Here is a 129,491-nt window from a genome sequence, read left to right as displayed (position 1 = left end):
ACATTATTTTCATAAATGTCTCACTAGATGAGGTGCTTCAGTTAAAGCTCTCAGTCATTAGAAAGGCACTCAAGATATTTGATATATTCATTCTCATCTGTCAGCTATGGCTAGTCAAATATAGATTTGTCTAGTTTTGCCTATCATATATTAAATTTACAATATTTATCTTGTGGCATTTAAAAAAAAATCTATGCCACACCAAAACATTTGATAGAACAAACAGATGTACTGCTAAGGCTGCTGTGAAAATGAACAGTAGTTATCAAGTCCTTTATACTGTTCTCTGCAGATCTCACCTCCTTCCTCCTCAAGGGTAGCCATAATTCTGTGTCCAATAAATTTACCAGCTTAAGTAAACAGATGAGGAGAAGGTCCCTGGGAGGTGTGTACAGATAACATGGTCAGGAGCTACTACTGTGACAGTCTTTAGATAGTGCTGCCCCAGGGAACCACCTAGCTGAGCCCTGACTTCTACCACACGCTGGATCAAGCTGGATTTTATTGAGAAAAGGTGCTTTCACAATCAGGGGAGCTGAAACAGCCTTACAGGCAGAGCCTGAGCAAGAGCAGAACAAGATCACTTGCACAACACTGGGCTTTCTGTCCTGTCAAGTGGTCAAGAGAACCTAGTCTCTGTAAAGAGCAATTCATGTCATAACTCCAAACTGAAAGGGGTGAGAAGAGGCCTCTGGGAGTGTCTAAAGCAGTGGTCCCAAACCACAGGCAGCATCACTGAGTAAGAAACACGCTGGGCAACATCCTACTTTGCTCTCCCAAACAACCTGGACAGATGTTCAAAAAATAGACAAATAGCTTCTCTGGTAACAGTGTTGCTGGAAAGGCACAAACTACCCCAGCTGCAGAAGCAAAGGTACCAGCCCTTTAAATGACTGCAACAGCCCCTTGACATTAAGAAAAAAAGGAGCCTAGATATTTCAAAGCCGGGCTGTCAAAGCAAGTTTCTTGGCTTTATGGTTACATCCCCGTGTAGCCTCATGGCTAAGCAGGGCTTTTAGCACGAACCTTCCAGCAACAAGCTGTACCAAAATCAACTGAATGGTTGGATTTGGCTCACCAGATTCTTACCACAATTCTACAAGAGTAGTTCATTGCCCACTATTCTAATACACAATATCCAGCAGTAGTTTACTCACTGTGGCAGTCAGATTTGGCAGGACAAAATTTAAGTTCAAGCTCCATAGAACAGACAGAAAATCAGCTAGCTCACTGTGTAACTGCAAAATGGAACAGCTGTTTGTACCCCACTCTCTCATGACGCCAGACTTTCTTCTCATCGGCAGTGTAAAAATAGTGCAGATTTGATGATTAATTGTAACTTAAGAAACACAACACTGATTGGAAACAAAAGCTACCTATTCCAGATATCCCATCATTGAGGAGAACGCCACTGTCCATTGAGTAGACCGAGACAGCTACACACCACAAGCAGATCATAACTGAGAATTCCCAAACTTGCTTCAAAATACAGTTCCCTCTACTGGTAGTGCATTTTAATCCCCTTTGAATAGATCAACCCATGTTATAATTCATATATATACTTAATTCCATCCCTACAATCAATAAATTATGTGCTTTGAAAACATGATTTTCAAAGCACATTGCATGTATTACAGTTAATACAACTTTTTTTTTTTTATCACCATTTTTCCTTAGTTGTAACTTGAAAGCACATGTCATGAGCAGCTAGACAAAGATTTAAACATATTTTACCTGATAAATCTTTAGCATCAAGAAATAATGTGATTTGGCTGCATTCAAACAAACTTTGGTTGACTGGACAGGATGGGTTCTGAAAGGAGCTGCTGACAGGCTTCCGCTGTCAAATACCACCTCATCAGCATGCTTGAAAACTTGAAAAATGCAGTGATAAATTTACAGTCAAAAGCAATGAAAATACTCTTGACAGATTTGATACAAAAATGCTGTTTAAAAAAAAAAGTCTACCATTAATTAGAAAGGTCTATCCCACATGTTAACACAAGTACTGTACCAAATACAGTATGTGCCACTCAGACTAGAAATTTTGTTTTAAGGAATCTGACAAGTGATATAAATAGGACCCAAAAACATCATATTTGTAATTCATGCTTGAAAAATATAAAAAAGCCCCCTGTGGTAACATTTATGTTGAATTTACATTGCAGAATATAATGTTCTACTATAAGAAAATGCAGTTAACATGTAAGTGGCTTTAATTAAAAAGATTAATGATTTCTTCAGCCAATTTTATGCAAAGTTAGAATAATCCAAAATATTTTTTTTCCAAAAAATAGCAGGTATAGATGCTTCAGTATGTTACACTTAAACCAGGCTGAAACGTGACTTGTACCGACTGCTGAAGTTGTGTCTTGGTATCTGAGAATAGAAATCAGGTAGGCAAATATAATAGATTACCTTTTACAAAAATAGTAGTAGTCTTTAAGTATAGAATACTGCTTAACAGTTGAAATGTAGGAAAAGTCAGCATTCTGTATGTTCAAGATATTAGTTTTTAATAGCAGCTGAATGATTCTCTGGCAAGAGCCACAGAACCTATTTTCTTGAAAAAAAAAAAAAAAAATCCAAAGTTGTCCTTTCCCTCACAGTGTCCTAGTGTAGAAGAGGGAAAGTTTCCTGTATTTCAAGCATTTCTTGAGTCTTGTCTGAGGGAAGGGCTTTCTGGCTGACAGGAGTATAAATAGAGTCTCAGGTAAGGCTGTGAAGGGTCATTCCACAGCAAACCCACATGTTTCTTCAATGGCAGTTAGCAGCTTCTCGTAGAGCTTGTCATAGCTTTCGTAGGGAGGAATGTCTATTCGATTAAAGCTGTGAAGAGAAAGCAAAAGTTTCAACTAACTAGAAAACTTAAACCTCATGCAGACAGGAAACACCTTGTTTTTAACATACTTGAAAAGTGACAAAGCAGCAAAGCAGCGCTTAACAAGGCTCACAGAATTTCTTATAAATAAAAGCAGACTGCAGTTTTTACACCTTTACTAATCTGTAATAGATAACATTTATTATCTGGTAAGAGAGGAGAGAAAAAAAAAAGGCAGCTCATATTCCAGGGACTGCAAAGTAGCCTTAACCTGTATTTTGCAATAGAGACGCAGAAAGAAGTCTTACCAGGTATGAGCTTTGGGCAAATTATTAGTGCTGGCATCAATTTGGTGTATTGTAAATAGCCGTGGACCTGCAGCACCTGCCAAACAAAAATAAAGCAAAACCCACAAAATTCTATTACTACTGTACCACATTGTAGGAAATTGCCATATTGCACTGTTTCCTTGTAAAGGAACTAAACCAACAAAAAGAAACTATGGGTTAAAAAAAAAAAAAACACTCAAATCATATAAGTAAGTAGGAAAAAAAATTACCAAAAATTCTTTATGCATATCAAGCAGTTTAGCACAGAATATGTATCTGGTTGGAATCAAATCTTTCCACCTACAAAATTGCTTTATAGTCAGGGTTTCCCTGACCAGTTTTCTCACAAGTCGTGAGAGGGTAAATTAGGGAAACTTGTTTTCAAACCCAGAAGCATGGCTTGCAGCCAGACTTGCTGTAAGAGAGAGAACTTCAGCTAGAGCTCACAAAACTGGTGGGCAATTAAGGAAATCCTTTCTGATTCCTGGGCTGCTTGTGATGATGGGGCTGCTTGAATAAGAGCAGTCAACATTACTGAAGACCCTCTGCTGTTCAAGTCACAAGGACACTGCATGTTGGTGTGTCACCAAGCTGTACAGATGATGAGGGATTGTAAAATATGAAAATTAAGTAACGAGGGAGGGAGGCGAAAAAAAGGTAAGAAAAAAAAAATCTCCTGTGATCAGAACTTTCTGCTGGAGAAAAGTGTCCAGCTGAAACAAAAGCATTTACAGCTGAATCACAACATAATGAACAAATTCCAATTTAAAAAAAAATCTGGAATTACTATTCATCAGACCATTAAAACCCCCTTCGAAGAAATCAAATTACCAACCAGCTTCATTTTTAGCTAATGTTTCCGTGATGTGTCCTATTGCTTCCCCAAGTACAGGCATTTGCAGTTAGTTGTGCGGAAATGTTACCTTGTAAAGCCTTGAAGCCCTGCAGAGGCACTCGGGAGGAGCCAGTCACAAACTGGAGCAGTCGTGCTCTCCTTTCTTCATCAAAAAACTCCACAGCTTTCCAGAACCATTTCACAATGTTGCTATCTGGGGTACAGTGTTTTAACCTAGTATTTGCCTTCCAGTCATTAACATCTATTTTTCCGAGTCCACAGATGATGAGCTGTGAATTTAGAATATAAGCAAATGCTTCATCAGTTATCAAAATAATCAAATGGCTTTGGAGCTTGCCAGAAAATGATATATTAAAAAAAAAAAAAACACAATTTTTATACCAAAGAAATTTTATCCTCCCACAAATCAATGTAGAAATATTTTTTCATTTTCTTTTTTGATCTTTTACCTTCATGCAATATTCATTTTTTCCCCCAATTCAAATCAAAGTTTAGCTAATTCATAAGGTGGTATGAAAGCATCTAGTCAACTACATACTGGTAGCACAGATACTGCATGCACAGATACTGCGTATGCCATTAAATGCAGTACTATCTTCTAGAGAGTAACTAAGAGTATAACTTGCCTCACCCAACGCTGAACCGTGAAAGGGAATCTTTTATTGTTGCCATATTTATACATGTAATATAAAGGAGATTATAAATGTACATGTAATACATGTTTAATGTTGTGTGTAATATAAATCATGTTTTTTTCCCCTCCGAAGAAAAGCTTTCAGCATGTCTAAATGAAGATCAGCAATTGGTTTAAACTTGATAGGGATTTGACTATAAAGATACTTTCTCGTGACTAGGAATACCAGACCACCCCCTTCAAATTCTGCATCTGCAAAACGAGCCTAGATTTACAGCACGGTCAGCTCACACTGTGGAATGAGAACATTCAAGATAAAAGAGCAGCAGCCATCAACGCTCAGGGAACAGAAGGAAGCATGAACAATCTATCTTGTAGCCATGTTGTGTGGCTAAATAAATAAATAAAAGCTCTGCAGCTGACAGTGTGTGTATTAGATTTCCATTTTTAAGCAAATTTGTGATCTGTGGGATTTGTCTTGAAGGATACTTGGACCCCGTCTTGGCATTTTGTAGCACGTTTGCTGGCGACAGCGCCGATAGCACCTTTCTTCATGCTGTATTTGCAAGGCCAGTTTAGTCTGATGCAACTCGGCTCTGCAAAACCACATGTAGCTGCCTGACACCAAAGTCGGCGCCCTGGAAGGGCTGCAAGCAAATGCTGGGAGGTGAAAGGGAGTGACAGACTATTTTCCTGGCAGCACTGAATTTAATTTTGTGGAACTCCACCGTGAGAAATACGCACTGCAGCTTCTGCTGCAGTACCACTGCGAAACAACCCGAGCACTGCCTGCCCTTCTCAGGAAATTCAGTCGGGTCTTCAGGCGTAGGACACAGTCTCCTTCGCTGTGTCCCAAAGATCAGACTGAAATAAGAACTACCACTTTTGCAGTTGCTATGAAATGTCAGCTTGAGAATCACTTCCAGGGTTCTCAGTGAAAGATGCACACAACGACAGCCTAAGAGAAGGCAGTCTTGGAGGCTGCAGGACCTGGTGACCTCTTATGTTAACTGTATTTCTTGTAACATTGCACCTGCAACCCCCCTAAAGCACTGGGGATACAACTTAGCACGTTACTTAGTCTCGGAAGAATGCTGCCGCCTTTACCGCTGCACTCGACGACATAACGTCATGTTAGCGTACTGACCTCTAACTCCTTCTCATCAAATGTCTTCAGCAGATGTTGTGGGATTACTTCATTAAATCCCTTCTGTAAAGCCAGAAACTGAGCTTCAATTCCTCGTAAAAATCGCCAGTTTACATAAAGTCTGCAAGCAAGTGCAAATTTGTTTTGTGAAAAACGTATTCAAATACAATAAACTTGCAAATTATCCACCCAAAACCTGACCTTACTGACAGAAACATGTTACAACAAGATTAGCACACTCCCACTTGGGAAAAACAGAACTAAAACCAAAACAGGACGCTTGATTATTTCAAGAGAGTGAAAGCACCCCCTCCCAATCAAAAACTTTGGAAAATATATTGATGATACCTGACATATTCCTTTTTATTTTCCTCTGTTACTGGGATGCTTTTGCCATTGGGTTTCAGTTCATGCTGAATGATTTCCCCATATGCATTGTGTTCTACACAAAATGTATGGTCCAAGACTCCTGTGATATCATTCTCACTGGTGGAAAGAAATAAGCAAGTTACTCAGTGAAAATATACGGTAAAAATACATCACAGCCATAATATATCTAACACATATCAGTTTTCACTAACATTTCAAATCACTGCTCAGAAGCCAAAGGTGAACGTGGATTTTTTGCTAAGTTGTATTACAGAATAATTTTAAGAATAGTTAAATAGTATATAATAATATATAATGCATTACTGTTAATAATAGAAAAAATAGTATTGCTGAACAATTGAACAGTTTAGAACTCAATGACGATTTAAAATTGAACAGTTTAAAACAAAATGGAGCTGAACTATTTTATTGTGCAGCTAAGAAAGATGCTTTTTAAAGTCACCTGAGCGGGAGAACAAAATATACTTAATTGCTTTTCAGTTGTGTTTAGGAATATATACCCCTTGTTAACTGAAATGGAATTCTAATGTTGTAAAATGCAGTGCACGGTACGTACAGTATCCAGACTAAGCTGTTATGAAGATCAGGGTCAACCAATTCCATGTCATCCAAAGTAATTGGCTTCCCCAGCAACTGCTTGTAGAAAGGCAACGTGAAGCCCCCATCGATGTAGTGACCGTGAAACACGGCCATGCCCATTATCCGGCCAACAAAGTGGAAATACGATAAGTGTTCCTGGAATGGAAAGGAGAGGCGAAGGCTAATTAAGCTAATTAAGACCTCCAGATATTTGCTCAACCTTAAATTTCAATATAAAGAAAAAAATATTACAGAATTTTTTGTTTTGATACATAGAATACTGCATATATTGCTTCCAATCCAGAACTCTTACCGTTAAGAATAAAAATAAATGTAATTTTTCACAAGAGAAACATAAATCAACATCTCGCAAAACTAAGACGACATTTGAATTTTTTCTTTGATCAGTACTACAAAGAAATGGTCGTATCATTGCACAAACTCAACCCCTAGCAATACTAATGCGAGAATTAGATTCCTTAGGTCCAGAACATTCTCCACATATTTAATTTCTAGGCCACAAAAAGATCATTTGCAGAACTCATGCTACCAGTCATACCGGGTTAACTGCAGAGTCGGGGTTGATCTGCAGTGTGTAGATATCATCTCGGGAATATTGGAAGAGACCATAATATGGATTCAGCATTTCATGGGACAGTAAGTAGAGCCACTCCCTGAAGAAAATAATATATTACACACTTCAGACAAGTGCATTCCTACCCTGAGAATCTGCAGAATAGCAGGAATTTTAATTTCCCTGTTAAACGAAATTGTGAAGGAAGTTAGCTGTGAGCACGCTTAGGTAAGGCAGAAGTTGCAGCTATTTTTACTGGCTCTGTAACTCCACAGCACCTGACAGCTGGCAGATTTCCCAGCTTTCCAGGATTGTTTTTTTTCCTGGTTACTTATTTCCAAGAGCGTTTCTAATTGTGATTCACAGTATTGTTATTACCAAAGATTTAGCAGAAATTAAGTCAAGGTGCTAGACTGCTGTCTTAGCTACAGCTAACCAAGATATTAATACTTAATATATTAATAGTCAAATATTTAAGAAGGAGGGTGAAGTAAAACTTCTAGGAGCCATCCGCAAATTCAAGAAGATATCTTTGAAAATAATACTTGTGCCCTCAGAATGCTATGCAGAAAACTCCACTATAACAGCACAGCTGTGCTGGCCCTGACATAAACCATGAATTACCCCTGGTCAAACTGACATTCACCTGGAGAGTAGCGATCCGGGCAGTAGAGGTGGAGCATATTTTAAATTAATTAAACTAGCATCCACGTAGAATTTTAGTCAGTGCTTTAGCAAATGAAGAGTATCTTGATACAATCCAAAAAGTGTTACTTTTTGTAAGCCAAGGTAACCTCATGGGCCACCGACAGGCTTTAGCTGACTATTAACTGCTAAGTTTTCATATTCCATTTCAAAGAGTAGTCAACAATTTGTAAAGTTCCATAATGCTTTTTTTGTTTGTTTGTTTTTTAATGGTAGTCTTTGCATTAGCAGACTATCTGGAAATATAAATTCTTCTAACATCCAATCTGTTGAAAATAAAATTTACAAAGAAACAGGGCCGCTGGCAGACTGGTTTGTGATCCAGGCTGACAGGAGCTGGGCTGTTTACCTGGCAACACCTCCATAGTCAAGGCCTTCCTCCCCACGAAATTTTATCATTAACCGCTTCCACAGGTCTTTAGGCCTCATCTTCATGACTTGCCTGTAGGATTCCTGTAACCACACAGCACATCATTATGTGTTAACTGCTATTTACAGAGAAGAAACTACTAGTATTTATTAGAAATGGGCGGGATTCTCCAAGTTAAAGCCCAAAGAGGTGCTGTTTTCAAAGATACTAACCACTCCCTCTCAAATCACACTGTTTTCTACAATTGCGGTACACGTGTCAAATAAAACAGATACATGATAAGAGCCACCTTCTACTAAATTTCCAGGGATGTGCAGTGATCAGAGTATTTTTCTTCTTATGTTGCTAAAAGTTTCAGTCTGTGCCACTGAAATCATTTTACTTTGCACAAAGGCACACGGTTTTTCCAGCCTGAAAGGCCAACAGCGGAGCAGCTACTCTGGGCAGAGGCAGACTGGAGTCTCCAGGGAGCGTTTGAGGAACATTAGCATCAATGTCACCCCAGTAATCTACAGAAATTGAAAGAAAATAATGTTTCTACTAGTGGCGCTTCCAGCTTGCTTTATAGGTGATCTCCTGCTGGGGGAGGGAAAGAAAAAAAAAAAAAAGGCAAAGCACATTTAAACAAAGTGTCTAGTCTTAATTTATACCCTATTGCTGTGCAGATCTTTGGCGTTGCAGGGAGCAGAGCAGCAGGCCTGCCTGGGACCCAGCACGAACAGCGTAGTTTTCAGAACAGGAAATTTAATCGTTTGCACTGCAGTGCAGCTGCTCTATCCTTCTTTCTTTCCCTTAGTTGATTAGGAAGTGATTTGACTGCCCCAAAGGGAAGACCAATATAAATCCTTCTTGGCTGGGAAAACAGTGACAAGGATTTTGTCACCGCGGGTTGAAGTTTATGGGTGGGGTGAAAGGTGACGAGGACGGGTGTGAGGGATGACCGAGGCCTCCAGGAGACAGACTGTTCTCCAGCACAAGCCAACAAATTGTAAATAGGTTTAGCTGATTCAGCAGAATCATCTCATAAAATAAAATGCAAAACACAACACTGAGTGACCAGAGATGCCCACAAACCTAGAGATTTCACAAAATAGGACTTATTAAATAAAAAAAGGCTAAGTAATATAAACTTTGAATATGAATGCTGGTCAGTAGTCATTTTAGTTATGTTGCAAGACATTAAAGAGCATGTACAATTCTGCTTGCTGTTGCTGCTCGCAACATTCTATAACACACCAGTTTTCTTATATTCAGCAAGTGAAATGGTATCTTGAAACACACAAACACTTTCCCTGGTCCTTGACACCATCTGCACAGCCCCAGGGACATGGAAAGCCTTCCTCCCCTTTCTCCTTCTCTATGGTGTAAATGCATCTACTTCAAATAAGCAACTGCTCTGAACATCCCCTTGAACCGGTTCTTCTTTCCGTTCACCACTCGTGAACTTCCAGCTTTAACTCTGGACTTCACAATTTCATCTGCCTTAATCGCTTCTTTAACCACAACAACCCTCCTCCCCATCCCCATTATTTATGGTAATACACGAGCCGAGTTCTCAAATTACCTCAAAAATCTCTTCCCTGGAGACCTCAATGCGACAGTGGCCGGCTTGAGGCTGCTGCTGTGACAGCTCCTGCCGCAGGATTTTGAGCTTCTGCACGAGGTCCCGTTTGTACCTTGGCACCGTGAGACATTCGGCCTCGTCGGGAAGCTGACACAAGGCCACAACCTGCTGCTGCTGCTGGTGCTGCTGGTCTTTGAGCTGATTCTGGCGGCTGGAAGAAACAAGCAGCTGTTTGCAGATGTACAAGTCACACGGGCTCGACTTTCCTTGGGCCGTTTTTAAATGTTAAGTCTTCGTAACTAAACCAGACTCGTTTTACTATAGTTATTATTGTGCTTATGCTAAAAATGTCCAGGTCCGTCAAAAAAATAAAAATATATCCAGGGAGATTTTCTTCTGACTAAAGACACACACGTCTGCCTTGGCAGCTATCAGCTGGTTTTAGAGTTTGTTATTTCTATTAGTACTGCTCTGCAAAGTATGTAAAAGGTTACAGCACTATATAATAAGGTATTATCCATACAATTTTACTACTGAGCTGCTGATGCTGAATTTCTCAGATTCCATTTCCATATTTCCTCTGCGTGTTTTACCTCCCTCCATTTTAAATGCAGGGATCTGCCAAACACTGTGCCTCTAATCTGCAGTCAATACCATAGTCTGTTTTAAATGGCTTGTCTGCAAGCGCGAGCTTACAAAAAGCTGTTTGTTCTGGCAGCTGGGCAGGGACCTTGTCCCTTGTACCTGGCCTAGTCTGGACCACAGGAATGCAGGGAGTTCACATGTACCTCATTGGCACAGATAAACAAGTATTTTTACTAGCAATTCTGAAAGATTTTGTAAAGCTAACCTCTTACTAGAAACTGTAAACTAATCTTGTTGCAGAGATATGAAAGTGCCCTTTCTCATACACAGCCAGTGGATGTTTTTGTGTGACCCAGCTTTTTAGTATGGTGTTTCAAAACAACACAGGATAAAAGTTACATTTTACCCAAAACACAAGAAGAAAATTTCTGCATAGAGCCCACTGTAACGTGCTACTTTTCCTGGATAAGCGGGAAGGTAAAAATTCAGGACGTTTTTTCAATGGAATATAAGTTTTTTTTTTTTTAATGTAAAAAACCAGAATTATTCGATAGAACCATATGCAATTTCAACCGTGGATACATTTCAGTCTGTCCTCTATTTTGAAACAAGATAGCTACTACTGGAGGGAAGAGGGTGGTTCCAATAGCTACTCAGGGTTTCTTCTTAACCTAGTTTTTATTTAAGGCAAATCTGCAGGGAAAAGAAAAAAAAAGAAAAAAAGAAAAGAAAAAAGCTACCACCAGGTGACCAGAAATTGAACTTCAACTCCCCTAACAGCCGAGCGTTCAGAAAGCCCTGCTGTGACACACGCTGCCGATCAGCTCATCAACAACTCAAAGCTTAACACTGCTAATAATAATAATAAAACCCCCTAAAATCCTTGGCTTAAGGAGGAATCAATGCACTTTCTAATTCTACAAGGACAAACCAGCAAAAGTCTCCCCTGTACTTCACCTGTACATACCCTACATGGAAGCACATATTCGTGTCTCTAGCAGTATAAAGACAGCAGTCCCTAGACATAAAACCAGCTAACGTCAGTCCCAGGGCAACCAATCTCTGAAGTGACCATGGATTTATGAACTATGCATCAAATTTAAATAGTCTAAAATATGCCAGGCCTAGAAGAAAAATGAAATACCATCCTCCTCGCTAGACTAAAAATAATCACAGTGTAGCATTAGCTAAATAATCTGCAGTGCTTAGAATAATAAAATTAGGTTACTGCCCCCAAATTTAATGTCTCTGTTTTCCAAGCTGAATGAGTACACGTTGCTGTGTACAGTGCCCTCAGGACATGGCTAAGAGCTCTTCAGGTGCCATAAACATCCAACGCCACCGGGAACCCTTGGCCAGTATTTTTTAACAGAACTGGGTAACAAGTCCGATTATTTTCATAGCTTATAATGCAATCCCTGGAAAAACAAATTTCTCACTTCAGTAGAAAAGTCTGCATTACTGAAAGAGAACTTTTTATTATGGCTTTGAACATAAAACTTTATCCCACCCACCCCAAATTTTCTCAGATAATTTAGAAAATGACAGGCCTACAGCAAATTATTTATTTTTTAAGAACAAATAAGGAGGTAGGTTAAAAAGTTTTCACATATCCTCTTTGGTGCAATAAAAGAATAAATACCAGAAAAGATTTATCAAGCAGCAGACTAAGAGCAGACTTTGCTCATGACACTGCTGGTTAAATTTCTGAAATCTTTCCCTAATGAAAGACAGATGTACAAATGAAAAACTTCAGCAAATGGTCTTTAAGATTAAAAAAAAGAAGAAAAAAAAAATCACACAATGGGTTCTGTTTCTGTAGTTCTTGAACCTGAAAATCAAAATGGACTTTTTGGATATTGTTAGCTATATCAGGTGCTCTATAAGCGTCCAAGTAGCCACTATATCAACACCATTTAAAAATAAATACACCTCCGAAGTATTTTTTTTTAATATAGTTCGATTTAACTGATTTTTTTTTTACAGGTTAGACTAAAAGAGCATTTGGGATCTTTCTTTGAGTAAAATCTAAATCTGAGCTAATGATCTTCTCTTACCAGCTCCTCATTGTTTCTCCCACTTAACACCTACTTATCATCATACAGGTGTTTCCCAGCAGCACTACAAGGTGTTAATAGGAGAAACAACAGGATCAAATTTCCACAGCACTTGGACAAGCTAATAGCCCTGTCTAGACAAAACAAATATTTTTTTGCTTTTTGCTGTCCATTTTTAATAGAAAGTTTTCCAGTATAAAATGAGTGCTGGGGGAATTAAAACAGGAGCCAGAATCTTTTTGAGTCCCCTCCCCCTTTTTACATGAGTCATGAAAATACTTCGGATTGGAGATCTACCTAAAAATCAACACTAAGGTGGTTGGTATCTGCAGATTTTTTTTTTTTAATTTGGTAACAAACCCGATAACCGGATTTTAATGAGTTTGTTTATTTTCAGAACATCTCATCTAGTCATCTTCTATAACTGAAGATTGGGCCTGAGTGATTTTCTCCTCCTGTCTAGAAGATAGCTGAGTATTTGGGCTCCCTTGCAAAATCCATCAGTATTTTATTTCAATAGCTATCAAATGCAACATGATTATTTTAAAATGAATACTCCATAACTAAAAGTAGTAAAAAGTAAAGAAAACAGTACAAAGGAATCTCTCTGATTGCTGGGAAAAATTCCATGACCAACCTTTTCCATGGGGAGATACCAGCTTTGCTCCCTGGCCCATGGCATCCCAACAACAACATCCCTGTCAAAATGCTGTTGGATTTTGCTGCTGCTGTTTTAAATACATGAACAAGCAAGCACCTGGTCTGTGCTGTGGTACACAGAGTAAGCTGGTGGTATCTTAAAGAACTCTTCTACTATACTCTAAATAATGCTGAATGGTGAGAGACACCTGGATCTACGTCCAGCACTCCTCAAGAGCCACTTTGTTATATTGAACACGTGCTGGACACTTTTGACTTACTTTAAGACTAAATGCAAGTTAGCAGATAGCCGTGGGTCCGTAAACTGCGTTGTTCTGTTGTTATGGTCAACAAAATAAACCCTGCCTGTCGCTGTATTTCGGATCTCCCATCCAGGAGGCAGTGGACCAAGCTCTTCACAATTGATGTTGCTAAGATCCCTGTGAAAACAAATATAAAATGAAAAATACCTCAGCATTTGGCCTCTGAGCCAAACAAGCGTAAATGTAACAGAACAATTCCATGCAGTCTGAGAAAATGTATTGTTTCAGAAACCTGAGCTGTTCAGCTGGAATCGCTGCTCCCAAGGTACAAACCCACCAAAGAAAAACCATCCGCCCCACGGCACGTGACTTGCGGAGCGAGAATTCTTAGGAAATAATCTTCGCTTTTATAAAATAGCTAGAAACGTTACATTAAAACAAAAAGCCACTGCCATATTTGCCAAATGGAATTGCACTTCCACACCAATTCTGACAGCATTAAAAAAATAGTCATTTAAGAAACTCTGAATCACACTTTAAAGACTCCTGTAAAACAAAACTATATTTCTGAACACTTACACTTTCCATTAAGACTTAGGCACTGGAGATGTGCTTAGGCCACAAGCAATTTCTGCCCCAAAATCTCAAGTGCTAGTGGGATGCAAGCAACTCTCTACCAAAATATTCCAAATAAAAGACCGTATGAAGAGTATTCGGCTCTGCACTAACGCGCAGAAATTTTCGTTGCTCTTAAAAACCTACTCAAACCAGAAGGATGTTGCTTCATTTTGGAGATTCATATAAGAAACTAATCAGCACATTTTTAATGCACATTTATTGATTTTGTGTGTGTATATTTGTGTAAATCTGGTATCAAGCTGCCTCTTGTACTCCCCATATACATGCGGCTGATGATCTGTATAATCTGTATAATGATATATGACACTAAATCAGATAATGATTCTAAATGTCCTAGAAATTGGAGATGAAAAATTCTTAGATTACATTTTCCATTTCCCGGACAGTGTAAGACTGTTCTTTAGAGTACACTTTCTTAGCACTTTATCTAGTTTTAATTTTGCAAGGAACAGAGTCCAGAACTCTATTTAGCAGCTCAAAAATGACAGTGATATATGGATTTCTCTCACAATATTCCTCAAAGTTTTCCCTCTTGATTTCACTATTCCTATTGATATTACTCTCAGTACCAAGAAGTATTTTGTATTCTGCCAGGATGCTTCAGATTTACTTTCTCTAAGGGCTGAGGTGGTTGTAACAGATGTAGCAGTCTGAGGATTCCCCCACCACACACAGGTCAACCTTTCCTCAGCTGCTTTACCTGTTTTCTCCTTTCCCCTGCATTTTTTTCCCCCCTCACCATTTACATACTGCTAATAAGGTGCTTCAAAGCACAAATGATGTTCTAGGAACATCTGTGATAAAGTACATACAGAAAATAAATTTTTGCTCTATACAGGAAGCCTCTATTTATTTATTTTAAAAAGCCATTTACTATTTAATTGCTACTAAAATGAAAAAAATCCTTGTCTGGGGAGAAAAAAAAAATCTAGGCACTTTAAACATACCTCACCACTTCAACAGGATTTTTATGTCCCTGTGCCTCCCATTTGTTTCCTCAAAATGTACCAAACTTCTCATTCCTTGAGTAAATCACATGCAGCACTCTGAACATGGGACAATAATGCTCATAGCCAACTAAACTTAAGTTTTCTCCTTCCCAGTCAAAAATTAGTACATTTGTCTGGCAAAGTTCATAAATATGTTGCCAGTTTCTCAAATCTTGTTAACCATCTTATACTGAATTTTACAGAATCATTTTTTTTCCTTTAAAGTACCTAGATGAATAGACTTTGTTTAATTATTAATTTGCTGTTAAAAGAATGGACCTGCACTGTAATTCATATGCGATACCTACAATTAGCCAGCTACACATGTTTTCAAAATGCTTCTGTAATTTGCAACTAGATCAGCCTTTGCTACATTAAAATAATAATTAAGCAAAGTGACTATTTTATTTTAATGAATGACTCAAGACCATGTTAGCAGCCAGCAGTGAGAAATATCACACTGGACAGAGAACTCTGGGGAGACTTCCAGTAATTCTGCTATTTGATGCGTTATGGATGCAATCATTCTTTCCTTACCTAGGTACTCTTGGATCGTGCCATGTGCTAACACCAGTCTGAGTATGTAGAAAATAGACCTGACCTTGCTGAGTAGTTCTTTGCTCTGTGGAATCAAGATAAAGTAGTAAGAACAACAACAACAACCACCAATACAAACATACTGAAAGACTGATTCTTCAAGCTAAGAAACAAAAGCATCTTACACATGAGAGTAAGAGAGAACCCAGTTTCCCAGCACCTGGGAAGACCTACAATTAACAATTTCTAATTTGCCTACCATATCCTTCAGGTAGATCAGGAGGAGTGTGTAAGTGTGTCCTGCTCATGTAATTTCTGTGTCTTTGTGACCTGACTCTTCTCTCTGCCACTCGCGGGTCTGACGACTGCCCACACGTTGCACCATTCGTTCCTGTAATTGGAGTGTTCTCATCCACGAAACAGCTTAGAGGTCTTCCTGGACTGGAATATTCAGAGGCTGGCCTGGTGAGGCAGAAGGAAAATAAATACATAAAACAACATGAAAAGTATTTGCCTTTCCTACCTGAGAAATTCAAGTTTCTAAAATTATACTTTAATTAATCTAAAACACCTTGCAAAGAAACATGCGTGTGCACCAAACAACAGAAGTGCTTCCTGCAGCCAGTTTCACTTAACATGTGAGAGGAAGGAGGCACCTTTCAGGGCAAGGCTGAATCCCTGTTGGCCTTTAAATGCATGCATTTGCCACTAAGAAATCCACCTAGATTCTTTGCAGGACATTGAACTCTGCAATATAATTTACAGGAGCTTCTGTTAAGGATATTGGAAAAACTTACTGGACTGCAGAACACAGCAGCTGACTCATCCGGCGGAATACCTTGACTACAAGCAAGAAACTTTTATTCCAAGTACGCTGGGCTCATCCCAAAGCGGTCAGTAAACCTTTTTATCTAACTTAGGCTTAACCTGACACTTACTAGGTGATGCTGCAATGCTTAGTAGACGATATTGCAGCATCAAGGTCATATCAAAAACTCACACGAACAAGTTGCAGCTTAAAAACAGAGGAATGAGAGTAAAATCGTTTTTTGGTGAGGGACTCACAACTCAAACTTTCTCATCTTGCTCACCAAGGAAGCCTGGTCTTGTATTCTTAAGAATCCAAGGAACCTTGTATATACAAGAATCCTTGTATTCCCATAAAAGAGTAGTAGGTGAGCGCGATGAAAGGGGCTGAGACAGAAATAGTTGCTCTCGGTAGCTTGACTGCAAGTGGAAACATGGAGTTATATAGTTCTGTACCTCAATGCTGCTTTCAAAAGGATTTTAAACAGGTTAAGGAGGATTCATAAGACTGCAGGAAATCTTCTAGGACAAATGACATATTTCAGATTTTTCTACTGTAATCATGTCTAGAGCTTAGTGTCTAGAGGTTAGATATTTTAACACACCAGGAAAAATATAATTAAAAAAAAATCAGTACCTTCAGTCGTTTGAAAATATGTATCAGAGCTGGCAGGATTAGCAGTATACAATTATTTCAAGTCAAATGCAACTACAGTTTAAAGCTATAGTTTCTGTGTAGTTATATCTGACTCTACAATTCACGTAGAGTGTCAAAACAAACTTCTCCGAATGCACAGACTCTAAATAATTTCTTACCGTGTTGGTCTTTCCCACTGAGTTGTTCGTGTAATATGATTTAAATATTGGATCCTTCCAGAAGCAGTCCTCCGCTCCTCCCACCTAGATTCCAGACATTGAGAGATAAGGCTATGAGTGGTATTTTCAGGAAATTAGGGCACAAAGTGTTTCCAACGTAAGTGCCAACTCAGGAAGAGTTTTACTATTATGAATCATGCTAGCTCAACAAGGTAGCAGGAAACTACTAAGAGTTCAAGTTAGAATTAATTTTGTGTGTTTTCCTCTTTTTTCCATATCATTAACAATATCCCACCATCATGTTGAATAAGTATTTGAATTATAATTAAATCCAAATAACAATATGAAGAAATCTACTGAAAACATGTCCAATACTCTATTCCATGTTTTTAATAGCTTGTCTCAGTAAAAGCTATCACATCACCTTTCTGCACTATACTTGTTTTTCATTAAAAAGTCACTTTCGAGTAGTTTATCAATTCTATAATTTGAAAGATCTATGATTTGTTAAAATATATATATATATATTCTTTAATGCACGTACTCATTATTCAATCTCCTTTCCCCCCTCCCCAAGAAGGGACAAGACAAGGGTCAAATTATTAACCATTGCATGCAGCCTTCAAAATTAAGTAAGTAGCTGCCTTATCTCCTGCTTCTAAATTAAAAACTGTAGGACTGACAGTACTGGAATAAAAAAAATAACCTATTTTTACTTTTACTTCTCATTATTGCGAAAGTCTGTGGCATGGATCATTTTGTATTTATATCACACTGGTGTCAGCTTACCCATCTGGTAAATCATTATCAAACAAACGACTGCAATCCACAACTTGTCCTCCTGTGCCTATTCGGTCTCTGGACTGAAGACTTACTATTAAGATAATAAAAAAATAATTAAGAATACGACACCTGAATACAAATATACTTATATTTGAAAGAGACTGGTATAACTTGGAGGACTAAATTGAACCACATTGTGGATATTTTTTCCTTCCCACAAATCAAAGAAAATTTAGGCAGAAACAGTATATTTTCACACATATAATTCTCTGCACACTACTTCAAAAGAAAGCTGGCTTAAAGTATATGAATATAAGATTTTAAAAAGTCCTCTGAAACTGTCCTTAACTTTCGCTGTAGGAAGCAGATGGCAACGTAACAAAACTGAAGGGTTTGTCTGGTGGCACCAGGGTGGCTCAGTAGCCAGGAATGGCTAGGACAGCAAGAGAGTGCAGTGCTGGTGTCAGGCTTCAGTGCTACCAGGAAGGGAACACTGATAACTGATAACAGAAAGCTCTAAAACACTACGATTCCCTTGTGCGTTAGCCTTCTTTCTGCGTATTTTGTACGCACGTGAGGTTCAGCACACACACCACACACATCAAAACAAGCAAAACGCAAATGCTATAAGCACTATGGATTGGTTTATCAGCTCCTTTCAGACATCAGCAATAAGAAATCAAAATGCAATTGTTTCACACAAAGCAGCAATCTGCACCCTGAATAACCCTCAACATCTGTTTTTTTTTTTTTTTTTAAAGCCCCCAACAACAACAAAAAACACAATTAGAATTTTTACATGTTCTATTGTAACGGATATTTATGCCTCAAGCTCTTTTACTAAAATTATGAAAACAAGGATTTTCTTGGACTGCTTTTGTTCCTAATGTCATAATTTGCAAGCATTCAATCTGATAATTTATGGTACCGGTGTTCCTGGGTTTTTGAAAGTTTTTAACAGTAAAAGGATTACTCAGAACCAAAAGTTAAATATGGGCCGTGGCACTAAAGGACCTCTGGACAACTGTGTTCAAGTGCTGCTGACACAAAATGAAATGGATTTATAGACTTAAATCTAGACCCAACCAAATATTTGTCAAGATCACAATGGTACAAGGGATTTAAATACACGCAAATTTTGCTAAAGAGACCAAGTGTTAAACACCACCAACAAGGTGTACTGAAGCTTACCGTTTGGGGCCTTCAAAAGACTGAAATAAGGACTTCTACTGTACTTGCTTGCTACATTCCTGAACAATATTAATTCTTACTCTTCCATGAACACTAATGTTACAAGGCACCTCTTCCCTAGAGTGAAAGGCACCTTAATTTCAACTGAAACAAAACCAGAGCTGTATTTATTCTGCAACAAACCCACACACGACAAGTTCACATTGCTGCATGTAGGCAAGGTTCGGCAAGCAATACACACAGACAAAAATGAAACTAAACAAAGGCAATTACCTCCTCTTTGCCTACGTGAGGACCAAAATTTGTGCCCGGCTTCATTTTGTAATGAGTAAGGACTCTTTTTTTTCTGCACCGCCACATCAGAAATAAAATGGTGGCACAGAAGAGAGCTGCAAGATTAAGACACAATTCAGGTGCCCTTTGCATCCACTACTCACAAGTGTCCCCTTCTCTTCCCCCCTTTGATGATAAACCCAGGTATTTCCAATAAAGATCCCTTTGCTCCCTGTCTCATGATACCAAGGCATTCCCACTGCGCACTTGATTTGTAAGGTTATCAACTGCCAAATATATCAATTATATATTAATAGACTAGACTTTTTTTCCAATCTTACGTAGCCTTTTAACTAGTCCATCATTTTAAGATTAGGAGTATATTTAGACTGTTTTCCATCTCATTGCTATTTTAACATTTTTAATCACAATTTCTTCATATTTAACCACAGCAGGGAAATTACCTACTCTCACTCAGGCTCAACTCACTCGTTCACCAAAATTGCTTTAGTGAAGAAAGACTGAAGAATAAGGACATGAATAATGACATGAATAACTTTGATAAAAAGAAGGAAAGAAAAAGGAAAAAAAGACAGGAGTCTCCGGACCCTTCCCATGCATTTGTTACTTTAAATCAAAGCAGGGACTGAGGAAACTCAGCCTTCTTAATAGCAACAGCTTAAAGCAAAGCACACACATTTGCTGGACCCTGCCAAGCTGTGGTGTTTACCGTGTTGGGTTTCGGGGATATTTTGTTTATAGAGCCCAAACGGAGGTGAGCGTCTCGGGGGCAGCACGTGAGCAGAGCCCTGCGGCCCGGCCGAGGCGCTGCGGGACACAGGGATCCCCGGAACGGGCCGGGAAGGGGCCGCGCCGCCAGCCGCGCTCCAGGTTTCCTGCTCCAAGGAAGCCCACCAACAAAACGAGCACGGATGGTCAGGAGCAAAACCAGAAGCGAGCCAAGCTGACAGCACAGCACAGCCCATCTAAAGGGCTGTTTCATCTTCCTCGGTTCTGTGTAAGCTTATATGGAAAACCAAAGTCCCAGAGCGGTCTGAAGCATCAGCAATGCCCCTATGACTCCATGTTTCTACCAGTATTTGACCTTACTGTGGCACCTTAATCCTATCTTGATGCTTTGCAAACCCTTGCAGATCAGACACTACACAGCTGGTTAAAACAACACACAGAGACAAAGCCATAGGAATTATTCAACAGAGCACTCGAAAGAAAGCAAAGAAATGCACTGAGGCCCTTACTTTGTGCCTGCCTTTTCAGCATTTTTCCTTGGCTGATGATACAGGGATACTGTGTGCATATTAGCTAAATAAAAAGACTGAGCATGCAGTTTTTCCTCCCCACATATTCTCCTTATCCTGATCGCTATCTCTGTGACTTCTGAAGTTCTCTGCTCTAAGAAATGCTGCCCTCTGAAACGCCTCAGAACGCAGACACTTCCGAGAGCCCCCACAGACCACTACGTTGTTTGTGTTTATTTTTCAGTTTGTCAACCCCAAGGTGTTATTTTTAATTCCAAAATTATTTAAGGTTTATGAGGTAACGCAATGACAAAGTATAGTTACTGAGACTGGTGAGATCTGTCAGTAACCCGTGAAAATGCAAAATGGATCAACAAAGTCATCCTAAACAACAACTGGTTCCTGTTACAGCAGGACGTTTTACCCTTGCATAAAGCCCACAGCAAGCAGCTCTTTGCAAAATGCTTCAATGGCCCAGGAACTTGTGGTCATTTTTTTTTTATGGGGAGTTCTGACTCAAATTGCCACCACTTTGCAGGGCAGAATTCAAGACATCATTCTTTCTAGGTAAGTCTCATCGCATCTACGGTTTTATCTGTCTCAAATCAGCATTACAATAGATTACAATACCTTGTAATCAAGGTTACAATATTTGGGTCTTGATTTTATTTATTTAATAGTTCTGTACATACAAGTTTCTAGATTGAGTTCCAAATGGCTCCAGCACTAAGCACCAAATTTGAAAATAAACAAAGTCTAGAAAACTGAATTTAGGAAGGTAATTCTATAGCTACAATTAAGCTCACAGGGAGCTAAAAGCTAAAAAGCCTCACTTACCTACTATCTGTCCTCTAACAGTGTCGTTGTCATTAGGCCCAAGCTTGCACAGATCCAATCTCTGATCTATAAAAACAGGAAACAAAGTCGAAGCCTTCAATATTTTGTTGCCTTTGAGCACCATACTCAAGTATCATTAGGACAAAATTTTGCCTAAAATAAGATTATTAAGACTTCAAGAAACAGAGAAAGCAAAAGTTCTTAAATCAAGACACATTTTGCATAATTCTAAAACAGAAAACAAAACTACAGGGACTTTTGCTGTAACAAGTTACCAGGCCTGCCCGAATACCATAGTATAATGGGGCAAAGGAATTGAAAAGCCAAAGGTAAGTTAGCATTAAGTGACCTAAGCTAACCTTAGCCACAAAGCAACATTACAAACTCCAAGCCAAATGGAACATAAAAGCTTCAGAAAAGAAAAACAAACCCAACAACTGTTAACTGTCATTTTCTAAAAATTGCATGCACAGAAGTTTGCTCTGAAAGAGAAGGAATATCAGAGTTTAGCTTACTTACAACCAGTGTCTTTAAGGCGGTTGATTGCATTTGAAAGAAGTCTCACACAACCCAGAAAACCAGCTCCCTGCTTTTTATGTATTTTCTTATGATTCCACACACTGATTGTTATTGAGTCCGACTTCCCAATATATCTGAAAACATGGAAAAGAGCACTGTGAATGACACTTCCAAATACCTTTAAGACATTCCAGAACTCATGGAGGGGAAAGGGTGGGGGGGAAGAAATCAGTCTTGACATTAAAAAATTAAAGCACACACTATTGTCAAGAGAGAGAAAAATTCAGAGATACCTTAAGGACCGTATGACTCATGAAGGGATATACCTAAAATCATGACTGTGGAAATCAGTATTTATGTGAAGGCTCTCATGGTCTTCGAGCTCCAGACAGAATCCAAAGCCTGCTGCAATGCGCCTGGGACGGTGCCATGGATTTCAGCAGCCCCCGGGCCGGCGCGGCCGCCTCTCCCGGCGCAGCCGTGCCCATGCTGGTGCTCATGCTCCCCTCCAGCCCCGGGACACGGTGGCAACGCTGGGGCAGCACGTGCTGGTCGGCAGCGCTAGCAAGCAAAGTGATTCAAGCGCCATGGGAGAAACCACCGCTGCAGCACTGTCTGCAGCACTCCAGCCACTGCTTCCTCTCAACCACCTCCACTGCAAATTGCTCTGGCTTAGACTTCTTTTGTTGAGCATTGGAGGAGAATAAGGCAAACCTAATTACCTGTCTGCAATTAATGAACATTTGGGAAGCTAATTTACTATTAAGAAAGCTTCACATAGGCTCAGGTTTTAACACACATTCTGCACTGTGAATGTGACCCATTGCAACAAGTTCCTACGGTCCCTCAGCTGAGAAGCGCCCCCATCAATTGCCTACTGCCTGCATAAAAATACTTTGCAAAATCCTGACTTGCATTACCCGAACTTGAGGAAATCTTAACACTGCAGGCTATTATTTTGCTTTTGTTTGAAGCTTTGATCTTCAGAAGCATTTAATTTGTAAACTAGTTTCCAAAACTTTCAAAAGACAATTCCAAAATTCTTGAGGTGTTAGCAGCTGCATATATTCTGTGTCTGTGCATTGACAACATAGTTAAGTAGAAATGAAAGGTTCTGAATAATATAGTTACTTTAACTTAAGGAAAACAAATTTGTTACTGTGGTTTTGATCCTGAGAAGTGCTTAGTTCTCCAAAAGTTCCAGTTCTCCATTCCCAGATGAGACATTTGGCCTTCTCTAATTTAATTCCAAGAATTATGTTTGACTTTTGAAGGAAAACTAATCATCCAACTTGATTCACCTCTAAATACATCTCCCCCATTGACTCAAAACTTGTCAGCTTTAAATCATCTCAATGCTATTTTCATAAAGATAGAAATGATACTGTCAAGGTTGGCAAACCAAACGACTGAACTACCTTGCAGGATTTAAAACGACAGCTGTGATCATGTAAGTCCTCAATTAACACTTTTCACCTTTTGCCTCTATTTTATAAACTCAAAAAGCAGAAATTGGACAACTTGTTTTTACCACCTGCAGATAGAGGCTGACCCAAGAAGCAGACCACAGAAAAGCAAGACTGTAGGCACATACCCATGAGCATGGGTTAGAATAATCAGTGCACATTTTACAAAAATCTCACATAAAACTAAACACAAAGTTTTTGAAAAACTAAATTGATTACATCATCTTAATACAGGTCAGATTTTTGGCCTTACAACCTTGACAATGCCAACTTTGAATAGAGAAACAAGAGATGAAGATGGGTATTCACGTGCACAGTTGCAGTCTACAATGTTTCATGTACTTAAAATAAATTCTTATGAGAACAAGGTTAGGTGCACTTAAAAATAAAGACTTGTCATGACCTGTCTTGAATTTTCCAGTTTTCCTTGTTGCTTTAAGAAAGTCAGAGGTATAGGGTTAAACACAATTTCATAACAGAACAGTTTGAATAATACGTAGAACAGCTGAATATACAATACACTCTCCAAGAATCACTGTAACACTTCAGGGTGAGGCTCTCGAGGGCGGACAGTAAAGCACCCACACCAACAGGTGAGCACTTCCATATCACTACTAGCCCGCACTGCTGTTAGTGCCAGGAGACCCGGCCAATTCACATATTTGAAGAAAAACAGCAAAACAAGCTGCGTTTTCCAAGTGTGTGTGTGTGTGTATACACATATAATTTATTTATTTATTTCCGGAGGTGGGTGACAATAACTTCTAGCTGGCTTTTTGAAAAGCTTCATCTGTATTTCTGCATAATTTCAGGCATGAAAATATATAGTAACATTTAAAAAGTGAAGGCAGGACAGTATCGACCTTTCTATTTATCTAGTGGGTAAGTAACATGTATTTAATACCATCTGAAAAAGCTTAAAAAATTTAATCAAATTTTAAACACAGGGAAAATCATTATTTTAGTTATATTAGATAGGATTTATCTATAAATGAATAAATCCTTGTCAAAGTAGCATTTCCTTGTGAGTCAATATTCCACATTCAAGCAGGTTTGATATCAAGTGATTTTTCACCTCAGTGCCGCTATATAACTCCCTGAAGAGTTCAGCTTGGTAGAAAAAAGCAGAGTGAAGAAAGTGGAAAAAAACATATATTCCTGAAAAAACACATCTCTGCCTGATGCTGAGCCAGATGCACTCCCTCCAGAAAGAGAGAAAAATGCAACATCAAGAGCTATGAATGCAGGCTTGGAAGCCAGGAATTTCCAGTTTCTAATCCGTGCTGTCACACTGAGCCTTTTTATGACTTGGACAAGTTATTTAGTTTGTTTCTCCATTTGCCCATTTCTGATTTTTCACTAACATAACGGTAACGATATGCTTTGAGGTTTCAAGGAAGATTTTTGAGCCTTTCCAGACTGGGAGAGGAGGAGGAGAGAGACCTAAGGGAAACCCCTTCCCCGTGCGCTCTCCGCTCGCTTCCCTCCGCCGACAGCTCTCGCGCCGCTAGTGCCCGACAGACATTTCGAGCCCATAGGTCTGGGATTTGGAACGGGACCAAGCCCTGCTTTTGGGGGAGGTTACAGTAAAAACACATACTTTAGAGATAAACAATCACACAACTTGCTACACCTCCAGGCCCCGAGGCTGATGGGGAGGGATGGAGAAGAGGCTGGAGCGGCAAGACTGTAAGAGCTATCACAGAAAAGAACAAAAGTGAAGGACGAGAAAAAGGAATTCAGGAAGTTTGAGAACCGATGGCTTTAAATGGTGTTTAAATGCTTTGAATGCAAAAAGGTCTGCAAATCTCCTGAAGTCCAATTATTCAAAGCTTTGGGCACGAACAATAGGGAGAACACAAGCGAGAGAATATAAGGAAGGGGAATACATCCAGGACAAGCACGATAGTTTATTGACATTAAACGGCATCCAGACAGCAACTATTTGGCATTTTTTTTTCTGGAAAGCCTCCCAGATTTCCCCCATCACACACCCATCTAGACTGAAGGTCCTAAGCACTAACAAATTCAGCTGCTTCCTTTCACGCTAAATTCTGAATTAAGGACCACATTAAGGCAAAAACAAAAACCTTTTTTGTTCTTATTAACAACACAGAAATCTGAAACAAAACACAACTTATACAAGAGAATATCTATTATGCTGACTCAGGTTAACAAAGCACAAATTTCCTTAGAATTAGGAAGCCAATTCAGACATTTTTTTCCACAAATGTAACACAATGGAGTCATCTTACTGTGCCACACACATTATGTCACAGTGGTATACAAGAGGGTTAGTTAGCAACAGAGTTAACCTGCTAGATAAATTCTAAGTTGCGGACACTTCAACACAAGATAGCATAGAAAAAGTTTTACTTCACATAAGCCTATTACAGCTATTAAGAAAAAAAAAATGTATCTTTATGATAGGAAAAGAGTTTCCCCCCCCCTTATTTAATTTCCTCATCGCTTTCATAGCTGTACCTTTTCTGGCTGCCTTCCTGCAGTTTGTGGTGACAGAGGAGCCCAGGTAGCCACTGTGCCCCTGAGACTCATCTGTCATTCCTGGTGTGCCAAGTACTTCCTGGAATAGTGGAAGCGTTGTCAGGCACTACTGCTCCCATGTTGGGGTGTGCTCTTAGGCTAAATATTAATAAGCTTTTTAAATCTATCATACAATTATTTTCAGAGAATAAAAAGATAAAGTCTTATAATCTGTGAGGTTTGCCATCAGCTGCTTTGTGTAAGATGATGCAGTCAGCAGTCTCTCATGCCTCAGATGACTACAGTATCCAGGTGCAAGTGTGACTTGTGCTCTCTCTCTCTCTATATATATGTGTATATATATATATGTGTATATATATATCTCTATATAAACAAACAAACAAAAAACAACAACAACAAGAAAAAAAAACTTCTCTACATCCTACCTCAAAAAGTAGGATCAGAAAGGATTTATTTTCTATAGTCTTTACTGATTTTCATGACTTGCATATACTCTCCCTGCTTTCCTGTGTTCCTTTCCTTTTCCTGACATCCAAAGGGGAATCATCTCCAAAGTAGTAGAACATGGGACACTTACAATCCATTCTAGTCAACTGCTTGCTCACATCGTCACCAGTGCCTCAAACATTAAGCAACAATTGGCACCCAGTGGGGAATACGCAGGAAACTACAGACATTTTCCACACAGAATTTAGGCTGTTATTCCTCCTGGAAAGGCATCTTTTACCTAGACGTACAGAGGTTACAAGAAGTCCTTACAAGAATACTATCAAGTTTGTTGGCAAAATCCTTTCAATGCTATAAAACTAGGCATTCCCTCACTGAGAACAAAAATTGGTGCTCATCCTTGAGGGAAACTAACAGGCTAAGAGACAGATTACCACTAGAAAACCAAGTGCATTGTTTACGTTTCCAATGAAATGAAAAAGTGATATCCTGACACATATTTTTCACTCAAACTATCAAACCCTGGGGTATTTTCCAAGCTGTGAACAGAAGATGATTATGAACATCTGAAAATGTCTGTGTACTTTAGAGGAGTTCACTTCAAACCTTTGGTTATCACTGTTACCACGTACAGGTCATAATGCTGATTCCATTTTGGATCAAGTGTATTCTTCACAGTATCTGTAGAATGGCATTGGCCAGATCCGTCCACCACAACCTTAGCAAATGGATCAGGAAGTCCTAAGAGGAGAGAAACAAACAAACATTTAGCTAACAGATGAAGAAGCTTTAGAGTCTTAAATAATTGTCTGATGTTCCAAGTTATATATTTTATATTTTATTTTAAGTTGGCTTGTATTGGTAAATCACCATCCTATTCACTAATGGGATACAACAGAATAACAAGATATTTTTCAACCATAGGAAAACTAAAATAGAACAGTTTTTCATTTGGAATTTACATTTTTTTTTCTTGGCCTGTAACTCTAAAACACCTGAAAAAGTCTCTAAACAGATTATTCAACCCTCAATCAGGGAAATTAAATTCTCAAGGTAAAACAAGTTCAATAAAAGGCAGGAAAAAAAATGACATTCTTGTTATTTTTAAGGTTAATTGTTATCAAGATTTTCATTAATTATATTACAGGAAACTACCAAGAGTAGATTACTCACTTTTTAGAGGTCTGCCCAGTTAGTGCTTGTTTAGTACCTTGAAAAGACTCAACAAAAGCAGTGCAAAGATGATGCCGGGCTATAGAGGGGCTGAGGGTGGGAAAGAGGCAGGACCACCATACCCAAACGGCTGCCCTAACAGCCCCCGAAAGGGATGGCCCTGTCACACGTGCCCCAAGCCACACAAGGGCTCCTCCCAAGGGGCACTCCTATCCTCTCTCCTTCTTGCTAATTCTTCCACTCAAGCAGATGCACAACGAGTCTGCTGAGGGAGCTTTGCAATGTTACAAGGCCACAACCGGCAGTCTAACTCTACAGGACCCTCTCTGCCAAGTCCTTTGCAGAATTTAGGTCTGATCTTTTAAATTCTCCCCCTTCCTCGCTGGGCAGGAAGAAGATGATGCAGGTGTGCACTCCTATAGAGTCAGAAACATTCCCTTCTCCCTCCTTTGTCCCTCTTTTACTACTGCTTCCAAGCCATTATTACAATTAATGAGAACACAATTTCAGAGTAGGTAAGTATTACGACACGGTTATTAATAAAAGAAGAATGTATATCTGTTTGCCAAGGGAAAAAACTCCTCCATGAAGAACATTTTAATTAATACATGGCACTAATACTGAAAAGTATGTCATTTGCCAATGGAGGTGGGAAATGGATTTACTCTCAACAGCAACAGTAGCAAAGCAGGGTAACATTTCTTAGCAACCTTTAATTTGTCTGATATGCTGCCCATCAATACGTGCAATAGTATTTTCACACAGGATGTTCAGAGCACATTAACAATCACCGCAAACTGACCTTTTTGGCTATAAATTCTTGGATTCACCATCACAAAAGAAGTTACATACCTAAATTTTCTGTTTCTGTCTTGGTTTTTAATTGTTATTAAAGATCCTTCTGATATGACTTTCTGATAAGACTTTCTGATAAAAGTATTAAAAGCCCAGAAACAAAATGGTGCATTAAAACCCTCAGCCCCTAATACATTCATTGCCCATGTACAAACAGGGATGTGCAGAACGTACATAACATTTATCCTATCTGCAAGTATAGAAATTTTAATAGCTACTTACGAAAAAAGTCCTTTTTCACCAAGTTTTTTGCACACAGTACTGTAAGAAAAAAAAAAGACAAGAAATACATAATAAAGATACTGATTCTTCACTAAAACAAAGCTCTTATTTTTTTAATTGACATAAAATATCTGCGCTCCCTTATCATTTATATGGTCATGTAAAATAATTCCCAAAAGCTGACCCAGAAGTGCCATCGTCTGGCACTTCCTCTAGGCCGACTACAGCAGAGCTGGTTACAGCAGCGCTTGCCTTGGTCGGCTGTTCCACAGGCAAGACACTAAAATATTTACTGATGACAAAACAAGATCCTTGGTATTGAGCAAAAATAGAAATTCCTGGAGCTAGTAGGAGAAACCAAAGCAGATGAGCAGAGGTGGGTGGCTGGAAAGGCTGCAGAACACTCCTCACTGTGGAATCACCCTGGGTATTTTTTCTGTACAATTCCTGGGATTTATTACTAATGAAAAGTGTAAAGGCGGAAAACGGCACCCAGCAAAGCACCCCACAAGCTGACACCCACAGACAACAGCTCCAACCACGGCATCAACGCTTCCCCTGCGGCCGCTGCGGAGCGCACGCGCCAAACGCACACACAACCACACGCACACAACCTCTCCCCAGCGTTTCAGCGGCTCAGGTTGACACAGGAGGCGCCAATAACAACACCATTAATCTAAAAACAACGTGCCTCATTGTAGGCACCTTTGGGAGAGGTACAGCTCACAAATCATCTTTCACAAACCGGGGAAAAACTGCGAGTAGGACAACTGCTTCCAGAGAAGGCCAAAAAAAGGAAATCTCAAGTGAAGCTAAATTCTACTGTTTAGTCAAAATTCATCTAACACACACTAAGCCAGACAGTATGTCCCTGAAATTGTGTAATGTCTAAAATAAAAGGTTTGAGTAGTCTTTTCAGACAGAAATTGCCAGGTTAACTCATTATAAAATGTTCCTTTCAAAACATAAATCAGATCTGCCACAACTTACCCGAAGTCTCGTGTTTGTAAAGCCGGGCACACGTACAACGTGCAGAGGAACAAGAGCTTCCCCAACAACTAGGCGCTAGCAAACAAGCTAACGCTGTTGGCTCCAGATTGCTCCTTCTAGTAACCGTGTTTAAGGAAAATAAGAGGTCAACAAATTCTGGCTTTGTCGGATTAACAAAACAGGAGAGGCATTGAGAAGTGCCGCTTAAAACCGCCCTCTCCAGCAGGTATTTCGGGGCAAACAAGCCCAGACACCAAGAGCATCAGCTCACTCTGAAACAGAGCCATCTCCTGCCACATACAGAGCTCTAATCTCACGCGGGATTTTCTTTGGACAAAAGGTTTCCCATGGGGAAAGAACCAGACCTTACGTTTCACTTTTCTAGTAATTTCAACACCGTACTACTTAGACCTATTCTGAATATTCTGATAACCAACTGATTAATAGTTCCCCAAGAATAAAAGCCAAGGAAGCCTTGTTTCCTACGGATTTATGTTTTATGGATGACCAAGAGCTGCAACGGCAGCTTTTCCCACTGCTCTGCATTACCCGGGCACTCCCACGCAGCCGCTCCAGCCGGGCAGCAGCTTCTTCTCCCGCTTCAGGTCACTCCTCAGCTCTCTTCTTTACCCAAACGACTATTTTCATAAAACTTGGGGGATTTAATTCTCTTTGAGACATTGATCCTTTATCAGATTTGAAGTAAAGGTTCAAAAATTGGAAAGAACCAAATCAAGATCTTTGCTTTCTTACAAGACCAAGGTAAAACACTGAAGAACTCACCACTGTTACCAGATTTACATAGCTGTACCCTAGGGATAATGATATTAATAAAACTTCTAAGGGCACCACAGGGGATTATCTGCTATTTGTAAATATTTGTTTTAAAATGGTTTTGATGGAAACAATTTTTAAACTAGAAGTGTTAGCTTGTTAATTAAGCTACTTAAACTCACACTGCAGGACCGTGGCTGTATATACCGACCGTGGTTCAAAAATAAATAAACGTGGTATTATCGAGTTACAGTAATGTCTTCTGGTACATATATATAGGTAGAGGGTATTTATTACGAACCACCCATGAGTCAGTGGATATCTATGTTTTATACTTATTACAGACTTCCTGGGGAGTCTGCAGAAAGCACAATGGGAACGGTCCAATCTGGAGGAACTCGACACATGTGCCAAGACAAACACGCACAGCAGCTCTGCATTCTATACGTTCACCAAATACCTTTGCATTGTTCCTTATAATCTCGCTCTAACACATGCTCCTTAGGTCAGTTCCCAGGAACAGTGAAGGAGCAAAAGGACATTACGAGCTCCTCGGCCTCTTCTTACCGTCATTGGAGCTGCTCCAGCCCTGTGCACGTTTGCACCCGTTGAGATTCCAAGGCTGAGGGATGTTTAAATCTAGCAGCCTTGTACTCAACACCTACAGGTATTCCCAACCTATATAAATCGCATATCCGATTCTGATAGCAGGTTTGTTCATCCGATTCCTCCACACCTGCAAAACAGGAATGCTGCTACTAGAGCACTGCAGCAGACCCGAGCGATGTACTTGGATGCTAGGTACTCACGCATCCCTCTGTCACACGGTGTCTTCTCGATTTATGACAAGATTACAAGGTTTAAGTACGTGTTTGTACAGTTTCGAAAAACATCAAGTACCAGTACCTAGAGACTACAGCTGCACAATAGAATTTTTGGGTTTTTTTTGCATTAAAGAGATTCTTTAAGATATGTTTTTAGATAAGTATTTTTAAAATAGGTACACTAGAGAGAGACAAATATCATCAAGGAAAGACACAGTAAGGCAGGTAAGGAAACAAAAAGTAACCATAAATGAAACATCAAGCTCACGAACTATAGAAACTGGGAAGGAACCCACACGTGTGAAAGGCAGTACGTGACTTAGCAGGAAAGCCACCCCCCATCTCATGTAAAACATCCAAAAACAGCCCATGCTGTGTCAACAGGCGGCCGAAAGTTTAGAGGAGGAAGACAAGGACTGGGTCCAAAACTAAGATTATGTTTACTAATCTTCAGGCTTTTCACGTGTCATCACCCTAGAAAAACTAGTTCAGCTTTGCAAATCAAACCAGCGGTTTTAACATTGTATTTTTTTTTTCCTTCACCCGAGGGTTTTCTCCTAAAAAAGAAAAAGGGCTCATTTCAGAACACATGGGAGAGTAAAGAGAAAGCCTTTACCTATTTTACCACAATAGCTCATTTGGGAGCCGAGCCTTCCTCCCCTCCACAGCGTCACCCTCTCCTAAGGAGGGCCGTCAGCGTCGCTCTTTGCGATGGGCTCCCACTTGTTTGCATGTAACGCGCAGCGCAAGACAATCGCTGAAATAGGTCCCAGCTGTAGAAACACAATGCTGGGCTGTTGCTAATGCGTGTTGTACTGATAATGAATGGTTGTCTATGCTTTAATCTGAATAAAGCTCCCAACTGCTCTGTCTCCTCTTGCCAAAAATTCCCCTTCCTCCTCCAGCCTGCGGTCGCATTCCAATTACACTGCCGATCGGAATGAGCCCGGCCGGGGGGAGGCCGGGGGAGCAGCGAGCGCTCGCACCCTCCTGCTTCCCGAGGCCGCCCTGGGACGCGGGAATCGCTCGGGGGATTCGCAGCCACTCACACTGCATACTTTTCTCTGCATTATACAGAGATTCTTTGGAAAATGTATTTTTTTCTGAGAATGTGCAGGAGCTGCAAGCTCCGCACGTAGGTTCCAGCAGGACAGCGCGATACTTTAAACATTTCTAACAAATTCCTACTGTTTTCTTTCATTGTTGGCTGGCTACAAAGCAACTTGCATTTTTCCTGCTTACGTTCCCTCCTCTGACCTGCCCAAATTCCCACAAGGGAAGATATAAACCAAGAGTTCTTAACTATTCCTCGAACAGACAGAGCTGTAAATAACACCACACGGAGCTGCAAATACAGCTGTTGAGGTAGTAAAAACTTTCGCAGTTCATGTCTTGAAATCAAATTGTTTATCCCAACTACCCACACTAAATTTTATTTTACAATTGCTCTCTCCAAGGATTTCTTTTTCTGCTTTCATTTCCTTTTAATTTTAATTTCCTTTGAAATGTAAGTTTTTTTCTGCAGATGAACAAAACTGTAAATGTCAGGACATGACCATAACCTAAGAATTTATTTCCAGGTAATGGAATACATACATTTTAGAAGATTGCAGTTGATTACAATGGAGAAGGGCGACTCAACCGTAAGGAAGCCTAACAAATGCATGTTTTACAGGTGCATGGGGTATCCGAGCACAGAAGGTACCGAGACGCGAAATGCCCAGGAATGCAGCAGCTGACTTTTATGCCCAGCACGATGGCAACCAAAGGAGCCGGGAGGTTTCGTGTTGCTCCTCGCCATGGAGCGGCTGCAGCTGCTCCTCGCACGAAGCAGGGCCCGCGGGCACGAGGGCGCAAGGCGGATCAGGAGGCCCAACGGCCCTGCTGGAAACCAGCCCCCTGGAGGGAAGGGCTGCCCTTCCGACGGCTCCGAGTGCAGAGCTGCGCACTGGATGCCATGCAAAGGGGGCAAGGGGAAGCCGGGCTACCTTTCTGGCAGCTGCTTGCAGCTACGCTACAAAAACAGGCTTCAGATCCGCCAGTTTTCCTGCACTAAAAGGAAAACAAAATATCCTCTCCCGCAGTACTTTTTTTGATGCACCCTGCTAGCTTTTCTCCTCAGCAAGCACTAGACATAGAGGCTGCCATGCCCTTCCCAAAAGGTTTTAAGTTCTTACTCCAGTGCTTTACATTATCTGAAACTCAGTGCCATTCAAGCCAATCCCCAAAGACCATCCTTGGAAGTCTTGAGCGAGCTTGAGGAGCCCCTAGTGCTGCCTACTCTTCCAAAGGCTGAAAACTGGGCAGGAAGCCTCAAACACCAGCACTGTTTAAGCTGGGAAAGGCCTAATTGACCCCTTCTGTCCCCAGACAGGAGGGGACAGGACGACTCGGAAGGGATGGCGATGCCTGCACAGCTGTTTGAGTGCACATCTGTCCATATTCCTACCACATACAGTTACATTTCCTACTGCCAAGAAACTAATTTCCAATCGCATTTCAAAATTATAAATCTAATTTAAACTGTCATGTTGATTTAGAGTCATATACCAATTGATTTGTCCTATGTGGAATATATATATTAGAACCACTCAGAAGTATTAATAAATTTTAAAGTCTTATTAAGATACTAACATGTCAGGTTAAAAATCCACCATGCTGGCTCTAAGGAATATATAAAGCATTATTGTTAGGCTGATATCCAAATGCAAGGTAGACAGCTTTTATGTAAGGTCTTTTTAATATGTATTGGGATAACCTAATATTACAAATGCACTTTTTACAAGAATTTCATTTAATAATTGTTAAAATTCTAAATTGTCCCATAAACACATTTCTGCAAATTCAACTTCAACACAAGCCAGATGCTAAATCCTTAATACACCACATGTAAAGTGAAACCCCTTCACAGGAGCACAGGCACCTGCTCGTAAGCATTGTCAGTTGGAAACCGATGTCTCAACAGAACCAAATTATTCCTTGAGGACTAAACAAATAAAAAAAAGTGTAATAACTTGCATTGACGCACCGAAGAGCAATATGCAGTATGCAGAAATGAAAATGTGTCCCAGTAATAAAATACAATTTAAATCACTATAAAATATGCCAGATACTAACATGGTAACTGTACATTTTCTTTCCATCAAATTGTATGTAGACTGTATTAAATTCTCCTTATAACTGTATGTTGTATTTTGACTGGTTTTAGAATACTAGGCCTATATTACTTGCATGTAATATAGCTCATGGAGATTAAAATTCAAAATGAAAATATGCATTTATCGTGGAGAAACCATTAATAAAGATGCATTGCATCACTGCACATAAGTAGTTAAGCCAATAAATCATTCACCTCATGCAGCAATAAGATTTTGGGACGTGGAGCCTCCGGGGCTATTTTGAATTCGGCAAGGGGGGAGGAGGGAGGACAAGTCCAGTCTCCGGCAGCCGGGGCCGACGATGCCCGAGTGACTCGTGGCCGCAGCCAGATGGAGCCTGCCGAGATTTGCCGTGTTTAGACTCCTGTTTTAACAGCATCGTGTCTACTTCACAGCATTGTTCTGCTGTAAACAAAAGGCTTCCTTTTCCACTCCTCCTCCCTTGCTCCACTCCAAGCCAAAAGTAAAACAAAACAAAATAACCCACGCCACAGAGTTCCTCCTTGAAGCAACTAACGCATCGATGGAGCCCACGACGGCCTTAGTGCCACACGCATCCCGAGACGCCCCAGGTCCCCTTCGCCCCGTGCGTCCAGAGACAGAGAAAGAAAACAACTCGCACTGCCACCTAGACTGCGCCGGTAGCATCCCGCAGCATTTTAAGTCCTACCATGCAGGCTTGCAAGCATCCGTTATAGAAACACGTGTTGAGCTAGAGAAGCCGAATATGTAAATGCAAAACCTGAGGAATTCTTTTATTTTTTTAAGCTACATCCCAGCTATGCAAATCGGTCTAAGCGATAGCACTAGAGCATCGCTCTCAGGGCTCCGCGCGAGCCAGGGCTTCAATCACCCTCTCAGACGGTGAGAAAGAAGCAGCAGTCACACGTGGGAAACCTCAGGAAAACAAAAGGCGACAGCGAATATTTGCATTTCCTGGTTTAGTGTGGATGGAGCCTCTCAGACCAGCCAGGATGTTTCTAATACATAACTTTTACACACCAGAAATTCCGCTCAACTTCTCCACCCTGCTGGAAATGGCCTGGCCCCTGCAGCTTTCCTTCTTTTCCACATTTTAGAAGTCACTTCTGTATCATCAATTCAGCAGAAATACACCACCTACACGTGCTCAATAGCATGATGATCAGTAGGGGAAAAACACAGCTTTAAATTCACAACTATCAAAATGCTCTAAAATAAATATGTAAAAGGGCTGACAGCCAGAAACAATTTTCAAGTCACCTTCTGAGTTATCTCTTCTATTTCTTACATTTGCAGTAAACACAGACCACAAGTTTGTATTCCATTAGAAGTTATCAGGGTGGGAGAAGGAAATTCAGCAAAGGTAACTGAACCTACCAATGGCACTGTCATATTTGCTGTACGAGTTTCTCAACTAAATGTTTTTTCAATACTGCAGGAAGATGAAATACAATTCCCATAAAAACTTAAATTAAAAGTAACATCACCAAGGTTCTCTGCTCTAATCTCAAGCCTGCAGAGGAGGCAAACACAAGCAAAGTAAATTCTTTCATGCGTATATGTTCTGTTATCCTAGAAAATACAGAAATAAAACAGTATTTAAGGGCTCAAGGGGAAAAAAAGTAGGGAGGGAATAATTATATCTCAGACTTCTAAAAATTGTTATGCTAAAACCTTACCTCAGTCCTCAAAGACTTGCTTGAAATCCCAGCAGTTAGTTCTTAACCAAGACCTATTTTAAGCAAAGCGATTAGTCCAAAATTGTCAAATCCCCTGCCCCAAATCCTTAGGGATTCTTCTGCTGAGGGCGAGCGTATAGAAGTCCCGATCAGGGAAGTTCACTTGTGGCGTTTTGATAAGAAGGGTGCGGTGGAAACCCAGTACTAGAAACACTCGAGCTCTGCTCTGCCTGATGCACTTCATACACCTATGGAAACGTGCCGGGGGAGAAAACATCTTAACAAGAAGCAGAGCCCTCGGATTTGTCTCCCTGCAGTTCAGCTCTCCACCCTCCGAGTGATCTACAGTAGAGGCACCAACAAAAGAAATTCATGATCTAATCGCAAACTGGTCAAAAAATGCCCTTAGTTTTAAAAAGGGCTTCAGACAAGAGGCACCTGCAACTAACCGAGACCCCAGCGCAGCAGGGACTGCAGCTCCCCAAAGCTTTTCAGACCCCGGCGCCTCCGTCCCAGCACAGCCAGACTTGATTTAAACAGAAGTTCCAATATTTAGTCCCTGTTGCCAACACGATCCTAGGGGGACACTGAAACTCTGGTGCTTCTTTGGGGTGAACTGCACACAATTTACCCCTCATGCCCAAAGTAAACCCCACCCTGCTCTTCAGCAAATTACTGTAAACATTAACCCTACCAGTGCTACTAAAATATCTGCTGCTTTATACAAAACAACCCCCAAAACATGATGGCAGTCAAGACAGCAACTTTTAAGTCAGTTTTGTCTTTTCAAAAATAGAACGTGAAACATTTCATTTTTAAAAAAATCTTTTTCTAATAAACAAAAGTTAAATAATTCATTATTTGAATACTATCACTAGTTAGGAACCGTCCCCCCCAGCATTTTACAAATCTAAACTCTCAGTCCTGCGCAATTCTGCTTTGGAATCACACTTCATCTACCGCAATCATACAGTAAAATGAGGAGAATATATATGAGGGATGCCCTGCTACACCTTCCTGTACCAGCAGCAGCGACCTAAGACACGAAACCTGAGCTGCCTCTCTGGCAAAAACCATCCTCTGGCTCCTCCTCCTTTAGCGGAGTTGAAATATTTAAGCGCTTTGGCCTTACATTTACTTTTGAGGAGGTAAATTGTTTTTGGAGGAGCGTTTTCAACTTTGGAAAAAGCTTCTCTATTGAGCTTGACAGTTCAATTTTCTTGTAAGTCAAGTCTTGCTTTAAATAACATTTATTAAAGGTTTTTGCCAAAAAACAGACAGGGTCAGAGAAAGACCTCTGTGGGCTACTTGTACTTTTATCAGGTTACTCTGCTTGTACCTCCATTTGCTTAATTCTGTCCGTACCTACGGAAATATAACACCATATATAAATATAACACCATATATATGAGGGAAACATTAATTGCTTGATACTAAGGATATCTTTGTTCAAGCTATTTCCCTAGGAAAAAAAAAAAAAAAAACATCAACCACAAAGGCTCATTTGCAAGACAGCTCTACCTATACACTATATAATTTATAAACTTATTTAAATCATTGTAGTCCTTTTAATACTAACAGATCCACTTTAGTTTGTGTGTAAACAGATGTGCCCCACAGATCAAATTTAAACAGTTTAAGAAGCTGCCACTGCTAAACACAGATGAGGCAATTGAATGAGTAATCCTAATTATTTTGACAAAATTAAAATAGCTTATATTAAAGCACCGAGGCAGTTTTTTTTGTTTTTTTTTTTCGGTACAAGTTGTATAAATTACTTATTACATCAGTACAATATTTATACACTACTGTAAAAATAAAGTGGTCAAAGATATGAACAATAAAAACTCAGCTGAGCTAGCTTGCCATTATACACAGGGAGAGCAAGGCTTCCCTCCCCGCCATGTACCAGCCATTTGAACTGTGATTTTAGAAACCTTTTGAGAAGATGCAATGTCCAAGTGCCAAAAAGACAAGTTTTTGAGAAAAAAAAAAAAGAGTACACAGCAAATGACAGAGCTGAATCAAAATCCAGGGGGTTATTCTGAAGAAGCAGGAGGATGCAACTGCTACCAGGCATCTATGCAGGCAGAACAGCTTTCAGGCCTGCCGGGCCTCCAAGTGTTTCCATGGACCCAAAACAGCGATTTTGGGCTTCGAAAGGTGCGCGGTGCCGAGGGGGCTCGGGGGGACGTGGGCGCGGAGGGTCCTCGGCGCCTGCAGCCCTGGGAAGCCCCTGCAGGTCCCTGCGCTGCCCCGGCCTCGCGCCCCGATTCCCACCCCTTCCTGCAGGGCTGCGTGCGCAGGGAAGGCAGCACTCACGGATCCACCTTTCCAGAGCCATCTTCAGATTTATTCCGTACACACACACTGCTTATTAGAGAAGACAGCTCCTAATTGAGTGCTAATCCAGGCTCAAAAATAAATATTTGCTTAACGATGTATTAATTTATTAAATAAAAAAACATTTCCCCACACAGTTATCTTCTTACATTTCAGTTATTTAACTCTAAATTCTTTGCAATCACCTAATTTCTTTATTTTCTCAACCACCTACAATATCTTAGAGCCAATAAGACAACTTATAGCAAACAAAACATAAAACACTCGCAATCATCCACATGAATTATGAAGCAACAACACATGCACAAGCCTTTCCCCCTTCACATCTCTTTAATTAGCTTTGTAAACTGTAACTCCTGTCTGCACCAATTAAACTTAAGATTTCACAAATATTTTCCCCATCTATAACATGCGACAGATCAAGATTATCCTTGCTGTGTCGCAGAATATGAACCGCATTATCATTATTAAATAGAAGCTTTTTGATTGCTAACAATCAAAATGCAAGGGCCGCCCCAGCACAGGCACCCACCTCTCCGACTAATGGCGCATTGCACTAAATGCATGCAAATAAGCTACACTTATCACTTCACCGAGCTCTGCGAGTGTCACTCATGCCATGGTTGTGTTCCAGACACGTAACAGTCCTCACTAAAAGGTAGAATTGCCAAAGCTAATAAGATTGGAGAGCTTTTAGGATCCAAGGAAACATTTTACAATTTAGTTAAAAACTACACAATTACCTAAACCTGTTCAAATTCATAAAAAAAAAAACCCACTGGAACAAACACAAGAGTCTAGCAGATCTCAAGTACAGACTGCTGTTCAGCAGACAATTAAAAAAATAAAAAGCATTGGAGAAGATAGTGTTAATCACATATTTGGTGGTTTATGAGCCAAAGCAGTCTGAGGTTTAAACTGCTTCTGCTCAGTGCTCATCCCATTCAGAGACGATGAATCATTTCCCATTTGGCAACACTCCTGCCTGCAAGGCTGTCTTCTGTGAGATTTCTCCTGCATCCTTGTAATAGATTTGCTAATTTAGTACACCTGACTTGGAGCAAAAGCCATTGTTGCCAGCTGTCAGACTAGACCTCGTCCTGTTTATCAGACACATCGAAACCATCCTGTTCTGCCCCGCTCGCAGAAACGGAACGCTCTTCCCTAAACCCAGGGCAGTAAATTACTTTCTAATATCCTTGTTTTTCTTATCCTGCCAAAATACCAACACATCATAGATTTAAAGCAACAGCAAAATCAATTTATCCACAGCAGCTGGACTCATACCAGTTTCCCCAATATTCATATTTTTTTTTAAAGTCATAGTTGCTGTTCTAGTCATTCTGTTCAAAAAATCTGGAGTTTCAGCATTTTTTTTTTTTTTTTAAGTAATGCAAGTTCACAGGGAACATATTCTACTTTTTCAGGCAGGCTTCTACAGGTCTTTGAAAAATAAATCAGAGCAAAACCAAGTATTAATCACCCACCACACACAAAAATAAAATATTTTCCTATTATACAAAGGCTTGGTGCGTGCAAAAGAAACTGCATTAATTTGTTTATAAATACTTGTATGGACAGCAGCTTAAAAAGGTAGAGGTTAAAAGGAGGAAGAAAGAGGCGGGGCAGAGCATGCACTAACAGAATCTGTGAAATGAAAATAATTTACAATTCTTTTTCCCCCCATCAAAACCCATTAGTGCTTAATCATTACATTCTGGACTACACACATGAGTTGCAGAGCTGCAAGGAAAGCAGCCTCACTCTGCAGGCTGCACGCACTGCCTCCAACTCCTGCATTTTGAAAAGCTCATTGCATGCTCAGGAACACACACCCGTTTGAGATCCTGTTTTGACACCTCTACTCATCTGAGTATTTAAAAATTCAGTATAAGCAGCAGCACCACAGTAACAAACCCACTACACTAACCAAAACAGTGGGGTTTTTATATTCCTCTCTCTCTGTTTTCAGAGGGTCACAGAGCCTCTCGTCCTGCACCCATCCCGGCTGCAGTATCCTCCCGAGTCCTTCGGGGCCCTGCACCCGGGCTCTTTTTCACTCACGACTGGATTAAAAGGCCACTGAGCAAAACTCAAGAGCCGGGACCGCTCGCTGTGAGCAGCCCCCATGACACCCTTTATAGCCCTGGTAGCTTCAGGCAGGCACTGCTCACGCAAGCTGTAATGAGCTCCTAAAGCAAAGGACCCTGAAATGCAAGAAATTTATGGATGCAGAGAAGAAACAATATATAACTAACATTTTAGTGATGTAGCAAACTCACATGAGACATTTACAGCTTTACAGTAGCATTCATGGCCAGCCTATGTGCAGACAACCAAAGCAAGGATGTGGGCCTTTGTGGGACACCTCCCGTTTCTCCCCACTAAAAAGACCTCTCTGTGGCTGCAAACAGGGCAGGAGCCTTAAACTACCTGCCAGTCCCTCCAGGTGGGACAGAGGAAAGAACTTGGGAAATGGAAAAACAGCACGGGATTTTATGGAATGCAGATGCGGTCGCTAGAGAAGACCACAGCCTGTTACACATTTTCAGGTTTATAGGAGGAATGTAAAAGGATAGCAAAGCTGAAAATACTGTCTGAAGAGGCCTGGAGTAGAAGCAAGCCAGATCAATTAATCTGAAAAGAAAAATTAGTGGACCCTACTGCTACATATTGCTGTTTTTAGACAGCACAGGATATAGCAGTTACCCAAACTTCCAATCCAGAGACATTTAAATAGGAATGTAGTTTTCATATGGTAACTCAACTCTATCCAAATTCCTTTAGCAGATCAAGTTATTACAGTTCTGAATATGATGATCCCCTGTTTAAAAAAAAAAAAAAACACACTTATAAAAAGTGATCAGCAACACTTGCAAAATCACAGGAGAACCATCACTTCAATGGCTTATAACAGCAGCACTGCCAAGCTAGTCAGTAAAAGGACCTGTTTGTGCAAATAAAAGGAAAAAGGCCCATTCAAGGCCATACAATTTCACTGGTTTTGTCAGTACAACATCCAAAGTGATGAATCAAATTCCGTATTTCAAATATTATTCATCTGTACAATTTAAACTAGCAGTGAGTAATCATTAAAGAAAAGTATGTGCCAGGAAAAAAATAACCCAGAATACATGATTCATTCACTTCTGAAACAATAAAACAATTCACTGTAACAAAAATAACTATATTATAAATGCTTTTATTAAAAAGTTTGAAAATCAGCCAAATACTCTGAATAAAGCATACCCTATTAAACATATCCATATGTGCAAAAAAACAAAAAGACAAAAAAGTCTGGTTGAAGAGAGATAGTTCCACAAAATACAGCTAGCACCTTACAGAAATTGTAATTTTTAGCTATTTAATATTCTTATAACAGCAAAGGTGCAGCATCATTCAAAATCTGACAGCTCACCACTAAACTGACACATTGATATTAATTCCAATGTTCAATGCAAAAAGATACACATAGCCTACCTGAAAATGAAGCATACCTGCAGCTCTGGAAAGTTAAGAGACCTCAATGATACAGACCTTCCTTAACACTTCATAGGAACTAGGTTTTCAGAGATTTTAAATCTTGAAAAAGGAGATCAGCTGGAAAAAAATAGTAATAATAGCCTCCTAACTGCCTGAAGCTCAAGAAGCAGTGAGAAAAAGCAGCCTGTTGGAAAAGGTGTCTTCATATGAGCAGCCTTTGTTTTGGTCTTACATTGATTAAGGATAATAAGTACAAAACAAACAAAAAATTGGAATCAAAGAGAAACACTAAACAAATATGAAATAATTTTGTATATACACACATATCTCTCCTTTGTGGTTAGAAAATATTACATTTAAATTTACTTATAATGAAACCTAGAAGTTTCACATTTTATCAGTTCATTTATTTTGAGTAACTAAAAAAACCAAACAAACAAAAAAACCCAAACCCCCACATATCTTTATCATATAACCATTTTCTGAATAGGCCTCTAAAAGAAGTTTCAAATACAATATGATGCCTTTTTGCTACTGGAAATACTTCTGCCAAAACATATTTCAGATTTGTTTCTTCACTGTTGAAGTTATTTTGCATACTCTGTGTATATGCCTACATACGTGTGTGTGTGTGTGTGTATATATATATATACACACACATTTTTTCCAATGGAAATTCAATGCTTTCTGTAGCAACAGACATAACTTGGCACCAAAGCACCATATTAGACCAATTAAGCTCTCCCTATACAAATCCAGTGGCAGCAGTGGGTAAAACTAGTTTTTTTCCCCTCTTTGCATAAAGAAATCTTTATATCCACTGCAAATTCCAACAGAGTACATAACTGTAACACTCTTATAATCAATACAACATATAAATTATCAAACAGACAGAAAAAGCTGACCAAAAAAGGTCACACCTTTCATTCAACTACACTGATGTGAAAAAAACATGTTACTTAGAAGCAGTTGTGAATAGATGTCACATGACTTAGTCAAGGAAACATTACAAAATACTTCATAATTTTCACATATTAATTGGTAGAAAGTCTTTCAGCCATATACAAGCACTAACAAAATGACCAAGATATCAAATACTTCTTTGAATCAAATCTTAGGCAAGCAAACAAACAACTTCTGGAGCTTGCTAAAAGCTGAAAATCTCCCTTTGCTCTACATGTAAGAAATAATTACAATCCTAATTGCAAGCTTTTCGTGGAGTTGTGCTATGAATCATGGTCATTCAGAGGCAGGCCTTTAATTTCCTACCTCTTGCAGTTTGGAGCAGGGCGAGGAAGGTGCCAAGCAAAGGAACAGCTGGGAGAAGCAATCCTGAGGAAGTTCCTTTCTTCCTGGTTGCTTTTAAACTCGTCTCCTACATTCAGCTGAAACTGCTCACAGTCTTTACTGCTGTTATACATCTTAAATTCTTATAGGACAGCTCAGCTGCGCTGCTCTTCTCAGTGCAAGATAGCTTTTGGGAGCGCATCATTAACTGGGGGAGCAGAAAGCTCAAGGAAGGGAGAGAAAACTACACAAATTATTTACTTTACTATAAAGTGGGCACAGCACTTACTACTGTAAATTACTGTAAATTGCTTTTTGCTTAAAGACCTTCCCTCTTCCTGTTACAGAAAAAAATGCATAAACCACCAGCTTTTCAAATCATTCTTTGACCCAGTTCTTATGTAGAAATCCCAAAGGTGAAAGATTTTCCTCCAAGGGCAACAGTGGAACATAACTTCACAGCTTCGGGCTAGTCACGCTGATGTTGCATTACTATGAGCACAAAAAGCTAAATCCTCGACTTTAATAAAAAGTGCATAGGCAACCCAATCAAATTATTATATGGAATCTTAATTTTCCCGAGAGCATTTGCTTCTGCAAGAATATGTGGGGACTCCACAGGTGAAATATCATCTGTCTGCTGTTGACCTGTGTTCACGCTACTTTTCCCCAAACCACACATCCACATTTCAGCAACAGTTTCTTATGGAAATAAATGTGATGTATACATCTTAGGATTCTCTTTACCCTCCTTCCTAACATTTTATACTGTTATTAGCAATGTTAGATGTTTGGGACACATTTAGGAATACCATTTATATGCCCCATCTGAAATTATGAAAGATGGCACTTAAAGTGATTACACTTGTTCATTGGTTTGTTTGTCTGGGTTGCACCTATTACTAAGCTGCTTCTGCAAACACAGTATAAGGCATTTTTGAACTTTGAACTAGAATCTTGCAGAAATGTTGCAGAATTTTTCTTTATGAATATGCGTTATACTGTTCTGTAAAGTTGGATCAATTAATATCACATACTGTTTTGAAACTATACTTATGGAAGTCAGACCTTTTTAAATTTCTTAATAAGAAAAGCTAAGTAAGTGCTATCCAGCAACTGGCAGCAGCAGGTCTTTCATGTGCATTTAAATGTAGTACTTAGTAGCACATATATTTCCTTAAAATAAAGACTGGTGTGAGGAAAATAAGAAAATATTTTAGTATCTTTAGATTTTCACACTGAAAATACAATCATTCCTATTTGGTTAAGAGCAGTATTGTAGTCAGGAGCCTGAAATCCAGGAGACTCTTCTGTATGGTTTAGTCTAACTACAGGAACCCACTTTAGTTTTCCCCTTCCACTGTAAAATGCCCCCCAAACTGCTCTAGTCCCTCTGGGTGGCTGTGTGAGCTCAGCTCCTCCGGCCGGCTCGCCGACAGCTCTGCTCCACACTAGCTCGTTCCACCCCTCGGAATGTCTCGTTTCTCTGGGATGATCTCCACCCCCTACCTACGTCAGCAGCATCTCTACAAGTTTTTCAAATCACATCTGACACCACCTTTTATAGGTTAAGGCAGCAGTACTTCTTTGGCTGCTTAACAAAACAAAAAAAGGCAATACCTTAACATATCTGCAGCGAGGCGCAACACTGCTATCAATTCAGTCTGCATACAGCCTTCTTTACAGAGTTATAAAACACACATTTTTTTAACAAACCCATCAGGGAAAAGTGTCATTTTTTTTTTTTCCTGAACACAAATGCAAGATTTATACATATTATAAATTAACTGTTTCAGAGCAATAAAAGGTGGAAATGTTCTGGTAAAAGCTGACTTGAAGAATTATTTGCCATAAGGACACATAAATGTTTGGCACAATTAATACTATGAGCTTCTAATCCCAGGCAGTTAAGTAAGAAAATAAATCTGTTCATTTCACTTGGACAGGTTTAGTTTTTACCCACATGTTTACAGATTTTAATTTACTTATAAGCCATGTTTATAAGTACTCTAACTCAGATACCTCTTTCTTCCTTCAGCAAGGATAAAATGTTTCATTTTAATATAGCTATATTTTTTCAATTAAGAATATGCGTATGAGGCAGACTTTTAAGGAAACCAGAACCCTGAGCTTTCCTGAATGCATTCCATTTACTCTCCTGAAGTCTTATGATTCACACTCAGTAGCAGTTTTGCTGTGTGCAGTTTTAAGAGCACAGAGCCTAGCCTTTATTTGTATTATAAAGAGATCACCAAGTTGGCTCAAGGTTGCAGAAGGTGCTGCTGGTGCCACTGATGCATATTCTCATCCTCAATTAAATATGAGCACAACTGCATCTATAATTTTACTTACTTAGGTATCTATATTTTCAACTCCAAATCAAGTAGCTAGGCATGTTAAGCAGCAGCATCATTCCAGATGCAATTAGTTATGACTCCCTTACCTGCACTGGTTATACTAAAATCTAGGTCAAGGGAGAATGAAAAGGAGTTCGTGGCACTTGTTTAACGTTGCATCACGTAATCATGGCAGATACAGCCCCAATGCCACAAACACTCGTCCCCATCGCAGTCCTGCTCTCTGCCCAAGTAAATAGCGCAGGAAAAAAGGAGGGAGTGAGAGGAAGGGGTCTGATATTAACTTGGATGAATTCCTCAGCCCAGCCGAGCACGTCGCCATTTGGAGTACAGGGACGTGCACAGCCATAAAAATGGTCCTGGGGGGGAGAAACGCTTTTACACTGCACTGTCACTATACGTTTTGTGGCAACGGGGTATCACAGCTGCCAATTTAAACGTAGAAACAGAGTACCCTCACTCTGAAAAACTGCCTGGTCTGCACATGATCTCTACATATGAAACAATTTCAATGAATTCAATACAGAAAGGGCAGCAGGATTCAGTACTTCTCTGCAGTCATATTGAACCACCAGCAACTAACCAAAGCCATAGCTGGAGTCGCTCTCTCATTCTACAAGAAAACAACTTTTATATGTTATCTTAAACATGTATTGGCAAAGAATCATTCCAGAAATTAACAACAGGATGCAGCTATATAAACTTGCATGCTGCTACTTTTTCTTTCACTTTCAGACTTTAAAAATGTGAATAACACTTCAACTAAGCAATATTTTTACTCACTTTGCAGGCAAATCAAACTGTCTGGTGTGCCCGCAAAACAAGAAACTATATCTTGCAAATTTTTTAAACAAGAAGAAACGAAGGACCTAGAACCTGCCGCTTGTTAAAACAGAACTGAAAAATGACCCTGAATCACCCCCGATGTATAGGCTCAGGAAGCCCAAACCAAAACCTTGTTTTCTGTGGATTTGTATTAAAGGGAAACAACAAACAAGAGCAGAAAGTCAAGAGATAATGTTTTTAAATCCCAGCTTTACCAGGTTTATCCTTTTTATGATCGTGCAATGTCCCTTCTCCAATCTAAGTTTCCCTACAGAAACGCAGCTGATAAAGCTGAGGACAAAACTGGGTAAGCACTCTTATCTACAGAGGAAGATTTCTTTAAAGCAGCGAGCATTCTTATCTATGCTTTCATTGCAAGTATTTAAAGTTTAAGTAGCAAGAAAAAGTCAACAGTTTGCTTCCTTGAATATGCTAAGGTCAGATGTTCCTCAAGATTTTGATCCTATTTCCCAAGGAGGAAATGGGCTCTAGCAGAGGAAAGAGACAGGAGCTTCTTTTGTATCCATTATCTAATGCTATAGAGATTAATCTTTACCAGCCACTGAGAAGTCATTCAAATGATCTCAGACGTCGCATGTGTCAGGAGCATTTAAATATTAATGTACAAACATGCACGTAACAGCCTGTGCAGCAATGTACTCATACCATTATGCCAAGTCAGGAGTCAGGTCATGTCATTATGACGATGAGGATGATGAGAGAAGGGAAGACTGCCAAAGAAATCATTCCCCTTTTCAAATATCCACCAGAAAGATCTGCCCTGATGCTGAAAAGTCATTTTAAGTAAGATGGCAAAGATACACTTCAAAGTCCATGAGATAAAACAGAACAAAACATTAATAGCTGTCATCTTTTGGGGATCAACCTATTCACCTTACAGACACAAAGACAAAATGTCTTCATCTGGGGCCCAACCAGATTTTCAGAGCGATTAACAAACAAAAAGGAAAAAAATAGAAAAGAATGTGTTGCTAACAGCTGCGTTACTCGGCTAGTTTAACTACACATACATTACAGTACAGTTTAAAATCTTTATGTTTTAGATTGACAAGTAGAATTTACAAAATTGCCCACCCCAGGATTTCTACTACCCCCATACACAGCAACTTGGAAAAACAACAACAGAAAAACTAACATTAGGACTACAAATATCCCCCTGTTTCCCCCTACAAATATCCTACATCTGTTCCGATGCTACCTACAAAGATAAATCTTGTACGAGTGTCTACTGACTGCTCTGTTTGTACAGCCAGGAATGAATATTGTGCCTTTTTGCCCTTTTAATTGGAAGCTCCTGTTGAATTGCTTTCCCACTATCATTTCCTCCCCCAAATCCTTTTTGATCATCTTCCTTGCAATTATATCCCATTGCATATGGTCTATATTCCTTGAACACAGATACCTGATTTTATATCTAGGCGAATAAAACTTTGTCACTGTAAGCTGGTCTCATCAAAACAAGTAGTTAAGACTGCTCTATACATCTGCTCGGTTGCTGTGAACAATTATACAACTTGAGAGATCCGCAAATCTCTCTGTCTTATACGTGTATAAAAACATACACACACATAAATATACACACACACACTTCATAATTCCATGACACTGAGGACCCCGCATCCTACTAAGCCCTGCACAAACAGGCTAGGCATGTGCCTATGGACTTCATTATGATTTGCCAACTTAATACATCTAGTATGTAATTTATTGATTTGATTCCTTAAGTACTGGTTTGTAGCAAGTGACGTGTCAATAAGAAATAAATACCTTGCGCGAAGGGACTCCACTGTTTTATTGTTGACTACAGCCTGTCTAACTTTAGCCAGGCTGCCAGGAAAAACGCAGTCCAGCTCTCTCCAGCTTTGCATTGTGCAACCCTCTCCTCCCTCAATGCAAAACATGCTCTTTTTCTTGGAAAGGTGAGTTTCCAGCTCATCGTGAGGCTACACAGTTTCTGGAGTCGATACAAGGAAAGGCACAGAAAGGAACGACCTCCTATCTTTCAAGCTGTCTAAAACTGTGCTGCAATTTAAATTATTTATAAAACCGTAACTTTGATATGAGAAACTTACAGGTAGCTGGTTTTATCAATCAATCAATCAATCAATCAATCAATCAGTGATGCTGTTTCCATAGTGAGGCCCTGCTATCAATAAAATTCCACCCTGTTTCCAACAAAACTAACACACTTTCTTCCTTCAATGCCTGCGTCCTATGTTACGGTACCGGTTTGGTGCTGTAAGAAAATAATACAGAGTAAAATCAACATAAGACCTAGTAAATGAGATACTGTCCATTTTCTAGAATACACAATCCAGTGCTTTTATTTTCCTAGAAAACTTCACCAGGGATAATGAAAAGAAGATCTCTAACACCTCTCCAGATCTGCTTCTCACTTTCTACCAACAAAACTCTAAACAGAAATGATAGCTGTAACAGAGGAATTAAATTAAATCATGCACTAACCTTCATTCTACTCAGTATATTCTAGTGCCCGTGTAGTTTTGCAAACTTCAAACTGATGTTTTTTTAATCTCTTGATTAAAGGCTTGAAGCAGCCTTACATATTTCATTTAGATAACTGCCATTTATTTTCTAAGTGAATGCAGTCATATGTAACTATTTTAACATAGATAATTCACAGATGGGGACATAAAATATTTATCAAGCAACTGAAAGTGATGATCGTTTCTAGGCTTTGAAGAATGACATTAACCCAGTCATCAATGTGGGGATTCCATCTGAGAGTACAGTATATTTACAGAGGCAATAAAACCCTGAGAAAATCACAACAGAACTGAAAAGGATGACTGCACTTGCAGTTTTCATATAACTCAGATATACTCAAAATAGAACCGATAAAATAGCAGTAAAAATTGAAGGAACGAATTTTCCTTATAACAACATTATCCAAAGAAGCTGTAATGTAAGTCAGCTACTAAGATAAATTTTGAAGAGTAGTGCAATTCCACACTTAAGCTAATTTAAATTACGCTCACTATGTTTTATCAGAAACATGCACTTATACTTCATTCTAAAATTGAAGGCCCATCTTAAGCCATAACCTTTAGATTTTAACAATTATCTAGCAGCTTTCTAGCTCAAGATAATGACTAAAGGTCTGAATGCACTTTATGACAGACGACGAAAGCTATGAGCAGAAGAATAACCTTTGAAGAAACATGCAACACGGATTCACTGCAAACTAAATAAAAACTTACTAGAAGTATGCCACCACTGTGGTTTCTCTCTGTTATGGAACCCAGACCTAAATAAACTGTTAAACACTTAGTGTAAAGGTATGCCAAACATTTCTCAGAACTTTCTTAAGGTCCCAACAAAGAACCAACCTTTTTTTTTTTTTTTTTCCCTTGCAAAATGAGGCCTAGGTTAAATATTTTATTTGGCTCCTCAAGATGGACTGAGAAGTCGGGCACTAGCTCCAGATCAGTTCTTGGACTCACATCAAACATAACCCTGTCATTTATCCAGTCAGTCAAAACAATGTTTTCCATCTAAACCTTTAATGTTTATGTCCTGAAAAACTGCTAATTGAATCCAGTTCTTGAAATCCATTTTTTTAATCTATACCATCTAATTTAGAGATAATGAACAGAAAAGATAAGTATTATACAATGATTGCAAAAGGAATCCTTTAACACTCACATAAGACTGTGAGTTTCATAAAGCCAAAGAAAATTAAGTTTGAGAATAAATGTTTAAAAACACTGCAATATACAGATTCTTTCAATTCCAAACAGTTTTAGAATTCAAGAGTCCTTACACTGCTTTTCCGATCAAAAAGGGTAATCGAAACCACACAGAGCACTCAAAACTCATTCTAGGCAAGAACTCGCAACATGTCAGTTCAATTCATAACATTTAATTCAGTGTTTATAACAGCTTTCCTTAAACATGTAAAACTTCCTCACAACAAATGCCCTTCTGTGAAACAATATGCAATTAACCAAAGCACAAAATACCTCCAGCATTTTTAACTTGAGAAATAGGCTGATGTTTCATATAAACTTCCAAAAAAACAGAACTGGTACTTGGCAACTGCAAACAGCTGCTGGAGCTGGAATAGGCCCCATAAAGACAATTTTGTCTGCATCCTGTGTTCTACATATACCCTGCCTAAAACATATGATGACAAAAACTCAGCAGCACATCTTAGTGCTGTATCTGCTCCTTTTTGGAAATGACTGCACAGTTACACCTCTCCCAAAACTCAGCAAGTAAAATTGCTGCTTATTTCTTGCTCACAGTTATAATCCCCCATAACATATTTATACTGTCACAGACAGATGATTATATCCTTAATCCTTAATGAAAATAAAACAAATATAGAACATGAAATCCGAAGGTGAAAAAGGCAACTCCCGAAACAGGTATTTTCCATGCTTTTACATGAGGTTCCAAACCATTTGTTACATTTCAAAGATAAAGCAAGTCTGAACACTCTGGAAGAAGAAAAATAAAATAAAAGTAAAGCAATAACCTAAAGAGAAAGCTACAAAACACACCGTGAAACCAAGGCAGCACTGTTCCATGCATCGGTCCCAGTTATGCTTATTTTAAGAGTCTTATTTCTAAGTGCAATATACAGACACTCACAAATCCCCATGAAAACTAGATTACAAATTTAGACCAAATATTTCCAGAGTAAAGCATAAGCATATACATTCATTTTCCCTGTGATATATATATATATATACACTTTAAAAAACTAAGAAAACACTTCTTTATTAGATATTACCCAAAAATATTTCAGATGCACATAAAGTAAACATACCAACTCTCAGAATTTTTTAAGACTTATTGGACCTTCTTTGCAAGCAGAATCATCATCCTGCTAAAACACACTATTGAAGAGACAACAAAACTAGCAATATTACCTATTATTTCCTAATCTCTCACTTCCACACAGTGACAACTTAGAACACGATGTCTTGTTTTCAGGGAAAAGGTCTATGGTATTTTTCATTGCCCTTTTAGGTCTTCTGTATTTTTTTAATGAAAGCTCCAGCAACATTTTCAAGATTTTCTCCTCTAAACCTATTTACCTGGGTTCTTACTACTGTAATATATATATATATATGTAAGTAAATAAAATAAAAATAGGTACTTCTGGGATTTAGCAATAGCTTATTCCCCTTCTCAGCGTGCAGGTGAAGAGTTCTAGTGATATCTAAAAACATGAGAGAAGACGAGGGGTCTTTCCTGAGCAGGGATGAACGCAACTGAGGTGGATACGATTTTAACTAAGGAAGTCGGCTTGGGAGGGGGGGAAGAAACACAAACAAAGAGATCAAAACAAAGAGTGTGACAGTCTCAAGTTCACACTGGGCAGAAGAAGCGAGGAAATAATAATAATAATGATGAAGTTGGGGGGTGCTGCAGGGCTGAGGGAGGCAGCGCCGAGGAGCTGGCAGCGGCCGCCGGCCCCCGCCTCAAGCCCCCGGGCCCGGGCGGGCGGCAGGGCCGTGCCGGGCCAGGCCGGGCCGGGCCGGGCGGCCGGGAGCAGCTGCCCGGCGCTGCGGGGCGCAGACATTTTCCTCACGACGCGCTCCTCCGCGCGGCCGCCGCGAGGGGACGGGCGGGGAGCGACGCCCCTGCCCGGCGGAGGCCGCAGAGGCGGCTCCAAGCCCAGGTTCAATCTCAACTACGCGCCGAGGCCGCTCGCCCCCAACGGCCGCCTCGCCTCGCCTCGCCTCGCTCCCCGCGCCGCCTCGGCGCCGCCTCGCGCTCTTCGCCCCGCGCCCTCGGCGGAGGCGGGAGGCGGCCGGAGGTCCCCGCCGCGCTCGCCCTCACCTGTCAGTCGCAGCTTGACGGGCCCGTTGCGCCGGGCCCCTTGGTTGGACATGTCCCCGGCGGCTCCTTGGGCTCGGCGCTGCCTGGCCCGGGGCTCCCCCTGCCTCTGGGTCCGGGAAGGGAGACGGGGCGGGCAGGGGGGAGGGGACGGGCTAATGGAGTCGGGCCGGGCGCTCAGGGCAGCGGCAACAGCAGCGGCGGCGGCGGCCGCCGCTGGAGGAGGAGGAGGCGGCGGAGGAGAAGCCCGGATGTGCCCAGCGTCGCCATGAGCGGGGCCGGGGCCGAGGAGGAGGCGGAGGAGGAGACGCGGCCGCGTCGCCTCCCTTCCCCGCCCCCCCGCCCGCAGCCCGGGCGGCGAGAACAACAAAGCCGCGGCCGGAGCCGCGGGACGGGGCCGGAGCGATCTTCCCTCTGCTCCCCGGTTACGGGGCTTCCCCCGCAGGCTCCTTCACTTCTCCTGGAACGATTTTCCCCCTTCCCGGGCAGCTGCGGCATGGAAAAGGGAGAAGGGAACTTGGCCATGAGGCGGTGGATCCACCACTTTGAACTGGGTCTCCAGTTTCTGAATGTGAAAAATCGGGGATGGCAGCACAAAAGAACCTGCGAGCAGGCGCTTGAAGCCATCAGGCCCTGCAGAGGTGTCTGGTGACGCTGCTGAGAGCGGGCCGCGCTCACCCGTGGGGTGGAAACCATTACCCCTTGGGCGGCCGGCGCTCAACAGGAGCGCACGGGCGGTGAGGGTGAAGCGGCATCCTCGGGAAGGGGAAGGGAAGAGCGGCCTCATGCCTGTGCTGCATGGCCTGGTGTCGCTCCCATCCCCTGGAGGAACCGTGACTCTTTGAGGGGCTTTGCAGCGTGCAGAAGGCCACGAACGACAATGGGGCCTTCCAGGAGAGCCCTGGAGGTTGCCACGGTTGCCTTGATACAAGAAGGCTGGACTAGCTAATAAATCACACACCTATTCTTACTAATAACCCTACTAATATTTTATATGCTTAGCACGCAACTCATCAGCAGCATCATGGCACAGGCAGCCTGTGGAGTGTTGCCACACAGGTAGTCACAGATCATCCCATGGGTGAGGATGCGAATGGAGGATGAAAATATGACCCATGCTGCACAGAGTTTATCGTATCGCTTCTACCTAACCCAGGCAAAGTCACCCAGAAGGTAGAGCTGGACCATAAGCATGCCTGGAGTTGTCTGATCTGGACAGACCATGGTGTTTGGGCCATATTAAGTCAAATCTGGGTCTGCTTAGAAGTGGGATATGGTCTGGGAGCTCCGGGTTGTGCAGACACAAATCTCCCTCCCTCCACAGCATGCTGCAAGCAGCAGGCTGTTCCAGGAGGAAGAGCTCTGTTTTCCTGTAGCAGTGCCACTGTTGCAGAGTTAATTCACCTGGGAATGGAAGAATCCTGGGACGGAGCCCCTTCCTCTTACAGAACTGTTTCTCTTTCCTGTGCAATACCTATTTAATAAGAAAACTAGCAAAGGAAAGAGAACTTAAAATAAGTAAAACAAAATTTACTTCAAAGTGCAAACATACCTGATAATGTTATGCTTTACGTGCTGTACTGAAACGGTTAAAAACTTACTTCACGGTTACGTAAATACACATACACACACACACACCTCAAAGACATTCCAGGCGTCCTGGATTCCTGCATCAACAGAAAAAAAAGTCAGCTTTAATAATTTAAAGTCATATTAAAGTTTCAATCTCTTGCATATTCATGCAGGCAGGGTATTAGGCTTTTGTAAAACCAACTGTACAAAGCAAATGGCAGCTGCTTTGCAAATATTGCAACATTACCTGGCCACCGAATAGAAAAACAAAATACGAAGCCGCTTTTCACATGCTTCGCATATTTCTAGGCTACAGTAGATTTTTCTAACATGTAATGATTATTTGTTTCTAGTGTCTTGCAGTGCACTCTGGCCCCAGCATGCAATAATTATGATATAATTTGACAAAAACATTTAAGACTGGATTAAACATAGTAATCTACTTTGCTACATGATCTTTTTCTAATCGATAATTAGCGTGAAAGATATTAATAGCAATGACATTTTTAGAAAATATTGGGATTAAACACAGCATTTGATTGCTCAGTAGGTATATGAACATTTTAATGTTTTCATTAAAAGTGCTTTTAAAAAGTCATGAACTATAATGTAATCTCTTGCAGACTTTTTGGAATGCAACTTACCAAATTATAACATTCTAAGATTATTGAACAAGCTGCTCATATTGTAATGAAAATATAGTTCAAGTCTTGCGGTATTAAGTGACAATTAATGCATTTGAGTTACTATATGTTTTGACTGCAAGAAAAGGGTCAGGACTATGTCCTCTATCAAATGATGTAAGTAAAAAACAGATGAGGTTGCACTTGCACAGATAAATACATCAGATGCACAATGCAGTCCTCTTTCTGGTTTTGTAAGAGCATTGCTATGGACATTGGCTGGATGTTCTACACATTTTTCTGTCCCATTTTATTTCACAATTCTATAGGCTAATCAAGATTTCTATTTGTTTTTCCCCTTCACTGAGTGAAATTGCTAAACAGAGTTTAGGAGTAGAAGCCCAGTGCAGATCTGAACCTCTGCAAAAACTGCAGTGAGCAGCGGTCAGGAAGCATCGCAGGGTGCCAAGAGCTGCAGGCCATGTGGGAGACCAGAGACACTGACGATACCTGAAGGTAATAAAAGAATTCCAAACAAATTTCAGGACCCAGAGAGTTTCTTGTGCCAGTGCTATCCCTTAAGTTCTCAAAATATCCTTACATTAAGGTAGTAGCTACCTGAGTGATCTTGCTTCGGTTGTATAAGCCAAGCGTTTACATAAATTTTGTTTGGGGGTATTTCCATTTCCAGGGTGAGAATAGGCTTTACACTTTATAGAGCTCATCTTGTGAGGTAAGCAAGTAAATATCAGCCTTTACTGCCGACAAGTGATCCGAGCTTCACTCAAGGCTGATATCATCGAGCAACAAATCCTTTCAAGATGAGGTAGCTAGCGCGGATCCGGAGGGAAGGGAGTGCCTTGCATCACCCCACAGCTCACTTTCTGGATGGCGGCCTCACTGCTGGACTCAGGAGGGAGTTCCAGGGGGAGTAAAGGGGTATATAAGATCAACCATCTTTAGGACTCTAGTTAGAGTTTGAGCAACACTCCAAAAGCACAACGTAATGTAGTGGTTGGTGTCATGTTAATAAAACTTTTGAAAAAAAAATCTGTAGAACTACAAAAACTTCTTTTGTTCCATGGCTGCACAAAAAAGAGCTTTGATTCCTGAATTTCCCAATAGGCAGAAAAAGAAGGCTTTGCATTCAGATAGTTCTCAAAGGATTTAGAGGTTTTGGACACTGGAAAATGTGAACAAACGTCTTTAACCAAATAGTGCTCATTTTCAGAAGAGGATATTTGTAGTTACCTTCTTTGAGACAAGATCCTCTCTGTCGTTAGAACAAGCAGAATATATTGGAAACTCATTCTTCAGCATGTGGTATGTGTTCAAAGCACATCAACATGTAAGAATTACATTCAATTTCTTTCTGTATAGAGGTTTAATCGCACCACATTCCTCTAGCAGTAATGAGAGCTGGCTAGTGTTATACCACATTCTTCTCTAGCTTCTGTGATGATATCAGGAAAGCAAGAGAGTCCTGACCCTATTGGTAAGCTTTTGTGAATAAACAGTATTCTTCATTAAAACAACAACAAAATAGTACACTTAAAATCCTGTGTTGCATTTCTTCCTACTAGCCTTTCTTTACACAATTTCCAATAGCCTATCCTGGTGTGATTTAGAAACGCCATCACTACAGATGATAGCGTTAAAACAATCAGAGGAGAATTACGCTGCTATTTTCTTTTTCTCTGTGATGTATTCCCATTGTGTTTGCAACTGCTAATGCCAAATGCCTGTTTCTACCACCTAGCAGTCTAGCTCTGAGAAGAAAGATATTATAGCATCATCACCTAGGCCCATTAGGATTTATTGGGTCCAATTTGATTTGCAGAAAAATAAAATTGAAATCTTTACACAAGGCTGATCTTATTCTTATCATTTTTTATCATATTTTTAATTGAAGTTCTGTCTATTTTATAAAAAACAACTCTTTGAAGTAATGAACATTTATGCTATTAGTTTCTCTGTCCCTTTCCTATTTTGCCTGATTAACTAATTCACTTTCAAGGCATTCCTGTTTACCTCATGCAAAACCTCATTAGAAAGAGATTTGCTGGTTTCCTGCCATCACACTGTGTTCCACACTAACATGTTCTCCCTGTCCCAAGGCCATTTCCATGACAAACAGCAAGGGTCTTCAAAGCAAGGACTCTCTCTTGTCATGTTAATGCAGTGCCGAATACCAAGCAGGTCATACCTGAGCTGATATCCCAATACACTACCCAGTAAAAAACTAAACTTGCGACATCAAACTCAGATACCAACATCTTATGAAAACTGGAACCTGGACAAACTATTTCTCAGAAATGCAATGGCCACAGCGAGCCATTTCCTTTAAATATAGGCAAAATGCTTACTGTGATGAAATAGTAAGAGATGCTCTTGCTTCACTGTCTGGAAGATAATGAAACAAAAGGTGCCTTGATTTTGCTGGCCTTATTCAGTCTGCAGAATCTTTTCCTGCCTCACTGATTTCCACAGATCACAACTTCCTGATGTCACCTAGAATGCAGCTCTCCTGCAGACTCGCTCAGCCCCAATCTACTCCATCAACATCTTTGACTGCCAAGGGCACCATTCTCCTTGCTTGTCCCTTTGGCAGTTTTTTTCTTGTAATCTTTCTTCAATCCTTTCATAACTTCCTACTATAGCAAGGGTACTTTCTAAATTCATGCAGATTCAATCACATTTTTGGCTTGTACCTACATGGATTTCTGTGCTCCATGCCGTTATTTTATCATTGACGCTGCTGCTACTCCATACCAAAGCATCAAGCTCACCTACTGAAGTTATATAAGCGCTTCTGCATTTGAGGAAGGAAAAGACAGATTAATTTTGTACAACATTCCTTATTTTTTCTTTTTATGAGTATGAAAATTGCAAGGCTGGAGCACTGTTTTAGATGCTGAGAATTATGGTGGACCAAATAACTACATTAAGGCATTCAGATGCATATGCCCAAATATCTGGTTTAAGCCTGACATTACTACAGAGAGGCAGAGGGAGTTTACCCAGCAATAGGAGACACCTATCCAAGTTATATGATGAAGAAACATGTCTAGACAGACTCTGGTTCTCACTTAGACTCCCTTTGGCATGCAGAAACAATGTTTATGCAAGAGGTCAAGATTCAATCCATTTCTAAGCTAGAGATCACGATGAAGCTTTTCAGGAGAAGAAACTCGGAAGGAAATCTCCACCCATGTGCCAGCTACTGAAAAAGGGGACAGCAGCTTGGAGCAGCAGACACCATAGCCCTCTGAGACAGGATGCGTCTTGGGGAAATGATGCGTCTCTGAAGGGAAATGACTGCAGCTGTGGCTACAAAAAAGGGAGGAAAAAAAAAAAAAAGAGCTCCTATATCACAGGATTTTCCAGTGGTTAGTCACTAAGATAACTTCTAAGTCCATCCATCCAAAACAGATTAGTAACTGATGCACAGATATTCCATGCACTTTAGCCATCTTATTTCCTCATGACGTCCTGCGGAGCAGCGCTATCCTGATCTGACTTCAGAAGAGGCAGATTTTAAAGAGTAGATAGGCACTGATGCAGAATAAGTAGATGCAGTGCATTTCACGTTATTGCTAGCTGGAGGCTAGAACTCACTTTCTGAAAGAGGTAAATTATCATTCACATAAATGAGAAACCATGCCCTGACATTTGGGCAAATGATGGGAACTCAAATGTATTTTATTCTTCACACCTGTGTTCCAATCCCAGCCCTGTTCACTGCTCCTGGATGTATCGTGCCCCATAACTCCTGAGTTACAGGTTTTGCACAGCATTTTTAACAGGCTAGCAGAGGAGGCAGAGCCTAGTTTCAGGTGCTAAGTGTTACTGAACACTACTAAGATGTCCTGAATTGCATGTTCCATCATGTAAGCACTCCCTAGGCCTTTCTTGGATTGCGCTGTGGATGAAGCAATTGTAGAATCTTATCCTTGGAAGATTTATTTGACCAGTATAAACAGGTCCATAAAAAACTAACATCTTAGAGAAAGACAGTTGGAAACGGTGTCCTCCGAGTGACATGTATCAAGAAGTTACTACTGCACTGCAACATCTGTCTTCAGATATTGGCTGATTCAAATTGACACAACGTGTGTTTGTCCCGGCAGTATTCAGCCTAGACAAATGAAGTGTTATCAGAAAGACTGTCAGGCCAAGCAACTATTTAAAAGAGTTGACATATAGAACTGCTTTCAACCAAATCATATTACTTAGCTACTAAGGAAATAGCAACTCTTCTCCAATCTTTCCTATCCCCTGTTGCCCAGTGTCAATTTGAAATAACAATTCTGTTGTCTGCGAGAGATGAGCTGTGAGATCTCCTGTGCTGTACGGCTCTCCAAGTCTTAATTACGCTGATGCTGAGAGCAGGGTGCCACTGACATCGATGCCAAAAACTGACTCAGTCCTACTGCTATAAATTCACCCCTTAGACACTGTTTATCAACAGTGATGCATTGGAAGGTAGCTGCCATATTAAATCAATCTCCTGGTCTGCCTAGTTAGCATCCTGCTTGGGCCGCAGCCAGTATTTAATGCTTTGGAAGAAGTAAAAAATGTGCTATGATGCACCTTCCATCTCTGCAGCCAAGTAAAGCAGAGATGCTTTCCTGAATCCCAAAGAATTCCAGAATATTATCTGATAAGTCTTCACACTTTGGCATTATTAACTTGTTCTCATTAGTCTTTGTTACTTATCTAGATACTCAGGGATTAAACCCCCATGTTTCTGGCTTTACAGAATTTCATAAGTGTCAGGGGTTAAGATGAGGTTTTTAAGGGGGCCAATTTTTCTCATACCGATCTATTGTGGGGACTGTATGAGGGCTACTGGAGGCAAATACTGACACAGATATGCAATGAGGTTGGTGACAGACTCCTCCATGTAGCTTTCCCAAGAAAGGAAGCACCTTGGAGCAGAGTAAACCATTTAAACTAAAGAGCCCTCACCTTGTATTCTGTCTCTTCAAGCACACAGAAGTTTTCATGTGTCTCAAAAGTTTCATCTAGAGATTTCAGCTCAAAGGATGAAATTAATTCCAGGAGAATTATCAAATTATAATGATATTATGTACAGGTCCTTGACTCTGCAGGGCTCAAAGACAAAATTAGGAAACAAGCCTTAACCCTCACAAGATTATAATCTTCTGCAAAAAGGAAGCAAGGACTAGGATGCAGAATAAGTAGACCCAAAATATGTGCACACATATATACCCACGTGGCTTTATGAATTACTGAACAGAACCAACGCTCGCCAGCTTCTAAAGCACTAAGGTTAATCCTCCCCTCTTGGTTTCATGTTAACAAAATTGTAGACATCTATAAACACATTACATAAAACAACTCTATAAATAATTTTACTGCCTGATTCCATTTAATAAACAATCCTCAGCCCCCCTCCATTAACCCTTCTTGAACTGCAGCAATATCGACCACATTTGAAACCCGTACTAGCTTCTTTTGCGCTTTCCTTTAACAGGATCAGCCACAGGTCCACCATGAAAGTGATTTAAAAGGATTTAAGATAGTTACCTCTAAAAACAGTTTCATCCTAGAAATGTCAGAGTTGCAAACCAGATGAAAATAGCACAGGCAATTAAGTAGGTTAGTAGGACTGATAAAATGCCACAAGTAACTTAAAGCAAAATCTGTCACCATGTATCTTGAATCGTTCTTTTATTCCACTCAAATCCTTTACAAATGTAACAAAAAACCTCCTTTTTTTTTTTCTCCTTTCCTTGAGGATCAATTGGTCTGATTAATCAGTACATGTACTAAAAATATGAGGCCTTATTCCTGTAATCAGATGTAACCATCCTGCAAGCAGATGCATACAGCCTTTATACTCATGTGCATTCAATTCACTGACTGCAGTTTCACTTTTTGAGCAAATGCCATATCTAATTTGTTCTGCAAAGTGCATTGCACAGTTTGGTTGCTACGAATATAACAAGCACTTGGAATATATTGCTGGAATGACATTATATTTTGATTTGAGTTTAGTCCACTGTTGGTTAGCTATGAGGAAGCAAGCTTTCCATTTACCTAAATATTTTTTGTCATGTTTGTTCATGACTTTCTGTTGCTTTTAACTATGGCATATTAAATTCTGTTGACCACTACAAATCCACTGTGCAATATAGCATATCAAATTCTGTATTTTGCAGCAACTTACAAATACTTTGCTTATAATGAAAAAAAAAAAAAATTTAGATGTAGTCTGGACAAAAACTGTTTGCAGGAATGGTCTGGATCTAATGTTTTTAATAACTTGCAGGATTATTTAGTTGCTATTAAAATGTTATTTATTAAAAATGTACATTAAAAATGTAAAATTATTATTCTTTCTCAAACCTCTCCTTTTTATGTTCTGACTTAAATTAAGTCTTGAGCATTTGGTACCGTTCCTCCTCCAGTTACTGTTTTTCTTTTCTAATCCATGTCTGGCTACAGTCTGCAGGTGTGGATATGCACTTAAGTACAGAGGGGATAATAACTGCAGTTTGGGGAAATATGTGTATTTTTTTCTCTGTGTAGGAAAAGAAAAAAGATTCCTGCTTAATTCAAGTTAAATTTTGCCAAGCTGCTTTTTAAAAATGGAATGTGAATGCCCAGGCCCTGCCGCCCCGCTTTACATTTCTATACTGGTAATGTTCTCCCTATTGTAAGAGAGATGGACTGCAACAATGTTATTTTTTTGAGCCATTAGGGGAAATGAAATGACATATGGAGAAAATTCAAGTCCCTCCTTGTTCTTAGAGAATCTATCCAGAAAGTCAGAATGCTGAGTGCAGTCCAAGTGTCATTTCCTGCTCAGAATTGGTAAGGGGAGTTGAGGGTGGGAAGAAAGAGGGATCTGTAACATTAAATTGCTGCTTCTGATTAACAGTCACATTCTGCAAATGATTTCATAGTATTGCTTTGAACAGAACTGAATGTCTACAGCCCAAATATGTGTAGCAATCCACTGATGAAAGAGCTATTTTTGCATCTGTTTCATATAGTGGATAAAACTGAAGCAATGTAGACGATGGAAATGTGCTTTGGAGATTATTCAAGATCTGCTGATAGCTCCATCTCTCCACTCTTGCACATGCACACAAAGCATAGCTACAGGCTCCTGCTATTACAGCTATTCCACCACTGTGAACCTGTACACAATCCAACTTGTTACAGAGAACACAAGGCAGCTTTCTACCATTACTATAAGAAATAATCCCACTTTCAAAAAACGATCCCATGATTTTCATTCCACATGGCAACGCAAACTGAAAAATGAAATGAAGTAGAACATTTCCTCCAAATACTGCCTCTTTTGTTGAACTTGGGGGTATAACCCAACCCCTTGTCCCAGTGAAGTCAACACCAGTGCTTTTGCCATTAGCATGTCAGGCAGCTGAACTCCTTTCCAGCTGAAAGATTTCTGCATCACTTCAGGATTTGGCCCATTATATTATTTAAATGATCAACACAACATTTTAATGTGGTTACACAAGTTTAGCTTAATAAGAATTAACAGGATTTTTCTCCACCCTGTCTTAATTTTTCTCTTTTCTTCATCCTTTTAAATTTCAACTTTACTTCCCTCCCTCTAATGAGGCTCCCCAGGGCAGAGGGTGAACTGCAGCCTGGAAACAGGCCATGGCTCTTCCACGAAATCTTCAGGCTTCTATGGAAGAGTGGCCATTTCCTGGAGCCAGTCTGAGACAGACAATACTCTGCAGTCAGTAAGAGGGCTGGAATCCAGTGACCCTTAGTCCAGATGGAGTGATACAAAACTCATGACAAATTCTTAGCCACCTACATGCCAGCTGGGTTAGGGACACGCTACAGCTCTAAGGAAGAAGTGTTTTCCAAACACAAGCAACAGCTTTACACACTTGTAGCATGGAGTGTTTTTTTGAATGTATTTGGCTGAGGCTTGCACTAAGGCTAGATGCACACTTCCCAGTCGAGTGCAGGGGAAGGGCTTGTCTAATCCTCTCAGACTTCAACTCCCCCTCACCTCACACTGCCCTCAATATAAATCAATTTTAAAATCTTTAACCATTGGGGCTGTAGATATGGATTTCCTATGATATTTAAAATGAGTGTCAACTTCTTCCTTCTCTAGGCTAAGTATCAGCAGTCCCTCTTAGTATTATTTGTTTTGAATGACATGGTGCTTTTTCCCCCAAAATTGGATACACAGCCCTTGTTCAGTCTTGTGCTCAAACTATTATATTGTACCTTATCACAGACAAGATTCAACATTCCTGAGCTAACCTGATACTCAAGGAGCTCTGATCTTGGCCAGAGGTCATAGGCATTAACTAGAGAAATGGACATCAGGATTCCTGGGTTCCAAGCTACTTCTATCAGGTATTCTCCAGACATTTATGGATGACTTTCTTGCATCTCCATTTCCTTTGCTGCAAAAGGGAGCTAGAAATAGAAGAGACTTGTGTGAATTTCTTCTCTTGTAAACTTAGAGCTATTCCTTTTCAAGGATACACTATTGTTTATTCCTGGGTAATTTAGAATCACTTTAAGGAGTAGCAGGAAACAGCTATTCCATAAACTAACTCCTGGAGCAAGCACAAAGAAACTTCTGTTATGTTGACCAGATTAGCTCTAGCTATTGCTCAGTTTAAATAGTTCTTCCTTTAGTGGAGAGAAAAAAAAAAAAAAGAAAGATGCTATTGAACAACTTTGCAAAGCCTCTGCCCTCCTTCCAGAGGCTAACATTTGGAAACACCAGGCACAGGCAGTCACCAGGGCAGCATGGCCTAGATGAGAATTTCAAAGGTGGTTGCAGCCCTGAAACCTTAGACTGAATCCCACCATCACTCCACAGCTAAAATAGCATTAGCAACAATCACATTCCAAGCCAGCTGATGTCAGCAGGGGCCTGTTGTTGTTGTTCTCAGCACACAGGAGTCTGCAGAGCAGCTTATAAGGCACCAGGCATTGATACCAGCCCTTATCCTGAATTAGGCATTTATTGGATAAAAAAAGTCTAATTCTTAAGCAGAATCAAGAGCTAAGTGATAATTCTCCCCTCTCCTGTTTCCACCATTTTTAAAACAGAGATTAGCCTAATATAAGTGACTGTGATCCTAACCTCAGAAATAGTTTGCATTTTCTTAGAATAAGGGAGTGACTCACCCCAGTCACTTACTCATAATCACTGTAGATCATTGCTTGTGGAAACACATGCTGCCAAGAACAGGACTCACTGGTGGATAGACTGAATAAATTTTTCTTGGATAAAAACAAAGTCTTGGTCCCCAGAAAGTTAATTAAGCCACTGAGCTGTCAGGCATCTAAGGAAGGTTTTACAGTATCCTGTTATTAAATCAAGATATTAGTTCTGAAACAAGCAGTTCAGAAAAAAAGTAGAGCTAATGCTATTCGGTGAGATTTCTACATTCTCATCCCCATTTAGTCTTCTCAGTACCTAAAAAGAAAAACAAATACACATTTTAGACAATTAAAATGAGAAAAGGTATGTTTGAAGTAATAATGCTTTAACATAAGACTTTTAAAGGATTATATCTTACAATAAATATTTGTGTTAAATACATATGTATTTTTCTCCTGTAACTACAGGAGACATAAGTGGATTTTTATACCAGTATTTTCTTAATATGATAGCACCTTATATCATCATACCTGAATGCCTCCATACTGGAGGCAACTCATCTTAAAGAGATGAGGGACAGTTAGGTTGCCTATAGCACCCTCTATTGGAAGATGCAGTATTTTATGGAGTTCAAAAACAGACTTGATGCATTTCACAAGTTCTTGTGTCATTATCCTTCTAAACTCATCAACAGAGGGTATGCAGGGCCTGCATTAGGGGGTAAAGCTAACTTAATTACTTTCATATAGTACCAGCTCCCTCAGTTCATCACCATGTCTCTGCCTGTGGCTTTCCTGCAGGTGGTTGGTACCACCTGCAGCCTTGCTCATTGCTACAAGAGGGAGACAGAGTAGGAATGTGCCACAGCCATATTCCAGCTAACCCCAGACACCATCCAACTCCTCAAGCAAAAGAGGCAATAGGATTAATAGCCACTGACCAGATTATTTTTGAGTTCTTCAAAGACAAAGCTTATTACTTGTGGCAGCTTCATTTGGAGCTAAATAAGCAGCATTAAATCCTGGTGCAATCAACACCAGGAAGAGTCAACATGAAGCAGTACAGGGCACTTTGAAGCAAGACTGCATTTTGCAAAAGGTAAAATTTACAACCTCATGTTGATCTTACCTGTTAGAAGATAAGAGTTTCTGTGGTGGTGCCTAAGCTACATAGGGGAACTCACAAATAGGCTTAGGCAGCCCAATAGAATTACACTTATGCTGGATTTATTATCTGATCCAATATTTTGCCACACAAGTGATTGGGCTGCAGTAGATTCCAGAGTGAGGACTTCATTTTTTTGCTTTCTATAGGAAGCAATTGTTTAAGAGAATTTAAGAGAACTTCCTACCTTAACTGAAGATACTGACAAAAGAGAAAGCTGGTCAACTCTTGCATTGCAAAGCACAAGGCTCCACACAACTAGGGTTAGTCACACAATATTCATCTTGGAGTAATAATCTGATAGTATTACAAGAATATCACCTATTATTCAGCTTTTTTTTTTTTTTTTTTTTTTTTAAAGTAGCAGTAGACACTCACCTTTCTCAGACCATTACTTGCCATTAGGTAGTACTATAGCAAAGTTTGACCTATCAGGAAAAATAATTCAACTATGAACAGACATACAAATGTATGCAAGACATACAGAGAGGCAGAATTGCACTTGTCCTGCAGTAATCATGTTTTGAGATACATAAAGTCAGAGCCTGCAGTGACACAGCTGCTTTAAATCCACCAACTTGAGAAGTTAGTCTCTTAATTTAGAGCTGCACTCATGCAACAATACATTTTCATCAAGTTTATTTTAAGAGATCAATCCACACAGTTCAATTTGATGTATTGATACCACTTTATTGAACTTCAACCATAAAACCCCTTTAAAAGCCTACTCAGTATTTTCATTACTGTAATAGGTCATGTAGAGTGTAATAGGTTACATAGAGGTTACACAGAGCAGTGGCTCATGCTTCGAGAACACTGTATTACCCCTTTGCATTCTTATCCCTGAGAGGGACAGCAAGAGCCAGAAAAACAGTGAGTATTTACAAGTATACAGCAGAAAGAAGGAAGTTTACAGTTAGAAATTCACATCCTATGTACAGTTTTGAACTGTTCAAGTATGTTTCAGTTGGACAAAGTGCTAGAGGTCATAAAAATCAGTAAAAAGAAAAGGAGATATTAAGACAAAAATGGCAACCATTTGGGTACCAAATGTGTTGGTGTTTGCAGTGTGTGCAAAAATCTAGAAGTTGAAAGTGTCTGGAGTACTGCCATGAATTTGGAAAGTGTAGCTGGCAGCAGTAGATTCTGGTACAACATTTTGGTCTTCTTCCTCCTAGAAAGAAGAGTGAAGTAGTATTTTAGGCAAATAATCAATAAAGCTAGAATACAAAATATGAGTCAGAATAAACACTCTCTCATTGCCACTTACTTCTGCCGAGAAGTATTTCTCAATCAGGGTTGATGAAGCTTTGTACACTTGTTCATTTTCATGTGACTGAAGAGCTTCAATTTTGTCTAGACCTCCACACTCTTCAATCATGAGACAGAGTTTTTCAGTCTCATTAATCTTCTCCGCAGCCTGCAAGAGAAACAGGAGACTTTTGCTGTTTTGCATCAGTACTAACTAGTGGAAACAACCCAGGCTACAATGGAGTATGTTGCATCCACACACCAGAAAGATATTGGAGATAGCATCCAGAATAACCAGCACAGTTTTGCTGTCTTTAGCAGAGAGGAGGTTCAGTAGAGGTTCAACAACACCAGCCTGAACAAGATATATGATCTGGTCAATTGTTCCACCACTTGTGTAGTTAGTCACAGCCCACACAGCTTCCTTTTGAGATTTGAAATCCCCCTGCGAAGGCAAAAACAGGGTATTTGAACACAGACAGTAATGGTAATGGCAAAACTCAACATAATATACAGAGCTTTTGATTACCTTCCGCAGAATGCCAATGAGATAAGGAACAAGCCCATGATCTACAACTCGCTGAATCTGGTCCTGGCGTCCAGCAGTGATGTTGGACATTGTCCAAGCTGCTTCTTTTTGAATGTTGTTCTTGTGATGAGAAAGGAGACTTGGAAAGACACTTAATGCTCCTGAATCAATTACGATTTGAGTCTGCTCATCAGTACCAGTGACAATGTTCCCTATAGCTCTTAATGAAGGAGTCTGAAAGAGACATTAATTTTTTTCAGAGAACAGTGTCATCTAAGCCATATTTGCACAAACATGGCTATGTTTGCCATCCCCTTGCTCTAGCCTTCCTTGTTAACAGCATGATATGTTCTGAGGACAATTTTGAACAATTCTCAGTTATGGAGCTTAAGAAACCAAGCTTCCTAAACACTAATGTACTTGTCATTATACAAGAATTACACTCTATCCTGCTGAGGCCCCACTCCCAAACACTAGCTCTAAAATTTGGATTTCCAGTAGTAGAATACAAACTGACTTTACAAATGCTTACTATCACACTCGCTTATGTGTTAAAGCATTGTCTATGCTAAGTAGTTCGATAGTCATTAACAGTTACAGCCTATGCCTCATCTGCAGCAGCTGTCTTCAAGAAAGAGACTTGAGTTTCTGTCTACAGAAGACCTGGAGTTATCATCCAATTTCTCTATGCCAACCACCACACCAGGTTATACGAACACTAGTCTAACAGAAGTTTGTTACTTCACCCAAGTGACAGCAGTCTGGATGCTTGCTTACCACTATTGGCAGTTCGCTACATCCTAGAAGTTTCACAAGTTGTGGTACCAGTCCTGTTTTCACCACAACTTCTATTCTGTCATTGGAACCATCTGTTAAGTAGGACAGTGCCCAGCATGTGTCCGCTAACACCTCATGATCATCATGGTGCAATAGTCGAACCAGAGCTGGAAGAATCTGCTCAATAGCTTCTATGGGTGGTGCAGGGTTCTTATTACGACACAGGTTTGAGAGGGTCCAGGTAACATTGCGTAAATATCCAGACTGCAAGAATTTAAGAAAACAGTTAGCAACCATGTAGTTAATTTAACACTTGAAATAAAGTCATAACAGTAATAACTGAGCATATTGCACACTTACAGCCAAAGAAGAGAGATCAGGAACAGCTAGTAGAGACAGCAGGGGGTCAATTGCACCAAATTTAATAACTAGGTCTCTGTAGACAGAGCCATCCCCTGGAAAAGAAAAAACCCACACACATAAATAAGCAACACAAGAAAAAATGCTTGAGGGATGTACACAGACTCATTTCAACAGTAGTGACTTCCATGATTTCCCATGAAGAAAGGTTAGATAAAACAGAAGCCAATAGAAGGACAAAAAGACTACTGCCATGGTTGGTTGCCATATGGCAGATAGATGTTTCTCTAACCAGACTAGTGAACTTTATCTAAAGTATGTTGGAAGAGAGAGGACATCAGCATACATTTTCTATACAATTTTTGAGGATGTATTGTAATTCTTGGTTGCACATGAGATTTCTACAGGATAATACTGAAGTTTCAGAACATTCTTTACCAAATTATTTTATTGGTTTCTTAAAAGAGCATTTTAAACTATAAAACATGAAAAACATTTTTTTCTTAAAAAAACCCTCTAATTAAAACAAGAAGCTTTTATTGTTACCCTATTCTTGAGTACAGCTCCCTTAAGAGCTCATAACAGCACAGCAAACACTTCAGCAGGTACATTGAGCAGTGGTGCTCCCCCCGCCCTCTTCAAAGGGAGAATGGATTTAACACTTTTAGATCAAGTAGTCCTAAAAGGAGCACAGGAAGCTCTAGTACTTTCACTACAGTAAGTAGCTGTTCCTTCTAAATCATATAAGAGTTTGGGAACCATCTGCTTCTTTCCTTCCCTCTTCTAGGAGAAGGGCTGAGCAGAACTCAATTCTTACATTACAGAAAAATGTTTAGATATGAGAAGATTCCTATGTTCATCATGGCCATACAGCTCTATTAAAACTGAATTGAGATACTGATAAGAAATCTATATTAGAAACTCACAGGCTTCCAGGTGTTGCAAGAAGTTAAGTCAGATGCCACATGAGGACATAAGACATTGTCCACAGCATACTCAGCATTGTAGGGCATGTTTATTCTTGCAAGAATTAAGGTGGGAGTTCCCAAAGAGCTCAGCACACTACACACGACATGCGAACAGTCATGTCCTCCCATTTCAGATAAGACAGGTTTGAAAAAGCTGTGTGGCAGAGACAGACATACCTGCAATGTTCCCCAAAGCCCACACAGCCTGTTCACTGATGTGAGCATGGGGAGAGGCCAGCAGGGAAATAAAGGCTGGAATAGCCCCGCCATCTACTACAGCCTTTGTTTGCTCTGAGGTACCAGAAGCAATGTTGGTAAGTGCCCAGGCAGATTCAAACTGAATAGGACTGCAGTCTGCTCTCCCCAAGAAGGAGACAAACTTTGGAATCAAACCAGCTCGAATTATGTTATCTATGGGGGGCTGCTTCTCTCTTGAGAGGAGTCTCCTAAGGAGGAAAGACAAACAGGAGGTATTATTCCCACCTGCAAAGATCTGCACAACAGATTCCACCAAGTCAGTCTAGAAACACTCATTAAAAGAGTTATTTGAAGACATTCAGTTCAGAAAACAAAGCAACAAGGCATGAAAGGAAAATTCAACTAAACCACAGGCAGGCTCAACACCAGGATGTAAAGCTAGTGAAGATTGCTCCTGGCATGTCTTCACTTTGAGACATTCTGTTCAGCTTCTGAAACAGAGTCATGGTACATTCAAACTAAGAGGTTTCTCAGCATTAAGAAGGATAACAACTGCCAGAAGCAACACTAGAGCAATATACAGGCTTTCCAGAGTGCAATTTGACATATTTCTAGGTTCTGTTACTTGACTGTTCTCTTAATTCCAAGGCAGATTACTGCATTCAGATATAGGCAGGTTTGGGGACACAGTTTAGAAAATAAGGTATTTCACTATTGTTTGTTTTACCAGCTCAAAGCCACTTGAAATCAATTACTACTTATTAGTCAATTGTTCAGCCTCCTTGAAGACCCTTGGTTTAGATAAAGCTATGCAGGGGACCAAGTTAAACTTACCAAAATGCTATAACCACAGCCAATTCAGGCATTTATTGAATATAGTTTGATGAGGAGAGCGATAGTTGCTGCCATAGGCAGAAACTTAAGCTTAACTATTCTTTTCATCTTATCCAGTTATTGATCTGCACAGGTGAATGTTACCTTTAAACTCCTTACCTGGCAGCTTGAGTAGCCTGAAGCTGAAGCTCTGTGTTATTACTATTAACTCCTTTGACAATTTCTTCAACAGACCAGTGTGCTGAAACCTGTACAAGAATTAGTTATATTCAGACTTTTTGGGACATATGTCTTTTTGACTATAGAGGCTCTCTATAGCATACTTTTATAGCATTGTCATTTAACAAAGCAAACAACTTTATCTACATTACTTAATCTACTGAAAGCATTTTAAAGTGCTTTACACCACTAACACAGCAGACAAACACAGCTGCCTGAAGTACCTTTTAAGTTTTACCTGCAAAGGAATAGAAGTATTGCAAACACAAGCCACTTGAGGAAGGACTCTACAATATGAGTCACTGAAATTGGGTACTTACTTGATTATTCCTGTTTTCCTGAAGGGGGGAAGTAGCATCATCTGGTAAAGTGCTGACATTTCTTCTTTTAAGCATCTGGTCATCTTTCTTTGCTTTTCTCAGCTCTACATTGACTTCAATACGCCGCCTCCTCATTTCCTAGAGGACATGTATTCATTAGTTAAAGGCTTTTACAAGTACAAAGCACATTTAGAGAGACAATAGCTCTCCAAAGTGTTTATTACATCAAAAACACTCACCGTGGTATCCTTTCCCTTGTTCTTGAACCTGTTCAAGCGAGCTGCTGCATTGGCATTCTCATTAGTAGACATCTTGTTTATTAGTCAGGCTTCAAGTGAGGCAAATAAAGGAAAAAGCCTGAAAACAGAGCACCCTTAGAGTTTATTCCACAAGAGCTGAAGTTAAAGACTTCACAACTTATACTAGTATTTAAAGAGACACTTGCCTATTCGAGGAAAGGCAGTGATAACAATTATATCTTGAAAAGCCAACAATTGCCAACAGAGAGAAAAGAATCTCACATATCTTTTAAAGGCACTTCCATCCATAACCGTTATCAGAATCATTGGTTCTGGGAATCGGAGAGACCTTCTTTTCCACAGGCACATTTTAAGGATTATTTTTGACCGAGCAGCTCAAGCCCCTACCACACAGGCATGCGAACCTTCCCCTCCCATCTCTCCGCGGGCCGAGGAGGCCCCCGCGAGCGGCGCTGCCGGGCCCGTGGGGTCAGCCAGATGCTGCAGCAGCAGCAGCTTTAAGGACGAGACCAGCCCTGCTGCGCTGACCGCTGCAAGAGACTGGCCTCCCTGCAGCCGCCACCTCGCCAGAGCGCGCCCCGGGCCACACAAACCCCGCGGCCACGGCGGAGCCCAGCAGAAGGAGGCTGCCGGGCTGCCCTAGCGCCGCCGAGCCCCGGCCGCCCGCCAGCCCCAGCGCATCCCGTGCCGTCCCGCACCCCTGTCCCGTCCCGCACCGCTCTCGTACCTCCGCTCCGCTCCCCGCACGCTGCCACTAGCACAGGCCGCTCCGGGCGGGATTTAAATTTCCCGCGCCCTCGCGCTGCCATTGGCCAGTTCGAGCCATAGCAACGCTCCGATTGGCCAGTTTGAAATCCGCCTCATCTCGCGATGAAGAGGAGTCACTCCCCGTCGACCTCCCGGAAGGGCGTCACATGTTCCAGGGGCCGCTCTGCCCTAACACTACAACTCCCGGCATTCAACGCGGTGCGGCTGGGGCCAGAGTCCAGGCCTCGGGGCCCGAGGCACGATGGGACTTGTAGTTTCCTTGGGCCTGGGAAGCGGGGGTAGGGAGATGGCTGCTGGGGCTGCCCATGGGCATGAGGCAGAGCGGGGCGGCCTCGCTCTCGAGACGCTCAGTGTGAGCAGCCAGCAGCATTTCCTCACATGCACCCCCATTATCAACATTATTAATATTCGGGTCATTTAGGGCTTTCCTTGAGACTGCCCCTCTTACTGCAGCCAAATTAGACTCGGCCTCCTGGATTACCAGGTGCAGAAACTCACACAAAAGTGGACGTGAGGCTGCAATTTAAAACAATTGAACAGCAAACATTACAAATAACAAATAATTCATTAAAAATAAACAGCATGGCCCAGTAGTGTTTCCATAAAATTAGCATTTTTTGTTTTTTTCCAGGTAAGTCTGAGCTGTTACAAAAGATAGATTACTAAATCCAAATATCCTGTTTGGAGGTGCACTTCAAACCTTAAAACAAGGGGAAGGAGGAAGATCCAGCATGCCTGATATTTGTAGCCATAATGTACAATTCCAGGTAAAGAAGTGTCAGAAATACATGTTGATACAACTTCTGCTCATTACATTTTCTTATACTGATCTGCGGATGAATATAGTCGTTCATAAGTGCATGTGCAGAGCAGGAATAGTTATCAGCGAGTGTGTCTTACTGTTCTGACCCTCATGAAACCATCACAAAAACCCATTTAGGCAAGAGTAAGGAAGTTGAGAGAGAAGAAAGCCTGATCCTGAAAAGTAGTAGTTTAGCAGACAGAAAAGGGCTGCACAAAAGTGTCTCTGAGGTAAAGTACCTCGTGTGCAGAAGGATTGGCAATGTGCCCTAAAGGGATCCCGCTGGTTGGGCACCATAACCTGGATGAAGGAGCCTAAAAGCCTCTGTGCAGACCCAGAGCAAGGGGAGGGCTGCCCATGGTGTGGAACCTGAGGTAACCCTGTAGCAGGTACTGGAAAGTGGCAAGGAGTACCACACCACGGAGTGGTAGGGCGGCTACCATGAATCCAGAGGCTGTTGTAAAAACAGGAGGCTGGAGAAAGGCCGGGCAACTGAATGAGCTACCATGACTGCTTCAGGTAAGCTGTGGTAAAAAGCCCCCCAGTGCCTAAGCTAGGACAGAAGTAATGTAGGCACCACAGTGTGCACTGGAGAGGGAAAAAGGAGCCATGAGGGGAGGAAAATCTGTGGAGGGAGAAAGCCGATGGCAGACGGAGCTAACATCAGAAAAGTACTAGAACAAGCAGAAAAGGGTTGAAACTGCAGTGCCAAGGTTAATGCCAGGAGGCCCGTGAAGAGTTTAGAAAGAAAGAAAATGGGTCAAGGGGCGGCAATGGCGGTGGGGGAGCTCCTGAGGGCGGCGCTAACGGTCGTCGCGTGAGGAACCCGACGGGCCCGTGAGGGGCGGGGCGAGGGCGGCAGCGCAAACCCGCCCCGGAGCCTGGAGGTGACGTCAGGGGGCGGGGCCACAAAGGGGAGGGGCCGCTGGACATACGGGCGGGGCTCCCCGCCACGAGTGGGCGCGACGTGAACGGTGGGTTTGTGGGCGGGGCCAGGGCGAGGCGGGCGGGGCGGTTAGAGCGCGCCGCTCGCCACTCCCGTTGGGTGACCCAGTGGCCTAATGGATAAGGCATCAGCCTCCGGAGCTGGGGATTGTGGGTTCGAGTCCCATCTGGGTCGTGCCGCGACACGTTTTGTGGCGAAATGACGGGCGAAAAAAAAAATACTCGTTACGGAGTTTTCCGGGGTGGCGGGAACGCTTTTAACGGAGGCGAGAGCCGGCAGCGGGCAAACCCCGAAGCGGCGGCGCCTCCTCAGGCTCCCGGCACGAGATGGCGCCGCTGCCGCCCTCGCCTCACGCGTGGGTGCCGCGGGCCCCTCCGGGGAGGGAGAGAAATGGCGTTTTGGGCTTTTCCGGTAATTGCATCACCCAACGCTTCTTCCTTCACAATTAAAATACTTTAAAATGACAGAAAGAAAACTACAAAGCAATTACAAAATTCTACAGTCATAACGTAACCCAAAGTTACCATACATTTTGCATCCTGGCCTGCTGTCTGTATGCTCATCTCGTTCCTTGGAACAAAGACTTTTAAGAATTTTACTAAGTGGCATAACTAAGCACAAAACAAGAGAACAGAAGATCTATAGCAGAGCCTCGCAGTGTCTGTGCTGCTTCACGCAGGCAGCGCTGCCTTGGAGCGAGGTTCGGCCTTCGGGCCAGTCGGCAGGAGCCAGGATAGAGCATTTCCACAGGCCTTCCATGTTATTCCTTGCGCTTTACAGGCATGCGTGAGTTCACCAACTTTCATGGCATTCCCCCTGAGCTAGCAAGGCAAATTAGTGCAATGGAAATGCAGCCTAGTAATAAGGTCACCCATTTCAGCTGGGAAAATAAGAATAAGCCTACTTATTCAGTGAGCCAAATGGGGGCTGCCTTCATGTGCAAAAATTTGCAGAGTTCTGCATGTTAGCAAAGGCAGATTTAAAGCTGGAGCTGTACTGGGGTCAGCAGGGCTTTCCCTTGGATGCGATAGTAACTATTGTATTTTTTTTTTCAGGCTGAAAAGGGAGATTGGAAAAGGATCTTTAAAGCAGATGTTAACAGATACAGAAGGGCTAGCCAGAAACACCTCGCTATGCATCAACGCATGCACGTGCTTACAGGTGCTGCCGTGCACACGACGCACGCTCTGCCGTCCGTACGCCACTCTTCAGCGTAGCTCCGTGCATCCAGAAGTACAGCTGCTCTGTCCGATTGTCCCTGGAAAACACAATAGGGAAGAAGTTTTCCCCTTTCCTCCCCTCACAAAAAGGCTTCTCTTGCTGGCACCCATGCAGAGCAGGGTCCCGGGCGAGCGGCGGGGACGCGCGGTGGCTGCGGGCGTTCCTGGCGGCGAGCGGCACCGCGCGGCTTGGTCCGGCTCCAGTGGGTTGTCCGGAGAGTGATTCCCGTTTCCCCTAAGGCTGCCTCTCATTAGCATGAATCGGGGGAAGGGCATAAAAGGCTCCAGTTCATTTTGAGGCTGGGAAAAAAAAAAAAAAAAAAACACCCTTTTACTTCAGCATGACAACCAAAGTGTTTTGGCTCCTCTGCTTTCTCATTAGATCCTCTTCCAGCTCAGTGGCCGGTAAGTTTATTAATGTTAAATGTGGGGCTGGGGCACATTTGCTTTTGGTATCGAGGGAGGCTGAACTCATGACTTCCAATTCTTGCCCTAGAAGCCCGGCTTTGCTGTGGTCTTTGCTGTGAGAGGTGGCAGTGGCCACACAAGGGCTGAAGACTGAAATGTTTCTGGATATTAATGGGACGTAAATTGAAAGACTTGATTTTTGAGGGTTGGAGAGAAGGAAAAGCACCTGCCACAAGCAGGCAGGTTGCTGCTGCCCCGGGTCCTGCTCACCGGTAGCCAGCAAGGGAGGTGCGACTTGTCTGCACATACGGAATATTTGTACAGAACTTTTCCCTTTTAGTCTCCTTCCTGTCACCTGTAGACCCCAGATTTCTAATAGGTTTCAGCATGTTGCCACGTGTGGCTGCAGCAGTCTCTACATCCCACTGACTGTAGGGACATAAAAGACGCAGCCATTCCATAGGGAAGAAGAGGTCCTGGAGCCAGTTATGGTGCGGCTGTACTTCCTTCAGCTACAAGAGCTAGACAGGAATAGGCTGGGATAAGAGAATGAGTTTCAAGGTCCTGAGCAGATCGGGTAGAGAAAATTAACTATTTCTTGTTAAAATCCATGACTGAGAAAGCATAGAAGTAAAAACTTAAAGTACATTTATAAACCCAAGTCCTAAACACCTGTTCAGAGTTCACAGCTTCGTATTGAAACATCTCCAAACCCGTCTTGCCTCTCGCGCTCTCCAGCTTGGACTTCCTCCACCCCTTTCTCCATGGACATTCTTTTGCCTTTACTTGTGTCCAGTCTGAGTATCAGGGAATCTTTCCCATGACAGCAGCTGGTGAGAGCACAGGGGGAGAAATGGCAAGGTCAGCAGTTGAGAGTCAGTTATGGGAGATAAACCAGAACATTGTTCATCTGGGTATGTCAAATCTGTCTTTTCACATAAAGGAGTCAGGATCAGCCTCCTACACTGTGCTAACCACAAACAGTGAACACCCAGACAGCGGCTGTGTGTGGGTGAACTGTTTTAAAATAGTCTGTGCTGGCTAACTGAAGTCATGACAATAAAGAGCTCAAAGGGGAGGATGAACTGCAAGAGGAAATTTCTTTCTTCCCAGGCTAAGTGGAAAGTCATTTTGCTTTGTGAGCTTCAAATGATCGAGGTGAAGGTAAATGAAAGTCCAGCCTTTCCATTTTTCACTAGAATGTCAATCCCTTCCTGTCTTTATCAAGTCCTTATTCTCTCTACACACTAAAACAAAACCAGCCTTCAGTTACTCAGCAGTTACTCAGCAGCAACAGCCTAGTTACCAGTGTGTGTTGTCTTGGACTGCAAAAGTCAGAGATCCAAATTTCCGGATAAAAATCTTTTCAGTAGTTTTCAAAGCCCATAGCCACTGAAAAGTCCAGATGACACTGTCAATAAGGCATCCCGTGGATGGGAAAACCAAATAGTTCTCTTGTTATGGTCTTTTAAACAAGCATCCCAAATGGCAATATGAACCTTGTTTCCTCAGATGTTCCCTGGAGATCCAAGCTTTTGAGAAAAGGATTTGTTTATAAATTGTGTTTTTAATTTGCAACAATAATAAAGTAAAAATGCAAATCTCCTGTGTTTTGCTCAGAGCTGCATTCTCCATACTGGACTGTCCATGTCTGAACAGAGAAATGAACAGCTCTATTTCCTTTCATTCTGCTGAACTCTTGAGCAGTTACACTGTCACACCTCACTTAGGGACTAGAGCCTCAGATCTGCCAAACACATCCCATTCAGTCAAACATGAAATAACACTTTTTTTTTTTTTTAATTTGTATATAGGATTCCTGCCCTATCCTGGAAAGCCCATTCAGACGTTCAACAAAGATGCCTACAATTCAGCAGACTCCATGCCTGGCCAAGCCAAACTCCCAGCCTGGGGCACCAGCAGCACTGGGGAGAACCGCACTGAACCCTGGCTTCTGTCCCCCACGAACATGCAATGGCCCAAACCTCCTGAAACCCTCTCTCCCTCCTCAGACAAGAAGAAACGGACCAAGCCCTCTCTGGAGAACAACACGGGGCTGCGGAAGCACCTCGGTCACTACGGAGGGGGCTTGACTCCGGAGGATCCTACGGAGGGGCCCTCTCTTCCCTCCTTGGCCTTCAACCACGCGAGCAGAAAGCAGGCGGACAGGCGGCTGGCGGAGGCTGCTAACAGCGTGTCGGCCCATTTTCATCACGGGGCAGCTTCCTACCCCAAGATCAGATCCTTAGCAGAGGTGCATCCTTTTCCGGAGCCCGGAGCAGTGAAGACAGATGACCCGACCCCGCTGCATCACTTCAACCGCCCTGGCAAGATAAGCCCCTATAAGTCTATCGATGCCTTAAAGATGGCCAAGCCCTCCTGGGTCACCAACCGGCAGTCGCCCCACGTGCTCCATCACTTCAGCGGGGTAAAGGAAGGTAACGGCGCCGGCTGCTCCGGCAAGAGCGCGGGGGCCTCTGCGAAGGCCGGCGGCCTCCCTGCGCGAGGAGCCCCAGGCTCCGTCCCTCAGCCCCCGCGTTGTTACTGCAGATGCCCGCGAGGAGGAGGCCTGTGTGAGCCAGTGCGGCCAGGAGCGGGACGAGGTGGAGGCCTATTGCGCGAGCGAGTTCGGTAAGCGGCCCCGCTACGCACTGCGCAAGGCAGGGCCGTCTCGCCCACCCAGTACCAACCTTTCCCTTCTGCTTTTAAGAAACTGTATTATTCAGTATGTTCGAGGTACCCATCTTTAACATAGACTAAGACAAATAGTACCAAACCTTATGTTATCCTTTCCCTACCTTGGTCTAGTATTGCTCTTTGTTTTCCTCTAGTCTCTACTCCTGGGGGACAGACAATCTGGAAGACAATATTCCAGCTAATGAGTGAATGAACTGGTAAAACCAACTGTTTTAGATATTCTGAGGATAAACATGATAGCTGTTATTACTTACCTCTTACTAATTAGAATGACGTGGTGTTTCTGGGGCTATAATTTCAAAAAAAACTCAAGTGGTGGCCTGGCCAGCATAGTTTCTGTAGCAAGGCTTCAAGTTCCTTAGCACTTAATGTCTTTAGTCCTTCTGCAGTTGGTGTAACTGAAAATGCTAGAAAAGAGCCTGGCATTTTTACACTGAATGCTTAAGAATTGTCTGACTGAAGAAATCTTCCTTACAGTTATGAAGTTGTGAAATAGATATCAACTTTTTCTCACAGTATTTTAGGAGATAAGCAAAATACATGCCTAGTGGCAACAGATGTTTCCATTTGCAGAGTATAAACATAGTGAGACATCTGTTTTCTCTAAGTAGAGAAGTCAGGAAGTGCCTTCTACAAATGTAGTATTCTTTATTTTTCCTCACCCTTGTACATTCCCATCAAATGTAGGCCTTGTATCAACCTGACCTTTATGTTTTTCAGCCTTTAACAAATAGCTGTCTTATCCATCTCTTAACTGAAGATGACAGGTATGTTTTCCCTACAAGACCCAGACTAAAAAAAAAAGCACCAGTCTGAGAAAAACAAATCAGCCAAAGATTCATTGCAATGATCAAAGACAACATTTCATTTCTCTACATTTGCAGTACATATTAAAGATTAAATGACAAAGGAAAAAATTCAAAATTAAGATATCCCAGGGGAGCCTACAGCTAACCTCCTTAGAGAGTATTTCAGCTTCAAAAGAAAAGGCACTTGTCACACCAAGCAGCCAGGGCACTGAACAAACCATGTTCTGCTGTCAGGCACTTAATGCTCTGCGCCCCATTGCTGGGTCTGGCAAGTGCCAAGTTAACCAGAGGCACCGAAACCTGCGGTCGTGTTACACAGGTAAGAATATTCTCTTTGCCTAAAACTGGCATTAGATCTGCTTGCTGAACAACCCTCAGCAGTTCAGTTTGAAACATTTTATAAACTTTATAAATACATATATATATATATATATCTCAGACCTTTAGCACTACAGTAACTCAGCCAATGCTAAGGTGATGACCTCCTCAAGTGTGATTATTTGAAGCAACCCCTATTTCCAAGAGTGTCCATTACTGGGCTGAAAAAAATTGTGCTGACATTTACTTAACAGGATTTTAAATGAAAGTCCTCATATATATATATACACACCTTCAATTGTCACCCACATACATAACCTGACTTTTTTTTTTCCTTCTTTTTTTTCTTCCTTAAAACAGCAGTGAATGGAATTGTTTATAACATGGAAAGACTGGGGCATGGAGTCCATTTGATTACTCTTTTGGTAAACAGCGACGGATTATACAAGATGAGTCGCCTGTACATCACTCCCGATGGTTTCTTCTTCCGGGTTCACATTCTAGTCGTGGATACTTTAAACTGCAGTAAACCATGCCCAGACTTTAAACTTGGTAAACAAACCCAGCTCACTCCATTCCACTCCTCCTCCTGCGTGCAGTGCCAGTTTTAGTTTGCACTAATTTAATAGTCTCATCTTAGGTTCCCATGATACTTTGAAAAGAAATTTACTGCTTCATTTACTGTTAAAGTGGATTTTTTTGGCTCCACCTTCCTTTAAACTTGCAAGAGAGGCCCAAGTGCATGAAGAAAGCATGCAACAATAGTCCTTTCTTTATCCAGTTTCAAAATGATTACATGAATCTTCATGATGGCTAAAAATAAATTTAAGCAAGAGCTTAAGGCCCCGTTTTTGGAACTGGTCTAGTTTCCTAGGTATCAAATGTTATCAAATTATGTTATCAAATAGCAGCTTTTCACCAGAAGCTTCCAGGTGCAGTACAACATGTAAATCATCATTTCAGTGCAAGTATTACCCCCAAATCCCAGTAAGGTTCGCAGTGCCAGCTGCGGGGTGTCTGTTTGGCTGCAGGGTGTACTCCGTGTCCGCTGCTCGTCCGTCCGTGGCCGTGGGCGCGGGAGCCGCGGGGAACGCACCCAAGCTTTCTCCGGAGCATGCGTGTGTTTTGCAGGCAGCAGGTACATCGTGATGGGCCGCGTCTACCACAAGCGACGGCAGCTGCCCGCGCGGCTGCTGCGCCTGCTGCGCGGGCGCCTGCGCCCCGGCGACGGGCTGCTCCGGAGCAGCAGCAGCTACGTGGGGAGATTCAACAGCAGGAGGAACCGCCGAGTGCAGGGCGCTCACGCCGAGTGCGGATGAGGCTGCCGCTGCCTCCTTTGGCGCCCGAGCACCAGGATAACCCGGTTTAGCAACAGCAAGTGGTTCCACTGAAGCCTGGCGCTGGTTGTGACGCTTGTTTTGTGCTTCAGCAGACACTAAGTGGATGTTCTGACTAGGTGCCTCCCTATATATTGAGGAATGCAGCACACAAAGTATAAAGAACATTAACTGGTCAGGAACCTTCTCTAGCTGTTTTCAGAACCACAGGCTACTATTGCCTCCTCGGCTGTAATGTATTCCTAATAATCTGTAATAAAGTGAAATTCTGGAGACATCGTTCTAGGTGCAGAAGAACAAGCTGAAATCTGAAAGCCTTAATATTGAAAAGTGCTAGATAATACTGTGGTTTTATCTGTACAGAATGCCAGCTGCATTTTCACACAACTCTGCTTAAAGCACTCTACGTATTCAATTCAAAAGAATTATTCCTGTTATTTTGATTCTCTCAAACATGTCCATAGTTCTGATACAGCTTACACCATTTTTCAAATAGAATTTTCACATAAGGTATACAAAATAGCTATGCAATTATTCAAGTATATGAATTCACTAACCAAAACCAAATAAAATAACTACATAACACAAATACTCAATTAGGCTCACAAGTAATTGCATAAACTGATGCCAAGGAATGCAAAATAAGCATGCAATTATGTGGACATTTTGTATGCCTGGTTACAGTTAGTCCTTACGCTGCAGTTCGAGAACTGTGTACAGAATGTAATTTTCCTGTGATAAGTGTTTTGTACTTGCACATCAGTAAAGCTACTTTTAAAATACAATCTTTTAGTACCCTTTATGTGACGGGAATGCAAGAGTCTCCCTGCAAGAGCATTGTATTATTTATTCTAAGAGACAAAACACAGCCTTTAAAAGAAGCTAATGAAACATTAATTGGTTTGGGGGGGTCACTGTTCCCTGAGTTCTGAAAGACCCAGAAAGATAATCTGATCAAACATCTACATATTTGAGGAGTCAGCTACTCTTTTAAGATACAGACAGTGGTGCAGAAAAATAACTGCTTAAAATTGCTGGTGAGGAAAAGCAGTAGGGAAGGAGGAGGAAGCAGGGTTACGTATGTACGAACAGGCAAATCGGAGGCATTTCCAGCTAAAGTCTGGGGACTAACCAGCCAGTCCCAGAGTCCCCTTTTGTCCAGAACAGCAATTAAACACTTCCCCCGGACACAAGTAATGCAGAACAAGCAAACTGCAGGTACAAAAAATAACATTCATAGCTATAGCTCATTTTGATCATCTCTCAGAAGAGTTAATAGTCAAACACATCAAGAGCCCAAGTGAAAGGCGCAGACGAGGAGGTGATTGTCAGTTCTTGGCACTATCTCTCATTTAGCTACGCCTTTAGAAACAAACTGGAAGAACAATATAGACCATTTCCCCCTTTGTACACTACACGTGATCCTGCCTTCCCCTTCTTTCAAGGAAGGTGACTTTTTAAAGCACATTATTAGAGCAGCTGAATAACCCACTGTGCTTCACAGCCTGACTGCAACATGGAGGAAGCAGGAGCCCAAGCACTGCTGGATTTTTACCTTTTCCAGGCCTGCAGCGTGTTAATGGACTGGGGGATGGCGGGAATACCCAAACCCTGCATCAAGTTGATTTCTCTTCCACAGCCCTGCACTGCACTGTTAAGAAAGCCCACAGTATTAACCTAATTGAAAGATGACAACTCTTTCATGCAAATGCTATAAGACACCTAAAAATTACCATAAATGGTATTTTTCCCCAGCACAAAAAAAAATTCAAGTATTCTACACAACCAATAAACAGAAGCACCCAGAAATTCAAATACTATCTTGCTGGCTTTCCAGTTTTACTCGAGGCTTTTGGGTAAGCCCCCTTTTTAACAACATTAAATCCTTATTGTTGTATAAAAGATACCAAGAAAAATTCCTTCAAATTTATCTGATAAATCAGAAAGAAATGAAAGCTGGTTCAGCTCACAGTATCACAAGTTATGTTACAATGTATCCCCATTTTGAAAAGACCACAGCAATAATTCATAAAAATACTAATAGAAAGATCAACACAGCAGTTCACAAATCTGAAGAACTCAACATGCTTTTGTGGGATGGATTGATTACAGGAGTGAATTTTTTCAGTACTGCCACTTAAAACTATATGACACCACCACTAATATAGCTAAAAAAATACCTCTATATACTATATGGCAATTGAAAACACTAAAGAGGACTCTCTATAAGATGAAATTGTATGTGTGGGTGGGTTATCATCTCAGTAAACTCAAACTGATTCACAGGCAATTATACATATCTGGCAATGCCAAGATGTTAACATTACCAAATGTTTCATTAGAAACTCCATCAAATCAATGTCAAACACATTATTTTATTTGTCTAAGGATGATGTGTCTTATAAGGTACAAAAAAGTACTCTTCAGCTTGCCACAATTTGTTAAAAACATAGCACTCTATTGCCTACAGGTAGAAGCTTTTATATGATGCCCCATATCTTTAAGTAGTACAGCAAGATTGTGAAATACTGTGAGGTGGTAATAGCAGGCTATGTTGGAATGCAGCTTTTTGTTGTTAAGTCAAAGGACAACATAACCTAAATGCAACTAACTTTTAAGAAGCATAAATGGATCATTTTTACATCAAACAATTTTTAGTTTTCACATAAAGGTTAAATGACAACATCCGTATGTACAAAAAATGGGGTTTATTAAATTATCCCATGAGAACCAGTACACCTGAGCCTGTAAGTGTAAGAAAATGTGGTCAGTAGCAGTATCTTTTTAAGAAACTAACAGGAAAGGTTCTTGCATAGCAAGGTGGGAGTTTAAATCCAAAAGGAGCATATCTATAAATCAGGTAAATCCCAGATAACTGTAAAACACAAGTTAATTGTGAATTAGTGCAAAAGCTAGTCCAATGGTTGAAGAGCTGCATAAACCACAGCGATTAACTGTAGACATTTAGTATGACAGTCTTTTATATATGCAGTGCGAAAGAGACACGTCAGAAAGAAAAAAGCCAAAACCTGCAAACTGCATCATCTGTCGACTTCCGTTTACCCTTCTTGCAAGGGCTCCTCGTACAGGAAATAACGAGGCCATCCAGAACAGCTTCCAGAGATAAAACTACACTTCGTACTTTACATTCCTAGAGCACTTTGCAAAACATCACCTAATTCAGCAGTAGGCAATGACATTTCACAGAATATTTGCTAGCACATTATCCATTACAATAATTTTGGCACCACTGTAGAAATTTTATAAAGAGACAATAGCTGCTTAAGTAGTAAATACTACCTGTGGAGAAAATAAAGTCAGATCGCCCTGGCCAGGTCCCTTCCTTATTACTTAAATTATCCATGCTTCTCAACAGATCCCCCCAGGGGTTACACACATATTAGCGCACACTCAGACACCTACATGTGTGGGGAGAACAATTATCTCCATTTATTTTGTTTCATATACATCCATATTTTGAATTTTAATACAAAAGAAAAAAATTAGAATCTGACAAATGTTTACAAACAAGATACCTTCAAATAGATTTTACTCATGTCAGTCTGGTGCAGAGTAAATGACAAATTGTACTGTTATATTCAAGGCAACAGAGTCTGTAGTCCGTGACCACTTAGCCCAACTTTTATGCAAGCTTAATTGTTTTTATCTACCATGAATGATAAACTCATTGTTGATTCCCAGTTCTGTGTGTGTGCACATGTGTACATAGCAGCTCCTTTCATAGAAAGAAAAGACATCTAGAGGTCTTCTTGTACGTTTACCTACAGGAATCATGTTAAGATACAGAATGGATTACATGTAACCGGGGCTGGATTTTATAAGAAAAAATAATTAGCTGACAAATGAGGGCAGCAATAAAAAAGCGTCTTTTTTGCAACAATAAATAAATACAGTCAAAGTTTTCTGTGTGGACTTTAAACCAGCTTCTTCACTGAAGAACAGACGTGGCATTTCCATGGAGTTAAACTTGACCCCATTTACTGTATCTTTTTTCTTGCTCTCCTTCAAAAAACCAAAGTTTTCCTGCTTCTGCCACAATAGTACAACAATTTGATCTTGACAAGAAAGTGGTGCTGCTGATTTTTATTTCTTTGTCCTTTGGACAAAATAAGCCAACAATATAATTTGACTGTTGCGACCAATAAAAACGCAGTTTACATCAAGTCTTGTCAGGATAACCTGACTAAAAACATCTGGCTTCTTAATTAAAAATTTTCAGACAACCAGATTCTTGCTCGTGTGTTAGGTTAACACGCTGAACTCTAAGAAGCTGTAGACTGCAGTTTGTTGTTATGGGACCTGCAGAATACAGAAGAAAGTGAAGAATTAAGCACCCTTCATTTCTGAGAAGACAGTTGTAAGGTGTTGCCAAGGGTAAATCACTAGAAGGGAATTCATGCCAGGTTGCTTCTGTTGCTTTAAAATAAGCATCTCTGAACTTTCTGCACATTCTCCCCTACAACGTACAAGAATTTCACTACCTATAAAACGCAGTGCGTCACTGGAATATCCAGAAATGCCTGAAATCAGTTTTACTCTCAAGTTTATGCAGTAGTAGTCTATCAAGAGGAAGACATAAAGAAAATTTACAAGTGTGAATGTTTATAATAAGTTGTACTTAGCTTAAATTTATTCAAGAAGTCTTTGGATTAATTTAATATAAAAACTGAACAGGCATATTAAAAATCACATTTTTGCTAATCAGAGTTCAGCAAAACTCCTCTTTGACATTCACAGTTTTATTAGTGACTGAAAATAAAACAATAAAATACACTGTTTCCAAGATTAGTTTTTCATTTTTTCCATACAGTATTCCAAGGAATGGGACAATTTCGTTAAAACATTTATATTTACTAGCATGACTGCTGATAAAAAAAGCAAAACCAAAAAACCACAAACATCCAACCCCCCAAATTTACTGTTCAGACAAATGATCTGGATTTTTAGGGCAGTTTAATATCATCAAATTGTACAATAAAAGAAAGTGACCCCAACATCCAGTTTTGATTCCAGTTAAAAAGTTCAGACTAAAGATATCACAATCTGCAAGAAAAGAAAGAACATGGATGGTGTAAATGAAAAAACAATAACAAATAAGATGCAGCAATGAAATTAGTGTGCAAGCACTGAATGCTGGATAACCAGCTAAAGCAAGATGATAGAAACATGAGAACTACCTGAACATTCACTACTACAGTCTTAAATTAGAAAGAAAAACACCAGATTAATCTGTTTGCTCTCATCTCCCTTCCTGTGAATCCTACTCTTAGTGCACATAGAACAGCAGACAGCTCCCACAACTACTGATATAAAGCGAAGCCATCCATTTAGTTAATTACAAATGGATTTAATCCTGCAGTATTTAGACTAGCAGTTTGCTTTGACTATTATGGCCAGAGAATAAATTTATTTCTACTTCCAGGAACAAATGCTTTTAACTTGACTCCAGCAGTAAACCTCCCCATACATCTACTATGCAGGATCGGAAAGCAGTAGACTGAAGCCTTTAGTTCATGCATGTTCTCTTTCTCCAGAATGTGTATTTTAGGGAGATAACTCTATGTCAGTCTTTCTAGTAAAATAGCATAAAAAAGAAAATGTACTTTTACTTATGAATTGTGTTTAGCTTTTCACATCTTACTCTAAAGGCTACTTACGCCTTCCTTTTCATATACAGTGAGTTACAGAAGAAGAGTTTTCAAGTATATGAAAAGGCAGTAAAATCTATGAAGTATTTTATTTTTTGTTCCTGGTTTATAAGCTTCATGAAAAGACTGCCTTTTTCTGATATTTAAAAAGGATTTCTGTACAACAGAAGCGATCAAAACTGTGAACAACACAGTGTTCTCTTGACCAGAAATAAGAACTATTTTGTTTAGCCTTGCTGTAGCAATGACTAAAAACATCACTCCATTTTTCTTCAGCTACGATACCATCCAAACCCATGCTTTAACAACTCATTTTGAGTAAACACTACAAAACAAACTCAATAAAATACTAATTAATGCTTAAAAGTGATTGAAAACAATATGGCTGGGTAGTATAGAAGAGATTGGGTAAGGGGGGGGGGAAGTGCTCAGGCGGGTGGGTGCAGAAGCAGATACCTGTATTAATGCAAGCCAGGCTTATAAAATCTTAACGAGATTTTAGGGGAGAACAGGTATGACTAGGAACATCTCTGCTTACCTGCTTGCCTTAAATCCTTTAAGTTTCTGTACAAAGAACGATTCAAGAACTTCCGCACATTGGTAGAAAGGAGAGTCACTTGGATTGTAGTAGCGACAGTTATCAAAAATTTTGGTCATATCTGCCACAAACTCCGTGACCTTTTTGTAGTAACGCTTCAGTATTCTTTCCTCCATGGTGGCAAGGTCTTCAAAGAAACCAAGAATTATGAAATTGAGACATTTTCACGTTCAGATCCAGGAGTTCACATTATGAGAACACCAGAAACAAGGCCTAGGTAAGCTGGACACGTTTGCTGGAACACCCATAATGCTAACAGGTCTCCCTCTGAGACACTTTAGCTACACAAGACCTATTCACGCTCAACAAAAACATAAACAGCAAAAGTGGCTTTGAAAAACCCGAGTTCTTGCAGGACGCTATTTATCACTTATAAAGAAATTAAGGAAAAAAAAAAGATAATCTTGATTTTGTTACTTGCACTTTGTTTTCTTTACAGCTTTCATTTAGCTAACAGCTATACATACATACATGATTGTTATTCTGTTAAATTATTCTCATTATTTTTTATTTGCATTCATGACTTGTTTTGAATAAATTATCAGTTGCCATGGGGATATACACATTACCACATGGCACAGACAGTCTTCAAGTGCAGGATCATGCAAAATGCCAGTGTTCCCATTCTTACTGACTAGACAGATTAAGAAAACAGGAACAGTGAATTAAGCAGTAATGGTCCTATTTTCATGCAAATGTAAATTCAGTAGAAGGGGAGTGATGTAAACTGCCAACTATAAATATAGATGTCTAAATGTACAGTGGCACTTTCAGCTGAAAAAAAGAATGACCTACCTTTGGGAAAATGCCTTTTAAGTGCTTATTTTGAATTGTCACTAGTGCCAGAATGCATGAAAACATGCATAGATTGGCCTAGATTATCTAGTGATAACAAACATCTTTTCTTGCTACTTAATGAGAATGCATTTAGCACTTTCAGAATTAAAATCACTATTGTATGCTTAATTGTATTATAATTTGAGCTTTCTTTACAAGCTCCAACCTCCCCAAAAAGGAAAGTTAATTAACAGACATTACGTATGCATGCTGCAAATACTTCTCCAAGCAAATTCATCATCATCAACATATAAACCTGAAAAGAAACATTTTCAATTTGGCTCCATCACTTCATCAAATTTCCCGTTTTATACATTAGGCAGACTGCAGCCTAGAGTGAGGAGTTAGCCTACAAGCAGATAAATTAACTCTCTCCTGTGACCTTCTAAAAGCATCAGTGGGAAATCACATGGTTCACCTGGCTGCAAAATGTATATTCTGTAGATAGTATTTTTAAGATCCCTGGAGGAAAACGGTTATCTGGCAATGAATTAGAAATTAATCTCACTAAAAACTCAGATTAACTCACACCATCACTTGTAAACACTTACCCATTGGTTCTTTAATAACACCATAATAATCTGGTGCATCGTTCGGATCTACTGGTTCCAAGAATGGCCATGCCATCTTGTGAGCCTGGCGAGTCGAGAAGATATCATTACACACACACACAGATGCAGCAGCAGTTACATTTCTCATTATACTGTTATCTCCAGGGGCCTGGAGTTAAACTTAAAGTGTAGTGTTACCTGAAGAGGTAATATCACAACTGTCTCAAGTTTTAAAGCTCTATTGGGGATACTGAATAGTTTGAATACATGATAGAAAGCAGGAAACTCAGAGGGAACGGGATATGAGACTGAGGCTGCAGAGAAAAGGAGCTGTTCACCGGAAGAGGCTGTGATTCCGCGCCTAGAAACTGGACAGTTTTCTATTTCAACTGCTCTAAAATCAATCTTCAAAAACATCTTTGTAAAGTATAGGACAATTGAAAATATTTTGCTTTTAAGACTTCTGTTATCACACTTTTTTAATCATCAGTTTTTAGTTATACAGTTTACAACTGCATAACTTGAGTTTAGTTAAAGTCTTTACAGGGATAGTGATGCATAAGCTAGAAATATACTGCTCTAGACTATATAATAGAATATTTCTCAGCAGTGGGCCATCACTTCCATGCTGATAATGGCCTTCTGTGGGAATACAGTCCTACATAAAACTTTGTAACTGTGAAATATGAGTACACAAGTTTTGACCAAAAATCATATAAAATACATCTGAGAACAGAACTTTGCACACTTTCCACATCAGGTGCAGTTTCACTACCTCTCCCGGCTTTTTGGTATTCTGAGTAAAACTGCTTCCCTTTAAGGCCACCCACAGAACAGAAAACGTGGAGTTTCACTACCCCAGCAGCAGTATCTTCCAACTCTCATGAATTTTATTCTGTAAAATAATGCTAATGGAGTTTGCAGCTGACATACTGGCACTTCTCACAAAAAAAGAAAACAAAACCAAAAACAAACTTGCCGTTTCCTTTTCAAAACAGCCACCAAGAATAGGAAGATAAACCAAGACTTAGTCTCCATGTTCACTAGATGAGCTTTGCTGCGATCCCTATTCTCACCTGTAAGGAGCGTAGCACTCTTCTTAAACCTTCATAATCTTTATCAGTTAGGGGACTGAGCACAGTCATGGCATCTTCTGTGGACTGACATTGTGGACACACATATTCATCAATGAGATCTGCCTCACTTTGTAAAATGCCAACACAGCGCCCATGATACCAGTTCTGACATCGGTCGCAGCCAATGTAAAATCTGCAAGATCCAAAAAAAGTGTTAGTGACTTGATCTATTTAATAAACCATTCCATTTCACAACATAAACCTGCAATCCCCTGCACACGAGCAGATACTTTGCATGATTAAATACAAGTGTAACATGTGACACTTCAGACTGACAAATGCTTATTAAACTACTCAACGGCTTTTGCATTTACAAACACACTAAATTGCCAAACAATTTCACTTCAAACTTAGTTACTAAATTTTATACTAGAGACACTGTCAAGCAATCAGGGTTTCAAAAATCATTCATGTCTTTAGAGCTGAAAGGAACAGTGTAACACCAGAACTCTCACACAAACAGGGCTCCAAAACTATTCAAAATGCATTTTGTGCAAACTGCACTACAATCTAGGGCTCCTGTTACCCTCTGCACAAATATTTTATATAGAAGGTTCAGTCTGGTAGCTGAATACAGAAGGGGTATCCCATGACACAAAGCCTTACAATAACAGATACCAAACACATACCCCCACACTAAAATTATGCTTTCTCTCTAGATCAACAGGACTACAGTACATACAATTCCACTAAATGCTATATTTGTTTTATTCTTTCTAGTTCTCCCTTGTTAAAATTAATTCCAATCGACAGATCTTGGGGTTTTTTTGTTTTGTTTTTTTAAACAAAGAATTTGTACCACCTTGAAAGCTTCCACTTTTCCTAAATATTTACTATATAGAAACATTGGGGGAAGAAGAGAATTACTGAAAAGGCATTTGTATTACCAACGAATACAATATATGCAGAATAACTTTTTTTTTTTCTTTGCAAGGAACAGGTAACCAAAGTCAGAGCAGTTTGCTACCTAGACATTAAATAAGAGGTTCTTATCAGAACTCACTGCGACTCATCATAAGGTGTTCTGCAGATACAGTACAATTCCTCACTGCTGCCCTCTTGTGCCCGTTTACAATCATTACAGATGTACACATCCATTTTCTTAGCCTCCTTTTCTGTGATGCCAACACATTCTCCATGATACCAGTTAGTACAAAGATCACAGCCAATATAGAACCTAAAAGTATTCACAATGAAAATGACAATGTAATTGTCATTTCAAATGGCATGGCACTTTTCCCTGCATTTCTCTTTGATGCACTTGCTTGCTGGCCTATTTCCTTCCTGCCCTTCTATCCTTGCAAGCTAACATTTCATGCTGCAGCTAAACTGTCAGTAAGGTCATTTGGGTCAATTTTAAATTGACAGTTTATTGAAATGGACATCAGTATGTAACCAAACTTTGAAAGCTGGGATAAAAACATACATCTCCAATGCGCGTGTGAAAAACTGCAAAAGGCACAAAAAGACAAGGCCAAAGGAAAGGATTTACATTTTCAAAACTGTAGGTCAGAAGTCACTTAAAACAGTTCCTTTAGATTTGAAAATGTAGGTCTCAGTTAATTTAAAAAACAAAGCAAAGCGCAAACACCAACTAGGAGTTACAAGTAAACTACAGAGAACATGCATACCAGCCATGTGTAGAATACATATCGGTATAACATGATACGAAAGAAAATTGTGTCAGAACATGGTTGTCGTAATTTGAACTTTTCGGGGGCCTTGAAAAACAGAGGTATTCAACTACCCCAAACTGCAGCACATTGGAAGGTTGAGCACTTGGCAGACAGTCAGTGTCTCCCTGGGACAAAAGTACGTGACAGAACCAGATGTGGTATGACACAAAGCGAAGGGAACCAGATACAAAACCATGTAAATGGCACCTGGCACAGAATGATGTGACAGAAACTGTAAAATATTATGCAAGAATGTTTGACATTTTGTGTATGGATACCTCCAAAATACCTCCAAACGTACCTGCCCCTAGCCACAACCAAGAAGCTGGGCTGAGCTACACATCCATTCTCTGCCTGAGCAAGGCCTCCCTAGGCTTTGAAGACCATTTGCCACAAGCTGCTTTATCATTTACTGCGATTCTGGTTTGTCAGCCTACAACATTCACCATGAGACAGTACAAACTAGCAACAGGACAGCAGCTAGCACATGTCCAACGAAACAAGCAGCCAGTTTCCTGGGCCTCTGCGGCTGTCCCAGATATTCAACTCCTGCTTTTCTCTTAATTTACAGCAAGATAAATTCTAAAACCGAACAAACCATCACAACTCAGCTTGTTTCCTTTGCCCAAAGCTAACTGCACCTAGTTGCTCCTGGTGTTCTGCAAGCACATTTATGTCTAGATTTAGATGTTAACTCTTGCCCCTAGAACGTGGAACAGGCTTCACATCATAACAAACTGGAATATAAATATGAATCTTAGAAGGATACCCTTACTGACCACCCTCAAAAGCAATGAGCAAGTCGCCTGCAGCTCCTGACTGCTATAAATGAGAACTAAAAACATAAAATGTCTGAAATAAAATATTGTTGGGGATTTACTGCATCCTAACAAATGTATACTATAGCTGTAATATAAATTATTTTCTAAAGCTGCACTTTCATCTTTGCTAAAGTAGAAATCAGACACCAGCACAAAAAGGAGTATCTGGTGCCCATGTATGTGTGCACATATATAATTTGTTTACCAGAACACTTTTGAAATGTGACTAATGCTCTTTCCAAATGGTTAAATAATGCAGTTCAACAGTACAGTCATTGTTTCTAAGAAGGTGAAATTCAGAATTCACAAAAAGCAGAGCAGTAGAACAGAATTATATTAGTAAAATATACTGCTAAGTTTTTAACATATAATTTTCTTGAAATTTTATTCTGTGCATTTAAGCACAGTTCTCCATGCTGTTCACCAGATTCATTGGTGGTCACATTTTCACTGGCTTAGACAAATGCCCACTGAAGTCAACATAAAGAATTAGTCTGACAATGAAATACTTCTGCTAGTAAAAATAGTTTATTTCTTTTATTTTTATTGCAATGGTATTGCTTACTAACAACAGAAACAGTAGTACACAGGTTTGTGTTCAATATCACCGCAAAATGAGAACAGGGTATCCTCCTAAGTTTATTGAATGACAGGTAAGACACAACTGTTTTATTAGGTTGAGTGAGATATGTGAGATAGGCATCTCTTATTGTAGTATTGACAACCTGGACATCTGAAGCCTGCTCTATAAAGACTGAGGGTACAACAGGCAGCAGCCTCAACTCTTCCACACTGAAATAGTGCTGTAATGATCTGAGCTACTGAACACCCAATGTGGGAGAAAACGAAGACTCAACTCCATTAAAAGAAAATAAATAGAAGGCTAGAAGGAATCTCAGGAGAACCTCTACTTCTGGCCCTAAATTTTATATGAAGGCCCATTACTGGAGTGAAAGCGCTACTGCACATCTATGGTTTACTTCTCTTATCAACATTTACATTTACATCACCAGTACAGGCACTTTTTGGAATCTTAAGGAAAGTACTCACTTGGAAATAGCCAGAAGTCTTAATTTATTTTACATACCTCTGCACGGCTATCTGGCATAGACCATTACTGGCTCATGATGTTAAGTCATTAGCAGTTTAAGCAGGTATGCACAGCACTACCCCGCAGCAATCCACCCAGTCTTCCACTCTACTACTTACTCAATTTCTTCACAAACTTCGTTTATAGCATTTCATCTTTTACACGATTTCCCCCCCTTCTAAATGGTTTATTCTGTCTGTGAAAGAGGACTCCAGCTTTCACTTTGCCAAAGGTTTACGTATTCAACCCTGTGTTCCGGTCTGGAAACCACTATCTGAAATACGGTCCACAGTGAAGCACAGTCCAGTAACTTGGAATCCCCTTTACTGACTAGTGATTTATAAAAAAAAAAAGTCAATTAGTGGAAGATGGTACAAAAGCTACTTCTAAATGACATCAGCCACCTGTCCACAAGAAATTGCTCAAACCCAGTCACTTGCTTCCGAGGCAGAGTCAAAACGGCAAAAGAAAGAATTACAGAGCGGAGGTAAAAAAAAAAAAAAAGAAGAGTATGTGCATGTGAGACAGAAAGGTCATACAATGGAAACATGCAAACAAGTAAAATTATAAATCAAACAAGTTAACAGTTCTGTAATTGCTAGTGGAACCCAGAGACTTCATTTGTTTAGACCTTAGTGATCACTGCAATATCACCTGATATTCTATCTCCAATACTAAGTCTACCTTAGACTAAGAGCTAAATACTAAAACTAAATCAAACAATACCCAATAAAAGCCTATGGAATCCACTACTCACTTAGATTCATCATAAGGCGTTTTACAGATGCAGTAAAGCTTTGTGTCCTTCTTTGTTTCCTTTGAGGTAGTAGAAATCATTTTCTTTTTCTTGGACTTGGAAGCTGATGAGTCTTTCTCCTCCTCTCGTTTTCTCTTCTGGGAGGATACTGGCATTGGGACTGTGGCGGAGGAGGATGTGACATTGGCTGCGTGCTGCTGTGGTGGTGGTGGCAGTGGCGGTGGTGGTGGCGGCGGAGGTGCAGTGGCTGCAGCAGCGGCTGCAGCAGCGGCAGCTGCCGCCGCCGCAGCAGCAGCTGCTGCTGCTTTTTCCTTTTCTCTCTTAATTTTTGTCAAGTCTTTCTTTAGCTCCTCCTGAAGCATATTAAATGATAAAAACAGAGAGATTTTGTAAGATTAGGATAGGAATAAAATAATAAAAAAAAGTCATTCAAATGTACAAAGTTTTTAGGGTACACAGCGTAAAGCCCGCATAAAATTGAGGGATGGCACACTGCCTACTATGACATATCAGTTGTAATTTATCAGCAACTATTTTCTGAAACAAAGTATTTTCAGTCCAGATGAAAACTAGAAGTATACAAAGAAGGGCATCGATTGGTTAGGCAGAGATCCATGTATCCAAATCTGGACCTCTTTCCTGTAAGTTTTCTTAAAAGCTCACCAAGTAAGCAAATTCTAAATTAACACAGGAACATTCATCCCAAAGTAAAAATCAAATTAGCATTTGAGAAGAACTGTCCTTACCTGCACTTCAATTTGTAGATCTTTGTCCAGAAGTGCTCGTTTTTTCAGTATTTCAGCTTTCAGCTGTTCCTTATGCTTGAAAAGCAGAGCTGAGAGCTTGGTAGCATTCTGCTTACTACGCTTCTGTTCCACGCTCTCTTCTCGCTTTCGTTTCTTAGCTGCCTGTTTTTCTTCTTTATCTATCTTATCCAGGATATATTTCATTACTTGGTTGCATACAATCATTCTAGGAAGGGAACAAAGAAAGAGTACATTATGCTGAGCTGTCTGTTTATCCCAAGTTGAGAACGCAGAATTATTTAATTCTCTATTCTCTGCAAGTTGCAAGAGGCTAGAATTTCTTACGCTGAATGTTACTCAATTTCTCTGAAATAAAACATTACAAGGTAAATTTTAATAGACGTTCTTCAGACTCATTCTTATTTATTAGAGCATTACAGGAACAGATGGAAAGTCCTTAGGCTGGTTAAAAATGGTCAGTCCCAATTCCAGTTAAGAACCAATCTGACTACTAATCCTTCCTCTTTTTCCCCTGCTCCAAAACACTCCAAACATTCATTTTCTAAGGAATGAATAATCCAAATACAGCTAAGAACATACAGGAATTCAACCACTTACAGGTAGGGATATCATCAGTAAAGTAACAGCCCATAACCAGTCGTTAGTCAATTTTAAAATAGAACATCTACAAACAGGATTCTACAAAACAATGTTTCATTACCATTAAAAGACACTATAAACACAAGCATCTAGCGATACACTATCCTCACCTCTGATTCTCTTCCCTCTCAGCTGGAGTCAGGGTCTTCTTCTGCTTCAAGTGTTCTATCACAGCATTCTGTTTCATAACCACCTGTAACATCATACAAAATCCAAAATAAAATGTGAAAACTTGAGCTGGTATTTGATAATACCACTGGGAGAACGAGGATGTTTCCTAAATTAAAATTTCAATAAGTGCTTGTTTAAAGCAAGTATTTACCTCGATGTTGAAAATCTATCTCTTCCTCCCCCACAACCGAAATGGAGTAACAAATTGACTTATGCTCAATTGAAATCCCAGGGACAACATACATGTAAATTGATATTATTTCTTCAGTGACTGGTTGTTTTATACATATATATATAAAATAAGAAGAGTTCAGTATATATGTATTTTAAAAGCCCTGCAGCCATCCAACAACATTACACTTCAGATACCTCTTTGAAACCTCAGTTTCCTATAGCAGGGAAGGAAAGGGCTGTGTTCTGAACATCAGCTCTCCTATCTGTAACCTGTCTTTTCTGAACTGAGAATTAAGATATACTGTCCCAGCAGCTAGTGGTGAGCGGAATTGAGGTGCCAGAAGACTGCAAACATGGTACAATTGACTTGATAGGCTGAATTAACTTAGAATATTTTATTAGACTGTCAAAACTAATCGTGCACTAACTCTGAAAGAATCAAATTAACTGCCTATCAAATGTATTAACATTGTTAATGAGAACAGGCATTTAAAATGAGATTGGTTTCATTAATTTTTCATTTCCTTCTGTTAACTTTACCTGTTTCTGGATAATGTCACTTTGATTAGAAGCCTGAAGGGTGTGCTCACGTTTAATTTCTATCTGTTGCTGCTTTTTCTTCTGTTGCTGCTCCCTGAGCTGCTGAACTCTCTGCAGCTGCTCCTGAACACTAGCTGCTTGAACTGTTACCACATTCTGAATCTGGTGAGCCTGTACTGGGCTAGTTTGTTGAATCTGAATAGGTAACTGAAGCTTGATCTGCTGGGGCACACTGCCTTGTTGGGCTTGTATCTGAGCCACAACATGTGACTGAAGCTGAGAGAAAACTTGGACTTGTTGCTGAAGCTGAGGCACTGTAATAACTTTTGTTGGAGGCTGCTGAAGTTGCAGCTGAGGACGAGTTGGGGATTGCACAGGAACCTGATTTAAACTTTGAGTAGTTGGAAGGGTTGAGACTGAAGTCTGAACCTGAGGTTGTGATTGCTGCAGCTGAGCTTGAATTTGTAAGGGAGCAGGGGGCTGCATCTGAATCTGTTGTTGGGTTGTAGTCTGCACCTGAGCTGGTTGTTGAGGCTGGACTTGGGACTGGCCTTGTGGAGGGGTCGCAGTCTGCGGCTGACTCACGACTTGCACTGGAGATTGCCCTTGAGCCTGGGTCTGTGCCGGAGACTGAACTGTCACTGGAGACTGAGGTGTCTGCGCCTCAGGTGTGGCTGGAGAGTCCACAGATGTTGGAGTCTGAGTTTCAGGCTGGGTCTGAGTTTCGGGCTGAGGTGCCTCTGGTTGAGCTGATGGCACAGGTGGGACACTCTGATTCTGTACTTGGGGCTGAGACTGTTGTTGACTCTGAGGCTGTGGCTGAATTGGTGGCAGTGCTGAAGTTGGTTGGGCCTGTAAAGCTTGCTTCTGTTCTCCTGTCGCTGGGAAGGATATAAATAAAGTATCTCATTTTATGAATTTGACAAAGCCGCTTTACAACTACTTCAGAACCTACCTTTTAAAACTACTGTAAAGCTCTGGGTAGAAATTCAAAAGCACACTAAGCTTATACTATAATTCCAGCAAATTTGCTTTATTAAGAAGAGATCTTCTCCAACTGCACAAAAGAAAAATAAAAGCAGCAACCTATTATTTTTTTTCCTCCTCAACGGACCAGTGCTTACCTGAGGTTGAAGTAGAAACTGTTGTTGTAGTGGTGCTAGCTGCAGTAGCTGCTGGTGGTAATGGGGTGAAAAGGAATCTCTGAATTGTACCATTTGGCATAGCTGCTTGCATTAGTTGTTGTCCTGGACCTGGTATTACAGTCACACCCTGAGGGATTAATTGCAATTGACCAGTAGTTTGACCTTGTCCCTGAATTACTACAGTTAGTCCTTGACTGCCACCCTAAAAGAAAAATGAAATAAATATTCCTGTATTAGTGGCATAATTCTTTGACAGTGAAAACTAGGAGAATTGGGGTTTGGGATTTCAGAATTAAATACTTCAACCATATAAAACATTTTTAACTTCCAAAAGAAGGCATTGAGATCAAGAGATGGTAAAATACTCTTTCTATAATTCTATCAACAAATTAGTTTGTAGTTATAAAAATATCATCCAAATACTGACAAGAACCTTATCCAGAAAGCAGTTAAAATGGAACATATTTGTTCCTATAATTTACAAGCAGTACAGGGCACAGAAATTCTAGAGCATGCTTGATCATCTTCTCAAGAGTCCAAACACTTTGTGTAAACCTCTCGCCACTGCAAGAGAATTGCCAACTGTGCATCAGATTCTACCTAACTGTGAGCTTTCACCACGGACACTGCAGCTGCTTTGTAACATGTTGTCAGTGCCTGCTGTGTAAGCTGCCCCTTTGGACACCAGCATTCTGGCTATCCTTGATGTACACAGAGATAGCTAAGATGCACTACGCTGCTTAACACACAAAGTTACCATAAGGTAAAGCACATCTTCATGCCCAGAGGCTGTAAAGCATCTTACCTGGCCTTGCGTTAGCTGGGTGAGTTGGGCCATGGTGAGTTTCACTTGTCCTTGCTGAGGGCGAGGGGGCTGCGACGCTGTTTGTGGCTGTATGGGCTGAGGGGAGGTTCCAGGAGACGTCACTGTCTTCTGCCCAGGGCTTGAAGAAGATGTGCTAGTACTAGAAACTGCTGTAGAGACAGGCTGACCCCTGATTATCTGAGTCACTACCTGCTGGGTCTGACCTGCAATAGAAAAACATGATACTGGAACGTTTCTGACATTTTAATCATTATCACAACAAACATCTTAATCAGAGCTTCTGCAATAATGCCAAGCTTCTTGCAATAGCATCAAGCAAATCCAGCAAACACTGCATTTTGCAAATGAATTTCCACTGCAAATAATTTGCCTGCAATTGACTGAAACGTCTTCATAGTGTTTTATATTTTTGTTGTATAATTCAGTTTATATACTCACAAGGAACTTGAACTGCTAGTCTCCCCCTGCTTTTAAACGAAAAACTTTCTCAAAGCATTGTTAATCCAAACTTTTTTTTTAATGGCTTAATTTTAAACTACTATATGGATGTCAATGATGATTAACACTGAAAAAGCCCGTAACTGACATCCTCAGAAGCAAGAAGACATTTGTTAAAAGCCAAGCACCAAAATGAGATATTTTTGCACCAAGACCTGTGATATGGAAAGAATTTATGAGAAAGAAACCATGGATTTCACACTGGAAATTTAAATATTAAAATGAACCTACTGGCTGGAAGAATACCTTGTTGCACCACTAGAGGTGTTCGAATGATAGTCTTTCCAAGCGTAGACTGCTGAAGTGGTGTCCGTATTACTGTCATACCAGGGCGGAGTGGTGTTCCTTGCACTACCTACATGCACCAAAATGGAGAGCACATGTAAACTTTTTTTAAAGTTTTATATATGCTTATATATATATTTTCATTTACCCAGAGTTGCTACAGTTTACCTCAGCTCTAATGTATATTTTTTCCAGTAGGATTCTTTATTAAAAGGAGATATTGCAGCTCTCTCCATTAACATTGTTACTGAGAGAAGCCAAAAAAGTTCAATAAAGGAGACCACACAGTACTTTTATATCTGTGAATAACTTATATATGCGCCAAATGTATTGCATTAAATAATTAGAAAAATATCTTACTTGTGAAGTGCTTGTTGTTGCTAAAGTCCCTGTGGTATTTGGCCTAATTGTTACAGTTGCTGTCCTTGGCTGGAATGAAGTAAATGTCTGACTTGCACCTGTAGTTGACGGAATGATACCCAATACCTTTTGCTGAACTTGAACAACACCTAATTAAAGAAAAATTAAGCACTTATTAATGACATAATTTTCAGTATAAGAAGTCACTGTAACTCCAGCGTGGCACTTAGAAATCAGTCTCCAGGTTTCTAGAACACCTTTGAGTGTTTCAACATTTCTTGGGAGAACCTTTGTCATAGTCTAAAAAGAAGCAGCATTATACTGAGTCAGTATTTTCACCCAGTTGCAAGCTAAGAAATAAGTATTTCAGGAAAAAAGGGAAAGTGAAACTTCATAAAGAGTAGTTTGACTGTAGCTGCAAAGTCGTCCTTGCATTGATAGCATGCCACAAATTTAGCTTACTTAATGGTTGTATCTGATTCATCTAACTGTAGGAGACCAGTTTCACACCTTTCAACTACAAAATCATGCTGCTGAAGAAAATGGGTAATGTTTTTCCTTTTGCCTAGGAAACTTTAACACAAAGCCAGTAGCCTCCATGATTTTTTCAGACACTAACGGAGTCAGTGGATTAGGCATTTATGTTCTATACACATCCATAAAACTGAAAATATTAAAGCCCTTGACTCCAGGCAATAGAGAATGTCAGTCTTATTTTGGACACCAAACTTTTGTTCAGTGAAGAACAAATGCTGGCATTAGTAATTGAGAACAGTTGCTTTTAGGGGGAAGAAAGTATTTTATTGACATCTAATATAGGTAATAAAAAAGCATGCTCCATTCCACATTTTAAAAAAATAGTTTGCACTACTTTTGCACTATTAAATGTAGAGTGATTTAGAGGCAAAATCTTGCCTTTTTTTCCTCTAGAGATACAAAGGGGAAACAAGCTCTAGATTTTTTCTTCCCAAGTCACAGTTCACTTCGCTGGGAAAATAGTGTCAATGGAGAATCAATCAGCAAGCTGGAATACATGTTGAATTCAGTTCTCCTTCCCCTACCTCCTTGAGTTGATGGCACATTGACGGCAACAATCTTGCTGTTTGCAGGGAGTGGCAGCTTAGTTATCACTTTCCCTGCCATCGTTACTGGACTGCCTGAGATCTGGAAGGTCTGCCCTGTGCTGGCAATGGTTGTGGCTGAGGTGGCAGCTGTGCTAGTGGCTATTGAGGTACACAGAACAGTCAATTTTAGAGCAGATTAGTCAAGAATGTGACCATTTGCAAGTATGAAACAGCAAAGCACAGGATTATTTTTACAGTCATTTTGAATGTGTCAGGTCATTTTCTTTTAAACAGTAAATTACAGCACAGAATCCTGTCATTATCAGTGATTACTGTCAATGATTACTCATACAACTACTGGCAATAAATTAAACAGGTGAGAAAAGGCAAGCAAGACTAAGAATACAGGAAAGTTAGACAGGTTCTATTTCAGAGTCAGTGTTCTGCTGACTTAGCAAGAGAATTCAGAGCAAAGATAACAAAGGGTCCAAAACACTACATTCTGGAGAATACGTAGGTGATGTGTTGGAATTCATCCTATTTACATGCTCTTTGCATGATAAACAACTACTTACCTGTTGAAGATTGGCCTTGTTTAACCCAAGTAGCAAAAGTCTGATGGAAATTCTTGTTCTGTTGGAATGTTACTGTAGCTGGAGAACCCACTTTTGTAGTAAGTACTACTTTGGTTCCAGTTGGAACCGGACCCGTTAAAGGGCCTACCACAACTTTCTGTGGAGTTGAGACAGTAGTTGCAGTGCTGCTGGCTGTGGTGACTGCTGTGGCCACACCTGCAACAGGTATCTGCTTCTGCTGTTCCAGGCGTTTCTACAAAAGATGGGGGGAGAGGGGGAAGAGATAAATATCCATCTCAGATCTTAATAAAATAAATGCTGTTTTCCCAGCATTGAAAAATGAGACACTCTGGTATAATTTTGTTTAAGCTATAACAAAAATAAGTGTTTGCGTAGCCTGTAGCACTATACAGACAAGACCACTATACAGACAAGACCACTTGACCTGCAGATCTACAATTTTGCACCACCAACAATTTCCCTTTACAGCAACTTTAAAATCCTGTGCATACAGCCTTTACCTACTTCAGTAGAAGATACCCCTTAGAAGATATCCCTCACTCAAAAAATCCTCCTGTTGTAACTGTCACAACAGTAACATTTAATTCAGAGAACTACCTTTGTGAAGGGTCAATATTGCCAGGCTCACTAACAGCAGGCTCTTTCACAATGCCAACTGATCTAACATTCTTCCCTATACTAGAGAAATTATCTCTGTACTTATTAAATTCCGATGACTGGTTAGCATTACATTGAGTTAATGCTTCAGGCTCATAAATAATACATTTTGATTAAGGAAGATGAAATGAAAAAGGAGTAAACTGAGAAATGTACAATATTTAGAGCATGTGAAATATCAACACGGCTTTCAGTTTTTCATTTTTATCTGATAAGTGAAAATATTTATGTATGCATTTTCTATACACTTAATTCAGGCAAACAAAAAAAAAAAAAAAACCACAAAAATCAAGAATTCTGTTTCTACTGAAGCAAGAAAAATAAAGGCAGTCGTCTTCTAAAGTCAGCCATATACCAAGGCAGCTTTCCATCATACCACAGAATACTCCTAATCTTACCTGGACAGTGGTGCTTCTTTGTCTTCTTTTAAAATAAATAATCTTTTTGAAAGTGTTAGAAATAAGGTGCAAAAAATGGGAAGTCAGTTATTGAAAAAAAAAAGAAAACACAAAAAATAAAAAGCCCACTTGGCCATAACCCTGTTTCAAAATAATGAATGTGATGAGTGGCCCCGGCATTACTGGATGCCTTAATGAGGCCCCTTCAGCTTGCACATGAAGTCGGTGGGAGGAAAAAAAAAGAAAGGCAAAAAATAGGGATAAAATTTGTTTCCTGTATGCAGGGCAACCATGCAAAACTGTGGACAGGTGGGACTACTGAGAGCTCCCCCACCTGCTGGGCAGCCAAGCGCTGCTGTTTTAGCTGAGCCTCCATTTGGGCCTTGAATTCTTCCGACTTCTTCAGTTCACTAACCTTAGCCTGCTGCTCAACTGCCTGCGCCTTTTCTTTCTCCACCCTGCCAAAGACAAACAACCAGAGAGACTTTTATCATCAATAAAATTCAACCACCAAACTGGATTCATTTTAGCTAGTTTCAGTCTTACAAGAACACATGTCAAATGTTAAGATTACTGAAAAGCTGGTCATGGCTTCAAGGAGTTCAAAAAAAAGTACTGAGCTTGCATTAAACATCCCTGAAGCTTTCTGAAGCGAAGCAACTACAACACGTCTTAAGAAGTTGTTAATCAAAACTAGAATTTTTCATTATATGAGACTGCAAATGCCATCTGTGTAATAAAAACAGTTTAAAACAGTTTTTCCTCGAGGAACTCAAAAATAATGTTCCAATTCTTAAGTAAATAATAGTGAAATTATTCCTTTTACGATGGCAAAATTCTCAGATTGAATTTCTCTCTGCTTCATATACCTGTGTTCATTTTCTTTGTAACTATTTTCCTATGCTTATGAAACAATTGGTGTCGTATGCTTAAGTTGCCATTTGCTGCATTGTATGGACAGGTTTTAGGCTACTACATGACTTCGAACACTATTTGCCAAAATTATTCCATAATACAAATAAATACAGATTCATTATAGCTAGTTTTGTAAGGCCTGCCTAAATTAATTTGTGTAATTTGCATAAAGCACAACACAGGTCAGCTTTCACTGATTGTAGCTATCAAGCTTGTGCTCTTTAGCGGGAACATTTAAAATAAAAACACAAATCAAAATGCTATTTTAAAAGCTTCTTTTAGTAGGCTTACCTTTCAGCAAATGCCCTGATCTCCCACAATTCCAATTCCTCTTCTGCTACCCAACTTTCAATGATAACAGGGCCTGTTTGCTTGGGGGTTTCAGGTCTTTTTGGCCTTAGTGCACTTGATCGTAGTCCCTTCCTCTGAGGCGTTGGAGTTTCTTTAGAGAACAGCCAGAATACAGACATTAATCTCAAAACCAAAAATTGAAAGTGTAACACAAAATTCAGCATTAGAATTCATATTCTTTTAACAAAATCAGACAAAATGCTCTGCTTACAGTGAATATTTCTGTGCTAAAGCTATTTTTTCCAACTCATTTTAGAAAGAGGAATGCCTTTCCGGTTCAGATAAATCAAGTCAGTTAAATGCATTGTTTGTTTCACAAAAGAGAAGATGATTCCTGGATGATCTGACTTAATGTAAAGATACAGTTACCTTTATTTCTGTAAAAGCCTATGGGGAGAGGGAAAACGTATAAACAAACATACCTTTTGGAGCTTCTGGTACACCAATGGGACAAACAATTTTTCTTATACAGTATTCTGACCGGATTCCATAAGGACCAACATCTCTCCGCTTGATTATTTCTGTTGTTGTAATTTCAGTCTCTGATGTTTCTACAATGAGTTAGTTCCCAATATGTTAGTAAAATAGAAAAAAAGCACAAGATAAAAGCTAAAAAAAATTTGTCCAAAGAACCTCTAATTGACCTAACAGGTGCATAATAAAGAGCAATTAATGTGAACATTCAGCTATTTAAACAGATACCAATGCCCATACCTAACATCAAGTCTTTACAGAAAGGATGCAAATAAGAGTAGTCCTAGAAATTAGCAATAAGCACTTCTGTGTTAAGAAATCAAGAAGTTTAAAGACATACCCGTACGTGTGGTTCCTGCCCCAGGTGGAGCTTTTGCAGCCATGTCATCCCATTTAAGACATGCCCACAGCAACCGCAACATAAGACTCACTCCAGCCAGTGATTTCACTGTTTGAAGTCGATACCTAACCACAAAAAAGGGTATTAATTGCATTTTAAGATCAAAATATATATGAAATACTTCACCAAGAGACAAATGCTTTTCATTCTACTTTTACTCAAGAATCCACAAAATTACAGAGTAATAAATAGCAAAGTTTACAAAAGCTCCAACATAGCCAATGGTGTAAGAGGTTTGGATTTTCCAAGTCAAAGGAAAGCATTCTTTGAAATTTCCAAGATGGATGTTCAGAAGTAAGAGAAAGGTAAACGTCAGGTTCTAGAAACACATATAAAAACCAAAACCCCACATACACATGCATGGTTATCCAACCTAGGATGTAAAAACACTTAAAATTCATCAGAAAATTGTTCCCTCATGTTTTAGTCTGGCCTCTAGACACATATTCATTTGCAGTAAGAATCCAAATTTTCCTGGGTACCCAAAGTATCTAATCACTATGATGGGCACAATCAATTAGGTATTTGACAACAAAAGAGTCCTGCATCACAGTATGTGTCTTTCAAAGCTTACTGCACGGTAGGATGTTCAGGACTTTTTATAGGAAAGCCTGAAATAAAACTGGGAAAAGTGGGGCAGTAGAGAAATAGTTAGGCCAATTTGCATACCAAAAACATTAACTTTCCCTCTGACTTCTGCCCAACTTGAGCTAGACTGCCAACAAGACTAAGTAGTCTCTATAAAAGTCTTTTCAAGAGAAGTACCTAGTGTCAAAACCAGATTAGGCTTCTCTTTTGGTTTAGATTTGGCAGTGATTGCTTTCCTAATTTGTAATTTATACCTTTCGTTTGGGTAGGATAGAGCTGTTCAAGAATCCTTTTTTACATTAAAAGCACTCGCTTTTGATTCAAGTAAGTGAAAAAGTCATCTTTGGCCATGCATATATCTCACTTGTACTTTAAGTTTCATCCCATCCCAAACTTCTTAAAAATACAAGACTCTATACCTCCAAGTGATCCCAAAGGTTGGTCTTGGAGACGGATATGGCCAAATATCCAAGGCAGGTTTTGCATTGTAATTGAAATAAGGAACTTCTCTGATCCCTCCTCTTCTGGCCAACTTCTTCAAGTCATCATTGGGTAAAACAAATATACTTTTTTTGCTGCTTTTGGTAACAAATTTTCTGTAAGAAGGTAGGGCAGTTCCAGAACGAGTTTTTTTGGGTCTTGCAAATTTCATTAGTTTCACCTTGTCTTTTGTGGAATATTCTTTGCTGACAGTCATGGAAGTCACCAATGTGCCTTCTGATGTGGTCAGCAAATCGGTTACTGTTGTTGTAACTACTGTTTTGCTATGCTCCTGTACAGAAATGACATTGACACTGCTGTCCGTAGTTGGAGTGGTAAGTTTAGTTACAGTAGTGGTGGTAGTTACAGTAGATATGGCACAATTTTCTGTAGATGATACCACTGTTTTCCCATCATTAGCAGCTACAGACTCTGCAACTTTAAGCACAGTTTTAGATTCTGTAGAAACTGTTGATGTTGTGGTAGTCACTTCAGTGATAATAGTTTTAACTTTATTTTCTCCACTGGTATCCTCCACTTTATAGGTCTGTAGACCATTCTGATCAGGAAAGTCACTACTCAAACTGGATTCCTCACATGATGTCACAGGTGATGGAGCAACCTTCTTATCCTCAGGGACTTCGGTTTCCATACATTCTGCTTCCCCACTTAGGCTGTTTTCTTTGCAGAATGCGTGCGTGGGTGTGGAAGCAGTGCTAACAAAGCTGGATCTTTCAGGAGAAAGCTGCTTCTCTTCAGCTTTCTGCACATACTCAGGAACTTCATGTGGTGGCTGAAGAGTCTCTCCAGATTCACAATCTGGTGAACTCTGCAAACATGACCTAGGGTCCACATTATTTTTATCATTTGTATCTTCCACCACGATGTCACCGTTCATAAATGGTTTTACTGAGGACTCCTTAAGAGCCAATGGTTTTATTTCATGCTCAGGGATGGATTTACTAATATTATTAACTTTTGGTTCAACATCACTTCCTGCTGTAGTCTCATGGGTGTCTTTAACTAAGCATTCATCATTTGAGAATATTTTAACATCATTGTCTTTTCCATTCACCTGAAGTGGTAATTTTTTTCCTAAGTCTGTCTCAGATTCATTTTTATTATTCTTTTTGTCAGTAACGCTATTTTGATTTGTCTGATCAGGACATCTGCTTACTGTACTCAAGTCCATTTTCAATTTCTGACCTTTCTTTTTACCATTAGCTTCAGATAGTTTATCACTCAGTAGCTCCTCATCAGATTCTGCTGCATCCATGTGTTCCAGAGTTTGACTTTCATGACTTCTTTCAGAAATTAGTTCTGTTTTAAATGCTTCTAGGTCTTTACCAACTGATTTTGGGTGAAATACAATCTCGTTTTCAGATTTACCTTCAGTCTCTCTTAGAACACTTCCTTCCTCCATTTCACCCTCTTGAAAGGATGTTGGTTCAGAATGGCTTTTTATCATAAAATTGTTTTCGGGGTCTTTGTTCTGCTGTTCAGAATTTCCTTCTGCTTTTTCAAGAACAGCCAGAACATCTTTTCCACTGCTGCTTTCAGATGCCACTGACTTTATATTTCTACACTCATCCTGAGGGACCCTGGTAATAGGTAATTTTTGTTTTTCTCTTGTTTCTGAAACATCCCATTTGATTTTACTTTCTGCATTTGTTTGTTTCAAGCCATCCACTAAGGAACCCTCACACTCTTTAAGGAGCTCTTGCCCTTGACCTTTAGGAGTAGTCATAGGTTCAGGGTTGGTTTGTTTACTGTCACTCTGAACCGAGTTTTCGCCTTCGGAGCACTGAGGGGAGTCTTCGTCCAGTAGCTGGACGTCTCCTTTTGACAGTCTGGTTGCCAAAGGCAGAGGTGGCTCATCCAGCTCACTGCTTTTGGCATTAGAGATGCTGCTGATGGGCAAGCAGTCCTGTTCCCCATCTTCAGTTTGGGCCTTGTCTGCAATATAGGCTCTGTCTTCAAGAGACAGGTCAAACTGGCTTCCTTTTATCTTTCCTGCTTTTAGCTCTTCTATGATTTTCTGGGGACTTAGAGATCGAATGCCCCCAGTTTTAGCACTAGCCTCCAGTTTCATCCTTTCTAGACGCTGTTTTTCTTCCAATGTAAATTGTTTTATTCTCCTCTCAAGTAGCCCATCTAATTTTGATGTTTTTACTTTTCTTTTATAGCAAGTCCTTAAATGAAATCCCTCACTGACATTGATGATATCCCGTTTACAAAGACTATCCTCATCTTTTAGGGGGGATTCAATTTTCACATCATCTATATCCATAGGTTCTTCCTTGATAACTTTATCATTTTCACTATCCATTTCTTTTTCAGCTGCAAAGAAGAAATAATTCTAAATTAGTAAGCTCCTCTAACAATGAAATAACAAGCTATATTTTACATTGAGCAAAATAAATAAATGCAACTAATATTTGTAGATTTCGGGAAAAAAAAACTTAACAACAAAAATATATCTTAACTGGCAAGTCCAAAGTATCTTGACACAACCTGGTACAGTTTTCAGTAGCCATTTCTACCTGTGGACCAATGTTTTTTATGCATGTAACATCATGATGAATGGCTGGCTTTAAAATAAGATGTATATTATGTTTACCTTTTGCATGATCTAAATTGTCAGAACTCCTATCAATTTCTGCTTTTTCTTCCTTTGACTTTTTTTCTTCTTTTACTTTCCTCAAAGTTTCAGAAATATCGGCTTTGTCCTTTGCTTGCAGATCACGAGAATTCTTCATTTTATCTTTCTCTGTTTTTATCTTTACTGGATTTCTTCTTTTCTCCAAGTCACATTTTTCAACAACATCTTCATTCTTTGCTATTAACAGATAAATTAAATGGTTTCAAGTTATTCAGAATATTTTTTTAATACTCTGCTAACCGTTTTCACACAAGTTTCCTGGGAAACTAAACACCACTTCCCAAAAATCTGGCCCATTAAAAGTGTAATGCAGGCTCTGAAAATTCAGTGATTACTTTTAAAAATCGACTCAAATGCTTATATCCAGAACATCAGCACTCAAATGAATAAGTGCTTAATGCTATAGTGGTTATTCTCTGCAATCCGAAATGCAAGATTAATCTAATTTAGTAAGTATACAGACAACACTAAAAGCAACAACATCCATTTTGTGTCTGATCCAGTTAAAAGCATCAAAGAAAGAATAGTAATATTAATGGAAACAAATAATTTTTAAAATATTTTTGCAAGGTGGGGTGATGCTCTCAAACAAAGACTATCACACTTATACTTATTCAGTTGATTACATATATGGTAAAAAGCGGTATGTTAGCAACTAAAAAAAAAGAACTGATACAGATACTTACTTGGCAGCAATTTTCTGTAATTTGCATTTGTATTTCCAGGTAGTTTGGGGACAAACCTATGGACATGTGTTTTACTAATCCAGCTCCAACCACCATATCCAGTTACTCTATATTCCTCTCCTTTTTGTTTCCAAACCTATTAAATATTTTAAAGGTTTTATTTTTCATAGTGCCATTTGTTGCACTACTTATGCATATACTCATTAAAAAACTTAAGATGACTACATTTTAATTAACAGACTTTTCTCGAGCAAATTACAATCATTTTGTTAAAAAAAATCTCTGGATTTCACGCTGTAGCAGCTAATAATTGCTTCTATCAATAACATTTAAAACCATATTTTCCTCACATAACAGTTGAAGTTAGCTAAAAGCTGAAGAATTCTACAGTATTTGGAATCAATTGTATGTTTGTTAAAACAAATCACTTTAGATAATTGCAGTGAAACAGGTCACTTTTAGATGGCCAGCACTGGATACCAAAACGACAGGCAGACGGATTCCAGTACCCAGATTAGAATTCCTTCATTAGTAAGGGCTGCATTTTTACAGACAAACATCTGTCAACTAAAGCAGACTCAATGAGACCATAAGACCTCAGTTGAGGTCAAAATTACATGCTTGAATACATGGGTCTACATCCCATTACAATGATAGGAAGTGATACAATAAATATCATAAACATTTTAAATTTAAAGTAACATGGAGAAAGATAAATATGAAATCTATCATTTCTGTGTGTCATATTCTTCGTGCAAAACAAAATATTACCTGATGTTTGACAGGAAAGGTATATTTTACCCATGTAGCTTGCTGCATTGTTTCTTCTTCTTCTTGTTTTCTCTCTTTTTTTTTCACTTTCTCCTTTTCTTCTCTTTCTAGCGCTGTCATTCTGCGTAATCTAATACATATAGATACAGGCAAAACTTAAATAGAATACAGGAGCTTTTAAACAAACGTAAGTCACCAAACAATAGTATGTAGATGTTCAAATTATTCAGAGGTAGTAAAATTGAAATAAAAATGTAGTATCTGATTGCTATATATATTTTTTCAACAGGAACATTATTTTTTTTTTTGGCCATTCCAGTACAGCAGACAGCTGCCTGCAGCAGTGTTTAACATCAGAAACATTTCATTTCTGCTTCTGCGACACAATGAAAGACTACAGACAGATTCTAACGAACAGCATTGAAAGTTGCTTTTTTGGGCTTCCAAAAGAGTATCAGTTTGCAGCTGTGGCTCAGGTAAAGAAAATGAACTTGCTTTGCAGGAACAATGATGCAAATAGCTTGTGATGGATTTACCGTGCTGCTGGTTGAGAAAAATCATTTTGTTTTTAAATGCTAGATGACCAACTTTTGATTCTTGAAGGTTTAGAGAAACTAGTAATTGTAAGCTGTAAACCAGAGCAAAGTTTTCAAATGTGAAAAGACATTTTTACCTGGTGTGCCCCAAGGATTCCCGCCAGATTGGCAGCATGACAACAGGTTTAATTGCACATTCCAATATAGCCAGAGCAAGTGCAAATTCTCTAGGTTTGCTGCACATCTGAACAGCTTTAATCCAGTTGGACCTAAATTGCAAAAAAGAAGACTGAATTAGATATATAGATATATATAGATATATAGTGTTACATGCAAATGAGATGTAATGGTAGGCTACAGACTCCTATATTTTAATACTTGACTAAAATGCGCAACCCTTTTAGTTGTACAACACAAGACAAAGATGCTTTATTTTAACATAGTGAATCACAGTACTTGTAGATCATTGATATGAAATGTCATTAAGATATTTTCTTATTAATACAATAAGCAAAAATACAAAGATAACAAGAATATCCAGTTTCGTGCACTAATTTACCTGTGGGAAGCCCAGTTGGGGTGAAGGAATGATGCTGGGATATTGTTTTCTAGCTGAACAATAGTTAGTCTCAAAGTGGATATGGTGAGAACTCTGGAGCCATGGACAGACCCATTCCACTTGAACTCTCCAGCAGCAGTCAGACAGAACTTGTGCGAGAGATGCCGCCTCTTGTCATGATCCTCCCTGTGCTGGTGCTTGTTCAATGCAAACGAATTAGTGGCATATTGGTTATGATAAACACGGTACTTTCCCTCTTGTCCTAATTTGAAATAATTGTTCATATTTCCTTTCAGGACAATTTCCTTCTTCGCATTAATTCGGGAGACTTCACCTTGAGAGTTGACCACCAGAACCTTGTTAAAAAAAAAAAACATAATAAAGATTCACTTAGGTTTCAAATACTTCCATTGATCTATATGCTGATTATATTCTCAAAAACTTTAGTATTAATAAAATTGTCATCCAGGTTCCCCCAAAACCAAACGGGAACCAAAGTTTGCTACTCTGAATTATGCCTGTTGAGGGAGACAGTTTCGGGAGAATCTCCACTAAGCTGAAATACCTTTCTGTGAAGTTCCTCCTTGGTAAATCACAGAACCCACACACACTGAAAAACAATTTGCAAAAATAAAAACATCGCCCTGAACAACATGCCACCATGAACAATATGCAATCAACTAACTGAAACCAATTCTTCAGCATTTAAACATTGCTCTTCTGGAGAAACTGACTTCCCAAAAAAGTAAACAAAAACCACCCATATAACCACAGTAAAAATCCAGTAAAGGTCCCTTCCAACCCTAAGCATTCTTTGATTCTATGATTCTAAAACAGCTGCTCATTAAAGCAAAGTAAGTACACAGGATCAATGTGATACCACCTTCCAGTCAGCAACTCAGAGAGGAAAAAAAACAAAAGGGGTAAGGGAGGACTCTGACTACCTACGGTACAACAGTTACAACATTTGATAATTCATACTTTCTACAAACCTCTTTGTTTTCTTTATTTAACTTATTTGCTTCATGTGCTGCAGCAGCAACCTGCTGATTCTGCTGATTTTTCATCTGGCACAACTTGCTATCTGGATTTCGTAATCTTGTGAGCATTCGTGTCGAACCTGGCGCACCTTTTCCTGTGCTTGGAGAGTCACTTCTTTCACCATTAGCTTTCTCTCCTGACCAAAAGGAAAAAAAAATAAAAAGGCTTTTAAAACAAACTTAAAAGCTGAAAATTGTCTATAGACATATAGGAGTTATGAAGTCAAAAAATTAAATGGATGTATAAAATTATTTATAAATTTTACCTAAATCCTCTGAATCCTGGGATCCCCTCTCTGCATTTTCAGCATCATCAGACGTCTTACTGGAGTCATTCTGCAGAGAGCTCAACTCACTGCTGTTGCTGTTTTCAACATCTGACTGCAGAGGTGCAACAGATGCACTACTGCTGTTGCTAGGGATCATCTGTCCAGTCTCATCTACAAAAGAGCAACTTCGTTTGTATTTTCTCTTTGAAATGACATCAATGCGTTTTTTTATTTTGGATGAAAAGTTGAAAGGGAAGCTCTTTTTGTTACGCCATAAAATATACTTCCCTCCAGAACACCCTATATCTAACTCTTTCTCTACAGACTTAGTAATATCAGCTCCTTTGTTGTAATCTCCTCATGGCTCTATGCGTTACTTCCAACTCAGACAAGCAGTAAGGTTTCTGGTGTTCGTTTCCCCTTGTCCATCTTTCTGGACAGCTACGCATATTATCACCACATTACCTGACGATGAGACATATTGTCTGAGTATGATTTTTTTTTATTCAAATGCCAAGAGGGAATTCTTTTATTCGAGAGAGCCAAGTAGAAAATTTTAACACAGAACTTATACATAAAAACTCACAATCTAACTAAATTCTTACAGTTTAACAGAAGTTATTTCTTATCTGGAGGTGATAAACTCAAGAATCTCACCACTTCACATACCAATGACCTGCAACAATCTAGAAATCACTCCCGCTTTCCTACGAAGAGCAAGCCACCCCACCTAAAATAGCAATATCCTGATTGTGTGCAGAATTGATACGAGGGGGATGCTCAGGGTTTCTTTTAAGTTCTTAAAGCTGACAGACCAAAAGCACCTTTTGGATAAAGGCACTGGCATTCATAGAAGTTCCCTAACCTGAATAGACCTTGATGTGTCTTTGTCAAATGGGTGAGATTAACAGAGTTGGATTTCTCTTCTTAGTAGGATGAAAAAGGTATCTAACTGGGCCATGCTGGTTAGAGGAGAGGAAAAGCACACAAATTAGTTGCAAAATTAGAAGTCTACATCAGAACTGCTTTTAACAAGAATGATGATAGATATTCTCATCTAGCTTTGCATCTTAATCTTATTTTCTCCTCTTTGAAGACCGTTACCTCAACGGTATCAGTTCAGCATCTCTCCTCTTTAACCGAAATGAGGGTTTCAAACTAAAACTTTGCAATTAGCACATATATCACTGTATGTATCGTAAATTAGACTTGAGAGGCCCCTCCAAGAAATATACACACACTTTCCGCAAACCCAAGCCATTAATTTAAAAAAACAGCCAGAAGCTTTGGAAAGAGAGAAGTTGCTGTAAAAGTGTAATAAATAGTGATGTATATCTTCATGTAAGTCAATTTTTAAATAAAAATATGAACACACAAATATACCACACAACTTTTTATTCCAGCTGTATATCTTTTCCACTAACTCTACACTAACTAACACTAACTAACTTCCACTAACAAAATGAAAAGCATGAAAATAGGCAAAAATGTTTGGTCAAACATCTAATGTATGTTTTTTTGTCCCATGCACTAGCATCTTTTCTGCACTAAAAAGGCATATTAAAGGCTTCCAAATTCAGAATCTGACTTCATTCCTTATTAATGCAAGATTAATTATAAGGTTTGGATACATTCATATTTACAAGCTCAAGAACTGCAATCTTTATCTAAATGGAGAACTGTTTCTGGGGGAGAGAAAAAGTTTATTACAACTTTTTCAGACACAACATACTAAGCTATGGCTATATTACTGATAGGGTATTTTTAGACTTTGAAACTGAGAATAAAACTCTCATGCTATTACCGGTAATCAGTTGTTTAGAGTAACATTTGCTTACTTAGTAAAGCTTATAACATTATTCTAAAATAATAAATTTTTGTGGTATTTTATGATATACCAAGGGAAGTTGCATTCATTTCTGAATTTAAAGATTTTTTTAAAATATAGTAACATATTACTGCTTTCAAATCACTGATGTGGCAGAACTAAACAAGTTAAAATACAGCAACAGCCTCTGCTCAGAAAATTTTGATAGAGCTCTACAGATTGCTGGGATGACATTTTTTTATGTTGGCATCTCAATGAAATGGTTTACTCATGTGAATGAAAATTTTGTTAGTAGTTTATACAGTCAATGATTAAAATAATATACAAGTCAGCAGCAAACTAGAATACGAAACAAACTTTGGTAGGATGTTATAACCATTATGGATTACTATGGAAAAATAAAATATACAGAAAATAGAAAATAAAAAACTTAGCCATAGTTATCTTTGGAAAATATGGAAACAAACGCTGATGTCCCAGAGGATCACAAATTTCAAGCACTAGTTGCAAAAAAATTAACTTTGAAATGTTAGTGACAACGTAGCAGTAAAGGATGGCACTGCAAGCAAACAGCATGAGTGATATATGCTGTGAATGGTTTTAGTGGACAATCCAGATAGAAAAACTTAATCCATTCCCCAAATTACAGAGGCATTGGTAACAGTGCCTTCTGTACCTGAGAGTTCCTGAGGGAGCTCTGATGCCACCTTCTTCTCTGCCACGTTGTTGCTATCAAGGGTTTCTGACTGACACCCCATTGCATTCTTCCCTTCAGACCAACTATTGTCTCCTGCAGAAGGATTTATGGTGTTGTCATCAGTGCTTGATGTCACAGAGTTACTTTTATCCCCAACGACTGTTGCCTCTATAGTAAAAGGCACAACAAAACTTTAAGGATATTTTTTAGTATGTCTTAAGATGTCATTTGGCATCATCCATAGAAAGCAACTTTGATTTGTCCACTGGATAGTGTGAAATACACTGAAGTGTTTTCTTTTCCCTTTTCTTTTTTGCTATGAGTATCAATCAAATATAACAGTTATGTAACTCTGATGAGAAAATAGTGTCAAAATTCATGGATTACTCATGAATTACTGCTTACAGGTTGTGATCAACATGTCTGCAGTAAGTGCCATGACAGAAAGCCAAGGTATCTACAAGTTAGATCTATTTAGCTTGAAAAGTAGAAAGACTTGCAAAATCATTCAAAAGAAGCAGAATATATAACCCCAGAGAAAGAGACAAATACAGTTTGTTACTTGAAAGTAAAAATTTGTACAAAATAATTACACTAACTTTTAGAAATGTGAGGTTCTTAACTGAATAATCACTTCCCTTGATACTTAAATAAAGTTGTAGAAGTGTGTTTATAGTTCCTTTACCTTCTGTTTTCACTTTTTCTTCATCTTGCTCAGCGGATGTTTCTTCGGTTTTATCTTGATCTGAAGATTCTTCCTTGCCTTTCTCAGTATCTGCCTGCCCATCATCAACATCACTTTTGGCCTTTTCTGCTTCATCAGCAGATGTGCTTTTATCTTCCACAACTTCTCCTTTTCTTATTCTGATAATCTCCATAATTTCATCTACAAGGAAAAGCACAATGCCACAAATGAACAGCAAAACACCCATGTATAAAGCCATCAAGTAGACATACCATAAAGACTGTCTTTACTTACAAGACAAAAGATAACATCCAACTTAATAATTCTCCCTCACTTAGAAGAAGCAGTTTCGACGATCTCATTACTGATCTTTCTCAGAATTAGAATAGTGACGACTCAAAACCATTTTAATTCCCCAACACCTAATTTTCACGTCTCTAGAAGCAATGTTCAGACCTTGGCACTTTTACATGGCATAAGTAGACAAATTAAGTTCTTCTGGGAAACCGTGGGAGACATATGCGTTCTACCCCACTTAGGCCTGGAGCAAATGCCTAATAAATTTTGCTACCCTGACCCCACTGGGATTGTCAAATGCGGATATGACTATATATATATGATGACGAACACATTTACAACAGTCTATCACCATATATCATCAAACATCAACTGACATCCAGCACTGCTCTATTCCAACACTTGCCTTGATAAAAATCTCACACATCCTAAGTGAAAGAAAAGTGTAATTCAGGACATACTAGAATACATGAAACACAAATGTGCCTAGTAGACATGAGCATCATGCTGCTATATCTGCACGATGCTTCTTCCAAACTCCAGGTCTAAGGGCGGCTCATGAGGACAGCGTTAGCATAAGCACAGACCTAGCTCCAAGCATCTGTGCTAGATTCATGGAGTAGGGTACAAAACCATCTGCTTTCACACATTCATTGAGTTTTGAATGAATGATTCATAGTTTTGAATGAATATGTGCAAAAACAAAAGAAATGAAAAAGGAGTAATTCCCAGCTATACCTTAAAAGAGCCTGTTTTCCAAATACATCTAAAAAGAGGTTTCCTTTAGTCTCTCTCTCTTAAAAGGAATGTTATGTTACAGTCCATGTTAACACTGGATGAAGCATGCGCACAACTGAAGCAAATGCACTATCAGATATGAGTTGCACAAAAATTGCTAGAAAAGGAACAGTGTCAAAAACTCTCAACAGTGATTCTGTCAAGCCAAATAAAAATCTTTTTACATTAAGTTCAGAAGTTTTATGGACTCAAGTGCTTTTTTGAATACAAGAATTTTAACTACACTTTGACTGTAACAGTAGGAAGTGTCAGTTTGAGCGTATTAAACCTCCTAAAATAAACTAAATATAAGCTAGCATTTGGTTCAAAGTGCAACACTTCTTTCCACTGGATTTTTCTTACCATTTGCTGCAGAAAGGAAGGACTTGTTGTTGCCCCGTGCTTTATTAGTGAGGTCTTCTGTCACATCCATATGCCGATGGATTTCCTCACGCATTTCTTCCAGAGTTTTGCATAGGTCAGCTTCCCAGTAATCTTTGTCTAGGCATTCAATCAACTCTGCCAACTGTATCTTTGTGCTGTAGTACCAGATTTTCTTATCTTTCTCACTTTCTGAATCTTCCTCTCTGTAAGAGAGTATTTTAAAAATATTTTAATCTAGATCGGTTGAAATTGCTTTCTGACATTTGCTTTTTTGCAGAGAAATATTAAACAATAACACCTGAATATGAATAAACAAGAACAAATCACACAAGCACACTCAAACATAAGCACCCATTTGGCGTCTAAATACTTCTTTCCTAGTTCCCTCTCCTTTTTCATGCTCTGAAAAGTTTTTGTGACAAATTCCTCAGGAAGCTGCAGGAAAGCTTTAAACAGCCTCTTAAAACTGGTTTGTCCAATCTGACAACAAGGTTCCTTCTCATTACATGTATTTTGCAACCAGTAATCTACTACTAAGTCTCAAACAATTTGAAATGAAAGACTTACACGAAGCTGACGATAATGGCACTATTACTCAAAATTAAACCACCACAACTGTTTTGCCAAGTCTTACTATAAAACAAGCTTTTCTTTTTTAAAAAGACCATTTTATAAAATAGACTTTACTGACAAAGAAGCTGGTATGATGCAAAGAAATGCTACCTTTCTCTCATGAGGATTTCTCCTGTGAAAACCAGTTTCAAACCCGCTCATTTATTTTTCCAACCTACCAATAACTTATTACCAGCTATTTCTGGTTAGCTATAAAATGTTAGATCCATCTGAAGTTTCTGAGAAAACAGCTTATCTCAGGAAATTTGTATTCTGCCAGGATACAAAGAATCAAAAAATTAAGACCAAGAATTATTTGACTCCATGGACCATTCTTTGACTGGTATGTCATATTAAAGAAAAATTCATATTTAAACCAAGTTTCCTCTAAACCAGGAAAATTATTTATTAATAACAACAGGAATTGAAGTATTTTTTTTACTCCTGCTTGTAGAAAAAAAAGCCCCAGAGAAGGAAAGCAAAATGTAAGGGTAGAAGAGAATACAAGACTACAACTTCTTACAGCAAAAGAAAAGCCAAAGACAAAATAAAAGGCAATTAAAAAGTGAGAACAGAAAGAAGACAAAGCAACTGAAGAGGAAGGGGAAAACCATGCTTGCTGCATTTTTGTTGCTTTTCCCTGGCAAGCATCCAAAAAGATGGATGGAAATAGGAAATTGGCAGAGCAGCTATACAAACATTACTGCTGAACACAGGAGTGTTGATAAGTTTATACTTCAATTACTTAACTCACTAAAAGAGCACCTTTACCATTCCATTTTGAACCCTTAATTCATTTATACATTGCAAATGATTATTTGATAACCAGATACCTCCTTTATGCATCTCCTTATATGATCTAGGTATACAATAATTGCAACACTTATTCTCACATCATTCCATGAAGCAAGGCTGGGCTAATACCCATTTTCCAGTCAAGCTGCTCAGGCAAAGATGTCTGCGCACCTTGTTTAGGTTTTGTCTATCATCATCCAGGTGATGTTTTCTTTTCACATGTCCTCTTTTTGCTTAGCAAATCCCAAAATGCTACAAAAATACTAATGTATTCAGATGCACTTCCACACCACCTGCAAACCCCAAGAACCATCTATTTCCATCTCCCAGCACTTCCTCACACTCTGCTGCTACAAGGTTGCATTGAACTGAAGCACGGTTAGCTTCGCTTTCTTTCAATAATTCAAGAAAAGAAGAAATCTTCCAATAAAACGCTGATGCACACTAAGGAGAAGTGAGATACCAGGTTGCATTCCAGAGAGGGGAGCATCAAGCACAGAAAGTGAAACTGCACAAACTTCATACTTTGTGCACGTAGAAGAAAAGTCGTCTTTGGTCAGTATTCAAGATTAAGGTTTGCTCTCACAACTGGCTCATCAACACTAAAAGCATTCAATAGAATTTGTTTAGGCAAAATGAGCTAGATTGAAGCAATCAAGGGACTTGGACTCTTGGCTATTACTGCACAGAAGATGGAAGGGTGAAGGAAGTTGCACAAGGACCGATTCCCAATTAGTTTTCCCTCTGACAAGCCAGACACCTTGCCAGCTATTTGCTGGACATGTCTCCTCAACCTCCAGAGTACTCTATTCAGTCACACAGATAACCCAGGCCAAGCAAGAGACAAAAGAATCACAGGGATATTTCCTACCTCTTTTGGCCTTTTTTACTGCCAGCAACTATTCACTGGCAGACTTCAGAGGCAAGTTGAGAGAGAGATAAGAACACAGAAGAAAATGCTATGAACTTTCAAGGATTTCTGAAGTATAGAGACCCTAGGCTGGTAAAATTAAGAATTGCAGAATTCAGGGAACTGTTCCCGCAACTTTGTCTCTATTCAAAGGAACATTCCAAAAGCTTTTTAACTGGTAGAACTAGAGGAGGATCCACTGCAACATAGAACGACATGATAAATCTTTTCAGGTCATGGGGGAAAAACTGTTGGTTTTGACAATTATGGAAGGAGCACACAACTAAGGAACAACTTTTTAAATCGGTGCTATCAAAAGGAGAATCAAATAGTGTTTCCTTATCTCATTTCATAGGCATTTGCCAAATCAAATACAGCTCAATATTTGCAATTTGTTCAGTGTCCCTTTCAAAACTTATAAACCTTTGAAATGGGAACAGAAGAAAATCATTGCATCTACCCACCTCTCCCAGCAAAATATAATGTACTATATTGCTTAAAATGTAAATAAATCTAGAAGCTCTTGTATGATTTATTTCCATAGGAGAATATCTATTATTTGATAAAATTGAAGTAATCAGAGCACAGAAAAAACCCCCACTAAGTGTCCTTCATAACCAGCCTTCCCCCTCAAAGGCTAACAGAGCAGTTTGTCCTTCACTGATAATCCTACCACTATATTCCTTCACTCTTCTCTGGTTACAAAGAGAGACCTCTTTTACTCTGGCACTTTGAAAATTACTATCACTATGCTTTTATCAGCCTCATTCAAGCTTTATGGTGAAAGTTACCTGCAACTAGTCAGTTTTTTACCAGACCTTAAAGATCAGGGAATTCAGAAGTTGTTCTTGGATTAGATGATTCAATACACTGAGAGAGGACACCAAAGAATACTGTTTAATCAAGAAAGGAGAACTCTATAAATTTCAGTGCAACAAAACCAACTGTTTGCTACATACAAAACAGGGAGCCTAGGAAAACCCTGCTATTTAAGAATTGGTTACTTTACTGGTTCCAGACCCAATTTGACTCATGGAAACACTACAAACACACAGCTAGGTACAGTTCTCTTCATTTGATTAATGATGGTGTTACATAAATTTTTCCTGAAACACAGCATAATGCAAATAAACCCAAAATGCTTCACAGAAATACACTTCAGCTACATTTGCATCAATTGCATGGTTTATCCAGAAACTGGAAAATCTACCCAAACGTAAGCAGCTACCTGCAGTCCATCTGTGATGTCTGCTTCTGTAGCTATGCAAATCCACAACACAAAGTGTTTACACTCAGTGCACATTTACATTCTGCATCCAATTTAATAACTGCACCTACTGCAATATTTCAATTCCATCCTAAGAAGTCATGCTAATTCAGCAGAAACTTGGATATAAAAGTCACCAAAAACTCACATTCATTGGAAAATTTACACTGGATGCAATTTCTTTAAAAACCTCTCAAATTCTTTCACCCAAAAAAAGGAGGAGGAATGAGTTTTCCTTTTTCTCACATGCTAATCTCTAAATTAGAGATCATTAGAGAGGCTGACATAATCAGAATGAAGGACTGCAACACATTGCACTGGATAGGAACTCTAGCAAAAAGAATGTATGACTTTGTGCATAAAACTTCCAGCATAAGAGGAACAACACTATTTAAAGAAACTATTTAACTGAAATACTTCCAGTTTCGTTATCGGAACCTGTATTGGGAAGAAAAAAAAAAAAAAGATGATCTGCTGCCACTCCCTTAAAATAGCAATGTCAAAGCTGGGGGAAGAGATGAACTATAAAGTTTAATGGACCACTGGCAAATCAGGCTCTGAAATATTTTTGATTTACATAAATTGAGAGGTAATGTGGTGTTTACTTCAGGATGAAAGCTTCTTAGATCTCAACCACAGCAGTGGGAGAGTAGAATAATAATCCATCGCTGGTGGGGACTTCAGCTCAACACATCCAGCAAGAATCTCTCTCTAAATCAAACTTTCAACAGATTTTTTTCTGAAAACAGAAGCTGAAAGCTTGTGTATAAGGCTACAGATATATAAGGATATCAACATTTTCAGGCTGACCATCACATTCAACAGAGGAAAAGAGATATTTATAACTGATATTTAAAACATCAGTTAAAACTACCTGTTTTTTGTTGTTGTTGTTGTTATTGTTTTAAATGGAAAGAACATTTTTGAAGGACCAAAGAATACTATTTTAAAGGATTAAAAGAGTCCAGATGCACCTCTCATTTGCAGGACTCTAAGCCATCTACAACTCTCAAGCCCTCTCAAAGGCTACCTAGTATCTAACTAAGGGGAGGATACCCTTGCTAATAGAAATTGACACCCAATACATTGGTATCACAAGACTGGTGTATCAGAAATTGTCCTATGCGCGAAACAGGAAACTGCTTCAAGGCAGGTGTTTCTTGTCATTTCATTTACACATACAGAAGTTTCACACGATATATTCTAAATTTTTAGATAGTAGATTTGGTGCATATCTTTAAGGGATTCTGAAAAGCAGTCTCAGTCTGACTTTGTGAAACTATCAAAACTTTACCAGTATCCAATAGCCAAATAACTATCTAGGCAGTGGCAATACACTAAAACTGGTATTCTATCCATCATATGATCACAGAGAGCTAGTTAGACCATGCTTCAATAACTTAAACAGGAGGCTGGAAAATTATAATTAAAACTCTCTTTTCATCACATTCCTGAATTTTTAGTGCACATGAAAATAAAAGCTGCAGGTATTTCCTCCCCCTCTCCTCTCTTATATACAGATTATTTTAGAGAAAACTGATGGATGAATTACATGGTCTTTAGAAAACCTACAAACAAGCAGGCAAAAGTCTTATCTAAAGAATAACTTTAAGATGGCAATAGTAACTTTGTAGGAAAGCCGTTTTTAAATATGCATTCAACAGAATGTTATTCTTCAGAAAACACTAAACAATCAGTTTACTTACATAATAATTCTTCTGTTCAGGAACCAGTATTTTCTTCTATGCCTGTCGTATCCAACGGGTTCATGTCGAATGTATGGTTTATTTTTTTGGATTTCAGCAACACAGTCAGTTACTCCAGGCACCTTATGTGCCACGCAGACTTCACACTGCCATTCATCCTCCGGTACCTCTTCAAGAGGCGGTTTCACACACTCCAAGTGGTACACGGCCGAACATGTTTCACAGCAAAGCAAATCCCCAAGTTTGTGACAAACCCTACAATGATCATCATATTGGATAACACCTTCTGACATTAACTCTTCACGTGCAATGTTTGTTGTAAGAAACTGATCCACTAAGAACTGCAGAACTTTGATTTTATTCTCTACTGGTCCATAAGGATAGTCCTCTGTCTCTTGATAAGGAAGAACATGATGGTATTCCTTGTCACTCTCACAATATACCCGCAGAACCTCTGGCCACGTCATTCCATCTATGAAATACAAAGTGGAATTAACGCTATCTTTGAGGTCAGCAGGTCCAAAGGTAGTATTTGAAGTGTCTTCTTCACGTAAAACTGCTTTTAAAAGCACTATATGCATCTCTGCCATAAGTGTGCACTGCTCTTGACTTACCAGAGCAGCACAGAAGTCCTCAAAACGAAAAGGAGAGAGGCGTAAAACAGTGCCAAAGTTCCTTAGTACCTCATAGATGGCAATAACATTCATTATATGCTCACTAGGCACCATTAAGTCCTCTGAGGATTTAGGAAACTCCAAAGGTGGGATATCTTTTTCTTCCAAAATTGGAGATCGAGGACGATGCACTCTTTGTCTTCTCCTACCTGAAATTCAAAATAAGAGTAAGAATTTTGTGATTCACAAGTCAATGTATTAAAAATTTCTATCAGTAATGACCCTTCTGTGTCCAATTCTTTCTACATATTGCAAATTAAAGGTCATCTTCAAAGCTACATATATATGTCATTCAGCTAACAATCTGGTATTTAAATTAAGAGAAAAAAAAAAGATACATAAGTCTAAACTTTAAGTTAGACGCTTAGGCAAGATGCATTTCCTTGCAAAAAATTTTGTCAGCAACAAAATTTTCTGTTGAACAATGTTACACAGAGGAGTGGTCTGTAGAAAGCAATTTATTCACAGAGAAAAGCCAAAGATACACAAAACCAAGTCTGCTGAATTAGAAAATATCATCACCAAAACTCACACGTCTTCATTAAACCTTACCAAACAGAAAAAACTACATTTAAGAAACATCTTCATGTATAAGAGTTTGACGAATGATTCTATAAGACCAAAATATTATGCTAGCACAGCAAGAGAACAAGATCCACTTCTCCCTCTCAAACTTTAAAAATGTGAATGAAAGTCTATGCAAAAACTAGGAACTCTGAAATAATATAAAAAGATGAACTGCCAGATTTTTCCATTACACAAGTAATGGGTCAACATCAGCTGCATATAAAAATAAATTTCCAAGTTTAGTTGAGTTCTGACTCTGTGGAAAATTAAAGAATGCTTATGTGACTGCCTTCCAATATATTGCTGCCCAAATCAGTGGAAAATATTTAATCACAGCAAACAAAAATGCAGTAGTTTCACAGACTCAAAGCAAGTGCTTTTCAGCAGAAATACCTAGATTAAACACATTTCTACCACCAGCGTCCAAAACCCTATATTCACAAAGACCACAAAATAGAACAAAGAAAAAAAAACCCTTGCATTTACATGTGAAACTAAATTAGGTTTCCGAAACTTCCTCTGGAAAATGCATGATAGTGTAGGACCAGTCCTAGCAGACAGTCACACAAGACAGCACAGATATTCTGAAATCACTAATAGCCCTCACTAAGTTCAAAGGTCACAAAAAGCTGGTGGAACAATAAACTTGAATTCTATTTAGCGTCTGCAATTGTAGCTGAAAAATACTCACACTTAAACTCAGAAGGACTCAGCCTCCGAGGAAAAGACGAATAACCCTAACTTACCTAGAGAAATCAAAGGACCAAAAGACGACTGTAGATAAACTAGAAAGTACGAACACGGCTGAGAAGCAAGGACCACTTATTGCCTTTTTTTTTTTTTTTTTGACTTGTGCTACTACAGAGGAGAGAAAAAAAAAAAGAAAAAGTTATAGTTCCTTCTTGTATATTTTCATCCTCCATTCAAAAGGCAGACTATGCATCTCCCTTCTTTGAAGCTGACCCTGTTCTGAACAATCCTGCACTGCCTATAAACTGGTTTCCTGAGCCAAGCAAGGGAAATATTCAAAGATGCAAAATAGTTTAGAAAGAAACAATATCCAAGCTTACTTTACATAGAACGGTTTGGTTGTAAGGTATCTCAGATCTTTCTACTTTTCCTTTCAATTGCATTTTTGATTCATTATTGACCTTTGCTATACCACCTCTGAACAAAAGTTGAAGTCAAGAAAAGAATCACACAAGGTATGATTGGGATATTCCAAAAAATTTATGCTTACATGTGTAACTTGATATATAAATTGTACTCTCAAGAAATGAGTCAAGAAAGTGATATCTTTAAGAAAAAATAGTCTAATTTTAAGAACTCTCAAGTAGCTGCTGAACTGCAACAATTTTTTAAACAGTCTACAAAATTGTACTTTTTTAAATTTTATTTTTAAAGTTTGTATTACTATACTTACAACTTAGCAGTTTTCAATATAGCTTAGTATACTTAACTTTGAATAAGACATTTTTATTATTTGCCCTACATAGTTTCCTATCTGTGGAAATCACTTCTAATAGCCAAAGGATTTTAAGTAGATAATGCAATATGTACTTTGTCTGGAAGAAAAAATATCAGAGGATTTCAGGGCAAGTGTACTAACAAAAGTTACTTCTCTAAGAACTACCACTGACTGACGACACTAAGTTCAGTCTTGATACATCTAACCTCAATTAAAGAAATGCAATGTATCCACACTTAAGTTTCCCAAAATGGATGAAAGTTTGAATACATACAAATTCTATATTTCTAATCTAGTTTCTGCATCTTAACCAAACCCCTAAATGAAATTCCACCTTTGAGTTGAATCAGTACAAATAGAGAGAAAATATCCACCTTTACTCCATTCAGCTCATCCTGTGCCTCAGCATTATGCTAGAATCAAGCACAGATACACTCCTAAATCACATTCCTTCACTAGTTGCCTCCAAAACTGGAGGAGTCCACAATAGTTGCCTCTCCCTATTTTAAATTCTCTAGCTCAATAGCTGCCTGTAATTAGAATTAAAGAGTAAACAATTTTATTCACGTGGTACATTTAATTATAGATATAGATTATGGCAAATGTGGACTGCAATTATCAATTACAATAATTTATATTAAATGTCTTTAACAAATATTCTGATACTTGAAATAAAATGAAGTCACTGAACTGGTGATGGCATTTTATATGGCATCATTTTAGCCTGCGGATAACTAATGCAAGTAAGCAAAAGACACTCCATCTGGTCATTCTGAGAAGTACTCTAAGTCACAACTACTTTGTGTCTAGAATCCAGGCAAATGCAAAAACAAAAGTAGTATTAACATAATAAATTGTCAGTTAGAAGATTCCTGAAAAGCAATTATTATTTGGGACATACTTGAGATGGGCTCCAATTAATTTCAAAAAGTCATCAAAATGCACATTTATTGTTTTTTTGCTAGTTCCATGCAATATCAAGGTCAGCTATGTAATCTGACTCCAGACCTACAGAAAACTTCACAGGATGAATTCATCTGTAGTATATCAAATTATTCGACTATTTTTACAATGCATATACTTTAATAATAAGGTATTCAGTGCACATAGTTCCTTAGAAAAATTGACAAACTCTCTCTTCAGATAACTGCAAATTTGCATGTCAATATAACAGCATGAACCACAAATTTAATGTGGTCTTCTACAAAATTTCTTTGTTAGACCCTGCAACTGCCTCTCATATTTCTAAGGATGAACTGGTGATACTTTCTCTAGATTACAAATCAAAGTTCAGATTTCTAAGTAGTAAAATAAGAGAATAGTTAATTTGATTTAGAGAATAGGGTACACTAGATAAGATGTTTGGGAGCCTGGTGACTACTCTTACGTGACAGACATAAGAGAACTTGCATACCTTACTATCAATATCTCAGTGTCTTAATTCCTTAAGAGCAAGAATATGTGGTAAGATATAAAATTCTCTCACATACAAAATGCAGCACCTGCAATCTCCAGATGAACTATTTTGCCCCAGAAGTAGGAGCACTCTGATAAAAACAACTGGCTAAGCAAAAGCCTTAAATGCTCACGGACTGGCAACAATCATCCAGAACTATATTAAAAAAAAAAAATTAATGAGATAATCTTTTGGCTCACAACTCCACTGTTGTGCATTTACTTGTTAGCCTGATGTTTATTATCTCAGCCAAAATCTAGATTAACAGATCTTCCTAAAGCTACTTTTCCAAGTTTTTTATTAAAAAGAAAATAAAAAGAAAAAAAAAGGAAGCATCTCAACTAAGCCATGTTCTGAATGTTTGAGAAGTACTTGATATGCAATTGCTTAAAGCAAGAATTACAGTGAACAGCTAATGTCAAAAATGACACAGGATTGCCTATCCTAAATGCACATCTATCTTGGGATAACACACAAGAAAACCAGAAGGGGAAATACATACACAATCCAAAATACCAAAGGTCCCTCCAACAGAAGTGATAAATATCATATAGATTCACACCATATAATTTAACTATACCATTATTATGCATTATATCAAAGGCATATTATCATTCCTAAACTTTTGCTTCTCTAAATACTTGAATAAAAACATAGTAAAAAAGTACCCTGATATCCAAATTCACGATATATCATAAACTTCACAGAGGAGCATAAAAACCAAGCCTTATTTGTCTAGAGGCATTGCACCATGCTCTTTAAATTCACTGTTCAATAAAACTTTGAAAAACTGTAGAACTGTTTCACCCACTTAAATGGGATGTGATTTAAGTGTAAAACCTTGGTTGACAAGAAGAATTTGATTAGTATTACAATTTTTCAATATTTTGCTCTACAAAAACCTCTTCAACCCTGAAGTCTACGACCTCAAGGTGGTGATAATTCAGGATGTGTGTGATCAAAAGAAGATAAATAGAGAACAACTGTTCATAATCTCCTTCAGCAGAAAACCAGTAGGCATCATAGTCCTCCAAATTGTATAGGTAACCACAGGAACTCTGCCACTGTACGTTACAGTTTGTCTCATTTGAAGAACTATTTACAAAAAAAAAAAAAAAAAACAAAACAAAACAGCAAGAGCTACAGACAATTTCTGGCTCAGCATAAACCTGAGTGAGATATCACTAGAGCCTGAGAAGGTATTCTCAAGATCTTACCACTTTTCTCTTCACTGTCAGATAAAAAGATACTGAGATCAGGTGGATCTTGCCTGTTAAAGCTGTTCTAATATCAAGTATCTTTTCTCAGATTATGATAAACCAAGATTTCAATTAGTACCATCCCTATGTAGTTCACAGTATAGACACTCATTAAGGAGAAACAAGACAGAGACTTAGCTGATCAAATTAAAAGTCTGCCCATTCTTCTCCGCAAAAAGGCAACAGCAAGGCTCTAAGAAAAAAAGAAAAAAAAAGGAAAAAAGAAAAAAAAAAAGCCTTCAGGCCAACATTAGCTAATCCAGAACAACATAGGTTCTTTAACTACCAATCAGTTATTCTGTGTCCGTATACCATGTACTCTATATTATGATTAACACGCTTACAATTAAACTTATTTTAAAAAGCTAAAACTGAAGCTTCCTTGATCAACTCTAAAACAAGCATATAAATCTGAACCTATCAAAAATTATAAATACTCATATTTTGCAGAATTCTTTTTTTAGTGTCAAAATATTTTCCTGATCTAGCCACTTAAGGTGATAAAAATATATTTTCCCTGACAAAAGCAACAAAAGAGGTGGTCAGAATGAAAGTTATGCAACTAAATAGAAGACAAGGAGTTAAGAGTTAAAGAAGAGTTAAAAGAGTACTTCAAAATTTTTCCTTCTGTGGAGCTAGACCTAAATATTTAAAATAATAAATATCCAAAGGAATTAAATTTCCTTGTAGGTCATCCCTGTGACAAGTAAACTAACAGTTATCCAAAAAAAGAATTTAAAAAATACATAAAAAATCTCAAACAACTGATTTAAAATACCTATTTACATTTAATTCCCTTGGGTTTCTGATGATATAGCTATAAATTAAAATATTTGTATACATGCTTACATAGACACAGACATGCACTTTTAAAGGACTATTAGAGTGTCACATAATAGCCTGATACCTTTGAAATAGTTAAAATAAAAATAAATGCCACATTTAGTAGCTAGTATTTTCCCCTTTTTAAAAATGATCTGCTAACTGCTCCAAACTGCACACTTGAAACAAAAACAAAAGAACATGCAATGCATTTGCACAACCTGTTCCTCCCCCCTTCCAAACCGGCCAAACACTTGTACAGCAACAGTGTTTGTTACCCTGCAGCCCAATTCAGCAGCTCACTCGCAGGTTATCCCTAAGTTTAACCACTCTCCTAGTTCAGAGAAAAAATTAAAAATAAAGAACCGCACCCCGAACTCCATTCTCATATTAACTAAAATAAAACTAAAGTGCTTAAGTTGAGATGGAGTTTCTGAGGTTTCAAACTCACATGCCTAATAAACTAATTAAAGAAAAAAAAAAAAAAGAGCAGTCCCCCGTCCCTCCTAAAAAAACCTCAAGTTTTCTACTAGAGGTTAAAAAAATAAATATAATCACGACAATGTTAAATGCCTTTTAATCTCAACAAGAATTTTTGAGCTAGCCACATGATAAAATAAACGCAGTATTTAAATCGAGACTTTTGACTCAACCTCCACCCTTCAATCTTTGTTTAACAAGGCCTTATTAATTAAAACTAGGTTTACACCCTTGCAATGAGGCCCTGTGCACTTTTCACTAAACTATAACAATGCAATCTCCATTTTGAACAATGCACCTCATTTCCCCCTCCTTGAAAAGCTAGTTTTGTCTTAAAGCAAATAAAATGCTGCTTTCACTTGTATCTCTGATTTCCAGAGCCTGCAGATTTTCCACTGTTGATGCCCTTTTTTCGGCCACTTCCAGTTGCATGCGCTTCCCTTCCTTATTATATTAAATTCCCAAGCACAAGCCATCCTCCCCTGCATACATTTACAACCACTTCCTTGCAACGCATGCACCTCCTTCCTCCTGCTTTTAAACCCTAAGTGAACGCTCCATCCACTTTTGGTGTTGTTTGCAATATGTGGCATGCATTTCTGCAGCGAGCACAAGCCCTGTGCACGTTTGCCAAGCACCCCCCCTGTTGCAGCACGCCTTGCCCTCCCGCCTCCCTCGCCCGGCTGCAGGCGTGTTTGCCAGCACCTCCAGCACGTCCTGCATCCAGTGGTTAACGTGCACACCCCTCTGAGCGCTTGCAGGCATCCCTCGGATGCGCCTGCATCCTTCCTCCCTTGCGTGTCTGTATTTGCAAGCCTAGGGGGAGCATGTGGGGTGCCCTGGCCTCCTTTTCCGCTCATCCCCCTGCCTCTCTACCTGGGGTGCTGCTGTAGGTGCTGTGGCTCCTGAAGCTGCTCTCAGTGCAATAACTGGCATCGTCTTCGTCCTCCATCTCTTCGGGGTAGTCTGAGTCGTCGTCGTCCTCCTCCTCCATGATCTCCTCCTCCTCTTCCTCTTCGGAGTCCTGGTTATCCTCGGGGTCTCCCTCCTCTTCCTCCTCGGACACCATGCTCTCCTCCTCCTCTTCGCTCTCATGATCGTCGTACACCACTTTGCTGATGCTCCTCCTGGACGAGGCAGCCCTGCCTTGGCTGGTGCAGCTGCCTCCTCCGCCTCCTCCCCCTGCTCCTCCAGCCCCGGCCCTGCCCCTGCCCTTACCGCTGCTGCCTCCCCCACCAGGGGTGCTGCTGCTGCCGCTGCCTCCCTTCCTCTTGCTGCCCCCCCTGGGGGAGGTGGCGGCCGAGGAAGAGGCCTGGGCAGCCCCGGCTCCCTTCTGCTTGGGCCCCGCCGTCTCCGCCTGGGCCGAGCTCGCCCACCTGCCGCGGCTGCTGCCCCGTTGCCGGGAGCGCAGCCCCCCAATGGGGCCCGCCGGGGCGGGCGGAGCCGGGGAGCTCGCCTGAGCGCCGGCCGCCGCCTGCTGCTGCTTGGGCGGCCTGCCTCGCCGGCCCCGCATCTCTGGGCGCTGGCCGAGGGGGGAAGGGAGGGGGGAAGGAAGGCTCGGGAGGGCGCTGGCAGTCCGGACAGGCGGCTACGGGGAAGCTGCCACCCCCTGCGAGGGATCCGGGCCGGGGAGGGGAGCCGCCGAGCCGTGCGGGCCGAGCGCTCAATCCGAATTGCCGGCGTCCCGCTCCGGATCGCCACCGGCCGCCATCTTGTTTCTTCGTCTCTGCCTCAGCTCGCTCCGCTCTGACTGGGGGAAGCGGCGGCGGCAGCAGGCCCCGAGCGCCTCACGTGACCCGCCGCGCGCGCCCGCCGCCGCCAGGGGGCGCCGCTCGCGCCTCAGCCATGTTGGAGGCAGCGAGCGGAGGCGGCTCCGCGCCTTTTCCGCGCGCCCCCTTCCCCGCGCCGAGCGCCCCTCATCGTCCCCACAA

At 39.8% G+C, this 129,491-nt stretch overlaps 4 protein-coding genes and 1 non-coding gene across 6 annotated transcripts; 2 read left to right on the top strand and 3 right to left on the bottom strand.

The window, feature by feature from the left end:
• Positions 1 to 1,408: 1,408 nt before the first annotated feature.
• Positions 1,409 to 52,633, bottom strand: SMURF2 (SMAD specific E3 ubiquitin protein ligase 2). Of its 2 annotated transcripts, XM_088537840.1 has the most exons (20): positions 52,369 to 52,633; positions 28,832 to 28,870; positions 27,214 to 27,322; positions 24,033 to 24,062; positions 22,164 to 22,297; positions 21,645 to 21,710; positions 18,091 to 18,175; positions 17,302 to 17,385; positions 15,938 to 16,140; positions 15,679 to 15,763; positions 13,532 to 13,690; positions 9,970 to 10,180; positions 8,385 to 8,488; positions 7,316 to 7,430; positions 6,734 to 6,912; positions 6,136 to 6,273; positions 5,788 to 5,908; positions 4,074 to 4,275; positions 3,130 to 3,205; positions 1,409 to 2,829 (listed from the first exon to the last, which is right to left on the bottom strand). In XM_088537840.1, the coding sequence occupies exons 1-20, from the start codon at positions 52,418 to 52,420 to the stop codon at positions 2,730 to 2,732; spliced, it is 2,292 nt and encodes a 763-aa protein (XP_088393966.1). In that variant the 5' UTR covers positions 52,421 to 52,633; the 3' UTR covers positions 1,409 to 2,729. The 2 variants fall into 2 exon arrangements, with proteins under 2 accessions (XP_088393966.1, XP_088393973.1); XM_088537847.1 differs by lacking the exon at positions 24,033 to 24,062.
• Positions 52,634 to 65,938: 13,305 nt separating this feature from the next.
• On the bottom strand, positions 65,939 to 70,671 carry KPNA2 (karyopherin subunit alpha 2). The gene is made up of 10 exons (XM_010218577.2): positions 70,565 to 70,671; positions 70,326 to 70,463; positions 69,946 to 70,034; positions 68,932 to 69,200; positions 67,787 to 67,881; positions 67,427 to 67,690; positions 66,650 to 66,883; positions 66,383 to 66,565; positions 66,140 to 66,289; positions 65,939 to 66,043 (listed from the first exon to the last, which is right to left on the bottom strand). Exons 1-10 carry the CDS (start codon positions 70,634 to 70,636, stop codon positions 65,951 to 65,953), a joined length of 1,587 nt encoding a protein of 528 aa, XP_010216879.1. The 5' UTR covers positions 70,637 to 70,671; the 3' UTR covers positions 65,939 to 65,950.
• Positions 70,672 to 73,202: 2,531 nt separating this feature from the next.
• Positions 73,203 to 73,275, top strand: TRNAR-CCG (transfer RNA arginine (anticodon CCG)). Its single transcript has one exon. It is a non-coding gene; the product is annotated as a tRNA-Arg (tRNA).
• Positions 73,276 to 74,493: 1,218 nt separating this feature from the next.
• CUNH17orf58 (chromosome unknown C17orf58 homolog) lies at positions 74,494 to 79,926 on the top strand. Its single transcript, XM_088537809.1, has 5 exons — positions 74,494 to 74,726; positions 76,544 to 77,167; positions 77,280 to 77,360; positions 78,914 to 79,105; positions 79,685 to 79,926. Exons 1-5 carry the CDS (start codon positions 74,663 to 74,665, stop codon positions 79,870 to 79,872), a joined length of 1,149 nt encoding a protein of 382 aa, XP_088393935.1. The 5' UTR covers positions 74,494 to 74,662; the 3' UTR covers positions 79,873 to 79,926.
• A 3,388-nt stretch (positions 79,927 to 83,314) lies between these two features.
• On the bottom strand, positions 83,315 to 129,291 carry BPTF (bromodomain PHD finger transcription factor). Its single transcript, XM_010218575.2, has 32 exons — positions 128,437 to 129,291; positions 120,835 to 121,657; positions 115,524 to 115,747; positions 114,087 to 114,287; positions 113,381 to 113,569; positions 110,874 to 111,047; positions 110,560 to 110,744; positions 109,568 to 109,923; positions 109,146 to 109,277; positions 108,473 to 108,602; positions 107,702 to 107,837; positions 106,974 to 107,192; positions 104,293 to 106,693; positions 103,226 to 103,350; positions 102,834 to 102,962; positions 102,352 to 102,502; positions 101,480 to 101,603; positions 100,070 to 100,322; positions 99,492 to 99,653; positions 98,431 to 98,579; positions 98,017 to 98,140; positions 97,267 to 97,490; positions 96,441 to 96,663; positions 95,317 to 96,197; positions 94,542 to 94,624; positions 93,772 to 93,997; positions 93,026 to 93,378; positions 89,685 to 89,858; positions 88,622 to 88,814; positions 87,546 to 87,630; positions 86,098 to 86,284; positions 83,315 to 84,210 (listed from the first exon to the last, which is right to left on the bottom strand). The coding sequence occupies exons 1-32, from the start codon at positions 129,071 to 129,073 to the stop codon at positions 84,174 to 84,176; spliced, it is 9,690 nt and encodes a 3,229-aa protein (XP_010216877.2). The 5' UTR covers positions 129,074 to 129,291; the 3' UTR covers positions 83,315 to 84,173.
• Between the last annotated feature and the right edge of the window lie 200 nt (positions 129,292 to 129,491).

This window comes from Tinamus guttatus, unplaced genomic scaffold (assembly GCF_059628265.1).
Source record: "Tinamus guttatus ecotype Peru unplaced genomic scaffold, ASM5962826v1 Tinamus_guttatus_pri_ptg000045l, whole genome shotgun sequence".
Lineage (NCBI taxonomy): Eukaryota > Metazoa > Chordata > Aves > Tinamiformes > Tinamidae > Tinamus > Tinamus guttatus.
Note: the sequence above shows the minus strand (reverse complement) of the source record. Positions and strands in the feature narration are given on the sequence as shown.

What these genes read in the sequence shown, in the direction of transcription:
- BPTF (XM_010218575.2), bottom strand. Translation starts at nt 129,073, where the DNA reads ATGCGGGGCCGGCGAGGCAGGCCGCCCAAGCAGCAGCAGGCGGCGGCC. An exon ending in TAAATAAAGAAAACAAAGAG is followed by an intron (nt 109,924 to 110,559) that starts GTTTGTAGAAAG and finishes TTTTTTAACAAG; the next exon opens with GTTCTGGTGGTCAACTCTCA. An exon ending in GTGACATTATCCAGAAACAG is followed by an intron (nt 94,625 to 95,316) that starts GTAAAGTTAACA and finishes ATGATGTTACAG; the next exon opens with GTGGTTATGAAACAGAATGC.
- KPNA2 (XM_010218577.2), bottom strand. Translation starts at nt 70,636, where the DNA reads ATGTCTACTAATGAGAATGCCAATGCAGCAGCTCGCTTGAACAGGTTC. An exon ending in ACAAGGGAAAGGATACCACG is followed by an intron (nt 70,464 to 70,564) that starts GTGAGTGTTTTT and finishes CATGTCCTCTAG; the next exon opens with GAAATGAGGAGGCGGCGTAT. An exon ending in AGAAATACTTCTCGGCAGAA is followed by an intron (nt 66,044 to 66,139) that starts GTAAGTGGCAAT and finishes TCTTCTTTCTAG; the next exon opens with GAGGAAGAAGACCAAAATGT.
- CUNH17orf58 (XM_088537809.1), top strand. Translation starts at nt 74,663, where the DNA reads ATGACAACCAAAGTGTTTTGGCTCCTCTGCTTTCTCATTAGATCCTCT. An exon ending in CTCTTCCAGCTCAGTGGCCG is followed by an intron (nt 74,727 to 76,543) that starts GTAAGTTTATTA and finishes ATTTGTATATAG; the next exon opens with GATTCCTGCCCTATCCTGGA. An exon ending in CTTCAGCGGGGTAAAGGAAG is followed by an intron (nt 77,168 to 77,279) that starts GTAACGGCGCCG and finishes TTGTTACTGCAG; the next exon opens with ATGCCCGCGAGGAGGAGGCC.
- SMURF2 (XM_088537840.1), bottom strand. Translation starts at nt 52,420, where the DNA reads ATGTCCAACCAAGGGGCCCGGCGCAACGGGCCCGTCAAGCTGCGACTG. An exon ending in AACTGGAAAATTCAAGACAG is followed by an intron (nt 22,298 to 24,032) that starts GTCATGACAAGT and finishes CCATGTTTTCAG; the next exon opens with ATATATTGGGAAGTCGGACT. An exon ending in CCGCCTTAAAGACACTGGTT is followed by an intron (nt 21,711 to 22,163) that starts GTAAGTAAGCTA and finishes CTGTTTTTATAG; the next exon opens with ATCAGAGATTGGATCTGTGC.